At 43.2% G+C, this 109,407-nt stretch overlaps 6 protein-coding genes across 12 annotated transcripts in view; 2 read left to right on the plus strand and 4 right to left on the minus strand.

Moving 5' to 3' along the window:
- FUT4 (fucosyltransferase 4) overlaps window positions 1-4,131 on the minus strand; it is a 4,655-nt gene extending 524 nt beyond the window's left edge. The window contains exons 1-2 of the mRNA XM_054839788.1: window positions 1,198-4,131; window positions 1-916 (exon numbers count right to left, since the gene is read on the minus strand). The exon at window positions 1-916 is cut by the window's left edge and continues 524 nt beyond it. Coding sequence (XP_054695763.1) covers window positions 2,851-4,131 — 1,281 coding nt within the window. The 3' untranslated portion in view covers window positions 1-916; window positions 1,198-2,850. The remainder of the gene's footprint in view (window positions 917-1,197) is intronic.
- Window positions 4,132-12,423: 8,292 nt separating this feature from the next.
- On the minus strand, window positions 12,424-20,400 carry C1H11orf97 (chromosome 1 C11orf97 homolog). The gene is made up of 4 exons (XM_054812937.1): window positions 20,283-20,400; window positions 19,551-19,655; window positions 15,460-15,585; window positions 12,424-13,526 (listed from the first exon to the last, which is right to left on the minus strand). The coding sequence occupies exons 1-4, from the start codon at window positions 20,371-20,373 to the stop codon at window positions 13,519-13,521; spliced, it is 330 nt and encodes a 109-aa protein (XP_054668912.1). The 5' UTR covers window positions 20,374-20,400; the 3' UTR covers window positions 12,424-13,518.
- A 3,529-nt stretch (window positions 20,401-23,929) lies between these two features.
- ANKRD49 (ankyrin repeat domain 49) lies at window positions 23,930-27,831 on the minus strand. Of its 4 annotated transcripts, none has more exons than XM_054812931.1 (3): window positions 27,708-27,831; window positions 26,301-26,571; window positions 23,930-25,409 (listed from the first exon to the last, which is right to left on the minus strand). In XM_054812931.1, exons 2-3 carry the CDS (start codon window positions 26,556-26,558, stop codon window positions 24,951-24,953), a joined length of 717 nt encoding a protein of 238 aa, XP_054668906.1. In that variant the 5' UTR covers window positions 26,559-26,571; window positions 27,708-27,831; the 3' UTR covers window positions 23,930-24,950. The 4 variants fall into 4 exon arrangements, with proteins under 4 accessions (XP_054668906.1, XP_054668907.1, XP_054668908.1 ...); XM_054812932.1 differs by lacking the exon at window positions 27,708-27,831 and adding an exon at window positions 27,232-27,260; XM_054812933.1 differs by lacking the exon at window positions 27,708-27,831 and adding an exon at window positions 26,666-26,893.
- Window positions 27,247-49,200, plus strand: MRE11 (MRE11 homolog, double strand break repair nuclease). 3 transcript variants are annotated; one of them, XM_054812922.1, is made up of 20 exons: window positions 27,247-27,453; window positions 28,050-28,164; window positions 28,666-28,798; window positions 29,709-29,869; window positions 30,494-30,581; window positions 31,499-31,640; window positions 32,863-32,977; window positions 34,026-34,211; window positions 34,674-34,845; window positions 35,575-35,655; window positions 36,202-36,328; window positions 38,174-38,277; window positions 40,470-40,643; window positions 41,808-41,870; window positions 42,780-42,993; window positions 43,954-44,037; window positions 45,087-45,142; window positions 45,613-45,680; window positions 46,506-46,584; window positions 47,708-49,200. In XM_054812922.1, the coding sequence occupies exons 2-20, from the start codon at window positions 28,145-28,147 to the stop codon at window positions 47,756-47,758; spliced, it is 2,118 nt and encodes a 705-aa protein (XP_054668897.1). In that variant the 5' UTR covers window positions 27,247-27,453; window positions 28,050-28,144; the 3' UTR covers window positions 47,759-49,200. The 3 variants fall into 3 exon arrangements, with proteins under 3 accessions (XP_054668897.1, XP_054668898.1, XP_054668899.1); XM_054812923.1 differs by lacking the exon at window positions 27,247-27,453 and adding an exon at window positions 27,908-27,935; XM_054812924.1 differs by lacking the exons at window positions 27,247-27,453; window positions 28,050-28,164 and having other exon boundaries at window positions 28,667-28,798; window positions 29,728-29,869.
- Window positions 49,201-52,257: 3,057 nt separating this feature from the next.
- On the plus strand, window positions 52,258-57,921 carry GPR83 (G protein-coupled receptor 83). Its single transcript, XM_054812927.1, has 4 exons — window positions 52,258-52,879; window positions 53,651-53,776; window positions 54,827-54,960; window positions 55,780-57,921. Exons 1-4 carry the CDS (start codon window positions 52,493-52,495, stop codon window positions 56,402-56,404), a joined length of 1,272 nt encoding a protein of 423 aa, XP_054668902.1. The 5' UTR covers window positions 52,258-52,492; the 3' UTR covers window positions 56,405-57,921.
- Window positions 57,922-77,536: 19,615 nt separating this feature from the next.
- PANX1 (pannexin 1) lies at window positions 77,537-106,050 on the minus strand. Of its 2 annotated transcripts, XR_008575433.1 has the most exons (6): window positions 105,770-106,050; window positions 95,459-95,598; window positions 85,773-85,996; window positions 84,092-84,762; window positions 80,920-82,139; window positions 77,537-78,389 (listed from the first exon to the last, which is right to left on the minus strand). XR_008575433.1 is itself a non-coding variant. In XM_054812925.1 (5 exons), the coding sequence occupies exons 1-5, from the start codon at window positions 105,948-105,950 to the stop codon at window positions 82,054-82,056; spliced, it is 1,302 nt and encodes a 433-aa protein (XP_054668900.1). In that variant the 5' UTR covers window positions 105,951-106,050; the 3' UTR covers window positions 79,737-82,053. The 2 variants fall into 2 exon arrangements, 1 of the variants encoding a protein (XP_054668900.1); XM_054812925.1 differs by lacking the exon at window positions 77,537-78,389 and having other exon boundaries at window positions 79,737-82,139.
- Window positions 106,051-109,407: the final 3,357 nt, after the last annotated feature.

A 109,407-nucleotide genomic window follows, 5' to 3' on the forward strand; every position in this document is an offset into this window, starting at 1 on the left:
GATGCTGTACTACTGACTTCAGCAGCTGCAGACCAGGGCTGAATTTCCTCCCAAATCTAAAGGGAAAAGTGTGCAACGCTCACAGAAGAATGATGAAACAAGAAAAGGTTTCTTCTCTCCCAACGCAAGTGCTCTGCAATAATTATTACAAGACTGCAGATTTCATTGTACAATCCTTGAAAATACTCAATGCATAACTTACAAATGCAGCACAACTGCGATCACCTTACTCAAACAAGGTATTCTAATTATTGCATAACTCTTTTCTGAATTTTACAAAACTCTAGTTCATGAAAGATTTCAATTGCTTTTCTTAGAGAGGCTGAGAAAAAAATATCAGTTGCCATCTTTGGAAATTGCCAGGCTCTTGTAGCTTCATCTTCTGCTTGCAGCATTACTAATGATTACACAGAAGAACTGTGTGCCTGGAAACTTTCAGAAATTGCTAAAAAATTCAGGAGAACTTCAAAAAATACATTAGTTTCAGCAGACTGATAAAAAGTAGTGCAATCTTAGTTTTCAAAGATTGCTCATGACTTAAGATCAGATTTGGTATATATTTACATGAATTATAATAAAAACCAAATAGAAAAAAAGGATAATTCAAAGGGAGACAGATTCTATTATCCTGACCGTTAGCTATTACTGTTAATGCTATACTTAGATTTTTAAAATTACCAAAACCAATTTTATGGGAATAATGGCCACTGGTAGAGAAACAGATGAGCATGCCATGAAGAACATGGTTTTGCTTTAAACAATCACTTAAGAGGTGTTCAAGTGAAAACGTAGCACTAGGGACCATCCCTACTACACTCCACATTGCGCCGTCTTCTCTCCTTTCCCAATAAAATTTCTCCGGCAGTTCTGGTATTAACGACAGAAATGTTCACGACGTACTTTCAGCCATCCTTGCCTGCACAAAAGCAGAAGGGAATAAACATAGGAGCCAGCAAGATCTGATCTGGTAAATCTGTGCAAATTATTAATGAACTTCATTATTATTATAGTATGATTATAATCAATAATCCTTGGTTCCATGATTACCTAATCATGGAGAACATCTACTTTAAAATAAATTACAGGAGGCTGTCAGCTCATAAATCTTAAAAGCACCTACCCGACATCCCTTACAGCTCAAGTCAAATCTAATCCTTTTCTAACCTAAATATGACTCTCAAATGCCAGTAAACTCACCTGTACTGATGCCCGCCTTTTATTTGCAACTGATTTTCTTCTTTTCCCACCCGTTCTGTGCCTGTGATTTTATTCTGAGGGAAGTCTCTGGGCAACTCCATGGATTATCCAGCTCCGATTGAGGATGAATCCCTTAAACATTTGTGCAGGACTCTTGCAGGTTATAATTTTTTGCAACCAAATCTGATAATTGCAAAGGGCAGGGAGGGCTCAGCTTCCTGAGGATCTGTAATTGCAATTGAAGTTTCTTTCTGGATTTCACCATGCAAGATTGCAGGTAACCAAAAAGTAACCGTACACTGACTAGTAGGAAGATCTTACTCCAGCAAAATGGCAGAGTCTGAAAGGGAATAACTACCGTAAATGTTCCTGGTAGGCACTGAGAGAAGGAAGTTTTATCTTAGGAACCTATTTATTGATTAAAAAACTGAGCCAGAAAAACCCCTCAAAATGAAAGGGAAAAAAATAGCAAATCTTTCCCTTTTCATATTCTTTCCTCACACAATCTGTATTTTACTAATGGACTAGATCTTAATCTCTACAGTAATTTTCTTTTTGAAAGGCAATGATTTGGAACTTGAGTTTGGGCATTTTTTTTTTTGTAATTATGATCTTACAAACAGCAAAGTAGCATTCTGAGTAATCTATCATCCAGCAGAATTTTTAAAAATGTGTGCCATAAACCAAAACAATCACTACACAACAGGACTGCCTAATGATACTAGAGAAATAAGTTAGCCTTTCTGTATACATACAGTAATAAAAACCCTGTAGTTCTGAGCCTTCCCCTGCTTTTTCCTATGGCAGTAATTTTGCAGAGAAAAACATGCAGACTCCTGTAAACATTTTCTAATTCCTGAATAAAGGGAGGGTGGAAATGTTCCAGCTTTTTTTCTACAGTCTGTCTTCTCCTGTATTTAAAGCTCTTCTCACTTTCATACAGGATAAACATGCCTATGGTTCTGGAAGGCAGTGGAAGAAATACTCTACATCATCTGAGCTGTTTGTTCCACCCAGATCCAGTTCTCTCCACACACTTTTTCCTAAATGGCGTTATTATTTGGCTCAAAGCATTATTAGTTGGCTGCTGCAATTTCGAACATTGCTAAAAAGTGCTACCGTATCGATACATTCTTATGTTCAACACTTGCAGCTCAGAATTTGTCTGCAAACAGCTTTCACACGCATAATATTCACTGTTAAAAATATTCACTTCTGTCTTCTGAGTACAGAAAGCCAGCGCTGATCATGTATCCCCTGTAAGCAGAAGAAAGTTTCACAGTCCAGGAAGCTGTCATAGCCGAAAAAATTGGTTTCAGCTGTACGGCTGAAGAACTTGGCATCAGTTATTTATGTCGAGCTATGCACAACTGTAAAGGTTTCAGATCTGTATGACTTCTGGAAATTTTGCTCTTGAAGAATCATCTTGCCTGATGTTTCTTTGTACTTTCATAATTTTGCACTTTAGTAAAAACGGTCCTTTTGTAGGCTTTTCACAGCTTCTTTACCTGTACCTGTATGCTTCCCTCACTGATGACAGCCTTCTGCATACCACCTCGGCTAACAATCTCTGCGAGACTCGTCCTTTGTTAAGCCTCCACGCAGTCCACTGCTGGGATGGGCTGGCCAAACAAGCCTCACTTGCCAGGAACATCAGCTTTCAAACCAGCTGGCCAGATTTCGTACAGTCTTGATTTGATTCCCGGCTGCCTTCACGGCCTCGCAAACCTTGCAGAAATGCTCGTCCCAGAACGAGGTGACGTGGACCTCGTACTTCTTCCTCCAGGCAAAATACCTCCTGTAGTTGGGTTTGCTTTTATCAAGGAATTTCAGGTAGGTGGCCAGCAGCTGGGGGCTGGGGAAGTCGTCGACGTGGATGAAGGAGTCAGCGGGGATGAAGCGCTCATAGTTGGCCCTGCGGGGGCCAAGGACAACGGGCACAGCGCTGGCCGCGAAGGCGTTTCTCCAGAGCTTCTCGGTGATGTAGTCGGTGTGCTGGGAGTTCTCGAAGGCCAGGTAGAACTTGTAGGCCGAGACGGTCTCCACCACGCCGCCCTTGGCCAGCGCCAGTCCTCGCGCCCCATACACATCAATGGCGAGATGCTCCTTCAGCTGGCGGTAGTAGCGCACCCGGGCGTGCTCCTCGTTCCAGTTGCTGATGACCCAGGCCACCAGCCGCGTCTTGCGGGGCAGGACGAAGGGCCGGGGCGCCGGTGGGGCGTAGAGGTACCCGTAGGGCACGAAGACGTCCGAGTCCCGCCGGTAGGACATGGTCCAGTTGAAAAGCCCGGCCAGTCCCCGCAGCCCGGGCGAGTGCGAGGGCGACTCGAAGTTCATCCACACCCAGAGCTGCCGCGGGGGCCGCGGCGGGGGCCCGCGGGGCAGCCCCTCGGCGCCGTGCTGCGCCAGGTCGCGGTGGTGGAAGAGCACCGCCTGCGCCTCGTCGTAGCGGCTCCGGTCGGCGCTGAGGCGGCAGCCCGTGATGTTGTAGCGCCGCCGGCAGTCGGCCATACGGCGCGGGCGGCCGAAGGGCTCCCACCACAGCAGCACGTTCACCTCGCCACCGTCTCGGCCTCCCGCCGCGGCCCGCGGCGCCGCCGCCGGCTCTGGCAGGCGGGCGTAAAGGGCGAGGGCGGCGGCGGCGGCCAGCAGCCCGGCCGCCAGCGCCCACCGCCGCCCGCGCAGCCACCAGCGCCACCACCGCGGGCACCCGGGCCGCCCGACAGGGCAGCGGCGCGGACCCGACTCCATCCGGGCCGCCCGCTGCCGCCGCTCTGCCCTTGGCGGCCGCCGCGGGGCAGCCGCGGGGCCGGGGCCGGCCAGCCCATGCTGCAGCTGGGGCGACTGCTGCTGCTGCTGCCGCCGCCGCCTCTCCGCCCCCACCCCCTGCCCCGGTGGCGGGGAGGTGCCGGTGCCACCGCCCCTCCCGGTCATGCCGGCCCGTCCTCCCCCGGCGGCCGGTAACTCCACCGCCTCCCGGCCCTGCGGCCGCCCGCCCACCGCCGCGGCCCGCCCCCAGGTGCCGCCCTGCCCCGCCCGCGGGACCGCCCCTGCTCGGCCAGCGGGAGAGCGGTCCTCAGGGTCCGGCGGGGCTCCGGGGCATCGCCCCCTCTCTTCCGTGCGGCGGGTGCCGCGATGGCAGCCCCGGGGGTCGCTGAGGTGCGGCGGGCAGGTGCAGGCAATGGCAGCCCTTGCTCCCCAGCCCGCTCGGCTGCTCATCCCCGACTCGGGGCTGCAGAGGGAATTTGTGTCTCCACGCTCGGGAAGGGCCCCAAGCCCTGGCACACACGAGGAGGGGTGTGAGGACGGCTCGCAGGGAGCACCCGCACCCTGTGAACGCGGGTGGGAGCGTGGGGCAGAGGACCACGGGCGGAGGAGAGCCCTGCCACGCACGCCACGAAGGCTGATGCGGTGTCACGTCTCCCTGCCCTCTCGCCCAGGTGAGAACAGGACCGCTCTGCTGCTTCCCACGCGCCTTCTCACTTCTTCCAGTCCACGCCTGAAACAGTCAGAGGTTTTAAACTCCAGCAAAAGGGTTTTCCAACACCAGCTGAGCTATGGTTTACATGCTGTACTTGGTGGCCTTGCAGAGAAGTACTTTGGAAGAGGCAGGGGATTTTCTTTTAAAACAGTTGGAATTTAGAGAGTGAAGTTGAGAGAGGGTTTGAATAAATCACTTATTTAGCAAAAAAAAAAAATATACAGCAGCCACAGTAGCTTTGAATTCCTGCCAAATTCAAAGAGTTTCAAGCACCTCTAAAAGGATTAACAATTTGGAAAACTAAAAGAAAAGAAATTAAAGAAGATGATGGGTTTTTCTCCTTTTAAAACTTTCTTAGAACCACATATGCTTGCATTCAAATTTTTAAATCTCACAGCTATTTAAAAACTACAAAACCTTACTTTTCCCAGCTATGTTTAACAGAGCTGGTGTGAAAGAGTGTATCAGATAGGCTCAAAACTTTTTTCCTAAGTAACTTGCTTCAGTGAACTGAGAGATCATTGATTCACACAGTTCAGAGACTGTACAGCACTGGAGAGTTTCCAGCTCTGACACTATGCATTTTCATACCCACCAACTCTAGATCCAAGGTCCTCTCATACAGATCTGCTGAAGGCAGCGGAGTTCCACCAGGCATAAATTCTCACCGACCATTTGGATTGCAGCATATCTTTTGCACATCACATAGGTGAAGGCCCTGTGACTTGTCTCTTTATTAGTAAAAAAAGTGATTCAAGCCTGTTTACCCCCCAAAATAACAGTTGTGTGTGAGGTGGTTGTTACATTAGTAACTAGGTCGTGTGCATCTATAAACTTCTTAATTGTACTTAAAAGCACTTGCAGGCTTCCATTGCCCATGTTGTAGGCACTCACAAAATGTAAGAAATGCCAACAGCTGTGGTCATAGTTGGTATCTTGCTGCCTCTGCTGCAACGTACACTGTTGGTTGGAAGGGATCTCCGGAGGTCACAAATCCACCCTCCCACTCAGAGGAGCACCATTGCCAGCACTAGTCAAGGTGCTCACCTAGATTCTGGCTGTACTCGCACCAAGGTGTTGAAAATATTCAAGGATAGAGACTCCACAACACCTCTGGCAGCCTGTCCTAGGGCTGCACCACCCTCTCAGTCAAAAATTTTTTCCTATTGTCCAGCCCTGAACCCCCCAATCTGTAACTTATGTCTGTTGTCCCTTGTTATATCCAAAGAGAGTCCAGCTCCATCATCTTCATAAGTTACCTTCAGGTAGTTGCTGGCTCCCATTAAAACATCCCATCACCTCCTCATCACATGACTAAACAAGACCACCTCCCTCAACCTCTGTTGAGGGTCTGTAGGGTCTCTCATCATCTTGCTAGCCTTCCACTGGACCATGTTCTCAACATCCTTCTTGGGAGGCTGGAAACTGGAGACAGTATTCCAGGTGCTGCTTCACCTGTGAGGGATAATTACCTTCCTTAACCTGCTGGATGTACTTCTGATGTTGCCCAGCACATGGCTTGCTTTATTTTCAAGGAGAGCTCACATTCAGCTTGGTGTGCATAGAATCATAGGATCATAGAATGGTTTGGGTTGGAAGGGACCTCAAAGATCATCTAGTTCCAACCCTCCTGCCATGGGCAGGGACACCCTCCACTAGACCAGGTTGCCCAAAGCCCCATCCAACCTGGCCTTCAACACTTCCAGGGATGGGCATCCACAGCTTCTCTGGGCAACCTGTTCCAGTGCCTCACCACCCTTATAGGGAAGAATTTCTTCCTAATATCTAACCTAAACCTACCCTCTTTCAGCTTCAGGCTAGTACCCCATGTCCTGTCACTACACGCCCTTCATGTAGCCCCCAGGTCCTTTCCAGCATGGCTGTTTATCAGCCAGCCAGTTCCCAGCCTGTACCAGCAGATGGGGGTTTTCTGCTCCACACACAAAACTTGCTCTTCCTCCTTGCTGAACTTTCCAAGGTTTCTGTTGGCTCACTCCAAGTTTAACAAGGCCTCTCTGAATTGAAGTTGTACAAGCCAAGATGCCAACAATGCTTTCTAATTTAGTATTGTCTGCAAAATAGTGAGAAAAACAATAGTAGCATAAAACCTGTAAGTAGCCATAAACATAAGACCTGTCTTGACAACTAGCACTGATTTTAGTCACAAAATGGGATTCTGGGGAAATTATTTTACCGCAGTAGAAAACTGCAAACAAATGTAGAAATACAATGCTAAGGGAGAGCCAAATCCTCTGAGGGCATGAGCTGTACCTAGAATCAATCCAGAATCCAACCAATACAATGAACATTACCTAAAATGAGCACAGTCCCTAGTCTGCTTTAATTAAGGATTCAAAGTGCTCTTCTGTTAGTAATTTTAGCCATTTCTACAGCTAATGTGAGAAATTTGGGACCCACAAAAGTCAGCGGGAGAACTCAATTGACATCTGTGGAATTCTGATTCACTCAATAAATTTGATCGTGTCAGCTGCAATGGCAGTTCTTATTTTCCTTCAGGAACTTAAATGTCAGCATTGGAGGAGTCTTTGTCTAGTCAAGTTTTCATTTCTGCTGCTTGAAGATTTGGTGCTAAGCCATTCCAATTCCAAAGCCAAGCCAATTGCATTGATGATGCCAGGCCTGATCCTGAAAACAGTCAAGTTAACAAAAATGTTGGCATTAATTCAGGGTTTATGAAATGTTTCAGGACAACTCAACATGGAAGTCTTTATAAGCCTAGTAGTGACAAATTTGAAAAAATATATATATTCTTTTCTTGTGAAGAACAATAGCAAGAGTTGGCTAGTTACTTTTGATTTTTTGCAGTCCCACAGTGAAAACTTCAGCATGATGTTCAGCTCTGCTACAATGGCATCCATTTTAAGACTACTGTCATGTGGGGACAAATCTGTTGAATTATTTAGTATGAGATCAAAACAAGGCTTTCTATATTCATCAACACACCATCAGCTAAAGCTCTACACTCCAAACTGAAGAAAGCTATTACTGAAATCCACAGTAAGTTGTGATGATACGTACAGCATGGAAATCCAGTATTATAGCCTATTTGTCTTATTACGGCAAATAAGAATTAGATCAATTCAGATGAGAGGACAGTGGCCTAAAATGTTTCTACGAGTAATATTGTCACTGTAAGTTCCTTTTCATGTTACACCTGCCTCTGTGGAGACAAAATACATGTTTACATTTACATGTTTTGAGGAGTCCACTAGTTCAAAAGTATTTATAGAATTTGTATCTACAGCATGATGAAGGCTATTTTCAAGGCATATTTTAGAATTTTTACAAATTACAGATCCAATTGTTTTGCTATTGCTGTGTGTTCTTCGAACTCCTCACAATGTGGGAGATAGCACAGAAAGATATTTTAGTTAGATATTCATCGTAGTCACTACTGGAAGTAATGATAGGTGTGTCTTCAAGTAAGAGTCTAGCAGCCTCCTAGAAATTTTGGTGTAGTAAACTTACAAGCAAGAGATGGTGTGTTGCTGTAGAGTGAGGGATACAGGGAGTGACCTCACTGTCCGGACCAGGGTTAGAAGTCAGGTGTCCTCAGACCCATATGTAGGTGAGGGATTTCTCTCTCCTCTCACTCTGACTTGGGAAAAACTCTACAGATGTCACTGGGCAGTACAATGTGATGAAAGCTGAGTGTTACCAGATGCCTGCAGACCTTCCACAGGAAACACACCTGGTTTTGTCTGCTTTGGAGGCAAACCAGCCCAGGAGATAGCTCCGTGGACCACACAGACTTCTTGGTACTGTATACACAAACTGAGGAACCGTGGTTTAACTGCTCCGTGGAAACCACAGTGAGCTCCACTGTTGCTGATAGGAATTTAAAATAAAATGCTGGCCGTTAGTAATGAAGCCGTTGCAAAATAAAAAATATTTTGCTTATTCGAAGGTTAAATGTTTGCCATTTCTAACAGCAATAAATGTTTTCGCCTCCCAGCTGGCTTCCTCTGCTACTCTGACTCACTCTGTTTTGTCACACTTGAGAAGTATTTAAGCCTAGAAAAGTCTTTGAAGTTATTTGTCAACTCTCTTGAAAACACAGTTTAAAAGGTACTGTAAGATGCGGTTGTATTTTCAGACATAGCTATCAAGCCAGACATTCTGTCAACCAGGGAAACCCTGTGGAGTTTTTGATCCTAAGAAAACGTGATCAGCTTCAAAGAGTAGCAGGCTGCTATCTGGTACCAAAACAACCCTAAGAATGACTTTGAAATCTCTTTTTCATAAATAGTCCTCATGATCTCCACGTGAGTTTTTGCTGAAAAAGAACCTAAATCCTGTATGAAAAAGAGTGATAAAAGTTCTGTTCTGTATAAATCACATGCTGTATCTTAGCATAAAGTTTAAATGCCTATAATTTGACTACCCAGTGTTTCATATTCAGGATTATGATCTTTCTGCTTGGAAGTTTAGAATTCTGAAATATGTCAAGAGATAAAAGATTCAGTTGAAAGTTGATGCCTGCCTTGTTGGATGAACAGCTTCTGGACAGACAAGCCCGTGTTACTGCACATTCGGCAAATGTGATGTTAAAATATCCTGCCTGGCTACAGTTCAGCTTGTGACTGTGAGCAGGGTTGGATTAAAACTATGTAAAGCTGACATTTCCAGGTCAAAGCGCAGGCATGAACAAATATGCTGTGCACACTGTGGGTAGAAGATCCTGTCCCAGAACGCTCTTCGACCATCCATGGCAGCACACATCTTTGCTGTTCACCACTGTAGACCAAATGCCAAATTGAAGCAGAAAACTTTCCTACCAAAACCACACGATCCTCAGATATTTTGACATGCATGTGCATACCAGCAAGTCCAAATTTGGCTCTGTGGATATTTGTTAGCAATTATAATGGATTTCAGTCTTCCTTGGTTTTTGGAGCACTGGACTGCATCTTACACAGCAACAGTGGCAGGAGCAGTGATGTGCAACCAGCTCTGATGCTCTCATTTTCACAGTATCACAGAATCACAGAATGGTGAGGGTTGGAAGAGACCTCTGGAGATCACCTAGTCCAACCCCCCTGCTAAAGCAGGATCACCTAGAGCAGGTTACACAGGATCATATCCAGGCGGGTTTTGAATATCTCCAGAGAAGATGACTCCACAACCTCTCTGGGCAGCCTGTTCCAGTGCTTGGTCACCCTCAAAGTGAAGAAGTTTTTCCTCATGTTCAGATGGAACTTCCTGTGTTCCAGTTTGTGCCTGTTGCCCCTTGTCCTGTCACTGGGCACCACTGAGAAGGGTCTGGCCCCATCCTCCTGACATCCACCCTTTAGATATTTATAAGCATTGATGAGATCCCCTCTCAGTCTTCTCTTCTCCTGGCTAAACAGCCCCAGCTCTCTCAGCCTTTCCTCATACGAGAGATGCTCCAGTCCCCTCATCATCCTCACAGCCCTCTGCTGGACTCTCTTCAGTAGTTTCTGTCTTGAACTGGGGAGCCCAGAACTGGACACAGAACTCCAGATGTGGCCTCACCAGGGCAGAGTAGAGGGGGAGGATAACCTCCCTCAACCTGCTGGCCATGCTCTTCTTAATGCACCCCAGGGTACCATTGGCCTTCTTGGCTGTGAGGGCCCATTGCTGGCTCATGGAGAGCTTGTTCTCCGCCAGGACTCCCAGGTCCTTCTCTGCAGTGCTGCTTCCCAGCAAGTCAGCCCCTGACCTGTACTGGTGCTTGGGGTTGTTCTTCCCTAGGTGCAGGACCCTATACTTGCCTTTGTTGAATTTCATTTGGTTCCTCTTTGCCCAGCTCTCTAGTCTGTCCAGATCTTGCTGAATGGCAGTGCAGCCTTCTGGTGTGTCGGCCATTCATCCCAGTTTTGTGTGTATTTTACCCAGTGAGCATCTCCCAGGTCAGGGGGGTTTGTGCTAGAGCTTGTCTTCAGACATCCTTGAACCTCAATCATCAAGGTGACTTTTCAGTCCAGGAGCCAAGACTAGCTCTAGTTTGAAGTAAATCTCCTAAACCACATATAGTCTAGTTTGGGGCTCTCAATACCAATTGTTTTAATAATTTTATCCCCTCCTATTGTGCTTCATTGCTTGATAATGTAGACGTAGCCTTAGAAAGATATCAGTGTTTGAACACTGCTATTAATACATGGAAGCAATCATAGCATTTGTCTTTCAAAACAGCAGTGTTTAGTTTGGAAATGAGATAATATTAAAAAGCTAAGGTGAAAGGGTAGCTGAAAAATTAGACAGTAAAAAATCACTATGTTAAAATGTGAGCACAGTTAATTTAAAGAACCCGAAAGCCCATTTAATAAAATATTATAAATATATTATAAACATAGAAATATTAATACCATTACTATAATATTATGCAATGTTATTATATTTAAATAAATTGCTTAGTTTTATTCAAATGAAAGATGAGACACATAAGAAGGTCATGAGCATATACTGGACTAGCTAAGAATTACCCAAGCCTCATAACTGAAATAAAATATTCAGTACAAAAGATCTAAAAAACATTTCTGCATTGTACAATGTTGCGCAAAAAGGAAGAGGGAGCAAAGGCACAAATGAGATTCACAAATCTGCCTTTGTTGCAGCAAAACTGAGCTAGTGTAGGGATAGACCAAGAAAGTCTTTTCATGCAGAAAATTTTAAAACAAGATCATGAAAAAAAAAATTCCTAAGAATGAGAAAGCAGGGGAAGGGGAGGAGAATAAAAATGAAGTAAGGAGCAGAAGTGAGATACAGCAAGCTTAATCAAAGCCTCTGTCTGAAAACCCAGTGTTTTTCAAATATCATTGTGTGGTTCATGATCAAATTTGCATCTAAAAAGTGAGAGTAATGTTTTCAAAAGCAGCTACTCCTCTAGTGCCTCAGGTGCAATTTTCAGTGCCAGTGATTTTTTTCATTTACAAGTCAAACAGAAATGGTGAAAAGAGTTGGCTTGGAGACAGCTAAGGGGTTTTTTTTCCCTTTCTCACTGATATAAAAACAAACTTTTAGTGTCAGAGAAGAGTTCTAGACAATCAAAAACCAAACATCCCATTTCATTCCCAGATAATTGTAAAAAAAAAAAAAAAAAAAGGCAAAGGAAAACAAAGTCTAGCTTCACAAAGTTGTCCCTGAGACTCTTCCTTTTTAACAATATGCAGTGTGGTTTAGATACTTTCTTAGGATCTGAGGGCCCCAGAAACAAATCCCATCTCCACCTCTTAGGATCACACCTTAGGAAAGGTGTGAATTACCAGTCTGAGTTAGCACTGGGAATAAGGAACTCTTCAACTCTGATTTTAAATTATCCATCAGTCCTAGTTAATTTTTTTCACTCTACAATACAATTCCCTCCTTTAGAAAGACAGTAAAACTTGTTTATCCCACAAATGTGCTGGAGGGATGTCTGAGAAGGATTCTGGCAATGAAAACTAGGATAAGTGCTAAGTAGTATTAATTTGGAAAAGAACGTGCTACAGTTATTCTAGAAATATGGCAAAGACTGATCATTAAGTTAATTGTTAATCATGGAAGTAGGAAATATCATGCCTACCAACCTGCTCCACCACCTCCTCACTTGATCGTGGGTTGTCATCTCCTCTCATTCTTATAGTTCTCCTCCCCAGGTCAGCCAGGCAAATGATCACTACTATGTATTTCTTGTGCTATCACAGCACTTAGGAAACAATCAGGGATCCTTCTAGATAAGCTACAAACACAGCTTTTGCATCACCTGTTGAGGTGAATCTCATCTCTTCCTAGCAGTTCTTAGTCCTCAGAGAGGGAACATGCCATAGTCATAAAAGCCAACTTCCCATTTTCAGCACCAGCTGTGCAGAGAGTAGTTGATCTACAGGATCGTTCTGTTCCTCAAGCCCTATCCCCTCAGCAGTAGGACTGAGGAAAAACCACCTGGACACCTATGTCTTTGACTCGCCCTACAACAACGAAGTCATGCTTGATACACTCCATGACAGTATCGTTGGTGACCACGTGGAAGAGCAGCAGGGAGTAAAAGTCTGAGGCCCAGACAAGACTCAGGATGCTCTCCGCACCTTCCCAGATCTCAGCCCCTCCACAAACCTCCCCAGACAGCACGTTGGGGCAGCAAATAGGAGTACCTCCTCCTCCTCTGGTACCTCCTCCAAGCATCCATGACCTTTCAAAGCTATCTTTTGTTCTGGTTTTATGCAGCACCTACAAGGATCCACACTTGTTTCCTAAGTGGTGTGATAATACAAAACAAACTAATGATCATTTGGTATTACCTCACTGTAACAATGGTTAAGAGTGAGAGTTAAGTGATAGGTTATTTCAGATTCCATGCTGCCTCTGTGGTTCTTTGACACTGCAATAACTCTTATATAGAGACACTGCAGGCTTATTTATGATAAACTTTTATTAAATCAGGCTAGATATCAGCTAGATACTCTTGGCTTATGAAATGCTCAGTGTAATGAATGGTCTCAGCCTAAGGCATTTTAAGGCATCTCTTCAATTACATTACAATCTTCTGCTGGAACTTAGAACCACTTTGGAACAGAAAAACCTATGAACATGTCAGGTTTCAGAGTAGCACGTTTTTTGTCAGCAAGAACATTTTGTAACCTTTGGATTGTGACATCTTCATCACTAGCTGAAATATGGATCAGATTTGGCTATTACAATATCTGATAAAGAAGCAGTACGAGGCTATGAATAAAACAACAAGAGGAAATAGCTCCCTATCCAAGCAGACCTTTCTTCAAAAACTTAGAAATACTGATCTACATTTCCAAAGGCAGCTAGTCTTTTTGATGTTTGATTTGACACATCAAAACAGGCTCAGGTCTTCACAGCACTGAAGTTCAGCTCTCTGTAAAAAAACAAGATCCACTGTAAGGATGGATGAGACACCACAGAGTGAGCCCCCCAAACCACTAGTCACTTTTAGGGAAAGGCAGTAAATGGGAGAAGCAAAAATAAATGCATTAACTTCAGTAAATTCAGCAACATGGGCATATATTTTTTTCTTTTTGTCTCTTCTACTTATTTCTCCTACATCTTTTTCCTTCATTTCTTTCAGTTTGTATCCCTGCTTTGCTGAACTGTGTTCTCTTCTCTCCAGTTTCCTTCAGGAATTCCTGACTATGTTCTATGTCTCCTCGATTCCCCTTGTCTGTGCTTCTTCCTTTTCCTATCCTTTCCTTCTGGCACTAAAGACACTAGGCTCATCTTCTCTCTAGAAACTCCTCCTCTTTTTCTGTCCATTTCCATAGCCTGTACCTACTCCATCTCTGAATTCGTATATTACCACCTCATTTCTTCCCCAGATCCTTACACAGAAGAGGGTGTGTGAATGGAAATGGTTTGGTGAGTATAGGAGCTGAAGCCAGACTGCTTCCAGCTTTTCTCCTGTCTTGTTTCTTCTCTGCCACCCCTCCTCTCATGTTACCTGCCTATTCTGCTGCAGAACAGGCAGTATAGCTAGTGAAAAGAGCAACACTTGTCTCTAGCAGTAGTCCTTAGGAATGAAAGTACATCTAAATTCCCAAAGGAAAACTAACAGATCTCATACATTTCAACACTTACATCAATTTGAATAAACTGTTTTGTTTTACAGCTGTGCTTCTCTCACAGATCTTAACAGGAAATGGAGGAGATCAGGATCTTTGAAAACTCTCTGTGCCTTCCGTAGAAGCCTCATGTACATGAGTTCACAGCCAATGTCTCCAAGCTCTGAGGCATCCTTCGGTTGTATTTTCTATGGTGTGGTTAAAATTTTCTTGGTTTAAGTACATTACCAGAAGTGACTGCAGTTAATACCTAGCATAGATTAGGTAATAAAAACATTTCTACAAGTACTACTTCTAGAGTAAAGGCAGCCATGGCAGAAGGCTGTACTGGTTAAACGCTTCTTACACTAACTTAATTCATGCTGCTGTTGTAACTCAGATCCCACGACCTCCAGAGCTCACAAGATCAAGACGAGAAGAAAGAGGTGCTAGTCAAGCAGCTAGTTGTATTTTTAAACCACTAGCCCCAAGAACATGAGAAAAGCTTCATTTAACAGCAAAATATGCTGAGTTCACATATTCTGGAACCTCATGGCACTAACAATATTACTCTTACAAAGTTAATGAACTCTGTGTTTCCTTGGGGCTGGAAGCTCCCACCTTCCACTACAAAGTTAATACTTTTCACTGAAAGAGAGAAGGTGGGCACACTGAGAAGACTATGCTAAAATCTACCAGCTCATAAGGAAGAGGTCTGCTCCACAAAAGCCACACTCCACTGACTGTAAAGAAAGAAATCCATGCTGACCATTGCAGGCAAATGCTAAAATGCCTGAAATGGTACCTAGATTGACCTCTTTTCAGGAGGTGTGTTGGAAGGACATATGCTTTTTCAAACATTTGAATTGGTTAAGGTTGGTTGTTAGGAAAGGCAAATAAGGTTCATCATGGACACAAAACCAACACTCATCACTCATCAGTAGGAAACAAGTGATTATTCCACATGTTTACAAAAGGTTTCAGCACATGAAATAAGGTCACTCGACACAGCAGTCCTAAACGGGTGCAAAGATTTCAAGTCTGTTGGCTACTTAAAGGAAAAGGTGGGTTAGCTCTGCAGAAAGATGCCCAGAGGTGATTACCATAAGACCATATATGTAACCTGATGAAAAAATAACATTGAACAAAACATATCTACAGTCCTGTGAGACGTCTATGAATTTATAAAATAATATTAACCTGCAATTCTAAAATGAGGTTTTATCATTAAATTTTCTTATTATTGACTCTTACTTTTCATTCCTGCATGCCTTGAGTAGAATTGAGGCTGTAAAAGTAAACTGTTTCTGTTCTGTGACACTGGTTTCAGGCTTCCAATGGAGAAATTCTTTTTCACACTCCAAATTCCTTCCAGAGCCACTGTTAATAATTTGTCAAAATAATACCGTTATAACCAATTACTTCAACTTGTTCCAGAATTAATGTAACTTTTAAAAGGCAGTCCCTTTGGTCTATACAGTAATTAGAAGTAGTTAAGCAGAACACTATAATCTTTCTCCACAGTTAATGAAAAGAGATTGACATCTTCAGAGAGCAATTCAGATTGCTAAAGGTGTACAACGCTCTCTACTGTCTGTAGAACAGCTTACGACTACTAGGCTCCTAACTGAAGCAGGATGCTGCTGATCTATAAGAAACAGCAGTAATATCATCGATGCATCCAGCATGATTTGTTGGTCATACTGGAGTGCCATAGGCCCTCATAAAAAGATAGCAGAACAATAACAACCAAAAGAACCAAACAAGCCCCCCCAAAAACCCCACCCAAGCCAACATCACCAAAACAAAACAAAAAAGCTAATTTATTTTGTGGAAAGGTTACAATTTACTAACCATCTAATTTATGTTAAACAAGAAACTTTCTAATAATCTTAACTGTGTAAATCAGTAACCACCCAACCTGACTACTGCTGTTTATCAGAGCTCAGGCCACTGAAGAGCATCTCTAATTCTCCGGATGCATGCAGATGGAAAAGAAACTATGTACCTGCTGAATAATCTCTACACCAGCACCTATTTGACCTTACTATACATAGCATTGTTATATGCTATGCATATAACATATTATGCTATACATATTATACACTCCTGTAACAAATATTTTTGTAGTGTTTCTATATTATCTTTAAGCCTTTGTAACATACATTTCATTGGGGGGACTCCCCAGAAATCATGAGAACTTATATGGTAGCATCCATTTATACGATCAGACTGAAATATTCCAGACAATTTTGATCTATTGGCAGATGAAAGTAGTGAAATGTGGTTGGGTTCAGCTCTTAGTAACATTTGACACATGAGCAGATGGTGCAGACCAGTATTAATATCTGCAATTCAGCTACTTGTCCAGAACAAGCACTTTTAGAGCACGACACATGCAACAGTAGGTATCTAGGACAAGTCAGAAGAATCATGTTTTCCAAACGCCTTTTTCTCTCCATTTACTATAAACAGAGCCTACATATGTAGTTTGTTTGCAGGTGTGTGCTGTAATTGCTTAAGGAACCTAACCACAATAATGGAGTTGCAGGTTCAAATGGTCTTTACATCTGACAGGAAACTGATTACATCACCAAGCTTTTGTACATTTCTGTCTGTGAATCCAACTGTTTTAAATTCATTTTGATTGAGTTTAGACATGGGTCTCAATCCTACATGAGAGAAAACATAAAAACTTCTTTCAAAATTTTCCAAATTTGGAAACAAAGGCAAAAATTACTTAATGTAAGTATAGAATCATAGAATCATAGAATCTTTAAGGTTGGAAAAGACCTCTAAGATCATCAAGTCCAACCATCAATCCAACACCACCATGTCTACTAAACCATGTCCTGAAGTGCCACATCTAGAGGTTTTCTGAACACCTCCAGGGATGGTGACTCCACCACCTCTCTGGGCAGCCTGTTCCAATGCCTGACCACTCTTTCGGTGAAGAAATTTTTCCTAATATCCAATCTAAACCTCCCCTCGTGCAACTTGAGACCATTTCCTCTTGTCCTTCTGCTAGTTACTTGGGAGAAGAGACCAACACCCACCTGGCTACAACCTCCTTTCAGGTAGTTGTAGAGAGCAATAAGGCTTCCCCTCAGCCTCCTCTTCTCCAGGCTAAACAACCCCAGTTCCCTCAGCCACTCCTCATAAGACTTGTGCTCCAGTCCCTTGACCAGCTTTGTTGCCCTTCTCTGGACACACTCCAGCACCTCAATGTTCTTCTTGTAGTGAGGGGCCAAAAACTGAACACTGTACTCAAGGTGCAGCTTCACCAGAGCCAAGTACAGGGGCACAATCACTTCCCTACTCCTGCTGGCCACGCTCTTCCTGATACAAACCAGGATGCTCTTGGCCTTCTTGGCCACCTGGGCACACTGCTAGCTCATGTTCAGCCAACTGTCAACTGGCACACCCAGGTCCTTTTCCGCCAGGCAGCTTTCCAGCCACTCTTCCCCAAGCCTGTAGCGTTGCCTGGGGTTGTTGTGACCGTAGTGCAGGACCCAGCACTTGGCCTTTTTAAACCTCATACAGTTGGCCTCGGGCCATCGATCCAGCCTGTCCAGATCCCTCTGCAGAGTCTTCCTACCCTCTAGCAGACTGACACTCCCACTCAATTTGGTGTCATCTGCAAACTTACTGAGGGTGCACTCAATCCCCTCATCCAGATCATTGATAAAGATATTAAACAAGACTGGCCCCAAGACTGAGCCCTGGAGAACAGCACTTGTGACCAGCTGCCAGCTGGATTTAACTTTGTTCACCACAACTCCCTGGGCTCAGCCTTCCAGCCAGTTTTTTACCCAGCAAAGAGTGCATATATATTTTATATATATATATATATTTTTATATATATAATTTATATAGAGAGAGTAATGGGCTTGTTCCAACAAAATGCAGCTTAATACAATCAAGGAATAGCTTTACCCCATGAAAGAGAATGTGATGCTACAGAATGGGAACTGTGTATTGTGGAGCAAAAGCATCGTGGATTTAGGAGTAGCAGTTGACAAACAGTTCAAGGTCCTTATGCTAACGTTAGCTCTAATGTAGCTCTAAGGTAAGTGGATGATTCTCTCTCTCTACAGGCTACTGGTGATACAAATACTGAAATACCATGATCAGATTTGGTATATGCATTTTAAAAGAGGCAAAACAATTGCTGAGAGAACATAAAGAACCAAACCCAAATATATATATGTATATACCTTCTCTTGAAGAAAATCTTGGATACTAAAAAAGGCACTATTATATATCCAAGAAAAACAAGGAGCTGAATCATGCAAATCCAAATTATTAATCAGGCTTTTTTTTTTTTTAATACACCAACCACTAGAACAAACTAATGAGGGAAGCTGTGGAATAAGCAACTTTACTTAGTGGACTATACAGAGAGGTACCTAATAAAATCCAACGGCTTGGCTGATAAAGGCAGTAAGTTCCTATAACAAGACCTTATAGTCAATCAGATAAAATGACCTATCCTGAAAGATGACAAGCTTCTGAAAATTAATTTTCTACAATTAGGTTAATAGATCTTATGGCTGCAAGACACCACCAGCATCATGTAAGTTTTGTCTTACATGGGTCACATGGCTTCAGGCTCATTCCTACACCAAGACTAGCAAATGAGCTTGGACCCGGACTAAGGGTTTAAGTGCAAAATATTTAAAGCAGTATTAAAAATGGTGAATCTAAGTGATCTTTGTTAAATTGTTCCAGCATTAAGATCTCTTGTTAAAAACCGCTAATTATTTCTACTCCGATCTTACCTCATTTTTACCTCCAGTTCTCAGAACTTTTAATAGTTTAGCTAGACCGAACATTTTGGTCCTTCTTAGACTTCCATTTCTTCATTTGCCTATTGTAATCAAATCTCTCCATAACCTTTAAGCTGCCTAAACAGATTAATTTTCTAATTGTTTTCACTGTTTTCCTGTCCTTTATTTACCCTTATCATTCTCCCCTAAACTCATTCTTTTCAACACCAACTCCAGTCTTGAACAGCAGATGGGGACAAAGTATTCTAATAACTACAGCACTCCTTTCAAAGACAAAGGTAACAAAACCTCCCTACTGCTTGGCATTTGTTTCTGTTTTATTAAACTGATAGATTGTATGGAATTATCCATGCTCTCTATGTCCCGTAATTTCAGACTAAAAAAAGTAGTAAAGACTATACACAATTCTTCTGTTTCTAAATGTTCCCCAGGCTATTACATAGATGTTCTGGGATGTTGGTTTTTTTAAATAGTAATTTTGCCAGAGTTCCTCAAAACAACATACATTTCATTTGCCCTGACAAACACTTGCCGATTGCTGATAGGGAGGATTACCTGCAGCTGGATGTTTCACATGGCATGCTTCTTTCTGAAAACAAAGCTCTTCCTCAAGGATTTCTTTAACTCTCCTAGATGGCTCAACATACACATATTTCTTCCCTGTTAGTAAAACACATTACAAAAGAACCAGTTATTTTAAACCCCCTGACTGCTAACATGCTTTGCCAAATGTAATGTCATTTTATGCCTCTCTACTTCTGCCTTTAATACAACTGAAGAGAACTCATTCAGCCAGGTTCTGCTCCCCAACATTGATTCCTCACAACAGGACCATGGTGGGTAAGTCCAAAAAGGGAGTGCTGGTGGGCTGCAGTGTGGTGAGGGGGGTCTCCCACCTGGGAGCCCAGGCCACCCCTGAGCACTGGGGAGATGTGGCCACTGGGTCTCCCCATGGCAAACAGCCCAAGGCAGGGCCACTCATGGAGGTCTCCAAGGAGATGTCCTTGCTGAAGGAGATCTCCAAGGAGCTGAAGGGGGATTTGAGCACTTGATGGCAGCAAGGGAGTCCCTGTCTGACAGGGCACTACCCACACCCCTGCTGTGGTGGGGTGCGTGGTGCTGGGGGTGGCCGCGGGGGATCAGTGGGGAGCTGGGGGGGAAAGGTTCGGCTCCCCCGGCCGGGGCGGGGGGGTGGGGACCGGGCGGGGAGAAGTGGAACGGAGGCCGCAACAGGCGGGGCGCCGTGAGGCGGGCCCTGCCGCCAGGCCGGGGGAGCGCCGCGCTCACAGGGCTGCCCGCCTCCCGCCGCCTCGCCGCGGATATCGCCGCCCGCCTCCTCGGCCGCCACCGCCAGCTGCTCCCCGCTCGCCGCCCTCATGGCCGCCACCGCGCCCGGGCAGGTAGGAGCCGGGCGGGGCGGTTGCCACAGGAGCGGGGGCGGGCGCGGGGGCGGTCCGGTTTTGCCCCGCCGCCGGGAGGAGGCAGCACGGCGGCAGCGGAGTGGCGGGCAGCGCCGAGACCCGGCACCTTAGCGGGACAGAGCAGGGCAGCACCGCTCTGCCCGTCCTCCGCCGTGTCGGGCCTGTGCCTCGGCGGGAGCGCGAGTTCCTGAGGAACGGAGCCCACCTCCTCCCGCAGCGCTGTGCGAAGGAGGCAGAGCGGGTCCGCCATTTCAGGTCACTGCTGGGGTGTTTGATCCCCTCCACAGGCCAGGGTTAGCAACGAGGGGACCCCCGCGGCAGGGTGTGGCCAGCCGCCATCCCCAGGGGACAGCAGGCCATGGCCACCTCATGGCCGCTTGGGGCATAGAGCAGGTGACAGCTCTAGGTATCAACAGCTCCTCGTCTGCGTCAGTCAGCGTTACCGCGCTCGGCAGCAGGCACGCACAGCACGAACGTCTCGTGCCGCTGTGGGGTGTTGCCACTGGCCTGCCTTGTGAAAGGATGCCTTGTCCTCGCCTGAGGCAATGGCGGACTGATGGAAATAAAGACAGAAGAGTCCAGTTTAACTGGATGGATGACGTAGATCTACTAGTACTTAACTAGCTTGGTTTCAATAATGCTTTTCATAAAATGAGGCATCTTGAGATGTTGTTTATAGGAGTGAAGTAAACTTGACTCTCCTTGTTTTGCCACTGTTAAAGTTTCAGGAAAGAAGAGCAGCTGGAAATTGCAGCACTCAGCAGATAATGCTGCCAGCGGGCACACAGGGAGGCTGTCCCGCTCGCCTGGCCAGGAGCTTTGCCCTGTGGTAGGTTCCTTGAAATCAAGACTTTGCATACAGTCGTGAGAATTTATAAGATATGAACCAAGACTAGTTACACAAATGCATGATGTAATCCATTTCTTTATTTTTCGTTTGTGCATTTCAAGGCATATTCATCTCCCACAGCTGCCCTGAAACTAAACTTTCAAAATAATAAACATTAAAAATCATCTTGTACTATTCATGGTTCAGAGGCAGTTTTCTGTTTTCTAGTAGAAGTGCTGAATGTGGCTTCTAGGAGGACAAGATTCCCTCCACAGATGCTCAATCAGAGCACTGAATGTGGGCCAACTTCCCCCAACCCTGCTGCTGCTGCTGCTACAAATGTGCTTCAGCTCTGTTAGTGGTGACTGGAATGAAATCGGGGTCACTCAGGCATCTCCACAGGACAATCAAGTGTTTTGTTACAGCTGTCATACTGAGTAACAGTACTCAGGTCTTACATTCAATTTTTAGTTCAATTTGATTCACACAGAGAAGCGAGTTTCTCCATTCCTAAATTATAGATGGCAAAGATGCAGCATGCCATTACCATGGGAAAAATCTTTAGTTGTGGTGGGCTGACCCAGGCTGGAGGCCAGGTGTCCCCAAAGCTGCTCTGTCACTGCCCTCCTCAGCTGGGCAGGGGAGAGAAAATATAATGAAAGGCTCCTGGGTCGAGATAAGGACAGGGAGCGATCACTCACCTGTTACTGTCATGGGCAAAACAGACTCGACTTGGGGAAACTGAATTTATTACCAATCAGAGTAGGATAATGAGAAATAAAACCCAAATCTTAAAACACCTTCCCCCACCCCTCCCTTCTTCCCAGGCCCAACTTCACTCCTCATTTCTCTCCCTCCTCCCCTCCAGCGGCACAGGGAGACGGGGAATGGGGGTTGTGGTCAGTTCATCACACAGTGTCTCTGCCGCTCCTTCCTCCTCAGGGGGAGGACTCCTCACACTCTGGCCCTGCTCCGGCCTGGGGGCCCTTCCACGGGAGACAGTCCTCCACCAACTTCTCCAACGTGAGTCCTTCCCACAGGTTGGAGTTCTTCACCAACTGCTCCCATGTGGGTCTCTCCCACGGGGTGCAGACCTTCAGGAACAGACTGCTCCAGCGTGGGTCCCCCACGGGGCCACAAGTCCTGCCAGCAAACCTGCTCCAGCATGGGCTCCTCTCTCCATGGGGCCACAAGTCCTGCCAGGAGCCTGCTCCAGCGCAGGCTTCCCATGGGGTCACAGCCTCCTTCACGCATCCACCTGCTCCGGTGTGGGGTCCTCCACAGGCTGCAGGTGGATATCTGCTCCACCATGGACCTCCATGGGCTGCAGGGGGACAGCCTGTCTCACCATGGTCTTCTCCACGGGCTGCAGGGGAATCTCTGCTCCAGCACCTGGAGCACCTTCTCCCCCTCCTTCTTCACTGACCTGGGTGTCTGCAGAGTTGTTCCTCTCACATCTTCTTACTCCTCTCTGGCTGCAATTGTTTTTTTCCCCTTCTGAACTGTTACCCCAGAGGCGCTACCACCATCGCTGATGGACTTGGCCTTGGCCAGTGGCAGGTCCATCTTGAAGCCAGCTGGCATTGGCTCTGTCGGACATGGGGGAAGCTTTTCGCAGAAGCCACCCCTGTAGTCCCCCTGCTACCAAAACCTTGCCATGCAAACCCAAAACATTAGCATACTAATTCTGTGCAATACAGGTCATCTGCTGGGCTGACAGCATTGCTGAAGTTCTACCAGTATCCTTCTAAACCACTATTGATGAAAAAAGATCTATCTGCTCAGAGTAATTGTTTTGAGAGGTACTGCACTGGTACTTAAAAACCCTTACTCATTAAATACTTGCATTTAGTAGTGATTTTTGTCTGAAACTTACACTTTGAACCAAGGTGGTGGAAAGAAAAAAACACACAGGAAGTTTACATTACTGGGCGTCTCACAGATAGCTAAATAATCCAGAGATGTTGATTTGCCAAAAGAAGTTGAAAGATTCAGAGATGCAGACTGATACAGCTGATGTGAACAGTAACACAGGTAAATTCAACTCTCAAATCAACTCTAAAAATAATAGAATTTTTCACTTGAGCTGAAAACCAGAAGCAGCAAATTATCACAGAATCACAGAATGGCAGATGTTGGAAGGGACCTCTGGAGATCATCTAGTCCAACCCCCCCTGCTACAGCAGGATCACCCAAAGCAGGTTGCACAGGATCACATCCAGGCGGGTTTTGAATATCTCCAGAGAAGGAGACTCCACAACCTCTCTGGGCAGCCTGTTCCAGTGCTTGGTCACCCTCAAAGTGAAGAAGTTTTTCCTCATGTTCAGATGGAACTTCCTGTGTTCCAGTTTGTGCCCATTGCCTCTTCTCCTGTCACTGAGCACCACTGAAAAAAGTCTGGATGTGATGTCGATGTCTCCTGTGAAAATTTATACCATTAATTAATATTTTTCTGCTAAGTTAAACTAAATGGTACTCAGTGGTAAGACCTGATAAAACCACCTGAGATGAAGGGTTCCAAGTCCTCACTGCAAACCAGTGAGGTTCTAGCTGGCACGACTGCCACGAGAAGCTGCACTCAAATGCACGCTAATGGCCTCAAAGTCTTAAGAAACAAATTGACCAACACACTCCACCGCCTTGAGTTTGGTTAAATGACAGCAGCCAAATCCGTCAGAACTTTTGGAAGCCCAACTCGGATGTGAATGCCTAGGATTAGTAATATAAGCTATCACAAGTTAAAAAGGTGTCAATTAAGAAAATAAATGAATGGTCTGGAAATTAAGGAATTTTTAGGAAAAACAGTGGTACAGTTTTTAAACTATGTTTATGTCCTAATATTTGAGTTGGAATAAGGAATTACCTTCAGGGATTCAAAAGTGGAAGAGAAACACTGTTGAGCGTGTCCTGCACTAAATTAGCTGTAACTAAATCAGACACAATGGTATGTTGGCTGTTTATCTTCATACAGTTGAGGTTTACTCGTTCTAACTAATGCTGTATCCATGACATCAAAACTTTACTCCTCAACTTACTTTGCAAGGGAAAAGTAAACAGGATCTTCATAAAAAGTAATTCCCTTGAAAAGTGCCAGGAAAAAAATAAACCAAAACTACTTTATCATCCTATGAATAACGCTTTTGATTTATGAACAGGTGATTGCATTGATATTGAGCTTTCAATTAAAAATATGACAACAAATACCTATGGTTAAATATTTTATTTTATAATACGCCTTACACCAGGATCACTAAACATTTTGTGTATCACCCAAATAAGTTACATTCATTCTGAGCTTTCATGCAGTTTTAAAAAAGTTAAATTTCTCAAAAAATAATTTTCAAGTGAGCTGTAAAAAACTCTGCAGAACCAAGCCAGAATTCTTTCATATCAAGTAAATCTTCCAGTTTTCCCTCCTGCTTTGACATTACAGACCGATTAGAAAAGCCCTTCCAAATTTGCACTCATTAAATGGAGACTCACCAAAATTACCGAGACTTTCTAAATACCTTGAATAAGTCATAACGCTTCAAAGTACGAGCGAGACCACTAAGCCAGGTTGCAAGACGTGAGGTTTTGCCTGAGGAGAATACTAAAATACCTTAAATGAAAACCTTGTTGCAAAGGGACAGACCACCACTGATGAGCATGCAGAACAGAAAGGAGAGGCAGGCAACCTCACATTCACGAGCTTAATCACAACTTTTAAGGGGACACAGCATTTATGCAGTCTTCTACTATTTCAAAAAGGTAGTGATATATATCAGTCCTCCTAGCAATGTCAAGGGCCGTTTCATCCAAGTTGTTTTTTAGGTCTGGTTTCACGTAGCGATTCATCAGCAAGAGTTCAAGGGTTTCTCTACTGTTTTTGTTTCCTGCAGCAATATGCAATGGTGTCAGCAAACCATTTGTCTGCGCGTTGATGTCTGCGCCCTGCTGAAGTAAGAACGCGGCCACATTTGTATTGTTCCACTTACAGGCGCTGTGCAGAGGCGTCCAGCCGTCCACGGTCTGCGCATGAACGTCTGCTCCCTGGGCGACCAATTCATGTGCAATGTCCAAGTGCCCGCTGTAGGCAGCTCGATGGAGTGGAGTGTACTGATCTTCATCACGGGCATTAACTGGAGCCAGCTTTTCGGAAAGGAGCCTCTTCACTGTATTCAGCTATCGAAGGAAAATAGGTAATTTAATACAAAACTCTGCAAACAAGATGTATGGGGTTTACTGTTCTGAAGTTTTATGAGAAAACAATTTCTGTCAGTCTCAAAGTGCAACAAGAAATTTTAAAATAAACTCAGTTATTCTTACGTTATTACTGGGGTGGGGTTTTTGGGGGGTGGTGGTTTGTTTTTTGTTTGTTTGTTTTTTAAAGAGATACAACATGAACAGTCTGGTACAAAAATACAGAGACCTAGTTGCCCCACTTTGTTTTAAGCATTTAGTTGCAATGCCTTAGGAGTACCCTTGCCTTACACATTCTCCCCATTCATTGTGAAGCCTGTAAGTACCTCCACAGAACTGTAGGTGGAGCTTGTGTGTGTAACAAAGGCAACTAATGAAAGTAAATGCACACAATGGTGTAATAAGTACGTAACAGGAATCTTGGTCGTCTCTCCCTCACTTCCAAGAATAAAAAGCTCTTTTTTTTCTTTCCCCCATAAAAAGATAGGAAAAGTCACCCATTATCTGCATATGGAGCCTTTGAGAACATAAAATTTCAGTTACAGCCTCTCCAGCCCAGTTAAAAGGCTTACTTGCCATGAAGAAAGAGCCTGGCATGCTTTCAGGTTACAGAAGTTTAAGAGTGCTGTTACTTTACCTTTGAACCACAATCAAAGCTTTTGTTCTGAAAGCTAATGGATCCAGAGATATTTGAGTGTCTGTGGGCTACGTAGGGAGATGTTTTACATACAGCAGCTTGCAAAAACGGATCAAAATAGTTCAGAGAGATAAAGGGAAGGGTAGGTAAAATTTGTGTTTGTGGATGGAACTGTAGATACCTGCTCAAAATAACATTCTTGTCAGTGATACATACGAACAGAATAAATGCCTTACCCGATTGTTTTCAGCTGCCCAGAGTAACAATTTCTCTGGATTTTTTTCCATTTTTTTTTCTTGCATTTCATACCATTCCTCACTTCTTTCTTGTTCATCATCGTCATCATCAGACTGTCCTGACCAACAGCTCTGAGTTCCTACAGGAATCAAATGCCTGTGCGTCTCCAGCAATTCAAGTTGGTTAAAATTCTCCGTAAAGTCTTCAAACTGCTCACTGTCATCATCATCTTCATCGATTTGTTTGTCTTTATTCATCTTCAGTTAGCATCTGTAAGTAGCGGATATACAATGATATTTGTAACAACTGTTACTGTTATCCATGCACTACTTGTCAATAAAAACCTCTGATGGATGATGCAGACATCAGCGACACTGCGAACAGCAAAACTCAAGCACAAACTCCATGTTCCTTCCCTAAATTGGGCCGTGCCAGCTCTGCCAGCGTCCCCCGGTACTACCCCTGCAAGAAAAACACTGCCAGACGCGCGGTGCGAGACTGAGCGGGTGTTGCGTGGGCTTCCCTCGAAACACCACGCATTTTATAAACAAAAGATTTGGAGAAAACCCTCCCCTTGAAAGCAGTGTTTCTGCCCCGCCCCGGGGAGCCGGCCCCGCCCCGCGCTCCTCCCCGCCCTCCCTCTCCTCACGCCCCGAGCGAGGGCCGGGCGGGCCGGGCCCGGGAGCACCGGCCTCGCTCCCCTCCACGGGGGCCACACCACCCCGGGAGGGCCTCAACGCCCACCCCGTCGCCACTGCCGCCCACCTAGGGCCCGGCTCCGACGCTGAGGCCGGCACCACCCCCGGCCCCCCCCCGCTCCCCCGGCCCTGCCTGCAGGCTGCCGGGCTCGCTGCCGGCCTCAGCACACGCCGTCCCTCTGGTCTCCCATCCGCGCTCGCCACCCGCCCGACCCCGCTTAGCTTCGCTCGCCACTCGCCGCACGGCAGAACGCACCTGCCTCCTCCGCCAACGGAGCGCTCCAGGGGCGGAGCCACCCGCCGGGGCGGGGCCACCAGCCGTGGCACGCACGCCCACCCATCCAGCACCCGCCCAACGAGTCCTTCCGGCCCGCGCCCGCCGGCGGACGTGACGCCAGCGGCGGCCGGGATCGGCGCTCGGCTGACCAACCGCGGCGGCCCCGCGGGACAGGCGGTGAGCGAGCGCGCGCGCTTTGAGCCGGGCGGCTCTCGCGAGAGCGGGTCGAGGGGTGAGGGCCGGGCCCCGGGGCGCAGCTTCTACTTGGCCGCCGGCCCCCGGTGGAGGGTTGCGGCCTCCCTCGTCCCCGTCCGTCGTCCCGCCCCCCCCCCCCCCCCCGTTCTGAGCAGGGCAGCGCCCCGGTGCGCTTCGTGCGCTGGCTGCTGCCCCGCGCTCTTGAGGGGGAGCGGGCTGGTTGCCGCCGCCGTTACCGTGCGCCGATGCTGAACCCGGTGGCGGTCGTGCCCATCCGCTCTGCCTCCTGCCCAGTCACGTTTTGCGGCCGTTGCCGGGAAATTGCGCGGTCCTGGCATGCCTCTGGGGAGCCTGGCGGGGAGGAGGCGTCCGGAGCAGAACTCCGTCCCCGGGCGGCCGCTGTGAGGGGGCGGCGCCCCGCCGGGTATCCGTGCGTCTTGTGCGGTAGTAAATGGTTAAACCAGGCACGGATCTCCCCTTACCTTGAGGGGGTTTGCAACGACTAACTGCCAGTTACCGGACTGGGCAGCGCATCGTTCAGCTCCCTTCATCCTAATTAGTTTCTATTTTTGTCTCAGGCTTTACGTAGCGTCTATGAAGATAGAAACTGATTTCCTGACCTGACTTACCAAGCTGTGGCCAGAGCCTTTTTGTGAGGAGTCTTGGCAGGAAGATGAGTACCCTCAGCTCACAGTAAGCTCCTGTTGTCTGCATTTCTATGCAGTTCTGGCACATCAGATAGCAAATCTCTTGTATGTTTGAAATGAGTTAAGAAGAACTCAGATTGTGTTTTCCCTCAGGTCCTTGTGATCATCATACTTGCGTATATATGTAGATTACCAGTGCAAACAGAGAAATTGAATGTTTGTTCACCAGGTCTTTTATAAAGGCAGAAAACATACAAAGGATTCTTTAGTTTTTCATCAGGTACTGCAGAGAGATGGTTGCAGCCCTTTACTAGAGTAGGCTGATTGGGATAACCAAATCTTCAACTGGTTGGTTTGGTGAAGTGCTGTTTACGATAAAAGTAGTGAAATGTTTTGAGAGTACTACAGGAATGGTATTTTGATAAAGTTTTATAACAAATCTCCTGTATATTGAATGGCTTTGGACAGAACAGCTTACTTTAATAAACTCTGTGTTGAAATTCTGCAGTATATTGCTCTCTCCCACAAATTTTCCTGTCTTATTCAGGGATGATGAAGATACCTTTAAAATACTTATTGCTACCGATATTCATCTTGGCTATTTGGAGAAGGATCCAGTGCGTGCAAATGATACATTTGTGACTTTTAATGAAATTCTGGACCATGCTCAAAAAAACGAAGTAAGTACTGTTTTTTGGAAAGTGAAGGAGTGAGGCCATGGAAAATACATTCCAACCTGCGAGAAGCTTTAAAGCTTAGTCCTGGTGCAATCTTTAGTAATATCAAATTAAATGACTAAGCTAAACTATTTATTGCAACCACTTACATTTCTGTTTTAGTAAAAGGAACGCCTATTCCTTTGCGAGAGCGTTCTTACTAAATTACGACCCTGGTTGCATTAATGGTATTTTCAGATTGCCTGCACCAGTTCCAGTTGGTATTTAGAGAGGGTTTGTCACTGCAAGAAGGGAAAATAATGGGGGAGAGTGAGACTAATGACACAAAGTCTTCAGAAAACTCAGAAAGTAGAAAAAAAAGTTAGAAACTTTTAAAGTGTTGATTCTTCTTTAAGGATTGAATATTTCTTAGTCAAATTATTTGTAATTTTGATGAAGATGTTTGGGTTTTTTTTCCCTAATGCTTTTTCAAAAGCTAAGTATATACAGAAACTGCAACTAGTACCTTCTCAAAGTAACGTAGGGATAGCTACTGATTTCTTCCCACTAGGTACCACAGCAATGAAAAGTATCTCTTCATGCCTGTCAAATAAAATGCTCGGAACCAATCTGGAGACACTCATTAAAACACTTTACTGGTATTTTTTTCAACACTCTCAGTTGTTTTCTTTCTTATGAAGTAGAGCTCTTCATAAATGGGTCTTTTGGGGTTTGGTTTTGTTTTAATGAATAATTTAGTTAATGTTTGTTTCATGAGGAAACGAAATACCGTGTCTGCAACTACCAGCTTGTTTCACCTGGAACTCCAGATATGAGGACATATGTGGAACTCCTTAAATGAAATTTGCTTAGGAGTCTTTCAAGGTAATACAAAATGTTGTATTAAAATAATAGAGCTTTTTGTTACATACAGGTGGACTTTGTTTTATTAGGTGGGGACCTTTTTCATGAAAACAAACCTTCCAGAAAAACAGTACACTCTTGCTTGGAGTCACTGAGAAAATACTGCATGGGTGATCGTCCTGTTCAGTTTGAAATTTTGAGTGATCAGGCAGTTAATTTTCATTATAGCAAGTAAGTATGTTCCTACAAATTACGGTGTAAAGTTTGGTTTGCGTATTGGGTGAATGTGTTGTGATTTTTATGATTTATATCCTCCATGTCTGGAACCCTGATGTTTTAGGCCTGTTTGTTAGGGACAGTTTACAACATCACTTCACCTCTCATCGTTTATAATCTAAGCCTATAAAGGAATGCGCACAATTTTCTGAGAAACTTATGAATGTTGTGACATTTGATACATTTATGTAATCTACAGTTTCTATCTTGCAAGTACAAAGCAAGTAAACCAATTTGCATGAATTGCTGTGGTAAAATCAGCAGTTCTTTGTGTGTAAACAAACGTGGCACAGCCCAGTCTGCTGCTCTTGCACGTACCACACAACATGTTGTACAATTCTTCTCGTAGGCTTGCTCTTAAATAGGATCTTTTTGCTACCCTGTTCCCAATGGGAAGTGCTATTCCAGTCTACAAGTAAATTATCTTATGCTGTGCAGCTTAAGCTTATTCATAGCCACTTAGTATCATTTGTGCTGCTGTTGTGATGTATTTGTGATGATGTTAACTTGAAGAGAATATTGGGAATTGTCCACAGATTTGCAGATATAGTTTAACTTGTTTTTCCTCTTCTTGTTCAGGTTTCCATGGGTGAATTATCAGGATAGAAATCTCAATATTTCTATTCCAATTTTTAGTATTCATGGCAATCATGATGATCCCACGGGGGTAATTACTGTTGTTGTTGTTTTACTATACTATTATATTACAAAAATTATATTATAGAAATAGAGACTTGTATAGAAATGCAGTTCTTGGAGAACTAGTTTTAGTTAGTTGCTCCACTCTTCACATAAATATTTTGTGTATTTTAAGAAATTCTATTAATTAGTGACAACAAGTGTGACATTAAAAAAGAGAATGGAAAGAAGTTAAGGGATCCATATGAACTAAGCTTAAATTCTTAATTTACGTAGATTTCTGTCATAGAGAACAGAATCACTTTTCATGCCAAGAAATGGCAGCCTTTCAGAAAGTTTCTAAAATTCTATCTGTAGACACTGAAAGCTTTTTTTCTTAAAGAAGGAGAATTTGGCTACTTTGATTGCATATGCAATTGATATGCACCTTATATTTTCAAGGAAGATAATCTAATAATGATGAAATGCTAGTTTAAAAATCAACAACTAAAGGTAAGCAGGAAAAGGACATTTGGAGAGCAGCAAAGCACGTGTGCTGAATTAATAATTTTGCATTTTATATCAAATAGCAGCATATCATGGAGATGTGCGTTTTAACAACAGAAGTTTAACTTTGGACCTACTATGCGGTAGTTAGCTTAACCAGATAATTTTCTGTAGTAGTTTGGAGACTTTGGCTGTTTGGAGTTGTTTTGGTTTGGTTTTTTGAATGGTTTAATGTTTAATTTCATGTTGTTCAAATGAAGCAAGACTTGTAAGGAAAAGGGATTTGCTTCTCTGCCTGTGAGTACTGAAAAAAAGCTAATATGTGGCAGGGTTTTTCAACTGTGGAAGTTATTTAAGGAAATATATTCTCTCTCCCTTTTGAGACTGTTTCACTTAAATTTTTAAATACTAAATGTTATGTTAATTTTTTTTATATTTGTTCCTTAATATTTTCTACAGGCAGATGCACTGTGTGCATTGGATATTTTAAGCTGTGCAGGATTGTTGAATCACTTTGGACGTTCAAGTTCTGTGGAGAAACTAGATATTAGTCCCATTTTATTGCGTAAGGGTAGAACAAAAATTGCTCTGTATGGCTTAGGTAAGTATTAGTCTGTCAGACTGCATTCATGTGTTACTGGAACTCAGTAGGTCTAAGTCAAGTTGGAACAAACATATAGGGCTGCAACAAACATGAAGGTCTAAGCAATGCTAAATTAAAGCGTATCAGTTCTGTGATAGTGTCAGTTTTCGCCTCCTGCTGCATTGTCACTGACTGACAAGTTTTTCTCTTTGCTTTTTTTAATTTTAAAACAAATTCTTCAGTAACTTTGTTTCTATAGTTTTGTTGGTCTTAAATGAACCCTGCTGAAGTTAAACATAGATAGTGCCTGTGTACAGAGTCAGGGCAATCACACTCTTAAATTCTCACTGGTGTGTATGAAGCTTATTTCATACATAGTAAGGGTTCTAATGCCACAGTATTCAAGTTTTCAAAAAGTATTTGAATTTTTAATACCTAAAATTGTTACTGGGAAACGCAACAACTTTCCAAAGTACGGGTGTTGCTGCATAAAAATGTTCATGAGATGTTTCTTTGAGCTTGTGCCAGGATTGTATACCCTCTTGACTTTCTCTGATTTAGAGATCACTTGTTCTTATACAAAATATGTAAACTCCATATGGGATTTTATTGCAATGCATCTATGGGTCTGGATGGCTTGGGTTGTTTTTTTTTTGTTAAAAGCATCAAGGAAATAATCAGTGACAAACAGTTCAGAAGTACTGCACACTTTTTCCTGCTGTGTGGGAAAGCCCAGACTTTGCAGAATTCATGTTTTTTCTTATTTTGTAGAGAATTTCAAAGTATGTTTAAGAGCTCCATCTCTGCTCAGTTCTATCTGTTTTTAGATTCCACCTTGCAACAAAATATACTTCTTACTCTGTCTTCAACAAACAAAACACTTTTTCTAGTATTTTTAATTCTGCCCGTAGTCAGTTGTTTGGCACAGAAAACTGGCAAGAGATTTCAAACCAGATGTAGTTAATTAAAATGGGTTTAGCAGTTGTTTAAAGGTAGATTTCTTTTTAAAATGCCCTATTTTCAGAAGTCTCTCCAGTAAAATTTCCAACTTTTTACTTTGATCTGTTCAAATTCATAATCATGCCTCAGACTTCTTAGGTCATGGAAATGAAGATTTGATCTTGTCACAAAGTTGTGTTCTTCATGCTTTATAAAAAAGAATTGCCAATAAAAATGCTATAAAATAAAGGGTTGGTTTACCTCACAAAAATGGCATAATGTTTTGGTTTGTCCACTCCAGGAGCTATTCCAGATGAAAGGTTGTATCGTATGTTTGTCAATAAACAAGTAACCATGCTGAGACCAAAGGAAGATGAAGACAGTTGGTTTAACTTGTTTGTGATTCATCAAAATAGGTAACAGTATTGAATAAATTATGGTGACTTTTAAACTTATTGTGTTACTTCATTAAACTGCCTTGAAAGGGATAGGTGAGAAAGCCAGCTATGCTACTTGGTGCTTCTTGTGAGTAGCTGATTTCTTAAGATTTTCCCAAATGAGAGCATTATTTTACAGCTCTTCTTACAGAAGAATCACAAAGGAAAAGTGTTGAAATAAATGAGTTAGGAATGTTAGGAAATCTCATCCTAAACCCTTACAGTTAGGGGCAGTGGAAGGTTTGTAGTGTAATATGCATATAATTAAATCTCATCTGCTTGTTAGAGCTGAAAGAGCATTAAATTTCATATTATATTTTCTGTCCATGTTTGAACCATAATTTGACAAGTACTACATCTTCACCTGCACTGCTATGCTATACTTTACAGTTTCTCTGGAACAGAGGATCGGTAGCATGCGTTCTTTCTGCCTATACGCTTCTCCCAGCAGTGGTAGTAGGAACAGGCAGAGTTCTCTTCCTAATCCTTTCTTACAGTTTTTCCTGATTAAGAGTGCAATCCTCATGTGCAAGTAACAGTGAGGCAGAAGTAAACAAATGTTGCTCACATAACCGTGTGTACTCATCTCTGTCCAGGTGGCTGAAAGACCTCACTCCTCCTCCATCTCCTCTATCTTCTGGAAAAGGATGGGGGGGTGGTGTCCCCCATGCCTGTTTATTTCAGTGGGGTTTTTTACCCCACCATTTAAAAACAAAACAAAAGGCTATGAGGTGCTATAAAAGCATTCAAAATCTTGCAAGCAAAGCAAGAACAGGGAGATCCAAATAAAAGGAGGGGAGCAGTAAAGAATGAGCTGTGTAAGTGGCCTTTTTGTTTGAACAAACACTTTAAATGATTGTGTAAGGAATAAATGTGAAGAGTACCTGATATGAAACGTATGTCAGATATTTTTTTCTGGCATTTCCATATGACTTTAAATCACACTGATGTTTTTCTCCTCCTTCACTGTCCCCTTGTCCACCCATGAATGTCCACATTCTAATTATTTTTCTCTTTTCTTGAACAGGAGCAAACATGGAGCTACCAACTACATTCCAGAGCAGTTTTTAGATGACTTTATTAATCTTGTTGTGTGGGGACACGAACACGAATGTAAAATAGCTCCATTCCAAAATGAACAGCAAGGCTTCTATGTTTCTCAGCCAGGAAGTTCAGTGGTGACATCTCTGTCCCCTGGAGAAGCTGTGAAGAAGTACGTGATCTTTTCTTTTTGTTCTTCTTTATCCCTTGCCTTATGTCTTCTGTGTGTTGAGAAAGAAAAAATGCTTCTATTAGGCATGAATGGATTTGTGTTAAAGTGTGGAGTAGCTTCAGAGTGTGACATAACAAATGAAGTAGATGTGCCTAGAATAACATTTGCTTTACTTAGCGTTCTTTTACTTAACATTTGAAGCAAATGGAACTTATCCAAGAGTGGTTACACCCCGATAAATTGGAATACAAGGAACTGTGTACATGTGCTTGTGTATGGGACAAGCACAATCTAAATATAATAGAACTGAACTGTGGCAGGGCCAACCCTGAAGTACAGATCCAAGAAGTTCCTGTAGCTTTTAAACTTTTGTCCCTGAAAAGTAAACATGAATTTAAAACAAATCTTTATACCATGGTTCTCTTAAGTTTATCTTCTAGTAGGTTACCTTTCTCCTTCTAGACACATTGGTTTGCTGCATGTTAAAGGGAAGAAAATGAAAATGCACAAGATTGCTCTAGAGACAGTGCGGACTTTCCAAATGGAGGATGTTGTTCTAGCTGATCATCCAGATCTTTTTAATCCCGACAATCCTAAAGTAACTCAGGCAATACAAGCATTCTGCATGGAAAAGGTAACTTGTAATGCTAACAGTATATGGATAACAGTGTGTGGACAGGGAATAGGGAATGGGATCTGTGACTGATTTTGAGACTGGAAGATGAGAAGTCTTGTGTCTTGCCCCATATTACTTGAGATGGACTCGGGCAGTGTTTCCATAGGAAGCTAATTCCATGACATTCACTGCAGCCTTGGCTTCCAGATTCCATGACTGGAATGACTTATTAAAGTGGGCTTTATGTGAGTCCATATCATCTTTGTACAAAAACTTCCACCTAAGAGTGGGGCAGTGTTGGATGTGCACTGTGGAACTAGCATGAATACATGCACCTACACCCTGAGAGCTGGGCAATGTGAAGTGGCAGAGGAGCTAACCAGGCTTATTAATTGTTCTTGGTTCTTAGGTCTGTATAAGTCTCTTCTTGCTTTTCCCTGGAACTGAAATTTAGCAAAGGATAATGGCTGTAAAGTGAAATGAGATGAGTGATCAGTGATGTAGATACTGCTGGACTGCGCTGTATCTGAAAGAGAACCCATTCATTGTTACTTTTTTTTCTCATTCATTGTTACAGCTTTTGGCTGGATACTGGTACATAGGTGTGCTCAGGAATGAGAGTGCATACTATAATTAATTATTTTCATAGCTCTTCCCTGCAGCTGCATGTATTTTAAATTATACTTGAAAGGTTCAGGCATCTGTAAGAGAACAAAGTGGAGATGAATTTCTAATTCTGCTACACAGGTTGAATTGATGCTGGACAATGCAGAAAGAGAACGCTTGGGAAATCCACGCCAGCCAGAGAAGCCTCTCATAAGATTACGAGTGAGAAATTGTTCAGTTTGGGTTGCTTTATTTTGAAAGGTCACTGTGAAGAGTTTCAAAGCAAAGTTGTGCTTTTGGTATAAATAATATATAAAATTTCATCAAATATAAATCACCGTCATACCATGATCCTGTTTACCTGTGGTGTAACTAGCGTTCTGCGGTAAAAGATGAGATTGGCAATAAGTGTACTTCACTGCTGGTCTGAATAAGGGCATCAAAAGTGGCTATTTACAGAGAAATTTTTCTTAAGTCGTGTTATCCTGTGTTTGTTCCTAACCTAATTTATGGAAACTTTCCTGAAGGCTAAATGAAACAAGTTAGGAACAAGTTATGAATCTGGGCTGTTAATAAAATCAACAGAATAGCTAATATTACTTATTATTATCAATTAACTATTCTGCATAGTATGGTAAAACATTAATTTTAGATTGTCTTATTTTTTACTTTAATTTTTCCTTTGAAGGGTAACAAACTCATCTTGATTTGTGTGGCTTCTCTATTTCTGTTTGTTTTACACCTTAAATTTTTCCTTTCTTCTCTTAGGTTGATTATACGGGTGGCTTTGAACCATTCAGCATCCATCGTTTTAGCCAGAAGTACGTGGATAGGGTGGCAAACCCAAAAGACATTATACACTTTTTCAGGCATCGTGAACAAAAAGAGAAAAATGGTAATTATAAAGGAAGGCATCATTGGCTTGCCTTGGTTTTCATTCTTCTTCCTTTATTTGTTACCCAGCACTTGCAAAGGCTTGGTGTCTACCATCTAATGTGTTATAGGAGGGGTAAAGATGCATAGTCTCATTTAAGTGTGTATATGGCACAAGTATTTATGTTCTGAAATTCTGATATTCAGCATAACATCTTCTGACAGTTATTCGTAAATAATTCCTTTTTCTTTGACCTCAAACCTTACTGAGTTATAGTAATACATATAGTCCCATACCAGACTGAGTTACTCCATGATTCTATGATAATTACCATGAAGGACATTAAACATCTCACTCCTGCGACTTCTCAGAATGAGGTGGTTGGTTTTGGGCACTCTGCAGGGAGAGAGATGAGTGTTGTACTTTTTCCTTTTGTTCTAGAATGCTGTAGTAATTAATTTGTTCATACCTAAAATAGTAATGGAGGGGATGGGCTTGAGAGATGTTTGTATATTTAAAAAAAAAAAAAATCTGAATGTACGACAGCATTTTGTTTGCCCTAATTAATCATGTGTATGAGGTGCTCTTGGCTTGTCTGTTCCAGGTATGTCTCTATTCAAGCATTTGTGCAAAACAAATAATAGCTGTTCCTATTGTAGCATTTCTCACTGTGCCTAGAATTTTTAATAAACAGTTAATAGATGTTACCCAAATACTGGATTTGTAATAGTTGCTAATGAAGATACAGCTTACAAAAGAACATACTGTGCTAAATAACTGTTAATATTTCATATTAGTGCACTGTAAGTACTCCAATTCCATTGACAATTTTTACTTACACTGTCGGTTTTATAAAGTTCACAACATCATTTTTCATTAATAAAACCTGCTTTTAGTGAGGTTTTTGTAATTACGCTGTATTGATCTTGGTTTATTTTGCTTTGTTGGTTTTTTAATAGTTATGTAATCTCATGAACATGGAGTACAAGACAGCTACCACATCTGTCACCATGTTTCACCGATACATTTGAATTTTCTTACTTAACGTTCATCTCAGCTCAGGAAGGGAGTGTAAAAAGAATATCACGGATCTTTGTGTTGCTTTATTAGATATCCTCTAATACAAGGGAGGTGGCTAATAAAGCAGTCGTTTTTCAGTATGTGTGCACATAATGCTGCAGTTCAGTACAGGTGATGTTAAGACTTCATGAGTTCAGAAGTTGCTACTGTTTCTTTTGTCATAGCTGCTTATATAACAAAGCTAACAAAACAGTGGTTTGTGCTTGCATGTGGTGGATGTCTGGAAGCAATCTGCAGTCACTCTATATTGCTTTGTGTGGTACATGCTAACCTTAGTAATTATCCCTTTCATTCTTCTGTTATTCCTACCTTGCTGCCTGAGAACAAGGGGCAGCCTTAATGAGCTCTGAACATTTTCTACTGAAAATCCATCAGCATGCTTTGGAGGAAAACTTCTTCTCTGGTAACAGAGTTACTTATAAAGAAAAAACCCATGTGCTTTGATGGGTCCTTTGGTTTTCTTCCATTTGTGATCTTCTAGAGTTCAATTATAATAACCTTCAGGACGTAGTGTTCAGTTTATAATTCCAGATATTTGGTAGTTAGAAGAACACTTTGCATCTGCTAGAGGTGGAGTTTCTCTTGTACAATTATTGTATCCCTTATGTTTACCTGTGTTTCCAGACAATAGACTCTACGGTTAGAACAAAAAACCTTTACATATAAAAGGGACCACAATTCTTAAGAGGCTTTTTGTTAACCCTTTTTCCTATTACTGTTGGTGGGATGGTAATAATTAAAAGCTGCAAACCTGGGTGACAGTGCCACTGTGCTTTTGTATTCTAGACAGTGATCTTAATTTTGGAAAACTGGTCAGCAGACCAGCTTCTGAGGGGATGACACTGAGGGTGGAAGACCTTGTAAAGCAGTATTTTCAGACAGCAGAAAAGGTATCTTTCTACCTTTTATGATTATTTTTTAATGGAATATAATTTTTTAATTTTTTTTCTTAATGGAAGTAATGTGCTCTGAAAAGACTCTGACATTCACCAAGAAGTTAATTTATTTCCTATATAACTGTATATGAATTCCTATGTGAAGTATATGTCTCAGTTACTTGTTATATGAAGACATGCTGGTTTGAGAACGTTATGATAACTTCATGTGTCTGCCCTGTAATAAATGATGTGTCATGTTTTTACAGCAGGAAAATGCTCTGAGTGAGAAGCTAATTTATTATAGGGTCTGTGTGAGACTACCATTTACTGTTACCAGCTGACTTGGAGTAACTTGTTACTTTGCAATATATTTGTGTCCTCAGACATGGTGCAATTCCGTATTATATTTAAAGCAGAGCAGGGAGAAGGAAGAGAGCCCCCCAGTAGTTTGCTGTATCCCCACCCTTTCATTAAACCCGATTTACTTCCCCTTCCCAACACCCGGGCAGTAACATCTCAGAGGTAATCAGTGAGTCAGATGCCCAAATGCTTTATCTAGATGATCAAGCATAACTTTTGGAAACTACTTAAGGACATGTTTTATAGAAAGTCATGAGAACGAGGGTTCCTGAGGCAAAGATCCCCCAAATTATGTTATCTGTCCTAACCTTAGACCCATGTTAGGTGTCAGTATTAGGATGGCATATATCATACCCTGGAAGGGCTATTTGACTTCTCAGTATCACAGGGAACCTCGGGTGACTAGTTTAGAAATAGGTACTACTTAAAATGTATGCCACCCCTAAATTTCATGGGGAGGGGTAGCAACTCTATTATTCTATGAAAAATAGATTTTACTTTTAATCTCTTTTCCTCCCTTATTCTGCAAAATTGTCCCATTACACCATCTTCTCAACTTGTTTGTACATTCTTGTGTAAACAGCTAGGTTATTAGTCCCTGCAGCTGAGGCCTGGCTTGAGCAGCTCAGCATCTGTAAAGACCTGAAAGAATCCATTGATGTTCTGGGAAGGCTTGCAGTAGGGGGATAATATGTTTTAAGTTAACATTGGTAGTGGAAGAAAGAGGGGGGGAAAAAGCATATTGTGCCCCAAAATGATGATAGCAATATTAACCGTTGTTTAGATAGCTTGTGCTTCAGGCTCTGCTAGACACCTGATCTTACCTGATTAGGGAAACAAAAGAGTCCTTGGACCCTGAGGTGGCACAGGGCTGTAGTTGGATATTCAAAAAAAGATGAAAAATGTCTAAGTACCAGACTCTGTTCAGTTCCAGTGTTGCTGGTAAGCTGATGCCTGAGAATGTAAATCACTGCTATTTGTCCTTTTAGCAGGCTCTTTTTTTTTTTTTTCCTTTGGAAGAAAGCTTAGAAGGATCAAAAATCGTTAATAAGCATACATAATGCTTATTACTAAGAAATTATCTGTGCTGTAGCTTACAGACAAAAGGGATTGCTATTTAAACATTACTGTCTGTATGGGGGTTTCATTCTCAGAACATCTCATCTTACTGTATTGGGAAGGAAAGCAGAGAAGAAAATGGCTGTGAAACACCACCAGTAGCATCTACTACTTTTACTAATTAGTGTCTGTAGTAATATCTTAGTGTAGAAGAATATCTTGATGAATATAATCTCACTTGATGAATGTGTGAGAACTATTGGTATTTGCAAAATTGCATTTCAGTAAAGTAGACTTCTGCTTAATAACTCTTAATGCTTCATAACCATAATTTGCCCTGCTCTGGAACTGCCATTTTTTAATGTTAGAATTTTACAGTAAACCTAAGTAATTTAGCATCTGTGATAACTCAGGGCCTGTTTTTAATAGCATTTTTATGTCTCTGCAAGTTGATCTTAACTTTAGTTTAAAAAAGGGAAGGGAACTAGGAAAGAATACAGTTTACCTTCTCTCAGCAATACATTTCAGACAAATTATTTTAAGTAAGACTAGTACTGTAGTTTCTTTACTGTTTATGAAACTCTTTGAGGTGTAACATGCTAGTAGCAAAAGGGTTGCAACTGTATTATGATGAGTAACATGTTTGCTTATTGCTCGGCTTTTCTCTGATTGTAATCTTGGGTTTTGGAACCAACAATGTAATATATATGTGAAACAGCAGGAATATTACTTGCTTTCTTTGATGGCAGATGCTTCTTAACGAAATGTTTTCCCCAATTATAAAGAAAGTACAGCTTTCACTTCTAACTGAAAGAGGAATGGGAGAAGCAGTGCAGGAGTTTGTGGACAAATTGGAAAATGATGCCATAGAAGAATTGGTGAAATTTCAGCTAGAAAAAACACAGAGGTATCTTAAGGAGCGTCGCACTGATGCAGAGGAAGAAAAAATAGACGAGGAGGTAATATTTTGTTAATGTTAATTCCTTAGGAGAGGTCAAGACAGATAATAGAAAAAACAGTGCTCAAACCCGGTTTAATAGATTTGCCTGTGTGTGGAGCATGTGTGACACTCGCCTCTAGTGATTTTCTGGAATTAATAAATATGGTGATCAGGTTTCAAATAGTTTAAAGCTTGTATTGAAAATGAGGTTTTGGTATGCTTATACTGATTCTCACTTTATTTGCACATAGAAAAGATCTGTCACTCCAATATATATCTACTGTGAGAAAGATGGCAGATATAATTTCTTCTTAGCTTTTTCATATTGGCTTAGGGAAGAGTATAAGAAAAAGGCAAGCATAAAGGAAACTTGTCCTTCCAGTAGGTTCTGACTGCTTGCAGCTTGGGGTCTCCCAGAGAGAAACCTGTTTCATGTGTATCTAGTAACCCCTAATAGACTTCTCTGTCGACTTGTTGAGCTTCCACATGAGCCCATGGGTTCAATTGTAACATTCCAGCATTGTATGACAAGTTGTTCTGCAGTTCAGCTGTGCGCTGTGTAAAGAATAATTTGGTGGGGGGAGAAAGGTTGCATCTACCTGTTTCCTTGCCGATTGCTTTAATTCATTAGGGGTTGAAAGAGACCATAAACAATCAGTGCCTGAAGGCTTTCTGTGCCGCTTCTGGGTTTTTGTTTGTTTGTCTTTTGGACTAGTACCCTTCCCTCTCACCCATCACACCTTTTTCCACACTTGACAAGTTGAGCTTTCTTAGTTGTACATGTATTGCAATGTTTGGCTTTTCTCAATGTCGTCATTTTCTCTCTTGCTTCTTCATCTCTACCCCATCTTTTCCAGTTATTCATATTTCACTGTCCCTTGTTGTCAAATTATGTATAGTCTCCTCCTCTCAAACATAGTATCTCCTACTTTTCATTATGGCCCAAGTTTTTTTTTCTCCTCAGTGGTATAGCTCCAGAATAGAATCTGAGATTCTTTGGAGCCTTTTCATGTTGTCCTACAGTTTAAGAAACATTCAGTTATTCTTGCACTTTTCTTTGCCTGTCACATGAGCAATATTTAATTCATTAATTAATTAATAATTCAGTGATCAAGTCTTCTCACTGTGTTTTGATTATTGTATGAAATGAACTATCATTTTGATGGGAACTCTTTTTATTCAGGTGCGAAAATTTAGGGAGAGTAGAAAAAAGAATACTGAAGAAGAAGAAGAGGAAGTTCGTGAGGTAAGTCCTTTGAATTATGAACATAGGGTGAAGAATGGAATGGTGACTTCTGCGTATGAATGAAGTCACTTAGCTATGCTTCAACATTGTCCTTGCCAAAATGTCCTTGTCTGCCTAGGGAAGATTAGTAAGTCTTTTTGAAATTTTCTTTGGTATAATATGTGCCTAAGCTACTGCTGAATTTGGCTTTTGAGATCTCTCTTGTGCATATTTGTGAACCTGAATGTTCCTTTGTTCTTGCTTTGTACTGAGGTTCGACCAGGCAGGTGACCTTCAGAGATCTGTCATCTTAAACTGTTTATGATCTCATCGCCAGTGGATGTGTGGGTGGGCTGTACTGAGTGATGTTACTGGAACAAATTGGTATTATTGGTAAATCTTTAGGTACTATTGTCCTCATCAGCAGTCTTAGTCTTATATCTCTGAGATTCGTATCTCAATTGCATATGTCTTTCCAAAGAGAATTGCCAACCACTGATGGCATTGGTGCTCCTTTGTGAGACTGGAATGAAATTTTGAAAAAAGGACACCTGGGGTGAGATTCAGCTCTCCTAATCTGAGGTATCTTACGTGAACTAGTTGTCTTAAGCACCCACTGTCATCAGTGGAGCACAGAGGGTGCTTCCTTGAGCAGATGTACACAGCTGGCACAGGATGACCTGAACTGTTCACCAAACTCCACTGACAACGTATCATATTAACTGGCTCCATTCTGTTATGAGAGCTTAGCTAACTACTTTATAGGTACACATCTACATTAAACAGACTAAATACCGTCCCTGCCTTTTGACAGACTTCCTTGATTTCCATAAAGCTGTGGATTTGGGTCTTCTAAGCTTCAGTGGTTTAGAAATATGTATCACAACTAGGATTTAACAATGGTGCATTTCATCTTTTGTTCCATTTCAGGCAATGACCAGGGCTAGAGCCCACAGATCTGAGGATGCAGTTCTTGTCGCAGCCTCCAGCGATGAAGAGCTCATGGATACGGGGATGAAAAGCACTGGTGATTCAGATGATGGTCTTCCTGCAACACTGAACCGAGGAAGGGGTCGGGCAAGAGGGAGGGTAAGAGCTGCAAGAGGACAAAATTCAACAAGGGGTTCATCTCGAAGGGGAAGAGGTAAGAAAAACTTAACATTCTCTGTACTGCAGTTACTGACTTTTTTTCTTTAAAAGGTGACTCTCTTCTGATGCTTCCATCAAGTGGAAAATTGTTGCTTAAGGACTCCTAGTGGAAAAAAATATTCACAAATATTTTTGGTATCATGTTGCATACAGTTGACTGCCTTACAAGGCTTAAGTTGTGACTTTTTCACAGGGTGATTAAAAAATAAATATCTTGCTTCCCAGTTATGGAAACAGAGTAAACTCTTAAAAGATGCATTATCGGGAAGGTCTGTGCAATGAAGTGCATGGATAAACCTTTGTTACTGCCAAAGGTAATGCATTTGATCAGTATAGAGAGGAGGTACAGATTGTCTCTATCCTAATCCAATTCACAAGAGACTTCATTGTTCCTAGTGACTGAGAAAACGGGGACTGTTTCCTAAGCAAAATGGATTAAATAGCTCCTTGGCTATGTGTGATTGTGCATTTTACAATGATAACAGTACTTCATACATATATATATATATGTATAGAGAGTATAGCATTACACATAGATATATAGATAAAAAAATAAAAAGACGGAGTTGCAGTAATATACTCCTTTGAGTTGTCTCAGTAATACGCCCAAAGGTCTAAGAGCACAATGAGTTGAAACAAAGGCTGTCATCTTAAGACTGATTTGATTTGTGCCTTTAAACTAGTTCTACAAGCATGTGCTCCAACAGTGTTGTGATTCCATCAGAGCGGGGCGGGGGGTGTGTGTATTAAGAGGCCATGTCTGCTGAGCTTTGAACATCTGACCCAGAGCAGCTCTTCTGCATGTGAGGGCTTTGATTCAAGGAAGAAAGTGAAGGAGTAAAGAGGAATGTAGGCTTTTAAGTGACTTCCCATTCAGTAATGATAGACTAAAGGGGTAAAAAAACCAAAAAAATAACCACTGAACAGATTTGTGTATTGTTTATTATCCCTGCAGGAAGCACTAGCCAAGAGTCAGCTACAAGCAGCAGAACCTACAAGCCTGTATCTATGCCTGCCAAGAATATGTCTATCATGGATGGTAGGCCTTCAATCTGTCCATTACTCTAATCTGCTCTCTCAAATTGAAATGAAGGTGTTTGTTTAATGATGAAGTGCCTTAATTGTCTTTATATTAGTCCAATTCAGATGTGAGAGATTCTTTTGGTTCTAATGAAATAGAATAACTAACAGTGATGAGAGAAAGAAAAAGGGGAGAGGGGAGAAAAAGAATAGTCATATCCTGCTGTCATGGGGTAAAGTGAAGTGCGTCAGGAGCTTCTGACTAGAACTGGAAATAGGGAATATCTGACTGCATGCAGTTCCTTAAGAAATAAACATAGAAGGAATGTGGCTTAATAGCATCTGTCCTATGCAAAATATTCCTCAGTGGATAAAGAGTGTAAACTTGACTGATGTTTACAAGATGGTAAGCTTTAATGTAAATCCATTTAGTCTTATATTGTAGCAAGTTATAGAAACACCAGTTTGTACTAGGGCATAGAAACTTATCTGCGATTTAAACTGCGTCTGTGAGAGTAGCCCTTCCTTGCTACAGAGGACAGGCTCTGAGGAAACAGTGTAGGTAATCTGAGTATTAAAAAAATACTGCTGACAAATCTATACATGAATCCTGCACAAAATACCCAAAGGTAAAGCGAATTTTAAATTAATCAGCAAATTACCTAAATTTTAAATTGCTCAGCAAATGACCTAAAATACTGTAGAGAAATCAATTTTAGCAGATGTGTTAATGCCTAAACTGTCAGACATATAGGAATAACAGTTCTAGTAATATTTTTCTCTTCCTCTTAACCTTAGTTACTGAAGGTTTTTCAGCCAGACTGAGAAGCACCATTTGTTGCACAGAGAGTTAGATTCCTGGGTTGTCAGACTCTAGCAAAGGCTTAATTTATGTTTTGGTTTGGGGGGTTTTGCTTGGTGGTTGGTTTTGGTTGGTTGGTTTTCTTTTTTGGGTTTTGTGTGTGTTTGGGTTTTTTTACAGGGTATTTTGCAGAGGAAATCCATGCTAAGAGGAAATGCATTTTATTGTGTGAACACTTTAAAAATATTTTATTCGTTTTATTCTAGCCTTTAAGTCTTTGAAACCAACAGCCTCCTTGAATTCATCTAAATCTTTCTCTGAGGTAAGAAGCATCTTGCACAAGTGAAGTTGCGCTGCCTTTTGCTGTCTTCTGATTTGACAAATCTGTGGTCAAAACATTACCTTAAACCACTAGATGTTCCCAAGCTGTCTGTTCCAATAGTAGGTTTCTGCATGTTAATTGGTAGATGTTTTATACCCTTTTTTGGTATGGAGTCGGTCTGAAAGAAACAAAGACCATGTTTTCTTTGGGACCTCAGTCTAAGGTACAGAGTGTATATACATGAGTATTTTGTGGGTTTCTGCAAGATCAAAGGTCTGAAGAGCAAAACTTGTGCTGTATTTGCACATTGTACAGTTCTAGCCTGGAGCCCTGTTATGTGTATGCTGGAACTAAGTAGGTATATAGTTGAAAAAAAAATTCTATATGCTATAATATTGTAGTACTATGCACTATATCTCTGTAAGAATAAATTCTGTGAAAAAGCTTTATAAATTATATCATTTCTTCAGGATATTATAGATGATGACTCCGATCTAGAAGACATTTCTACTGTTCCTTCTTCCAAAGTAAATCAAAGGTTGGTATGTTTAAGGTCGGTATGGAGCACCTCTCCTATGAGGACAGGCTGAGAGAGTTGGAGTTGTTCAGCCTGGAGAAAAGAAGGCTCCGGGGAGACCTTATAGCAGCCTTCCAGTACCTGAAGGGGCCTACAGGAAAGATGAGGAAGGACTGTTTATCAGGACTGTAGTGATAGGACAAGGGGTAATGGGTTTAAGCTGAAGGAGAGTTGATTTATACTAGATATTAGGAGGAAGATCTTCACTGTGAGGGGTGGTGAGGCACTGGAACAGGTTGCCCAGAGAAGCTGTGGATGCCCCCATCCCTGGAAGTGTTCAAGGCCAGGCTGGATGGGGCTTTGGGCAATGTGGTCTAGTGGAGGGTGTCCCTGCCCATGGCAGTGGGGTTGGAACTAGATGATCTTTGAGGTCCCTTCCAACCCAAACCATTCTGTGATTCTGTGTTTACTTCATGAATGCTAGCATGACTGCCTTATTTCTGATTCGCAATCAGCAGAGTCTAGGGATCTGATCCACTACCTGAAAAAAACAGATTTTTAAGAAAATCATAACACTAGTGAATTTACATAAATTTTTACCTATTAATGTGGATGATCTTTGTATAACAATAAGTTGGTCTACTGATTGAGATAAGCTAGGTCAGAGTTTTAGAATTAATATGTTTGAGGATTTGAATTGTTCTGCTTACTGTTATTTCTGTTCATTCTTAATCTCTGTATTGGTGGTCCAAATCTAAGTTGAAAGGGAAAGTTATTGGAATGTCTGGTAATTCAGAACACACTGATGCCTTTTTTCTTTTTTTTCCTCTTTTTGTATGTTTGAAGGTTGTCAACTACATCTTCACTTAGTAAAAGAGGTTCACAAAGCCAGATATCTAGAGGAGTTGATTTTGAGTCAGATGAGGTATGGTTTATAGTCGTCTCTTATTTTGTGTAAATTTCTATAGCTTACTGTTTTGCAGTTACTTCAATAAAGCATTTCAGAGTAAAATTGCTTTTTTTTTTTTTTAATTTTTACTAACAGGGCTAGATTATTGCAACCAGATGTAATTAGAATATAGACGTAGTCCTCAAAAATAAGGCTAGAAGGGACCTCAGGAAAATATCCAGTCCTTTTCCCCATCAATTCTTAATCAGTTAATTTTCATTCCTGAAAAGTGTGCAGTGTTGCCTGGGGAAGAAAGTAAACATATTCTCTTCTAGTGTTTGGCTATGTCCTTTCATTTGTTTATGTATTTTATTCTTGTAAACAAGAAGAATTTTATTTTTTTGCATTTAAAAATGGCTATTTTCTGGGACACTTTATTGTTTTATTGTTGCAAATTATGTGTGCACTTAAAAAAAAAAATTAAAACTGTCTTCAAGTTTAAGATGACTGTTCAGGTAGTGTATATCTGAACTGCTAGGAAATAGTTTCTTCCCTAGTTAAACAAGTGGAACTTTATTCATAGTTTTGCACTGAATAGAATACACATTATACTGTCGAGCACTGTGCAGTTTGTTTTCACAGACTAGTAGACTGTCTTGTACGGTCAAGGATCCCCACCTTAATGTCAGATATTGGCCACTTACAAGAAAATGTTAAATTCTTGTCCCCTCTCTCCACTATACTGTCTCTTCTTTTTGTATCTGAAATACCAAACTACCTGTTTGCCTGAACATGCAAAAAGAAACAGTATTTTTTTGTTCATGCAAATCTCAGTAAATTATGATGAGTGATATGTACGTGGACATAACTTCATTGAGGTATGTGCAGCTCCTAGGTCACACCTGAAATATAGATTGTTCCTTGTTTCAGAGTGGCTGTTCTGATCATATTGACTTAAACTCAGTTTCTGTTCTCTGCGCATTTATGATCTGGGCTTTTAAATCAATGGATAATCTCTTTCATATCAAAACCAACAAAACAAGGTCTGTGAGGAAACATGGAATAATGTGACCGGGTTTTCTAGTTTAATGTAAAGGTGACTTGACTTTTTATGACTCAGAATGCATGCCAGTAATACATATCAATTTACAAATTGCAGGATGAATTTGATCCATTCAAAAGCACTGCAACATCAAGAAGAACTAAGTGATTTCTGGCTCACTATACAAGAGAGAAACATGGAAGTTAGTGAAGAAAATGGAAAGCGGTTTGCAAGGCATTCTGTATGTGACATCTCTGTAAATGATGGCTTGCCTTCATTTTTCACTTCTATGAAATGTTTTTGGTTTGGGTTGTTTGGGGTTTTTTTTAAGTGGCACCAAATTTGGTATAAATTGGGTGTTGCGTTGCTTGATGCATTAGACTAGAGTGTCTAATATTCTGAAGTACTGCCTGAAACTGCAAGTTCTTTCTAAAACTTCTAAAAGCCTGTTTTCTTTCTGGGATGATAATTTAAATAATAATCATATCTTTTATAGAAAACTCCATCTCTTCGGCTGGAATTTTTTTAAAGGAATAAATTCATAGTAGTATGCAAGTATGGATATGGACACGGACTTGGTCAGCATAATGAAACTTGTACTTATTTGCAGTTTTCCATGGATACAGTTGAAAACTCTGAAGAGTAATAGTTTGACCCAAAAATACAGTTTTCAGTATTGAAGCTGGAAAATTTTCTAATACTTTCAACTCTACTAGGAGAACTAAACCCACTGTTGCAGTTATTAAATGCCATAGTATGTGGGAATGAATTCTGCTCTGTAATTCAAGAGCTACCAAAGACTTCAGATTGAGTTGCGTTGTCAGCTTTTACATCTTATTTACTGCGTAAGGGCTAGAACCTTACAGCTTCACTAGGAATGCTGCTTGAAGAATAAAGCAATTGAGCCAGTAATGGGCAGGACACCTTTTTGTTAGCTGACATTTTTCAGGTATCTGTTTCCTCAGCCCGCTGCTTCAGTAACCCTCCTAAAATCTCATCACCGTTTTCCAAATATTCTCTAAATGAGGCTTTTAAAATACAGTATTGTATTCGAAGTGGGGGAACCACTCCTTCTGTTAAAGGAGCTAAGACCTAGACCTACTCCTCCTTCCCCCTTTCCCCAAAAAGTGTTTTTCTAAAGCGTTAGAGCTAATCAAACAAAAGGCCAGAAGAGTTCATCAGCTAATGCCCCAGCATGTCAGAGAAGCACTAGATATATTGAGTAGCTGCAGCCATGCCTTTGCAGTTTTACTTTCTTCTTCAAAGAGATGGGATTGGGCAATTGTGTTTCTCTAGCTCTCGCTGAACGTGACTGTTGTTACTTTGCATGTGTGCTGTAGCAGGGAACCTAAATGAGCCTTGAGCTTCCTGAAGACTTCTATAAAATGATCAAGACCTGCAAATTTCTACTGTAGAGCTTAATAGCAATTTACCAAGCAGTGCTATCGCTTAAGGTATCAGCAAATAATTTGGTAGTCTGGCTCTTTCCTTTCATTAAGGGCTATAATTCCTTTCATCAAAGCTATATTATTACCTATGAAATTAAAAAGCTGCTGTAAATACCCCTCAAGGTGAGGGTTTAGAATTTTTTTTTAAATAAACTATTTCTGTTAAGTAAATTGTGAATGTCAGTTGTATGAACTACATTGAATTGAGGGATTGAAATGTTTAAAACACTTTGCTGCTTTATGTAGCTATGCGTAGGTAGTAGCTCTGGCTGGGGTGGAGTTAACGTTCCCCATAGCAGCCCACGCAGTGCTGTGCTCTGCGCTTGTAGCTAGAAGGGTGTAGATACCACACCAGCGATATGGCTGTCTCTCCAACACCCCTGCAAGGGCTGGTAGGCTCAGCTGACCCCAACTCACCAAAGGGATATTCCATACCATATGACATCATGCTCAGCAATAAAAGCTGAGGGAAAGGAGGTGGCGGGGGATGGACAGAAATGATACTTCTTATTAAGGTTTTTCATCTTATTTTTTCCTGCTGAGGACGGGGAAGGAGCAGCTTGGTGGGCACCTGGCAACCTCCCAAGGTCAACCCACCACAACAAATTAAACCTGTTTTGTTATCAAGGCTTCAAAATCACCTAGTTTGTTGTTTCATTAAGGTCTTAAGGGGACTTCGAGCAGTTCTCGAATTGTCTTGTATAGAAGATAAAGATGGCATCCTTCACTTCAGGGGAGGAAAATGTAACCTGGTGTGTGTGGAAAATCTGTACTGTAAACAGATACTTGTAATCATTAATGTGATTTGTTATACAAGGGTGGGAGAGTAAGATGCTCAGAAAATCAACACTATTTCTCAGAGGTCACACTGGATAGTTTTCCAAAAGTCACTTCTCACTCAGGTAACTTCTAATCCACCTGCCCCAGGAAAGCTTAAAAATTCAACAAAGCCGCAGTAGTGAAAGAAAGATTGTTCCCAGGGAAATAGTGGGGGGATGGATGCACACTCTGCTGTGTATTTAAAAAGGAAAAAAAAGGCTTTATTCCTTTTTTTGAATGCTTCCAAATTGCATTTCTTAGTGTATCTGGGTGATTTTTTTTTTTTAATATTCCTCTTACAGCCTTTTTTTTTTCCACCAGGCCTGTTTTCTAATGTATTCTAATTTTGTTGAATTCTATTGCACAGATGGTTTTGATGACTTTTTTGATTACCTGAACTCATGAGCTGTATAGCTTTATTTCAAACAATTTCTAACTACTTTTCACTTTGTAAACTACAATATTTCATAGATACCTTTTACAAAAACCAAGTACAGCGTAGCAAATCCTGACATTCCTGTGCAGCTGCTCCCTGCACTGTTCCTGGGGGGCAGTGGAGTGAGGGTGAAGTCAGCAGGAGCAGGTACCAAATCTGCAGCTGACAAACCTACTACAGCCTGTTCTCTAGTAACACCCACATGTAGATGAACTGTTTAGATAGTTCATACTGGGATATGTTTAATGGCAAACTAAACCAGAAGGGCACACAACTGATGTGGGGAGCACAGGAATCCTCAGCCTGGCTGAGGGGGTGAGGAGAAGGCCTCCTGCTCTCCTGGAAGCACCTCATCTTCAAAGGCAACGATGAATTTGGCTATGCGTGCGAGGGTACCCTACTAGAAACGCAGAGTGACATCAAGACAAAATAGACAAAACTAATAATTTTTTCTGGAATATGGATTATAGTGCAGAGGAACAGGATCTGGTAGATGTGGCAGAATAAGAGCTGGAGTGTCAGGAGCCGAACACCCTTATGCGTTGGCCAGCAGGACTAAACGGGAGGGGAACTTGGGAGCTGCTGGAGCAGCCGAGCGAGAAGGGGGACGTGTGCCACCGACCACTCTGTTCTTACCCCAAGCCCACACCAGAATGCTGCCCTGTCCCATTTGATGCCATTTCCCTGGGCCTTTAGGTTACGTAATGAGACTCTGTTTTCCTGGCAGCATCAGATTGGGGACATCCTCTCTGGCCAAGCATTTCTGAGCTGGACACCGATTTCTTCTCTCTGATCACAGGTGAGTGCCACATTAGCAGCTCCAGCAGGTTCACTGGAAAGCTTCCTCTGAGACAGGCAAGCTACTGAAAGAGCTCGAATTGGACAATTTATGGGAGAAATCGATGCTGGCAGCAGTTTGCAGAGGAGCACTGTGGGCTCGCCATGCTGCTTGTCCAACTGTGTTCAACCCTGAGCTGCAGTGAGAAGAAAGCAGTCTGAGTGGTTTACTGGGGGAGTCACAAGCATTTTCTGGAAGTGTTACTTCACCAGTGAGCGACTGGCTTTGTATTATAAGCTTCTCAGATAATGGTATTTTAATTGACAATCAAATAAAGCCTTTTCTGTACAAAAACTGCTCTGGCCGGGGTGAGTTAACACCACCCAAGCAGAGTTGTCCCCAGCAGAGGGGCAGCGCCTTGTACATGCACTCATGGAGGGGCACGTCTTTCCGTGCTGTGTAGGACTTGTGGCTCTTGGTGTCCTGCTACGGGTCTGAAATTTCCTAGTATGTTTTTTGGGGGAAGGCACAGGGAACATGCAAGTTGCTGTCTCACCAGTGCTTGGGTCCAGCATACAGCTGCTTGTTGCCTTGGATACTGGACTCACTGGTCCGGGACATCCCTTCCGGTCCTCTGTCCCATATAATCACCTCTTTGTAACTACCTCTGAATTTCTACAAACCCTAGAAAGCACAGTTTCACATCAAGCTTTTTATTCCCTTGGCCAAGAGGAAATCCCTGCCAAGGCAAAGCTTAAGTATTTCTCTGTCTCTCTGAGGGAAAAAAAGGTCTTTGGAAAAATACTTTAAGTACAGTAAGCCAGCTTGTTATTCACGGTTCATCTGTTATTCTCCTATTCTCTGCTAGTTAGTAAGTGTCATGCTGTGAAATAGGCTGAAACTTGCCTACCAGACCTTTAAAACTGAGCTTAAATTTGAACTGTGTCCTGGAAGACAGCAGAGCTGCTATATGCTCTGCTGGTTTATAAACAGCACAGAATTTGCATGAGCTGGGCTACTGGTAGAGAAAAAGGATGCTGACGACCAGAGAAATTGATTTGCCTTTCTCACAATCTTATCTTGGATTAGTGCTCGGGGGAGTGTGACTGCGTGGAAAAGCAGCACGTCAGAGCAGAAATAATGTCATGCAGCCCAATGGCTGCAGAAGATCCCGTCTCAGAGCTCGCCTGGCGGTATAAAGCTGGCTGAAGGAGCAAAAGTAGCGGCGAGCCGAGTGGGAGAGGAGCACGCTGCAGGAGGCAGGAGTGTCTGCCCGCTCCCGCTGCTTGTGCGCGGTGTTTGCGGTCCCTGAGCACGCCTGGGCTGAGCGAGGGGAGGACGGCTCTCCCGGCACACGGCGTGAGCTCTGCTCCCTCGCAAATGAGCTGTTTCCAAATTGGAGGAGCAGAGCGGCGTTTGAGATGTTGTCCTGTTTTGTCGGGCTCTCTCTCCCTGACTTGGTTAACTCCTTTGCGACCCCAGGAAAGTTGCCGCTCAATGGGGGTCTGGAGGAGCCCTTTAAAATCCCAAACAGCTCAGGTTTCTTTTCCTGGGATAACAACAGCCTGGCTGACTGGCAGAGCTTCGTGGGCAGGAGCCGGTACGGAGCGGAGTCGCAGAGCATCACAGTGAAAGCCCTGCTCATCACAGCATACTCCTTCATCATTGTCTTCTCCCTCTTCGGCAATGTCCTGGTCTGTCACGTTGTCATCAAGACGAAGCGCATGCACTCCGCCACCAGCTTGTTCATTGTGAACCTGGCTGTAGCCGACATCATGATCACGCTCCTCAACACACCTTTCACACTGGTAAGATCGGGGCAGAGATGCCATAAAGGCTTTGCAGTTACTTCGGTGGCCTTTTCTTCTTTACCTCGCTATAGGCAGTGCATGAATGTCTTGCAGATACCTGTCCAGTCCAAATTACAGTCATTGGAGTTATCTTTGGGAAACTCCATGTGTGTTTTTCTTCTCTAATTCCCATTATCTAGTTGAAGATCTGAAATTACCCTTTTGTTAAAAGTGTCCCTTATAGCACTTGAACAATAATAACTTCACAGTGATTACTTAGTACTTTGTAATATCTGGGTCTTGGTTTTGGGGGTTTTTTCCCTCCTCTGAAGGATTTCCGAGATAATACTATGAACTTCTTGAAAATAAGATTAATGCTCACCATCATTTTACAAGCTGTGTTTAAAAGCTGTAGTTTGCTTTGAAGTAAGATAAGGCATACAGGTCAGCCCTATCCTTTAAGGAGGGCTTGAAAGGGAAAAACAAATGTATTGACTCAATAGTCAGAGTGTAGAAGGACACAGTGTGAATAAAACAGAGCAAACATCTTTGGTCCTGCTCTGCTGTGTTGTCCTGGAGGATATTGCTGGGCCACTGAGCAGCACTAGCCTGCCTCTTCAGGGTTCAGCAGCCAGAAAATTACACAATTGTACAAAGAATCTGCTATTTAAAAAATATCCTTTTTGTAGCACAAAGAATTATGTGTTAGAGGTGTCACAGATATCCATAAGCATGTGGAGGTGGTGGAGGTGAGGGGTCTGCACAAAACTAATGGTATTCTGCTTTTAGGCTCGTTTTGTGAACAGTACCTGGATATTTGGGAAGGGGATGTGCCATGTCAGTAGGTTTGCACAGTACTGCTCCCTCCACGTCTCTGCCTTGACCCTCACAGCCATTGCCGTGGACAGGCACCAGGTGAGAGCGCTCTGAAGCAGGCAGCAGGAAAGCTTGGGAGGACATAATTAAAATGTGAAAGGATGATCCCATGCCCTTTCCTTCCCAGCTCCCAGGTTAATGTAAGATGCATGGGGAGCTGACAAGGAGCAGTTCTTGCTCTCAGATGGAAGAAATAGTAAGTAGCCAGCCGACAGCAAGGTGGGAGATGGGAGATGTCCATCACCTTGCAATCACTGCCAACTGGGGAATGGGAGCTTTTCTACAGTGGGTAATCCAGTAGCTCTCAAATGAGGAGAAAGTCCAAGATCCTGATAGGAATTCACATGGGCAACCCTCTGCTGGGGTGGTTTGTCTGGCCCGTGGAGGAACAGCGTTATGGATGCGGGGACATCCTGGTCAGCTTCCACACCTCTGTCCCCCGTTGCTCTGGGATGTCTCGCCCCTTGTTACCCCCAGTACTGGAGAGCTGACTGTACCACACTAGTGTTTGTCACGAGCAGAGCTGTGCTTTGCTGTTGATAATGGGCTCAAAACTGGGGACAGTCAGGTATTGTCAGTTTGGAGTCACCCAACAGCTGCGCAAAACAGACCACTACAGGTGGCATTTTCTGCTAGAAAGCTAAGTTTCCAGAAAATGCACTGGCTGTCAGGAGCATCCCCAGGGATATCTGACTAAACCACAAACCCCTGGCTCTTTGGGTCACCGATACTGAAGTCTGAGACTATTCTCTCCTCTTTTTCTTTTTCTTTTTTTCTTTTGCTATTAAGTAAATTGAACCTGGAAATGAACATGTCTGCAAGACCCACTGGTACCCAGTTCTCCCCCCCTTGATGCACATACTGAAATGAGAGGGTAGGGCTGGGATCTGACTGTAGCTATTTCCATGGAGGAAAAAATTCAGGCTTTCATGTACAGCTTACAGTCAGTGGGAGCTGGGTAAAGACAGTACTGCTTGCATGCTGAATTTCCACATTAAGTAATAGATTTAAGGCTGGAAAATTATATGAAAAAATGATATAATTATTTCTGAAACATCACAAGCCTGAATATTGGTTTATTTTGCACAGGTTATAATGCACCCTCTGAAACCTCGCATATCTACTGCAAAAGGTGTTTTCTACATCTCTGTAATCTGGATCATGGCAACTTGTTTTTCCCTACCACATGCTATCTACCAAAAACTCTTTACTTTTGAATACAGGTAAGGACATGCTTTGCTTTCCTCCATAGTCTCCCTGGAGAGAGTGGTCCCTCAGTGGTCATACTTTGGCATCTTCTATTGAAAGTCCTAAGCTTATGTTGAGGTCAGCCAGATATGGATCTAGTCTACAATTTTCATCAGATTCCTTTTGCAATGGATGATATCCTGTCCTTGTTTCTATTTTTAATTATTTTATCTTTATTCTGACACACTAATCACATGAAATAGGCTAAGAAGTTAGAGGATCTGTCCTTGACCCTCTATCTCTATACACTGATATTTTACATGATGTACCAATCTGACCTTTTTGAGCAGACCAGAAATGGGGAAAAACCTAACAGGTTTTAATCTATTTTAATCTATTTTAATCTACTCTTTATCCCTGGGAAAGTGAAGAAATCTGTCTCAGCTGCTTGTTCCATAAAATGCTGTCATGAGCCTTGATGTTTGGAAAGTGTCTTAATGACAGAAAGGTCCCTAATATGTGCAAAGACTGTGTTTCAGTTTGCCAAAGGACACACAATAAAAGCCTGCTTCTGTGCAGCTGGAAATTTTGTAATTGATGAGTTTCATAAAATTATCATAAGGTCATGAATACCCATGAGACGTTATCACCATATTGCTCACAGGCTGCTCCACGGCTCAGATCCTTGGACAGCAGAGCTCTGCTTCACTGTGACACACGTGCGTAAACGAAGGGTCTGCCTCCAGGCTTTATGGCAGGAGCCCTCTCCCTCCTACCTCCTGGTTTCTGAGATACCTCTCCCACAGTTCCCAGCTGTACTCGCTCTCACTCTCTGTCCGGTTTCTCCACTGCAGTGAGGAGGTTACCCGGTGCCTGTGTCTGCCGGATTTCCCCGAGCCTGCTGACCTCTTTTGGAAGTACCTCGACTTAACAACCTTCATTTTGCTCTATGTCCTGCCCCTTCTGATCATCTCTGCTGCCTACATGACAGTGGCCAAGAAACTCTGGCTGCGCAATGTCATCGGGGACGTCACCACTGAGCAGTACTTTGCTCTTCGCAAAAAGAATAAGAAGACCATAAAGATGCTGATGCTTGTTGTCATCCTCTTCGCAGTCTGCTGGTTTCCCTTAAATTGCTACGTTGTCCTCCTCTCCAGCCAGACCATCCACACCAACAATGCCCTGTACTTCGCCTTTCACTGGTTCGCAATGAGCAGCACCTGCTACAACCCCTTCATCTACTGCTGGCTCAATGACAACTTCCGATCAGAACTGAAGGCTTTGCTCAATGTGTGCAGAAAACCTCCTGGACCTGCAGAACAGAGGCTTCCCTCCACGGTCCCATCCTGTCGACTGGCTTGGCCAGAACACGGCAACTTCAAGAGGTTGCAGGTCTCCCAAGTCCTTCCATCAGCCTCCAACATCCAGTTAGGAAAGACAGACATCTCTGCAGTTGAGCCAATAGTAGCTGTGAGCTAAACAGTGGCCCTGGGAAGTCTACAGATTTGGCTAGAGCTAAAAAGGTGGGAAGGTGTGGAGCCCTGGCCTACTTAGGGACTATGCAACTACATGTGATAAAACCAAGAAGGAGGTTCTGCAGGAGGTAGCATGAAACTGCTGGATGTTTGATGGAGGCTGATGGTAATGGCATGGAGCCCCTAAAAGAGAGAAAGCAAACTCTTCCCAGGAAGGAACTCTCTTTGTCAAGTTGACTTTGGCTTGGCTTGCAGGAAGGGCTTCTCTGCATGTATGTCGCTGCTATCTGCATGATTAAGCCTTTTTCCCACTGGGGCTGTGTGTGTGGTATTTAAACACTAAAGCAACGATCCAATCACATCAGGCCTCCCTCCCCCTATCCTAAGTCTCTTCGCAGCAACATGGAGAGGTCGAGATGTAGACCTTTAGGTTGCTGGCTTAGATCTGGTGCAACAGGGTAGGAAGGCATCCCTTCTGAACTGGGGTCTGACAGGTCAAAATCTGCTCAGAATGAGTGAACAGATATATTTCACGAATCCAATTTTTGGTGGAAATACCCTCAGAGAGGTGGAGGGTAAGAAGGACATTGATACATAGAGCAGTCTCTTACATTGCAGGCACTCTTCCTAAGGTAGGGTTGAAAAAGAATAGATGCCTATTCTTTGCATAAGTAGATGGTGAACATCAACCTGTTAGCTCAGCATCTGCCACCAGTGCTAAATCACACAGAATTTTTCTATCCTAAGATAAAAATCATGAATATTCAGAAAGCTTTTCTTCAAATAGAGAACTAAATGCTAAAAAGCTACTTTTGAGAATGTTAGACGTACCATCCACAGTTTGAGAACAGGTAATTAAACACTACTCTGAGTTTCTACTAGGACATTCAATCAGAGCATCTCTGCATTATTGTCAAGTGGCAGCTAAAGGATCCCACAGTTTAACTTTTTAATTTATCTTGAAATATTGCTCTCTTATCCTGTAAAACACCTGGGTACTTCTCAGATCAGACATTTGAGACATTTCATCCCATCTAAAATGTTAGGTCTCTGGAATCAGTTCATAAACGAACTACTTTGAGAGAACAGATGATATACATGATACCAAGTAATAAAAGTGGAACATTTCTCTGCAAGATACCCTCTGGTGATTGCACAATTTTGGTGCATTTAAAGATGAGTGAAATGTGTCCTTCTTGGGGAGGCTAAGAAAATTCATGTGACTGTAGCTGTCTGGAGTACTTTGCAGAACTTAATGTTCTTAGCAGAAGAAAATCTGATTTTGAATGATGAAAAAAATGGGCATTCTAAAGCCTATATTGCACAGGAAAGCAATAACTGTCCCTGTGCTGTGGAAATTAGCTTGAATGTCACACAAGGGTGCCTCATTCCACATTCAACTTGCAGCAACCAGCAGAGAAGTGAGAAAAATCTTCTTTTTATAAATGACTATAAATGGAAAAAAAAAAAAAAAGAAGAAGAAAAACTGTTTTTTCCAATGTCCTGTAATAAACTTACATTTCTGAAATCATTTTAAGTCTTGTGCAGGTCTTTCACACCTGAATATTTAAAGAGACTGAAATGCCTACCACTCCTCACAGCTAGCCTGTCTTTTCACAAGGTGTTCTCAGTCTCTCTCTTTCAACCCAGTGCTATTTTACTACCCTTTCTCAAGGCACCATGAGTCAAAGCGTTTTGTGTCACTGATACGCAGAATCAAACCTTTCCTCCTGCCTGCTCTGACCCCTTAAGCCGAGTCCCATTTCCTCCCTTAACATTTTCAACACGCCAGCCCTGAATTGGCCAGGCAGTTGGACTAGGTGATCATTGTAGGTCCCTTCCAACTGAAATATTCTATTCTATTCTATTCTATCCCATCCCATCCCATCCCATCCCATCCCATCCCATCCCATCCCACTCTATTCAAGATTGGCTCCCTCAGTGAAAAGAAAAATGGTCCGTGTTTATGCGCAGTTTCTAGCAGCAAGTGGTCACTCATTGGTAGCAAAGAAAAGCGGTAAGGAGGAAGGCGAGAGGGGAGAGAGTGTGTGATGGCAGCAGGGGGAAGAAGATACTCAGAGACAGGACAGAAGGAAACGGAATGGTGTGAGGAAATGGTGTGAGAAACAGGGAGCCCACATCATCTTCTTCCTACCTTAATTTTGTCACAGGTTTTGTAAACGTTGAACAGAGCCATTTTGATGGCTACACATTTGTTATTTTGTATTCATTAATAAAAATCTTTCTTTAATTGGATTTCTGGAATGGCTTTACTCAGCTTAAGCTGGTAACGAACAGAAGAGCTTTCCCGTCTGGGGTGAAAGGAGGAGAGCATCCCAAAAAAGCATCCTTTCTTCACTCAGGGAAGCAAATTATCAGGGCTGTGGCTGGGTTTACCTATAGAGTCACCCGGCTCAAGGAATGGAAAATGCTGTCTACTTGTTTTTTAAAAAAACCCAACTCTACCTCTAGGGAAATGCAGTATTTCAAATCTTCATATAGTATCCAATATTTTGCAGGATTCTTTCTCTGTTTGGTCACAAATAACTTGAGAGAGGAAGTCTGCCTGGAAATCTACTTCTGAAAGTTAGATTTTTCTAGTAGCTAGACCTTCTGCTCTGATCCTTCAAAGCATCTTCACTCCTGGCAATGGCCACATGCCTCTTGAGGCTTCTGCCAGACCAACACTGCGGTGGCTCTGTCCTGTCAGCGTCGCCTCCCAGCTGGGGAGAGCTGGGTGAGCACGGGGCGACTCTCCTCTGAAAACTAAAGCAAGGCATTTTCAAAGTGTGATTCTGCTGTTGTCAGTCCTATCAAAGAGGAGAGGGGAAATTTTTCTTTTGCATTGTGGATTCATCTTTTTATTCTTTAATGCTTTATTTTCTTCTGTCACATCTTTTCTTTTTTTCTTTTTCTTTTCTCCTTTTTTTCCAGTGAGTCTGTAGCTTAAAAGACTCAAGCACAAATACTTACTTCAATTGTGATTATTCTGTTTGTTGTCTGACGATGACTCGGTTGAGTTATATGTCCAAAGTTTCTTTCTTGCCCATGAATGATTGCTTTCAGAGTGGTTTCAGAGTTTTGTCTGAATGGTGTCTTTGATTTGTGATACTTATCATCATCAGACACAGGCAGGAGTTTACACTCTGTGCATCCCTCAGGCACAAGACTGATCAGACACCAAAGGGCCTAAAACTTTGAGGGCAAAAAGTCTCTCAGTTTCCCTTCCAGAGAAGGACATGCTGCCATGACAGCTCTTGCATCAGCTGTCTTCCCATCATTCTGGGGACTCCTGGGAAATCACTATGACTGCTGTACAGACCTTGGTCCTACTGGGCTTGCTGGACATACTGGGAGCTCCATCTGAGGGAGCTTTTGGTGTGAGAGAGGTTGCAGGTTAATAGTCGAATGGAGCTGATAGACAGACTGGCAGCAGAGGTGAGGCGCAGGTGATGCTCTGCCTGCCTAATGCTTTAATACAGCTTTTCCAAGCCAGAATCATTTCGACTGAGCCATATTTTACACCAGAGGTCTTTTCTTCCCTTTCAATGAATGCGGTGCAGTTGTTTTCAAGCACATACATATGTTCTAATGGATCCTGCAGCTGGATCCTTGTACTTAGCTTTGTCTGGGACCACAGGCTCATGATCTGAACTCAGTAAGATGTTCTTTCTGAAGCTGAAGGTAACATCTTAAGATTCACCACCTTTGGGTGCAGTTATCACCCTTCAAACAGCTACATATGTAGAACCTTGCTGTAACTCCAAATCCTCAAATGCTCCAGGTGGGTCTGAGCTGGACTCCTGCAATTACAGCTCTGGATCCTGCACCCCTGCACTGGGTGGAAAAACTTTCTCCTCCGGGCTCTTCCCAATCCTGGATCTGGGCACAGATGGGGTGTAAGAAGTGCTGAAGCTGTTTGATTTAATTACAGAGAACAGGAGGGATGGACCCGGTAAAAAGAAAAGAAGAGGCAGATTGGAGAGTGAGCCTTAACAGCCTGTCCAGGAATGAACTAGTGGCCAGTGGCCAGCAGAGGTACAAGTTTTAGAGAGAACAGGACAGAAGCGTGCAAGAGAAGGACATGGTTAAAGCACTAGAAATGGTACCGTTGAAAACTGTACAAAATACACTGTGCTACAATGTACTTAATGTGGTACAGGGCAATTTCTGATGAGTATTTCCTAATTAGCTGGTTTTAATTTTCTTCATATCTCATTTGGGATTCTGGAGAAACATTTTGCGTTCACTGGTGCTGCTGAAATCAATGGGGGTTGTGCTCTGAGCACACAAAGTGCAGTATGATGCAAACTATTCCAAAAGCATCACATCCTGGGCAATTTAAAGTGGGCATCTAGGCTTCATGGGTATTTTTTCATTCTACCCCAGCTCTGCTGCAGACCAGAGGGTTCTTTTAAAATGTGAAGACAGCCATTAGTGCATAAACTTGATTCAGATGCCACCTTGATGAGTGTGAAGGGATGGTCTCAGTGATGATAAAATGAGATACGTGTACAGGGTGGAAATTATCTTCTTTCATTTTCCCTTTTGTGTGTGTTTACCTGCTGCAGCTGGACTTTTTGCTACCTTTTGAATTTTGGTCTTGTGCAGTGCTTTGAAACAGGTGGTTTTGTAGCTAGCCTTAGAAAAACAGATCTGCAGGAACAAGCCTGTGGGGGACTTTGGCGTGAGAAGGGGGTGGTTGCTCTGGAGCGTGGTAAGGATCATGCTGTTGGGAAGCTTTTCTTTCCCCTCTGGGAATATAATGAATCAGCTAAACATGAAAGGTTATGGAAAGGGGAGGTCATTTTGTTTTATCTGACTTTCTAAGCAAGTCAACTCTGCCCACTCCCACCCTCATACTCACATCCTCAGAAGCACCAAGGCATGTGTGTGTCCATCCAGGTGGCCTGGCCAGGCTGACTCCTGTGTGACACAGAGCTCAAGGATGCTGGCTACCTCGTTACATCTTTTGGGTTCCTTTTTGTTAACAACAACGAACTAGATTTCGGATGGGTGTTTTACACTCTTTAATTGTCAACAATTATTATTGTTATCTTTTCCCTCAAAATCTTGCCTGCTTATGCTTCCATAAGCCTTAGGCCAGGTCTGCTGGCTTTTCTCCTCCTTTCCAGTGTCTTTATAGATACAGACTGCCCTCCTGTTGGGGTGAAGGAAGAGGCGATGTCCTGTGACCTTGTAGCCATCCTCCTGTCATCTCACCACAGGTCTTCTGCTCACAGTTTTACCAGACCATAGCTCTCTGGTCCCGGGGGGAGCATGTTCCCCAGAGTTCACCAGTTTGACTGCTATTAGTCATGTCCTTGGTTATCAGTGTAGGTCATTCTTTTAAACCTGGCTGAGTTGTTTCCTCTGGAGCTTCTGGAGCAGACTGCGAACATGGCAGAGCGGTGTCTACTGGATAACAAAGAGTACGCAAGGCACTGAACAGCTGCTTGCTGCAGGAGATCCGTACAGTCTGAGCACAGTTTTGTGGAAAAATGAATTGCATTTAGAGAGTGCATCATCTGGCATATGAATAAGGGAATTTAATTAAGGTCACATAGGTAAAGTTAATGCTGGCATCTCCAAAACCTTGAGTTGACTCTGCAACTTTAATGATTTAAAGAGTGATGTGTTTTTTCTATTCAGAAGTGAAATTATTTGTATTGACAATACTGTTTTCTTATTTTTCTATTTCCTTGAAAAATATTATAACAGGCCTATGAAAATTAATGTACAGTTTTATGAATTCATGAATGTTAATTTTCTGTTTCTAACAATGTTACTAGTATTTTATTCATGTAGAATTATGCAGAGACCTTGAAAGGGAACAAAGATGATGCCAGGCTGTATTTGGCAGCTTGAGCCATTCTGAATAGCACTCAGGGGAAAACAAATCCTTGAAGCCTTTCTTGCACTTGTTGATGTCAGATGAAGTTTTTAGCTTCCAGCTTTCACTCTCTCCCTATTTCCCCTCCCTCCCTCGCTCCCTTGAAGGTCTTGTCTCTAGGCCTAGTGGTGACCTAGTGGTGGCCTAGGTATTGTGACACTTTTTAGCATCAGTACTGTGAAGATAAAATGTAGCCTCAGTCCAGGGCTTTGCAGCTTTGCAAGTAAAGCTTCTTCTAAGCATTTAAGCAAAATCATCACCTTTGCAAATGAATTTGGTGGCTTCTTTTTCATGTTTTTTGTGAAGAGCTGTCTTTCATTATTTTTCTTTTGAGAAGACTTTTCTTACTTCTCCCCACTCTCTTCTACAAAAAACAGAGCTCTCCCAACTTTCCCTTGCAGATGCCATTTTCTAAGCCTCTCAGCCTAATCATCATGAAAAATCACTAAATTGCCTGTAGATCAGTTGCTTCTACTTTGATTTTGACTGCTGAAATATAAACTCCATCTGGGATTACCCAGTGAAAACAGGTCAGGGAGGGAAGGAAGGGAAAGGGAATTGCTTGCTGACACTACTCTTTCCTATGAATCCCAGGGGCACCAGTTGATGCCAGTGCCGAGCATCCAGCGGTCACTCAGTGCTGGACTCTTATGCATCGTTTCCAGTGTGTCATAAAAACATACCTAGTCATGATGGAGACCGAAAGTACAATGTGTGACTCCTGTAGAACAGATCTATAGCTTTGCTAGCTGAAATGCTGCAGTTATCCCCAGATGTAAATGTAAGATGGACAGGGGAACCACAAGTCTGTTCCCTGAAGCCCCACAGCCACTTGCCCTACGTCTGGCCTGAGGGGAGGAAGCTGGCAATGAATCACAAGACTTATGAATGGTTGGTTTTGTCTGAGAAGCCCTTGGTGCTGGTGCAGCTACTGGATTAGCCACAAGTTCCCCTTTTGCCAGGTTTCGCTGCATGCACCGCTAGTGTCTGGGGCCTTTGGCTTTCCTGGGCTGGAAAAAAAAGCAGTTCGTCTCCCTGAAGACAACCTCCCTGGAGTGTAGATACAGTAGCTGAGACTGTAGAGACAGGGCAACTGGAAAAGATTTATTACTGAGAATAACATAGAATTTATTATTATTTATTTATATAATAATAATAATTTATTTTTATCTCTATGACACTCTATTTGCTTGATGCCTAGCATTTATACGTCCTCTAGTATACCCTGTGTTGGGGTCCAACCGCATCACCTGCAGCTGCACTGTGTGGAAGGCAGGTGCGAGTAGGGCAATGACCATGTGTTGGAGCTTGGCCGTGAAGGAGCCTTGGCAGAGCAGCAGCAGAGGTCACAGCATCTGTGACCCACTGCAAACCATGGGTGACAGATGTGAAGCACACTAGCCCAGGGAGTCTGCATAGGTGATAAATCTGGATGTATGAATGGAAAGGAGGGAATTCCCAGCCCTGGTGTAAAATGACTCTTTGGTACAGGAAGTGTAAGATGATGTGATGAAGTAGCAGATGGGGCAGAAGCAGCCTTCTGGATGTGAACTGTAGTGTGGCTGTGGTGATAGGGATGCACAGGCACTTCTGATTTGGGAAGTTGCTTTGGCATGTGGCTCAGTAGGTGTACACTTACTGGGCGCAGGTGTCTAGGTGTCCTCCTGTGGAGCTGCTGCAAAGGGATCATTCTTCTCCGCAGAAGCAACTCCCACCACAGGCTGAACACCTGAGCTTTTTCTCAGGCAGCCTTCCTCCAGCCTTGGTCCGGTGACAATGCAGCTGGTGTTGTGTTTTTTACACCAGCACTTCGCTTACAGATTCTTAGCAGGTAGGGAAAGTCTTTCTTAAAAAAGGTGTTATAGTAGAAGAGTAGCTAAAAAATGCAAAGGAGAGGAGTTAGTTGCCATCATTTCAAGACTGAGAAAGAGATATGATAACTAAGTACTTGAATCAGAAAAGACAAACATGGATATTAAAAAGAACTCTCAGGGGCATTTTAAACCTGAACTTTAGGCTGAATAAAATGTTCAATACAGTTCTGCTAAGTAATAACCACCCTTGTGTTTTTGCCACTTGGGAGCAGAGAAGTGTAGGATTTTCAAAAAGCATAAAAACTGATTTAGAAAGCCAAATGCCACTTCAGCATGGAATGAACAAGTAGATAATAATGTGATGCTGACATGTATCTTCTCAGCATTCAGCAGATGCCACAAAAATTGGTACTGGAACCAATTCTATTTAATGTCTTCATCAATGACATAGACAGTGGGATTGAGTGCACCCTCAGCAAATTTGCAGATGACACCAAGCTGAGTGGTACAGTTGATTCACTAGAGGGAAGGGATGCCAACCAGAGGGACCTTGACAGGTTTGAGGAGTGGGCCCATGTGAACCTCATGAAGTTCAACAAGACCAAGTGCAAGGTCCTGCACATGGGTCAGGGCAACCCCCAGTATCAATACAGGCTGGTGAATGAAAGGATGGAGAGCTGCCCTGTGGAGGACATGGGGGTACTGGTAAATGTAAAATTGAACATGAGCCAGAAATGTGAGCTTGCAGCCCTTAATTCCAACCATATCCTGGGCTGCATCAAAAGAAGGGTGGCCAGCAGGTTGAGGAAGGTGATTCTCCCCCTCTACTCTCATGACACCCCCACCTGGAGTACTGTGTCCAGCTCTGGGGTCCCCAGTACAAGAAAGACATGGACCTGTTGGAGTGAGTCCAGAGGAGGGCTACAAAAATATCCGAGGGCTGGAGCACCTCTCCTTTGAAGACAGGCTGAGAGAAGAGAAGGCTCTGGGGAGACTTTATAGCACCTTCCAGTACCTGAAGGAAAGTTGGAGAGGACTGTTTACAAGGGCATGGAGTGATAGGACAAGGGGTAATGGCCTTCAAATGAAAGAGGGTTGATTTAGATTGGACATAAGGCAGACAATTTTTTACAATGAGAATTGCGAAACACTGGCACAGGTTTCCCAGAGAAGTTGTGGATGCCTCATCATTGGACATGCTCAAGGTCAGGTTGGATGGGGCTTGGAGCAACCTGATATAGTGAAAGATGTCCCTGCCCATCACGGGGGTGTTGAACTAAATGATCTTTAAAGGTCTCTTCCTTTCCATGATTATATGATTCTACTTTCTGCACACATTTTTCCTGAGAAGTGATGCCCAAAACTGAACACTTCAGGTATTCCCTGCCCCATTGCAAGTGGAACAGGAGAGCCATCTCCTGTGCCTCGTACCTGGCATTCCTCCTGTGGTAGTCCAGAGATGGGGGAATTTGGATGGGTGAGTTGGGGGGGGGGGGGGGCGGTGGTTATTGCAAAAGCATCACAGTTAATTTGGTGAGTTTACATCTTCTCCTAATGCCTAGCTGACTATTCTGCATTTAATTTCTCCCTGCTAAATGTAGTTGTTATTTTGCATTTTTCCTTATTTTATTTCACCTACTTGAGTTCAGGCCACTTCTCAAATGACTTCTGCTCAGTAGTCCATCATCCACTTCAGTACTGAACAGAGCAAGCTTGCAGGGCCCCACTCACAGTATCTTCCCAATGAAACACTTGAATTCAAACCTTCTCTGGACTCTTCATCACAGTATTTAATGTGCACTAGCAATAGTCTCATGGGAAGCAGGCCAGTTCTGTGTCAGCCTCAAAGTCTTTAGCGGTAGAGCACGAGCTGCCACTGCCATCAGACATTGTGGTGCTCCGCAGGAAAAATCCACAACTTTATTCCACTATGTGTTTTGGGTTGGGGTTTTTTTTTTTTTTTTTTTGTGACAGAGGAGTTTCTGTTGCAGCCAAAAAAATGGCAAGGGCCAGCTCCTTAGTGGAGATAAATGGAGGGTTTTTTTCTTCACACGTGCTTTGTTATGCCTGCCATAATTAGCAGTAAACTAAGTCAGAGACTGTCTCATCCAAAGGAAAGCAACGAATAGCTGTACCTGCATGCATTGGAGGGGTATTTCATAGGGTACAGGCAAAATGGACAGAGCATAGCACAGTCAAAGCCTCTTGCTATAATACGTAAAGGGAAGCCAGGACTCCTTCAAGCACCCAAGGAAAAGATGACAGATTTCTTCTCCACAGAAGAAATGAACCTCAACTTTGACTGGTATTGTTTCTGGCTGCAGGGCAGCCCACCCCTTCTCCTGTCAGTGTGGGATGAATACATTCGCCTCTCAGTTGATGGAGATGAGAAGAGGGCTGCTAAAAATAAAGCAATTTCCTGAAACTTCAGGAATGTTAATGCCATTGCCTCACAGGCATTTTCCAAGGGTATCCAGCACCATCTCCAAACTGTCTTTACTTTGACTGCTCTTATGGGAAAAATACTGGGAGGTTCCAGAGATTTCAAAATCACAATTTTCTGATAACTATAAACCTCCTCCTAATTTCCTTAATGAATATATTTAACTAGCCACTACTTGTTAATACAAGTGTGATTTTTATCTCTGGAGCTCAAAGCACTTAAAAAAGGTTGCTACCATTGTCTACATTTTGGTAGCACAAAGAGAGAGCACCTACTCACCCCCATCATTCAATTACTGAGAGTCTTAAACATTTGCATATTGAACGTGAAACTTCAAGATGTTTTTTGATGTATTTTGAGTAGACCACGATTAAAACAGTCTGGCTATGTCCTGCACAGAAGTCATCGATGGGCCACAGTGTGACACCCTAACATCTTTGCCAGCTACGGACTTGTCTGCTCTGTGAAAGCAGAGACTCCCCAGCTTGCTCCAAGATGCAGGCTACGTTTGTGCAGTGAAGCTACTGAGCTGGGAGCTCATGCTGAGCTCAGCAACAGTTGGATGAAGCTATACAGCTGTGTATGTAAGTACATCTGCACAGCACTGAGCCATGACCCATGTGTGGACTTACCACATGAGTTTCAGCTCTGTTTTCTATACTTGAGTGCTGCAAGCACAGCCGTCACAGGGCTATGGGCAGGTATTCCCACGAAAATTAGACCTTCATGGACTTAAAAAGAAGCAATAAACAGCTACTATAAAGTGTCAGGTAGTGGAAAAGTGTTTCAAGAGCTTCAGGGATGTCTTACCCCTCTAAATAGGCTGACCTAGAAACTGTATGTGGACACACAGAGCTTTAGAATAGCAGTTTCCCCGGAGACTCAGAATAACTATTATTCACGAATGCCTTATTCATAAATCTCTGGAGCGCTGGTGAGAGAGCGTAGCCAGGTCTGCTGCTGATGCAGTCTGCCAGCCTTGCGTCAAAGCCACCAGGCTGTGACAGTCTGCACCGGCGGAGACACCCACACAACACCTCTCAGAGGATCCGCTGAGAGAGCTCGTACCTTCCCACAGCCTCTGCGTCTGGTACGTCACGACTGGGTAGCTTGCTCTCTTATTTCCTGATCTTCCTTCTACCACTGAAGGGGGACGAGGATGGGGTTGTCCCCTGTTGTCCCATCCTGCACAGCCCAGCAGAAGGGCAGCCCCTGCTCCTTCCCAGGAACGACACAGTGGGCTGGGGAGCAGGTTTGGGCTAGCATTAGAGGAACAGAAACAGGGAAAATCTTTGGCGCATCCTGTCTTCTTCTGGGAATTGTGCCCCCCACAGTCCCCCACAGGGATTTCTGTGAGCCACTGTGAGTCATGGTGGGTTCAAACCTCCCACCTCTTGCCTTAGGCTTTTAGTGATACTTAGAGAGGCAGGGATGAATCCGGTCATCACTGCAATGTCCTGACCAGACCTTTATCTACAAAACAAATGCATGGAGATTTCCACCTCTTTCAGATCAGTCTCTCAGCCTCATCTTAGGTGTCCCTTTTCTCTGCAGGCTGTATCTGGCAGGCAGGGCTTTTTAGGACAAGACAGGTCCTAACTAAATACTGAATTTTATCTAACTGAATGACGAAGGTCTACAAATGATTCCTGGCTCTGAGATGTCAACTCACTTGTTTCCACAGTGTGTAGGGCTAGCTCCACCTAGAACAGACCAACTATGCCATGGTAGACAGTGCTTGACTCTGAGGTCCTAGGGTCACAGGGATATGGGGATATTAAGACATAATTATATTTTGGTATGCTTTTTAGTTGAAAGCATTGTAATGTGATGGGCTTGTGAGAAGCCACCAGAATAGTTCTTAATAAAATGAGGCTAAGAACACATATCAGATGTCCTAAAAGCCATCAGAGTCTCTGAAGGTGCAAAATTTGATGGGATTTGTTGGAGGGACATGTAGGGTGGTGGGAACCAGACTGGTATGGTCTCATCCTTACTGCTTTTTGGGAGCTGCTCTTGAAATGAACTGTTCCCAGAGGCTTGCCCAGAATTTATCTTTGAGAAAGCCTGAGACAGGGCCCAGGAATGAGGTAACATTTGAACAGTGAGGACAGCAGGGACCAAAACCTTCAGCTGGGTCCCTGGCACTCCTATTCGGCAGTGCAAACACATTCCTAGATGTCAAACAGACAAGTACCCCCAGGTCTGTTTCTCATCCTGCAGCTCAGACTCCTGGCACAGAGGCGTTGTTCTGAACTGTGCAGCATCACATAATTCTCTCATCCCAATTCAGTGCAAGTAAGAGGAAAAAGGAAACAAAAAACCCTCCCAATTCTTCTGTTGCTGTTTAAGAGATTTCTCTTCCATTGCTTTAGGTACGTGAAGTTTTTAAGTGTGCAAGAGCAAAGCAATTAAAAATGTAGCACAAATACAGTGAGCCTGGGCTATTTTCATCCCTGGACTGGTTACCCATTCAAATGCTTTCAAAGGCACCTACCACTTTCCCTGGACTATGTGGGGAAGTGAGTCTCTGGCTTCAGAGGACTAATTCAGCAGGGACCTGAGTTGGGTGGGAGTTCATTCATAGGCAAGGAATTTTGTTTACATGAAGGTGTTTGGTTAATCTCAATGATATAAAGAGTTTGTAAATGGGCGGGGCAACTCACATCAAAATATCTGAAGAAACAAAAGAGAGGATGCAAATTTTACTACCTAAAAGAATAAATCAAGTGTTATAATGTGAATTCTGTGTCCTTCCGGGGAGGGTTGATAACATGAAAATGTTTTGAAGCAAATGAATGTGTGAATATTTAATTATATAAAGCCATAAAATTATTCTTTTTATTACATTGTGTCTCTTCAGAAATACACCTTTTTAGTGTTCAATAAAGTAATTTTTAAAATTGCACTAGTAATTTAGTATATTCAGTTGAATATTCCATTTTGAGGAAAAAAAAGCCAAATTTCAATCTAATGCTTTGATAACTTCTTTCCCTGCCATCCAGTTGGCTGTGACGTGATTGCTTTACAATTGCAACGATGTCCAGAAGATCTCTACTTCCTCCAGCTATTTAGTATCATCTTCACTATTATGTTCCTCCAAAGAGCACGCTTTGTTCCCCAAATTCAGCCTCACCCCCCAAACCTGCTCAGTTCTTTCCCAAAGAGCATCTCCCTCTAGGGGAACGCTGAGAGAAATAACTAACTTTTGGACAGCTTTACCACCAGCAATCACATTTCCAGATGTTATAGTCTTGGTACCTCATCGCTGTACTAGCTAGATCAAATAACTCTATGGGCTGCACACTTGCCAAACCAGATATTCTCCTGAGAGGTGACTAACTGTTAGTCACTTCACAGGGCTATGATAAAACAATAAGGAAACCATTTGTGTGCATGGATAACAATCCTTGAAACACTTCAAGAGATCTCTTAGGAAATAATAGTTAAATGAATGCCAGGATTTACCTGCCATGTGAAAGCCACGATGTTGCAGATGTTCCTGGAGGAACCACAGGCAGAGTTTCAGGTTTCACCACATTACTTTAACCAGCATTCACCCTAAGGGCACATCAAGGCTACCCAGAAGCATCCAAGTGCAGGAAGGAAAGCAAATCTGAAGGGCTGAGGTATTGTTTGGAATGGTCTGCACCCAGCCCTTTTCTTTCCTTCCAGTGATTTTCTCCACTTTGGAGACCCTCAGCATCGTGACTTGTAGGGCAACGATCCTGCAGGAGAGCCAGCCTGCGTGGGAAGGGGGCTGCTCACCACCGCTAGCACATACACAGTGTCCTGCCTCTGGACCCTCAGCCTTGTGTTGCGCAGCTGGTAGTAAGTGTCTCAACTCCTCACAAGATGTAGATTGACAACAGCTTCTGTGCATGTTTTTGAACCATATTGCTCTCAGACTCTCGGCTCCAGGCATCCTGAATACAAGATGTGTTCGGTCTTCTCTCTTTATCTCAATTCCTGTTCTACAAAATAGAGGTGATAACACCACTTCATCAAATGGAGGCATTCTAAAAAAAATGTTAAGTATCAGAATATGCAAATGTTTCCTCAATGTCACTGAGTGCTACAAAAAGCACTTTGAAGAAAGTGCTCTGAAGAAATTAATTCTGTATTTTCTGTCGTCTTCTTCTGCAAGCGTTGTCTTCTTCCAAGTTTTGGCTTCTCATTCCAAGCCCGTTCTCCATTCCTCTGACTATTTATTGAAGTAATTTTGTCCTAATCCAGCAAAGGTTATTTTTTCCCCATAGTATTTCTTTGTCTGCTTCCCTGACCTTCCTGTGCACAAGAAACGTATAATCTTTTTAGAAGTCTTAAAAACACAGCCCTTAACCAAAGCCCATCCTGACTCTATACAACATTTCATCTTCAAAGTAATGAGGAGGACAATTTGAGCTTTTCAAATAGAAATGTGCCAGAATATCTCCCAGGCCTAATTTATTGTTCTCCAAATTGTTGTCGTCTCTCTGCAGAGACTGCTTATATCAGCAGCTTAATAACATTAGCCTCAAGGGGCATGAGAACAGTCCAGGTGACCTTGTCTTCTTTGAATTAAAAAAGCCCTGGTTTGGGGTGTTTGGTTGGGTTTTTTTTTCAAAATACAAAATGTCTTCAAAGGTTTCTCTCTAGTATTAAGAGCTGATAGTGGCTCCCAGATGCTGTAACTTTTCCTCAGTGTAGCTTCCTCCTTATAGAAAAGGCCGTATCCTGCACAGTCCTTGAGATGTGCAGAATGTGCCTAAGGCTTTTGCTGCAACAGGGACAAGCAGGCTCAAGGTTTCTGCAGGGAGCAAGTCCTTCTCAAAGGGCACTCAAGGCCCATGCAGGGGAAAAGAATTTTGATTGCTCCTAAATGATGGACAATTGCATTACATTCCCTTTTTGTAACCTGCCTGTAAACTGGCAGTCCTTCCCTGCTGCACCAAATGTCCCAGCTGACCTGTCCTCTAGAGAGGGCTTGTTGGCTGAACCTTCTTGGAAGAGAATACCACAGAACCACAAATGGGGAAAATTAACAGGCAAATTAATTACTACTGAACTACTTACCTTCACCGAAGTGTCAAAGTGGTGACAGCTAAACAGCTCAGGGAGTATTTGTAACTGGTGGGTCTCTTAGGAGAGATGAGACTTGTCTCACTCTTACCTCAGACATGGAGATGAAAAGCTGAAGTCAAGCAGTCACTGATGGCTAGTTCCACCTGACCTGCTGCCTCAGGCTTTCTCCTGTTCATTGTTTTCAATGCAGGTTTTTTTTTCTTTCTTTCTAGATTGTAGTGAAAGAATTAAGATGAGCTTCTAGTAACATCCTGCTCTCTCTGGCCCGTCACTTCGAATATGTCATTTGTGACATATCAAGCCCACAGAGGAAAGCTCTGAGGAGTTTGTCTTCATTACCTTCAGCAAACTTGCTACCAGCAATGGTTCAGCAACCTCCACCTCTTGCTTTGCTGTTACATTCTCTGAGAACCAGGAGAAGGTACTCTTCCCTGCCCCCTGAGGTGCTCAGCGCTGAATCAAAGGGCTATGAGATCATAGCTGCCTGATCTTTCACTGCTCTGAACTCTCTTGACAACATAGAGACTATGTCTGAAGCCTGGGAGGCTGCTGTGATCTGGAAGGACACGGTGACCATCTACCACCCAGCCTCCTGCAACAAGTCTTGGGGGAGGAGAAGGTGCAATGGGGAGGAAGAGGAGGAGGAAAGAAACAGCTTGACATTTTAATGAAGGTATTTCAGGGCATTTCATACCTTAGCCTTGATTTCAAAACTGATCTGTGATTAAACCCTAAGGAGCATAGTGCTGTAGCTTGGGATGACTACATTAGTTGCTAATGCCAGATAGTCTCCCTGGCACATACATTTTGCACTACCTTTCCCTCCATGTTTTGATGCAGTTTTAAAGACATAAATATTTCATTCAGAGTATGGGAACAACACTCCTTCCCTTGAATGAGGGAAGCCCAGTTTTATGGCAGTTCACTGTCTGATCTGTGAAGAGGAAGAGGTGAGAACTGCTGATGTGGGCCTTTGGCAGCAGCTCTGAGAGGTCAGAGCTCATCTGTTTTTTTTTACATAGCAATGGCCTGCGATGAGACGTGCTTTGGCAGGAAACGGTTTGTCTAAGGAAGTATCTAAAGCTGGGAAACAGTTGCTGCTGCTACTGCTATGGGAGTATCAAAACCCTGTGGGCTGGTAGGCAGTGTGCCTGGATTCCAGCTTTTCATCCCTCCATGAGCCCACGAGCCCAGGAGGGCCTGGGAAATTCATGCTGAGATGCAGCTCAATCCCAGGGTATGAAAGCAGGGAGACATTCTCTGTCCTCTAGAGAAAGACCTTCTGTCCAGAGGAAGGGGGAAAATCTCTCTCTTCAGGATGATGTGTGTAAAGGAGGAACTTCAGTCTCAGCAGAAGAACTCGTCCCTTTATTCTCTGTGGCTCAAACAGACAGTTATGGCTGTGGCAGTTGTGATGGACTTCCTTCAAAAGCAGTGAGGTGTTTGACCAGCTCTCCTGGGTCTTGGGTCAACATGAGGAGGTCCAACACTTCTCAAATGACCAAGATGAGGTGCTCCCCTGGGTACCCTGTGGCTATGTGGGTCTCTGTGTCAGCAGATATCAAAGACCTGTGCGAGGTCCTGGAAAAGCTGTTGATCTGAAGAGACCTATATGCATGCATACAGGTGGAGGGGAGGTTTAAGGCTTTCTGTGTTTTTCAGGCAACAGAATACAAAAGCATGGAGGCCTGAGACCATGCTGAGATTCAATGAAGCCTGATTTCCTAAGAAAGCGAGACTTCTACCCACTCCCTCTGGTCTTCCGGGTGAGTGAGCTCTCTTCCAGCAAGAAATTGTAGTTAACAATATGGCAACACTAGCAAAAATGCTGATATCTGAAGGAGTTCATTGGATCCACTTTCAAAGACATCACCCTCTACACTGAGATTTTCTTTGATGCTGTGAGTGAATAGTATGACCTAACTCTTACTTCCATGATCTTTGTAAAGTTCATTTGAGAGGTGTGTTATAAGCAGGTGCAGATGAGGATATTTTGGGTTCAGAGAAGATACTTCTATGGAAAAGACCAAAGAGAATATGGCAAGACTTGGGGTGATGTCTCCTGATCCTCAGTCTCAGACAGTATTCATCTTTGGATTCCACCTGGAGAATGCTAAAGAAATCCAGGACACAAGTTGTCTCGCTTCAGTGTAATGAGACATCTGCACCGCTGCCTCCTGTGTTTTTTCATAGTCTGTGAAGATGAAGAGAAGGGACTTTTTTGGTTTTATATTTACTACATTCCTGAGCTCCTCAAGGCAGACCGTGGGTTTTGTTTTCTAGCAAAATGAGGATTAGCTCTCTAAAGTCTGCAACAGTAGCCTCAGGACACTTCTGGTGCTCTGGCTGTGTTTTTTATCCTGTCCAAGCTTGAGTGGGAGTTGACTGAGAAAAGCCTCAGAAAGAACTGTGGAGGGAAGAAAAAAATCCCTGTTATTTTTATTATAAAATGCTCAAGAAGTGTTTGAATACTGCAGTGAGCAATGGGAGTCCTGTTCTGTACTGTCTAAAACCTGCTCAGACTTACTGGACTGAACATCGTCTCTCAGATGCTCCTCCTGGGCCACATGGAGAGCATGGTATGAGTCTGAGGAGACAGATGTAGGACCTGAGAAGGGCTCAGACAGGCATGGGACATGGGAGCAAGCCAGGAACAGGGTACCTAGCTCTGGAGGTAGGCACTTTCACCACCCACGTCTCTATTCACCAGGTTACTTGTCAATACTTGCCAAGTACTACAAGGGCTGTTTTTTCAAACTGGCAAGTCCTGCTGTATGTCAATCCTCATAAAAGGGCAGGGTCAGAATGGGCAGTACAAGAGTTTCCTAGGTTTTGTAATCAAAGAAATGAAATTAAACTTTTGGGAACACCTTGAAGTACAAGCTGGGAAGTCTCTGTTCTTTTCCAACACTCTTCCAGAGCTTCCACCCTTCCAGCCTACAGGACAGAAACCCATAAAATGCAAATTGTCCCTAACAGACAGCTAGATTTTCTTTTTTGTTCTACGCTAAGGTGGGCTGTACAAAGTGGTGCTCAAAGAAGAGATTTCTGGAAAAGTTTACGCCAAAGGGACAGCTCTGATTCTGCTTCCCCTTCCATGACACAGTCTCCTCTCTGCCTTTACTGAACTGGCCCACTGACTTAGCCACTGGGACAGAATCTGTCATTTGTCTTTGAGCATTATTTTATTCAGCCAGTAGCTCCACTTCCTTCTGTGGATCAGGGATTGTTTTGCAAACGTAGGTGTGCAGGAAGCCAGTGTGCCAGGCTGTGTGCAGTGCGGCTCCATGAGCTGTTGCATGCAATATGGACAGCCTTGGTGTGTGCCAGCACTGCTCAGCAGCAGTCAAAACACCGGTGTGTTACCAACACCTTGCTGGTTACTGTGGGGGCTGCTGTGGGGGAAATTAACTCCATCCCCCAGACTCAATACAGCTGCCTACAGTTCTCCCTCTTCAAAAGCGTGGCAGCAAATCTAACCTAATGAACAGTACAGGGACTACAGAATCACACCCACAAAATGCTATCAAAGTAACAAAATAAAAAGAAAGGATTTGGGTTTAGCAAGCCTGTGATTTGGGTATTTAGTGGTTAGTACAAGCTCATGCCTCAGCCAGGCATAATCTGAACTGCCCTCCATCCCCACCACACTTGGACACAAGTTGCTAGTTCCTAAGTCTCATCCCTATGTCACCAAATAACCTGTATTTTCTGTATTGAACTGTGTTTTCAATATGAATTCCTTTCTGAGGGGATCTGAAGGCTGCAAAGGTTTGGAAAAAAAAAACCCCAAAACACCCTAAAAATACTAAACATTCAAATGCTTTTCTACATCTAAATCCTAAATTTCTGTTGGTTCACATTCAGCCTTAGACATGTCTGGCTGTGCTCTTTGGTAGCTGGTGTGTCCATACACATACTGTGTGTGTTTTGAGGAGCCCTGAAGAGTTAATAAATGAAAACAAAACTACTAGTGAAATAGAGTCCCCCTCCAATTACTAATGAAGTCCACATTGCTCATTTTTGAAGAAGGCTGGCATTACAATGTGAGCATTTACAGGACTTCAAGCTAAAAGAGCACTGAAAGGCTCTGATTACTGACCATATTTCCCTGCTGGCTAGAATGAAGTACAAACCTTTTTTTTTAATTTCAGCTTTAATTTAACAGTCTTTGGGAACCATAAAATTAGGTTAAAATATTTAGTAACCGTACTGCAGAAATACTGACTTTGAATTCTTAGAAATTTCTGCTGAGGGAGTTCCACCAGGGAGTTATAATTAAACCTCCACAAAGAAATAACCCAGTCCATTTTTAAACTGGGAACATCTAAGCTAGTATATCAGTGTTAGTTGGGCCTAGTAAAGGTGTGAGAGACTCTTGTTGGTAGAAAGTATCTGCAGGTATCTGAGTAGCATGTTCTGGGATGTTAAAGCATGAGGAAAGGTCACCTCAGCTAATTTTCTTGATGCTACTGATTTGAATTGGTAGACATTGGAGTTGAGTAATTTTAGTACAGCCAAAGTGTTAACTGGTAGTCTGAAAACAGCAAAGGAGATAGTTCTCTGCATGGCATTTAATCAAGCTGTTGAGCTCCTTGCTGCTAGGAATTACAAGTGTTGAAAGCTTTCGTGGGTTCCAAAAGTGGCTGGAGAAATTCTTGGAAGTAAAATCTACCAGTAACTATCATATATAAAGGTTTAATAACAGCCTTCAATTCAGGAAGTCCTTGAACAAAGTGATGACAATATTCTGAGAAAGCATGGCTATATGCTTGGCCATTAGCTACTGCTGCTTGACCTATATCTACTATTGTCCCCTAGGTAGCTACTGTTGACCACTCTGAAAGACAAGATAGCAGGACAGATGAACTTTCACCCAGACTGTCCTTACAATGTCTTGTGTAAGGCTGTTTGCTGGAACATAGGCCATAAGAACTGTGTTTCGTAAAAGTGCTCATGCGAGACTCTGGAAGTAGTTTCTATCTGAGGGTCCCATAGCATCTGGATCGGGCTCAATTCAGGGCAGGTTCCTCTGCAAGACTGTGCTGGGTCTGTGGGAAAAAGGGTCTTCAGTGGTGAATGAGAGGTGCCATGGGAGTGTTGTTGGCCTTGATTTTAATGCAGATATTTACTTACTGCTGGGTGCACTTCTGAACAATAGCATCTTCACATTTTATATTTAGGCCATTTGATAGACCAGGGCTTTTGCTAATTGCACGTATCTAGTACATACTATCACCACAAAAGCTCAGTCGTCTCTTCCCCAATGTTGTCCTTCCTCACCTCAGCTGTCACCCTTCTGATTTCCACCAGATTTTACTTTCTTTGATTCACTTAGGTGACTGTACCCCATCACCCTCTGAGGCAAGAAGTCTTCTGAGCTGGCCACTGACTGAACAGGTTACATAAGATCTTCAGATAGATAATTTTCTAAAATTTCTTCCCAAGCCAAGAAATGGTTGTGGTGGGTTCATTTAGCAGGTCCCTTCTGTAGTGTTTCTCGGTACTATGTAGTTTTCTTTCCTCATCTGCTTGGTACCACCAGAAAAAAACCAACAAACCACAGACTTTTTCAAGCCTCTGAGTACAAACAGTACTCCTGAATGAGAGTCTAATTCTTTGGCTCACTTCACATCCTCCTAGCATGTCTTTTAAGTCTTTTTCCAGGAGTAAATGCCAGGGACTTCAATACAAACCTTAGCAAAGCAAGATACTCCTAAGCACAACACAGACATTGAGAATACTGTGGAATTCTTTCATCCGCTCTTGTTCTGTTTGCAACAATAGAGTTCTTGAAGCAATGTCGTAGTGGCATGAAAACACCTTTGTAGAGACGACAACCACTTATTGAGGGGAATACAGTCTAAACTTCATTAAAAGCAGAATTACAGAATTCCTTAAGGCAGATATAATACTTCACCTTTTAAAATACAATAATTGTTTTATCCACTGGCTAGAAACAAGTTGGACAAGGCTGTTCCTATGAGCCTTCAAAAGCAAGTCTACAATACAATCCTAGCTACAGAAAAAAACCTGAAAGGCAGGTTGACAAAATCCTTTTGGTGTATGTAAAGTCCAAACTATCCCTAATTTCCTTCAGTACATTAGAATATACTGCACTTCTATGACAGCAGGAGCCGTCAAATGCAGACATCTGCTTTTTAGGCATACTGCATAGAGATTTCTATAACATCACTATTAGAAGAATATATGATATACAGTTCCTTTGGATCAAGGTCAATTATAACTAATAAAATCCCTTACAACAATTCAGACAATTCAGATTTTGATGCCTGTGGAGTCTGGTTTAACGTGGGCATGGAAGCAATCATATCACTGTGAAAGTTCAAGAGTTGCATGTGATGAGTTGACGCAGTTAGCATGGGACAAAGCATCTGCACAAGACTTCTCCAATTCTTTCTTAAGTCCTCTCCCACCATTTTGGGCCGTACAGCCAGCTTACATAGTCACCAAAAAGGCCAGTTCCAGACTTCTGAGCAGGTATTAACACAGTGCATTCACTTCCTTGGCACACACGTGCAAAGCTCAATAGAGCAGTTAGAGACCGGTGATCCAGCTCAATATCCTCCCGTGTCGACACGGCTCAGCCTCCTCGCACTCCTGTGCACGTCTCTGTGCTTCTGCTGGTGCCCCATCGCCACCCAGCCCGTGGGCAAGGCAGTGGTGCTGAGCTACACCACTCCTGGCTTTACAGCTGTCCCTTCTAGAGCAGGTGCCCGTGCGTGGCTTCAATGCCATTTTCCCTTCAGACAATCTAAAAATCAAATCAGTACCCAATATCATAAAATCAGCTTACATTTCTTAATGGCAACTCAGTGAAGAATAACAAACTATGAGCTTCCTGTGGCTTGTGCACACTACTGAGGAAGTCTAGTTGATACAGGTATGATAAAGTTAGATAACTAATTAGTCCATAGAGCACAACAGTATAATTTTGATTATTCATATCAGCAACATGACATTCCTCATTGAAAAATAAAGATTTACACCAAGTGGCTTCCTTCTTAGAAAATTTTCACCCAGGCAGACCGAAGCCACTGTAGACAGCAGATGGTGGCGGTGGTGGTGTGGTGGGGGTTAAATCCTTCTTACCACCTACACCTTCAGAAAACCACTCATGACCTGATTTCTATCTTCATGTTCACAAAGTGCAGCCAGGACATCCTTTGCTTGTAGGGTCATTAAAAGGCTTGGGCCCTAAATTGGTCATCAAAACTCCTACTAAAAAACCACCCACTGCTTCCAGTAAGAGAAACAAAATATGGACCTAAAATATGCCCTTTATTCTGAAAGTGACTGACAACATCCAGAGGAGGAAAAGCAGCGGGGTACAGCTGCTTTCAGAGGCACACCATCTGCTACCGGAATAAACAATTTCACTCTCTCTCTGTAATGGAGTTTATATCACAAGTTTTAAATCTCACAAGGTAGCAAAGCTAAGAGCCATTGAACAGTGTTATCATGCAAAGAGCATGCAGAGGAGCTAGTTGGGAGTCTCCTGCGTTGGGAGGACTATTAATATCCAAGTGATGGAGACAGTAGGGTCAGACAAAGGATGGCATGGACCAAACCTGAATCTCAACATTGCCATTTTACTTTCTGGGGTATTTAAAAAAAGACAGATGGATGTAGCTGTTTCTAGAAAGAGTGTAGTGAGGAAGAGGCTGAAGATGGACTCTTTTTCCTTAAGACCTAAATTGGAATTTAGCTCATCTTCTGAAAATGGCAAAATACAGCAGGAGCAGTGCCACTAAAACAGAAGTAGAACTGAGCTGGGCAGCTGCAGAAACACATCTTAAAACAGCAAGATACAGCTGAAAAGCTCAAACATGCTGAGACTGTGGTCAATTTTTGATAGTAACTCACATTAGATATGTTATTTATCACATGCTGATGTTTTCTCAACAGTTTTAAAAGGTTAAATAGATTTTGAACCTATTCATGTTGCGCTGACAATTTTATGAGAACAAAAATTAAAAGAATGCAGTTATAGCTACTGTCCAAAAAGTTTGCTTGTGGTTTAGCATCAGACCACATGTGTTGCACTACGGGTTTTCAGACGGCAACATGTGACTGTTCCTGGAACCTTCAGTCACACTGCTGTAGTTCACAAAACTGATTTTATTTAAATAACCAAGAACAACTGATACATGTTTCATTGAGCACTTTAGAAGACAACAAGAGATTTACTGCAGCAAGTCATATTTTTAAATACAAAAGGGGAATTAGTAAAAGTTAGGTTCATATCCAACAAGAAACATGGACATGTTGCTTTCAGGAGCTTTGAGTTTTAAAGACAAAGAACTCTACTTACACATTACACAGTTCAAACACATCCACATCACAAAATTTTAGTATTGCACTATTGCTCCTTGTTCAAAACACACACTGCACAATGTGCATCTGCATTACCCACATCTAAAGGACCACCAGCAACACATCGGCACAGCCAGACCGAAACAATCTAGAATAGGTTAGAGGGGTTGGGGGTTTGCTGGGAGAAGTATGGCAGTAAAATCGAGCAGCTCAGACCACCAGTATCCAACACAAGCCCTGTTTCTTGCTGGTAATGCAACAGGCATTACGATTGCAGCTGTGCTACTGTCCTATGTAGAGGTAGCAAAATACTTTGGCTATAACAACTTTCTTTTCAATAAGGCTTCTTAGCCAAAAGCCATGTAATAACCAAAGAGTTCTTGTAATACTAGCACAAAGTAGAGTATGGCAGCACTTAGGAATCCACTCGTTCAACAACAGCTGCCAACTTCAAGTAGGTGCACTATCCCTTTGAAATCTGCTGCAGCATATAAACAGTTCTGTGCAAAGGTGGTAACGCTGATTGCTTCTTTTCCCCCCTCATCCTCAGCCACATGGAGAACGTTAACAGTCGAGAACACCACAGCTGGTGACACAGATGAACTGAAAAAATGGAAGTCCTACCTAGCTATAAAAGAGGTATCACTTTGTCTAAAAAGACAAGTTGGAAGAGGTGACAGGCAAGACATTTCAGTTATGTGGACCATACAGGAAAACAAGTGAGCATGTAACAGCTGTGAAAGATATATGCTGCCGTTGTGGTGATTAAACCCCCACCCACCTCACCTTGTATCTAAAATTCAAGACAAAGGTCATTTTAATGTTCATTGAAGGTAGAGGTCCTGGGCAGGGGGGACGATATTAAAGCTGAATGATACTCTCCCCAAACACTACAACAAACCAGGGCAGTTTTCCAATTTACAAACACTCCCCATTTTTGTCTGTTCCAACCCACTTCAGCGTCTTACCTTTAATTAAAATTAAGTCACAGAGTGTGCAGGAAGAACAACCTTTCATCATATTTACATCTACCTCACTTCAGCTATCAGGCGCTTGGCTCTGCTGAGGCACTCAGGCGCTACTGTAACACAAATAAGACTGTCTTCTCAAGTGCGTTTTGGAAGACAGCACAACTAATATTGCATTTGATACTACAAACATGTTGAAACAAATTCCACGCATACAAACATTACAAAACAACTTCTACAAACCATTACAAAACAACTTCTACAAACCATTACAAAAATGGAACCAACTTCACTGATCTTCAGTCCAAACTCCAGGGCGGATTTGTTAGTAACTAAGACCAAAACTGAGAAATAAAAATTGAACTAACATTTAGCTTACATATTATTACATTTTGTAAAAAAAAAAAAGTGTTAAGACATTATTTTTAATTTATGAATATGTAGAAAATTCAAATTTGCTAACATTTACAGTACCCCCTTATACTAAGCCTGTTTGTAGTTTCTCTTCCATCAGTGCCGAGTAAATTAATCCCAGACAGCACCGTTGAGATGGCTAACCAAGACATCTCAGGTCAAACAGAGCAACCTCTACTTTTCCTGTGAAGACACAACCAGTATCAGTGGCCAGTCACCACCTGGTACAGATTAACCAGACTCATTAAAACAAAAAAACCCCTTTTCTAGGCAGAGAGGCCCAAAACACCTCACTTAAACCCTAGAATTGAGATGGTTGCTCCCAGCAGAGCAACATTTCAGAACACAATGCGGCCATCTCTTTTTGATATCTCCAGGGTTACATTTCCCATCCCTGTACAGTGTAGTGCCAGCTCTTCCCTGCTGCCAGCTTTGACTGCATTCAATGCATGACACTTGTTACTCATGATAGAAATTTTTTGTTCCTGTTGTTCATTGTGTGTTGGGGTTGGTTTTTTTTTAATAAATAATGAAAGTCTACAACATGCTTTTTCAGGTACATGATTGCTGATTATTATACAAGAAGTAGTCTGTAAACCAGGAATTGTAGGCTATCAAGATGGTTGCACTCAAAGAGCAGCACCTTGTGTTGAGCACAGTGAAGGAGGAGCAGAAGCCCTCCTGCAGTACGAAGCTCCTGCCTGCTGCGGCCGGGAAGCATCAGCATGTAGAATCGATCAGTCTTTGGCGAAGTTTTTTATCTTCTCTCGAACTCACGTTGCCACTTGCATCATGATCTGTCAAAACTAAAGAGAAATTAAACCTTTAGAAATGAAAGGGCCATCAAACCGCTCAACACATTCTCGTTTACAAAGGAACTGCCACCAAGAGAGCGCCACGGGGCTGGCTGTCCTGCGCCAGGCTGGAGCTGCTGGGTGAGCATCTACCACTGGTTTGTTAAACATGGTTACTTATTAAAACATGCCAATGCCACTAGCGATAGAAAAAAGACGATGAGTCACAGGTGAAGCTTTGCTGACAGACAGCGCAGCCTGCAGCTGCACCCACGCAGAAGGAGACAGTTTGCACCAGCCGGAGCTGGTCGAGAAATGGCAGCTGCTTTCTGCAAGGCATTTTAACAGAGTTTCAAATGTGAGTTTGTTCTGCTCTGGAGGAAAACAAGACTTTGAAGTGTTTTTGTGAGATGAAAACAGTCTTGAAAGTTCTGCTTTCATATAAAAATTAGGCAGATTTTCTACTAGCTTTTTCAGCTCCTTGACAGAGACCTTGAACTCTCAAATTCTCCTACCAAAACCCACCTACATGTAATTTCAAAAAGGGACACATTTAAGAGGAAAACTATTCTCTGTCAGAATTACTCCAAACTGCTGTACTAGAGCCGGCTGCCAGAAGTGCTTCTTCTAGTTTGAAAATAATTCTGCTTGTTTGTTCTGAAGTCCCCTGTTGTATAAGTTGACTTCTCCTCCAAACCTCAACCTGCCAGAACTGCTTGACCAAAGTACAGAGGAACAGCTACCCTCTGGATGCTGCTGCGTCTTTTTGATTAAGCACAGGGAATAGCTTTCTGAAGAGAAAGTAGATTTAATTGTTTTCCTGCCTTTGAAACAGTTCGTGCCCTCAGCATTGTGCTTGCCTTGTCAGGTCAGCTGCTAAATGTTTTAAAGCATCTTCACTTCCATGAGTGAAGGACTCTGTGAAGCAGTAGCCCATAGAGTCTCAACTCCTTCATTTAGGGGATGTAGGCACTGGTGTCTTGCTGCTTCTGTGGGGACAGCTACGACAGCGGCCATGCTCACATCAAATGGGAAGAAAGCTCTTCCATTCCTTTATGCCTCTCCCTGGGTTTTGGGGTTCTCTTCTTTAATTCTGCTGTTGAGGAGGGAATTGGAATCACATTTAAGATATGCCACATTTTTTAGCACAGAATCTAAGACTACATCTCACATAAGAGCAATTGCTCAGAGCTGGTCATGTCTGGGAATAGTTGGGAATATTCAGAGAACAGCTTCACTAATGTAGACCAACTCAAGCCATTTTGGCAAAAATTACTTTACAGTCGATCCTTCTCTCTCTCTGCATAAGAAGGAACAGGAGCATGTTCACTGGCCCCAGTCCCACTTCCCTTCTTTTGTCATTTTCTGTTCCTTCGTCAGCGGCATTTCTGAGCATGAGACTTATTTTTACATTAATCTAAGATTTCTGTCAAAGCCTGAATGAAAAGCAGAAGCAGCAGTTATTACTCTTTTGACCTAACCTCTGAAAAAAAAAGAAAAAAAAAAAGTCCTGAAATCACCAGTTTTCTCACTGGAGCTTCTTCAAGCAACCTACTGTAGATGAATCTAGTGCTCTTCTACTGTGCAGGTGGTCTTAGGGAGTTCAAGTTCAGACAGCTGAAGCCTCTCTGCTAGAAACACGTCAGCAAGGACCACCAACGTAAGAGACGCTTTGGCATCTAGCCTGTGCCACTGACTTACAACACAATCTTCTGGCACATACGTGAAGTTATAGCAGTTATACTGCTGACAACATAGCAAGGTCTAGGCAGGTCCATTTTCTTGTAGAATAAATTAAAATGCTTTTGGTAGGAGTACACACCTAGATGAAACCTGCTTTGTTTTGCATGAAGTTTTGGTTTAATAGATTCTTTATCTCTCTGTGCCAGCAGGTTTGGATGTGGTGGTTTTGTGGTGTTTCTTTCTTTGATTTTTCTTTTTAAAGAAAGAACAGGTCACCTTACCTTGTAGCTCTGTTGCATTTTTTCCCAGCTCTTCTGTAGTTGTTTCTTCAGGCTTCTCCAACACAGCTGTCCCTGGCTTCCCATCCACGGTATCCATCTTAATAGTACCAAGGTTTACCAAAAGTTGCATGACATCAAATTTCTCAGAAACTGCAATGTTCTCCAGCACTTTGAGGCATTTAAATGATTTAAGTTCACTCACGTTTTCCTCAAGAAAGAGGAGGTAAAGGCTTAAGTCATCAAAACACTTTGACTTGAGTTTCAGAACATCGAAAGTTGGCAGGATTTCATACACTTTGAGAATACCTGAATTCCACCTCCACGGAACAAACATTGCATACACTACCAACGGCATCACTAGAAGATAGACTAGCAGGTTAATATAGCTGAGTACCTTGAAGACACCAACAGCAATAAGCTTGCACTGAACCACTTCTGGAACAGTTGTGTCATTCTTTAAGATCCCAGTTTTGATAGTGCAAAGAAACTCATCACTCAAAGAGGAGAGGCTAATGTAGTAGCCCAGGTAGAGGCATGCAATGAAAATAATTACTAGAGTGAGTAAACGGCAGATAATGTATTTAATTATTAAGCATTTGGAATTCTTCTTTGTCTTCAGGTACTGCTCCACAATTGGGTATTTAAAGTGGCTTTCAGATATTTCCCATAAACTGAAAGAGAGAGAAAAAAAAAAACAACAGATGACATAGATCAGATGCTGCAGCATTCACCTACCTAAAATTTCAAAGAAACCTAGTGCTCTAAAATAGACACAAGATTGGATTCCCTCTTACTGGGGTAAATCAAGGGTAGTTCTATCAAAATCAATAGAAAAAACACAGAATAGCAGATAAATTAAGAATATTGACACTCTAATACAGAAAAGCCACTTCAGAGACAAAAGAGCTCAAACATTGGAAAATGGAAAAAAAGTATTGCCCTCGTAGCAAAAAAATATTTGTGCTCTTTTCCAATAAAAACAGGTATAGTAAGCAAATCCACAAGGAAAAGCAGACTTCCCAAGTACTTTTTCAGTAATAGCACACTGGAAGGCTTTTTAGTTGTCAAGACCTAACTCCCCATTTTAAAGAATGGACCTAACTCCCCGTTGCATTGCTTGTACCCCCACATGCAAAGACAAACAGGTACCCTGACCTAGGATGAAGCAGAAACTGGGCCTGGTTAGAACAGATAACCAGTTTGATCAGAAAGGGTTTTTTGTGCTTTTGTTGGTTTTAGTGTTTGGGGTTTGGGGATATTTTTTTTCTTTAAACAGAAGCTTTGAGATCTAGATCTTAAAGGACAGGGGATGACAAGTGACAGACGCTGCTCACAGTGTGTAAGAGACTGCCAAGAACATTGAGGACCGAGAACTGCAGCCATCCTTGTTTTCTTATGCTGTGGTGGGTAAAACTAATTAACACCTACTACAAATAAAGAAATCAGGACATCTCAGGTAATAAGAGCTCATCAAATGTTTTCTTCAAAGAAAGAAAGTTTTAAGTTCCAGCTCCAAGTGCCCACAGCAATGATTTCAGATGTCTTCTATTTTTTAACCAAATTTAAAAGTGTGTGAGCTTACCATGCAAACATTTGCAACACATTTCTAAGAGACTGCAGGTGTCACATCTGTTAAGAGCTTAAAGAAATGAGCAAAGAAAACCAAGCCTCAGCATCTTACCTCTGTGTCAAGTTTTCATTAACAGCTGGAACCAAGTCAGCAGGATCCCTGGGGTCTCCGCTGCGGATGCTATTAGCAGCTTTGATTGCCCTGTTATAGGCTTTGTCAAGTTCTTCCATAATAAATTTCAGATCTGAAGAAAGGTGAGGTGCTGCGGTGAAGCGCCAGAACAAACATGGTAGATACAGCAGGATAGCGACAAGCAGCAGGATGTAGGGGAAGAACTGAAGGGAGAAAAAAATTCAGATTAGCCTCCACCTGTATATAAAATAAGTCAGCCAGTCACCATCATTCCCTGTAAGTCTATTAAATTCCCTATAAGCCTATTAAATTCCTTATAATTTTACTTAAATGCTTTTATTAAAACCCACTTTTGTGGTTATCAGGGACATGCAAGGAAGCAAAAATCTCTTTTCAGACAGCTCCAGTAACCTTGCTACTGCTTAGAGCTTTGCCAAAAAAAGAAAAAAAAAAGCAGGATAAAGGTATCACAATCCTGATAACATTTTCACTGCATATTCAGAGCTGCACTGCTGGAGTTGAAATAGAGAGAGGCAACATTAACCTGGGGAACGAAAAATAGCAAAGGCAACCAAAGCAGCTAGCAGAGAGGCTGACTGGAAGAAGAGGATAGTGTCACGTAACTCTGTCCCCCACTGTTCATGGCAGCTAAAATACTCCAAACACCAGCAAAATCTCTCCTACTCCCCATTAGCTGTCAGGAGGTTAATGAATAGACCCTTCACAGCGCTGCATCTGCCTGCAAAGACACACGTCTGTTCAGAGTGCCCGACATACAGAAACTGTAAAAGATGTAACTATGGTTGTAATATTTAAGGATATTTAAATATTTTTAGGTAACACCTAAATGGAAACCAACACATGGCATCAGAATGGTCTGGTGTTAATGCAGCACTGCGAAGTCAGTCCTTACGCAGTCCCCATTGCTTAGGAAAAAGGCTGAAGCAGGTACAAAATACAACAGCTTGAAGTCTTTCCACCTTTCTTCCAGTCATCAATGAGTAGAAGTTTTTCACCAGGAGATTTAATCTCTAATTCCCTCCAGCTGCTGGAAAAAAGCCAATTCCTATCTACTGTGACATTACATGCAAGGTGTACATTCATACATAACATTACCCTTACAGAGACATGATGTAAGATCTAGTTAGACAAGCAGTTAATAAGATGTACTGCAAATTTGGCTAACCTCTAATTCACTACATTCAACTTTTGACAGTAAGCACACTTCACTCAAATCCAGCATCAGTTCCTACAGAATTTTAAATTAGTTGTGGTGAACAAATTTGAAACAGATTTAAGGCATCTTAAAATGTTACAGCCACGCACACACACACATTCATTGAAAAAGCCAATGGAAAATTTTAGAGGAAACTTGGACTGAAGTCATTAATCAGTGCAAACGGAACAGCTCCACTTACATTTGTAGATATTTAACAAGATGAGAATCTGGACCTAATATTAACAGGTTAACTTGCGTCTGCATTAATCAAGAGAGACTGAAGTTTTGTATGCATAAAATAAATAATTTGATGTTATTGAACATTTTATCCAGGAAAGTTACCTTTAATATGACCTACCATTAAAGCAAAATCCTATGTTATTATTAATACTAGGAATGCATACAACATATTAGCACATAAATAAAACCTGACTTCTTAAACGAACTGCATGAGCAACGGGAGACCATAATATGAACCACCATTCTGGACGTACACGTTCTCTACATAGGAGTCACATCAGAAATTTGGGACACACAGTAAGACAAAGCCATGAAAAGCACTAAATAGCCACAGAAAACAGAGAATGCTGTATTTAAAGGTCAGCTTTCCCTTGCAACACTTCTTATAAATTCATACTTTAACCATTTCTCATCAGTAGCAACATAATTGAACTTGGCCAAAATTGCTACTTCAGTCTCTAGATAAGTCCTCAAGAAAGAAAACTTCAAGAAAGGCTCACCTTTAAAACTGAAATGGAAATCCTGCAGGGATGTGCTAACCAGTAATGAGACTGTTTCAGAAATCTAGTTAGCAAAGCAGAGTTGACTGTAATTATACCGTACATCCCACTAGAGGTAGCTCTTTCTCACCAGCAAGGAACAAGCATCAACCCCCCACTGCTCTATCGTAGCTGTGGCCTCTCCACCACAGAGGACTGATCTCACAGGCCAGAAGAATCCAGGGGATTCCTTCTGATCTCCTGGAATTGCTGGGGACTGCTGGGGACTGCTAATCTGCCCAGCACTTCCACTGAATCCATACAATCTGCACCACTGAACCATGCTCACTGAATGGATTGTCTACAGTCATCGCCAGGATTTTCTTCTCTCCAGAGCTCTTACCTACACTAGCAGCCAAGACAACCCTTGGGTATGGGTGCTGCTCTTCTTTCTGAACTGCTAACTGCTTTTGACTGAACTGAGCAAGCTCATTCTCTCAAAAACACGTCCTTAGTGGCTGTCATCTCCCAGCTCTCCTTGCTGCACCCTTGACATGATCTTTCCCCTACCCTCAGCAGCCTGCAGGAACTGTGCAGAACTCTGCCCTCACTACTTCCTTTCTTCCCTCTTTCTGCACAGCAGATATAACCTCAGACCATCCGGGTTTTTTTCCAGATCTATCCTTTCCAATTGAGATGTAAGGCTCTGGCGTGTCCAGTGTGTTTTTGTAGACGTCTCATCCACTCAAACTCAACAGCTCAAGAATCTGTCCTTCATATTTATCTCTGTGGACAATGCCACTGGGTCTCTCAGGTCAAAGTCCTGGATGCTTTGGTCTACACAAAGCTTTATGGTTTCACAGCCAAGCTCTCTCAGTCCTCTGAATTTTATATTATGTAGAAATATAAATTATCTATCTATGAACACAGCTTAAACTTATCTAAGCTCCTCTAAGCTGCTGCAATGCCTTTTCCATAGGCCTTAACCAATGCCAGTTTGTATAAGATTGCTGCAAAGCCTGTTTGACTTCAGTTACTTCTGTGTCATACACCTCTTAGCACTCTTCCACTGGTGAGAAGCGTGGAAAGAAACAACAAAGAAACATCTGATTAGTAAGGAACGGCCAAAGCTTCTCACATTGGTTTATAGCAGTTAGCTTTACTACTCACTCATTTGAAATTTTACAGGCGTCAGAGGATTTATGAACTCCCTCTCTGACCCTCAAAACTGGAAATGCCACCAGCAGTATCTGACTAATCCGTGAGATCTCTTTACCCTGAGGCCTATAAGACATGTTGTAAGAGGCAATATAGTTGACACACTGAAGTCACAGCCCAAAACCTCCATTCTCCCAGTTCCCATCTCTTCCTTTATACCTAGAAAAAGCCTCTGTGGGCACATTCTGCACTTGTGTAGCACATTGGCATCAGCCCTGTTGCTCTGCCCCAGACCTTCTCCAATCCCACCCATCTCCCCCATCTCATCACAGACTGTTGCCTAATGAAGACCAGCCTCTGCCATCTTCCCTTGCACCTCCTCCTCTCCCCGACTCCTTCACCGCTACCTCTTCACCTCGAAGCATCACTGGGGCAAAGGCACATTTGCCACATGTTTACTGGGCATCCTCTTGCCAGGCTGTAGCTTATGGCATCATGAGAAAACACTATGCAGCTCTTTTCTGAATGGTCTCAAAACCAGAGCAGCAGCGTGACCATTAGTCCAGCTCTTTTTGTTTGGAAACAAAAGCTGTATTTGTCAGCCCTTCCACAGCACTTGATCCACAACTCCATCCTTCTCGGATTCTGGCTTTTTTAAAAATGAAAGATACGCTTGGACTCTTCGTTAACAGTAGGCTTAGATAACTAGGAAATTGTTCTGAATCATTAAAATTTAAGGCCTTGAACCAACAAGCAGAAGTGAAAATGCAAAGTCATCTGGCACGAGTCCTAGGTTTCAGAGCAACAGACTCGGATTATGCAGCTCATCTGACTGCATTTTACAGTCACACACAAGGACTTCATATTTCAAGAAGAGGACTCTGTGGTATTTCAACATAGATAAGCATGTGCCATATGCCTTTCTTTTATGGTTTATGTATTTACTTCCAAGGCACCAAATTCACAAGAAGGAAATGCTAGTTTAGTCTTGGATACTTAGTAGAATTTATGTTAAGTGGGAAGTGTCATCGACTTCAAGAACTAAATGGTCAAAGATATGCCAGGGAAAGATACTGCCCTAAAAGTAAAACTTAGCTTTTCCTTTACTGTCTAATTATCAGGTTCCTTTTCAATGGCAAGGTCACAGTGTTGGATTTAAGATGGTATGTGATTGCGTAACTGAAGAGAGGTCCTCTGAAAGCAGATTAGAACAGATACATTAGAAGAGATACAATATCCTGTGGTGCAAAATGCTCCTTTCTGAACTTGATTAGTGAAAGTGTATTGACGGCTACAACCCTGTGCTTCAACGTGGATGCCCTGAGCCTTCACTTCCACCCAGCTGCAAGGAGAAAAGGACAAAGACCCAATGAGTTTGCCACTCAAAAACAGAATGGCAGAGCTTCAGCTACGCTAATCCAAGTTCCTGAAAGGTACTAGGCATAGATACTGTATAATTAGTATTCACCATGAGACAGACAAAACTAGTAGTGCATGCACCAGGGACTCAAACTACAGTTTCCTATATGTTTTCTGCTATGTATTGCTGAGCTCCTGAAAGGTAAAGATGATGGAAGCAGGTTCACCTGCCTTGCTTGTCCCCTAGTCTGATGGCACGCTGTGTGGGACAGCAAGGTCCCAAGGAAGCAGAGCACTAGGAAGCCCTCATTCTGTACTGCTGCAGCTCATTTCACTTGACAGACCTCTGAGCATTGCATACATTACAGGCTATATACCCTTACTCCTCCTGAAAGCCAAGAGCACGTGATACCTGAGCAGGACATGTCTGACAACACCAGAAACGGCCAAAGCCCCTGTTAACCCGTATTGATGAGACACTGAAATTCAAGCCTTAGCTGAGCAGAAATCTGTGCAGAGAAGGATTTCTTCTTCCAGGCTAAAGCCATCACTGCTCTGCAACAAGTAACTGAAATGGGAACAACAGAACTAGTGCCTCTCTGTGTCTCACGTTACTCCAAGAGCAACACATCCCACCGGGCAGTCAAAGACAAGAGGACCAGATCTGACACTGGCTGTTTGGTAGCCTGTGGCACAACACTCCACCAAGCCCTGCAATACAGAAAGCATGATCTTTCTGGACAGTGAGAGCTTAGGAAATAGGATGTCCAGGAGTGTTACAAAGCAGAGCCCTGATCCTCCATCTCAGCAGAACACATTGTTTTCAGTCCTGTGTTCTACAGTTGCAAAAGCAGCTATAAATGTTATCATCAAAGCAAATAGTTTATGCACATCAAAGCGCTTACATTTCATAGATGTGTGCTGTTTTCTTACATCACTGACCATAAACAGGTTGAGCAATTCTAAATCACTACTACTTACTATGAACGGAGAAGAAAAATAAACTGCATGGATGCAGTCCAAACTCTAGAAATCTATCTATCATCTAACACACTGAACAATTTAGAAGTCATGACCATTTATTTAAGTGCCTGTATTTGCTCCTCTCATGCAGATTACTTGCATAAACTGCACGTATGTTTTTCAAAACAACTCTTGTCTTACAGAATTTGTGAACATCTACATTCAAATAAATACTTGGAATGGCAACAAAGAAGGAAGCACTGAAGTGTCTTCACTGATTAAAAAATAAGATAATGGCAAAGTGTCTGTTTCTTCAGTTCCAAATTTCTATATGCCACTCTGAAGACCCTAAGCAAAGGCACCAGCCCCCAAACAGGCTAACAGCAGCAATAACATGTTTCCAGAAGCAAAGGTATCAAGCTCCCTCTGGATACAATCCTATTCCTGTTTGAGTTGATGGGAGATGTTTCATTGGTTCTCAGGGCAGAAACGTGAGCTACAAATGACTCATCATTCTGAAGGTTGCCACGACCTTTTTTACCCCACCTGTCACTTACTTTGTTTTGATAAAACTTAAAAACTTAAATTTCTCTGTGCACTACAGATTAAAAAGGCTTCGCAGTGTGGCCTCGTCTTCCACTGGATTGCAAGGACTGCCCACTCACAATGGCCAAAAGCTTGTTTCTAATCCAGTTAAAGATCAAGCTAATTTTTATCAAAATAAGTTGTCAGGTGGAGCACTCATCTTTAGAGACAAGAAGTAAACTGTCTGCACAGAGGGAACAAATCCATGACTCTTCCATCCCACATCAGCACTGTCCGTCTCTCTTTCCCACTCATCTTTAGAAACCAACGTCTCTGTTCTGCCACTTCAGATAGATACAAGAATCCTCTTGAAAGAATTAAGCCTGAATGGAAAACCCCAGAAGAAAACAGAGACAGCAGAAGAGCAAAGCCCGACCAGACTAAGTTTCAGCAATGACAAACCTGAAGATGAGTCCTGTCAGAGGACTCAACCATATAAGCATTTTGTCAGCTTTTTCACTGACAAAGAGGAGGAAATCTTATCATTAAACTACGAATATATGCAAGACCTACGATAGTCGCTTCTTTCCATTTATCTATTTGCAGATAGTTTGTTTCTTGAATTGTGCATTTGACTACATAATTACACTCCCTGATAAACAGTCCCTCACCATCTCTCCTGTAGGCCCCTTCAGGTACTGGTAAGCTGCAATTAGATCTCCCCAGAGCCTTCTCTTCTCCAGGCTGAACAACCCCAACTCTCTCAGCCTGTCCTCATAGGAGAGGTGCTCCAGCCCTCTGATCAGTTTCATGGCCTCCTCTGGACTCGCTCCAACAGCTCCATGTCTCTCCTGTACTGGGGGCCCCAGAGCTGGACACAGTACTCCAGGTGGGGTCTCACAAGAGTGGAGTAGAGGGGCAGGATCCCCTCCCTCGACCTGCTGGTCACACTTCTTTTGGTGCAGCCCAGGACACGGTTGGCTTTCTGGGCTGCAAGCGCACACTGCCGGCTCATGTTGAGCTTCTCATCAATCAATACCCCCAAGTCCTTCTCCTCAGGGCTGCTTTCAATCCATTCCTCACCCAGCCTATAGCTGTGCTTGGGATTGCGCTGACCCACGTGCAGGTCCTTGCACTTGGCCTTGTTGAACTTCATGCGGTTCGCACATTTTAATGACTGAAAAACCAAAAAAATCCAGCACAACCTGTACTCTGAAATAGGAGGGAAATGGGAAGGTTGCAGTTTTTCTGTAATGCAACCTGGCTTTTGATAATCCTTCAGAGCAACCAGATGCCTAGAACAAATGCAGGGCAAGTTGCTGCAAGTTGGCTTCTTCACCAAGAGCTACATGGTCCTACTTCCACTCCATACCACAATAAGCACTGCCCTAGGATGCAAACCTTTGACAGCACTTCTGACAGAGCACGGGGAGCATGCCGTAAGGAAATCCACCCATTTTGATCAGGAATTGGGGCCTACAACTTCAATCCCTCAAACCATAATCTAACGCCTCCTTAAGCATTTCTTATGGGGCCTTCTAGCACACCAATATAGCGAGATGCTAAGTGAGTCAGAGTATTAGAAAGAACCTGAGATGTTTTACAAATAAATGCAATGCTGCTCAGAAAGCAGAAAAAAGCCTCAAGTGTTAATCTTAAGAAAAATTTGGCCTAACGATCTTTGCTGCGCCTCTACGTGCATCCCTGCCCTCGCACTGCCAAGTCAAGTCTCCTCCCACCTGAGTTTAGGAAGGCTCCCATGTCCATTAACATCACTGTGCCCCACAAAGGCTCTGCTCTGGCCATTTAAAAAATGGTTATATCTAGCCAAAATCTGCAGAGCAGTGAGGTTGTACGTACCTTGCAGCGCACAGCCAACACCAGGAGACAACCCAAGCCCTGTTTTCCTGCAGAAACGATTGCTCTCCATGGCAAGCCACCCAGCTGGCAGCTGTTTGCTATGGATGCAAACAACAGCCAAACACCTTCAGATGTTCCCATCACAGTGGGAACCAAAGGTCAGTGCTAATAGCTGTAACACGAGTCCTTCCCTGGAAACTTGATAAGCATGGAAGTTGATGAACAACCAGTAGAAGGATATTAATTATAACTAGTCTCCAAATAGTATCTGCAGCATCTGCTACAAGCTCTGACTCAACTGTTCAGACAAACTTCTTGCAGCCACTCGGCAGGGTATTTACAAGGAAACATCAGATACCACTAAGCTATCATGGAGGAACTGTGGGAAGAAGGGCCCTGCATCAATTCCTGGGACAGCACCAGTCAGCAAAATAACATGGGTTGCATCATAAAAGTATGACTACTTAAGTTATTAGCCATGGCTGGCAAACTAGGAGACTTACAGCTATCACCATGTGACTATGGCATAAAATTCAACATAAAGAAATCGGGTAACAAGAACTCATTCCCTCAAGAGAAAAAGGCAGACACGTATCCAGGTTTGCAGGTGGAGTTTCCACCCATGCAAGCTGCCTGCATTGTGAGATGTCCCAGCAGCTCTGACCAGCCTCTGTAGAAGGTCTCGCTGAAGTGAAGTCGGGCCCTAACTGAGAAGAGTTTAGGCTAGAAACCAACAAGTCTGGCTTTAATATTCATGAAATGCAAGACCATTGGATCAAGGTTATGAATGGAGATAACTGGAGAAGGCAGTAGTAAATCTTTACAGCTAGTGATTTGAGTCAGCAAACGAATCAGAGACAGCCCTGAAAAGTCTTTCAGAGGAGATACCACCAGCTGACTGGATAACAAAAGCTGAAGTACGGGATACACCAGCAAAACCCAGAAATACAGGTGCTGCAGGTCCCAGATCTGAGCTCCCTCTGACAACAAGTTCTCCTCTGCTCCCAGGTGCCAGGGTAGTTATTTGCTGGGGCAAGTAATAAAAGGGCTGGTGAAGGCAGCACACAACACCCCAAATTTGCAGAGCTCCAACAGCATTTCTTACTTTGGCATCAGCACTGCCTGGGCAGGGCAACGCTGCCTCTCAATTTGAGTCAGCTCCAGGCATTGGCATGGCTTTTGCTCAAGAGTTTGTAACTCCTGCCAAAGCTCGGCTAACTGCTTTGAGCCAGCTCAAGTATCTTAGTACCTACTGCACTTTTTACCCATAAAATAAGTCTCATACTATGCATTCAGTATGATGATGCTTTACCCAGCTCACAGTTTGCAAGGGAACAGCCTGTGGAAGCTCAGAAGAGCACACTGAAAACAGGGTTAAACCTGTTGGTACCAGTGATGAATTTCATGTCTCCCAAAATGCCTATCTGCCATGAGTTCCTCTCCATTACTGGCCAAGTGTAATACAATAAAAATATGAAATGCTTTTACTATCCTATTTTCCTAAAGTAAGCTTTTGATACAAGCATTAGGGCAGCTGTTGTGTCTTGTATCCTGATTTTAAAATAGTTCCTGGCTAAAGCGAGGCACTCGGCTCCAGGGCAACACAGCAACATTAACACTACTCTTGTGTCAGATAACTGGTGATATTTGTTATTACAGCACAACAGACCCTTTATTTTAAAAGCAGAAAATACCTTCTCCAGTACTACCCTCTTTGGAAGTAAGGGAAAGAAAACATTCTCTCTAAAAATAGGGAGTTAAGCCAAAGCCAAGGACTACAGTAGAGAAGAGCAAGAAAAGCAAGGTAAAGGCAGGCTTCTATGTGGGGACAATTCTTCCAGGAGAAGGTGATCTGTACATACTTTATGCAGCCACAGGGGAATGTTTTCTAAGTTGTTCTGGGATGGTTGCTTCTGCTGCACGGCTGCCCAGCAGTAGGAGTCCACGTAAGCAGCTTGTCGCCAGGAGAAGGAGCTGGGTGCAAAACAGCTTATCTGAGCACCTGGGGAAACAAAGCAAAAGTTATCAGGTCCTTGGAAGATGATTAAAAAAACCAGAAAACAAGTTTAGGAAGAAAAGCTCACACTTGGGATTTCACGGTATGCAAAACTATTAGATTAAGCGATTGAACGAAACACAGCAGCTCTGCAGGGATGAGAGTCACTGAATTCCCACTGCACTCAAAGGGTTAAACTCCCACAGGGACCCTCTGATGTCTCCTAAGGATTGAGATAGTATATTAGAAGCACCTGCCTTTTAGGCCTATTTTCTTAAATTTTGGGGGCAACATGACCTCCAAGACCTGTTTCTCTCGCTTGCACTTGACTCAGGTTGGCCAAAGGGTTTAAAGTGTGATCAGATAAGGCTGGTTTCCCGACGAAACAGCTTCCATCACGTACCATCATGCCACTGTGTCTCCCAAATGCACAACCTACCGCTCACACGTTTATTGAAACAAGGCCCCAAACACCATTCCCACAGCCCAGCAGTCCTTGCAAGGGCCAGTTTGGCCCAAGGTGCTGCCACTTCTTCTGCCTCTGGGACTGCGCAGGAGTTTTGAGGGGTTGAAGTTACACACTTGAAAGCAAGGATTTCCTCATGTAACCTCTGGCAGAGCAATTCTGGCCTCCGGACACCTCCAAAGGATGCCAGACCCCTCCTCACCAACGCAGTGACGTGCTGTGCCCAGGATCAGGCGTACCACCGTCATCCCTGCTCACTCCCAGCACCCCTCCGGCTGCTTGGAAGCTTCAAATTAAGATCAGGGCACTAATTAACATCAAGAGCAGCTATTTAGCCAGCCTCAGCCTTAGGGACAAATTCTGCTCTGTCCAGCTACAGGCACCAGTTGAGTCTTACTACAGCATACCTCAGTGAGGAACAGTGGTTATTAGATGTGGAGTTATCAGTGGTTCCTTGGATGAGAGCTAGTGAAACAGGATGAGGGGTTTTGATTTTCTTTCTGAAGCTTTGGGAGTGAAGCAAAAAAGCCCACATGTTTCCAGCAGGCTTTCCTAAATGCTGAAACAGGATAGCGGTTTCACCAAGTGATTACACAGAGTGGAGATGGCTCTGCCATGAATATCCCTCTTCCAAGAGCAACCTCCAACACACCACCAATACCAAAAGAGCAAGAGGGGGGAAATATTGCTACTTGGTTTTTTTTCTTTATACATTCATCAGAATTAGGGCTAACGGCATCGCTGTGTGCTTTATAGGGAAAAAGTATTTTACATAAGATTGTATCATTTGTGTCTTTTTGCTGGTTTAGCTTTTAGAGAATAAGAACTTCTTTTGTAACAGGAGCCGACCACATTTGCCTTGTAACTTATATAGCCTTTTTACAACGTAGCATAGTCAAAGAGTATTATGAATACAAGCCTTTCCTTATGAGTCACTATTATAATTATTTCTAAGGCTGTAGTATCATAAGGACATGGTTTGACCTGTCACAAGCCTCCCTTATGGAAAACAAATTACTGTTTATCAGACCAGAGCTCATGTGATTTAGCAAAGTTGGCACCAGACAAGCACTTGCACTCTCTCAAAGCTTCAGGAGTTTCTGCTTTCCAGAGAACTGCCATTAGCTGTGGAAGCTCAAGAAATAAAACACTGCAGAAAAAAAAAAAAAAGGAAAAAAAAGAAAAAAAGAAAAAGAAGAAGAAAAAAAAAGAGCAGGCAATTGGAGTGTCTTCTCCACTGTACAGGGACCATTTATGTTCTGCTCTCATCACTTAACGAACCTCCTGCTGCTGGCTGTGCCCAGTGTGAAGCAGCACACAAGTGACCCTTTCAAAGGGCGAGCAATAGGAGTGTTCAGAAAGATGCTTTGTCCTATTCATGTCTGTGTTTCTGCAACAAGAAACACATTCCATGTGTTCATTACAGTTCACGGGTGGTGGGAAACCACTGAAAATTGGTGATGAAAAAGGCAGCCAGCCTCCTTCTCCAAAATTAGTGATGAAAAAGGCAGCCAGCCTCCTTCTCCAAAGAGTTATGTGCACAACTTCATACCAGAATAGCTACAGCCACACCAGTGGCGCAGCAGAGCAGTGAACCTGGCTCTTCTGATCCACAGGGTTTCAGCAGGGACGTCGGAAACCTTTGGCAGCTTGACTTGGGAGCCAAGCAGACAGAGCTCGACATCAAGCAGAAGCTGGGGGCACTCCAGTTATTGCACTGATTTTTAATTAACTCATTGCAGTCTTGGTTGTAAACACTTGTTAATGTAAATTACAACTTTGCACTAACCATGGCAACGTTAAGGCTTAAATAGAAGGGGGGCTTGTGCATAACCTGCACAGAACACAGATTATTAAATGCATCTGAAAATGGTCACAATTTTCCATCTCTTTTTCCTTTGTTCTCCCCTCCAAAGGAATAACAGCAATAAATCTATACAGATAATTTAATTCATGTTGTGCTATTCTGGAGGAAATGAAAAAGAAAATCTGTAGGTTTTGTTAGAGGATAAATTAGGCAAAGGGCCAAACGCCTTCCACAGACCCACTGTGCACACACACATGTGCACCGGGCTAGCTCATGAAAGGCCGATAGTCCTCTGCTATCAAAGGAACAGCCTCCTGGCTTGGTGACATGAAGCCATTCCCCATCCTTTGCTCCCACAAGTAATAGAAGGGGAAAAAGAAAAGCAGCAGCCAAGCCCATAACAACAACGGGGAGATAAAATACACAGTGAGAAGGATGAGGAACAATAAATGACTGCATTCATTAAGCAGTTGCCACAACAGTCTTTGGCCAAGTCAGCATTACACTTGGCAACGCAGGGTTTTTTTAATCATTCCCTGGTACTAAACCAACTTTGGAGAGGGAGTGATGGGGATTTGACTTACACTTTTGCAAACAAATGAGGATAAAAAAAAATGATGCTTAGTATGGCTGCCCTAAAGAGACACCACTCAAAAGAGCTGCAGAAACTTAAGGCAGCAACAGATGTGCAACTATGTGTAAGAAAATGCAAGTTTTACAAGTGTGCTAAGATTATCAGATGGAGCTGGTCGCCGAGGGCAGGAATTACCGGCAGGCACGCAGCTGAGCACGAGCGTGAGTCACGGCAGCCAGCGAGCTGCAAGGCCGAGCTGTCACCCCACCCAGCTGCCGCACGTCTTCATGTGTGCTCTGCCAACAAGCCCCCAGCTATTTCCTCCATGGCTGTTCCAGGAGAACCTTTTTCTTCTGCGACTGGCTCCTCTGCAGCTCCTATACAGTACTGTAAAAACCGGCATGGGGCTGTCCACAGGTGGAGATCATGTGCCTTGGTAACATCTTTTCATCCACTTTGCCTAAGTCTTGCAAGCTCATTTGGGAAGGATCTCTCATCAGGTGTCTAAAAGAAGATGCCCCAATCCCAGCTGGGACTTCTCAGAGTTGAGATGCAAGCAGTGGGCCTACTCCGGCTCCTTTTGCCCAAACGGCAGTAGAAATTTTGGTATTGATGCTAAATGAGCAGGATACAAGTCACTTCTGCGATTCCCATCCTAATGCCCCTGTAGATGCTTTCCAAAAAAGAAACCTACCTACAAAACCAAACTCCCAGAATCCCAAGGAAAATCTCAAATGTGAAGGAGAGAGTCCTTGTTCCGTATCCAGCTGCTTTGCTGGGGTGCAAGGCGGGACAAGCAGAGGGCTCAGCATCCTCTGGCTGCATCCCTTACCAGAGAGAGCATAAACCCAGCAAGCCGGACTGGTTTCCTCCCCAGTGGCTCAACACCCCTCTTCTGACTTAAACATCTGATTAAGAAACTACAACTAACAGAGAGTACTTCCAAGAATCAATGTTAATCATATGCTGAAGTATTTTTCCTGAACAAGGATCAGGTGGTTGCAGTTGACAGGATTAAATGTTCAGTAAGTAATTATTTGGTTTCTAATACACTGCAATCACTGCAAAAAGATTTGCATAAGCTTGGATGAAAATGCAACCATTAATTACTACTATAATTTTCCACAAGGCAAAATGAACTAGCCACAATACCCAAACACCTGATTTTATCAAGCAAGAATTATCCACGTTAGCAGCCACTGAAGAAAAACCCACAAACAAGAAAATCAAGACACAACATACACAATGTACAGACTGCAAGGCACCATCCAATGCACATCCTTCTACCCCAACATTAAAAAAGATTTTCAAATATGAAAAATGATGTCCCAATGCATGCCAAAGAAGAAGCAACTCTATGTGTGGGTGTATACACATGCATTAAGAGCAGACCAGAAGGAATGATTTTATTAGATTTATGGATGCTTCTCATGGACCACAGTGGCAGGTTGGGTGAAACAGAATAAACATGATGTTTAAGAAGGAACTATGGAGACACACAAATGGGTGCACTGGAGAAAAGAACCTCTTCCCCAAGGTTTACTTTGGCAGCGGAGTAGTAGCAGAACGTGAAGCTCAGGTGATGCAATGTTTAAGTGGAGGGGGTCAGAGGAATCAGCAAGTATCTTTCCCTCTCCACGGGGCTGCCAGTTATCCCTCAGAGAAGTCTCAAAACCATGCAGTGGGAAAAGAGCTGGGTGTTTATCAAGCATTGTCTTCAGAGTGATAGGTTTTTTGATTCATGGGAAAAAACTTGTAAATGAAATTCCCACCAGTGACATTTAAGGAAAACAAAAAAAAGGTTTCCCTTCACCTTTACAAAAAACATCTCAAAATAGCGGTGATGACCATCTGGCTCCACTGCCAACACTGGTGGTAGCCCAAATCTCGGGCAACACCAGAGGGCCATGATGCTTTTTAAATTAATTCTGGCACCAAAAGCAGCCTACCATCATTTCCATAGGAAATGTAAACCTGGCTCTGTACAAGTTAAACAGCAAAAAATCTTCTCGCCAACAGCTGAAGATGTTCACCCAAGGACAATTTAGGCTTGACATTAAAGTAAATGTTTTTACAAGTTTGTCCTGGCTCCCCAGGCAGGCCTGTTGCTGATGCTGGTAACTTCTGCTATTTACTGAGCACTCCTTGTATGCCAAAGAGCAGCACAGCGTATGCTGCTGTTCTCCGGGGTCTGCACCTCTAACGAAAGATGCTTTGAAGTTCACAGTTTGTCTGGCTGCTCCAGACTGATGCTACTCACACACTTGTTGACTCAGTCCTGTCATTAATGCCCCGGGTTTCAGAGCACCCTGCAGAACTAAATGCAAAATGTGCAAATGTCACCTATTAGCATATAGCCTGTTTCAGCTGCACTTGGAGATGTTTTTCAAGCTCTCAGCCAGCAGCTGCCATAGTAATAGTCTTTGGCCTAATTACACCCAACTTCACTTTAGCCCCCAGCCCTTACGGAAGTCACAAGACAGGATTATTTCCCAAAAGCCTCCCCAGCAACTTGTGAACGTGAAGGGAGAGGGATATCAGCAGGGAGGGCCAGCCTCAGGGCAGCAGGAGAGGAAAGGAGGCTAATTCAAGAGTTAAGACTATTTTTTTGTATATTTGTTGTGATTTAGTCTCACGATTTTTTTTTTTAACCTCTCTATACATTTGATTGTCCTGACTGTTTGAGAAACATGATTAACCTGTATAGAGAGATACAGGCTCAGCTGGACATCCAATAAGGGATGCTGCAGATGGGCACTGCTGCCTCCGTGGCACCCACAGAAGCTGTTAGTATGCAGCACCCAGATTTCCCCACTAACACCCTTCACCCTGTGTTTTCTGCTGGCCAAAGCACCTCAAATACCACAGGCAGCCAACTGGGGGGGATGGGAACTAAACCAAACAGATTGGGGGAAAAACCCTCCCAGAAATTAGGTGGAAATTGAGCAGGACAAGCAAGGATTGTCACCACTGTGAAAGCCCGAAGTAGTCAATGGGGACATTAACCCCGTGGTGTGTAGAGCATAGGGCAAGACTCCACTTACCAACCTTTGAGCGCCCTCCAGCACAGAAGTAAGATGCATCAGAGGGAAATAAGACTTTTTTTTAGTGCAGCAAATCTTAATTTTGACAGATTCAGGCAGATGCTGTGGGTTGGTCCATGGCCAGACACCTCCTAACCCACCAGTCTGCCACAACTGACAAAGCAGTAGCACTACTCAGACCTTCATGCTGATTATACTCAAGTTTCTTAGATGACTTACTTAGTATATGATAGTTTCTGGATCCTGGGAGGGTTTCCAAGGTGTTTGTTTATTATAAAATAAACAGAGATGCTAAACCAAGACAATGAATTCATACCAGCAATGTATGAGCCACGCACAACAAATGCCCAAACTGAACTTGTTGTAAGGACTGCTGGTGGCCACCACGAGATTCCCTTCTCCCCTCTCCAGCTCTCTGCCTCCCTCCTCGTCTCCCTTCCCATCCATCACCTCCCATGCAAAGCTGCAGTGAACGCAGCCGGCACACGCTGCCCGCTGCACAGCCTCACGGTACCCGAGAGCTGCTGCATACAGAAGGTCAAACGACATCATTTGGTGAGAAGCAGCCGCTGGGCTTAAGCATGTATGAGCAATTCCCAATTGCCTTCCTACGGAAAAAGATGCAAATATTTGATGTTGAGTGGACAGCTCTCACATCTGGTTTTCTTTCGGCTGCAACCCAAGCCAGCCACTGATATTTTTCCCAGAACTAACTTGGAACCAAGCCTCTGCCAAAATTAAGCAGCTTGTTTCGATTTCCTCTCTGCTCAACTGACTGTACCTGCTGAGGGCTGCAGTATCCTGCTACAAGCAGTGCCTTGGTAATAAATATCTATGTTTTCACCTAAGCTGTTTACAGTAAGAAAGCATATCTCACAATATACACATGCACATTTTATAAAACTGGAATCTCAATCCTGGCTCAAAGCTATTCTTATTAAAAACATGGTCATGGAAAAATGACACAGACAAAATTTGTGGCTCATACATTGCTGAGGGTGTCCTTTTGTCATTTTTTTTTCCTTTATACAAGGGATGGGTGATTTAGCTATATTTATATGGTTTCTGTTACCATACTACCTGATCACCTGTAGTATATTTACCCTAAAAACTGCCAAATAATATAAGGAAATAATATCAGGCCATAACATAAGAAATATAAGCATACACAACACAATCCTCACAATCCTGTTATTTCCATTTTCAAGTTTCCAGTATAAAATTATATAAAATTATATGAAATTACATAAAATTATATAAAACAAGGTCTAGCTGCAAAGAGACAACAGGTGCAGGATTTCAAGCAGCAAAGCTTCCCAGGGCTGGCAGAGAACAGCTCAATCACAACTAAGCACTACCAGAACCAGCTTAAAATCATCACAAACCTGCAACCGACCATGAGTTTCTAAAATGAAACCAAGAATGAACTAAGAGTAGTTCTCCTCCTGCCCCTGAAGGATGCTGAAGTGCGGTACAGGCATTAACCCCAGGAGTTTTGGCAGTGCTCGCTGGCTGAGTGTGGCGGCAGCTGGGTTTTCCATGCCTCCGGCGGAGAAATCCTCTGCGATACACAACCGGAATCTCATTTATTTCCTGAAACTTCTATCAAAACTAAAAGTTGCTTAGTGGCTTCAGAAAACTTCCGCAGCCATCATAAATGTTTTTATCATTTTGCACAATTAACAGCAAACGTATGTAGGAGGAAAATTGCAGTTACCTGACACTGCACTGCAACGAAACAGGAAAGCAGAGCAGGAAGAGAAGGTGATGGCTCAAGGTGCCAAGAGAATTTTTGGTGGGAAGAATGCAATTATCCCAACAGAAATAGGAGCTGAGCATTCATTTTTTGACAGGGTGTTCGATTTTTGTACCCAGAGGTAGAGATATTTCCATGCTGTGACTCACATACCGCTTCCACAACCATTTCTGATTCTGAGTTGCTCTTCCTCAGACCTAAAATGGACCCTACCATTTTCTCTTGGTTTAGTACTCCTGAGCTTTTTCAAAGCACAATTACATCAGGAAGTGTTTGAAACCAATCCTTGCTTTCTATTTTACCACTGGCTGAACACTAGTGCTCACAGAAGCAGGCATATCCAGCCCCCAAGATCCTCTCTATCCCCCAAAGAGCCTTAACGGAAGCAGCTCCGGGATCTCCCGTAAGCAGGCAGCCTGCTAAGCTGCAGGGACTGTGTGGGAAACAGGCGACAGTCGTAATAGCAGCACGGCTGATATAGTATCACTTTCTGTATGGAAATCACGTGGTGTAGTTTCACTCACACTGGGGGCCTGGAGTATTTTTCATATTTATGCTTTTTTCATATTTATTTTTCAAATAGAAGATCTTGGTTTTAAACCCCATGTTTTCTTCTAACAGGTTCTCAGGATTATAAGCATAATAAAGCACATGCAAGATGTAGCATGCATTTTAATTCTTGCTTTATGAATCTACTGCAGTTACAGATTCAATTTGAATTAGTTTAATACTGAAATATGTTATATATAGCACGCACTGAGGCCCAAATTTTGATTAGCAAAGATGAGAACTTAACTCACACTTTACCAAACTCTGCAATTCAACTGCGTGTTGGAGCTTTACATAAGGAAGGAAAATGAATGAAAGAAATACTCATAAAGGAGACCTTGATACACAGGCATTGTTTCAAACTGGATCCAGGCTGAAGTAGAAGGAAGAAGAACTAAGGGGCCCACATACGAGTTAGGATATGGAAATGCAAGCCCTCTTTTTCATTGCTTTAAGAGGAAGAAATGTGCACATATCAGTAGCAGATCTAAAACTAAAAGCAGCAGGTTAGATTACAGAAATACTGCTGTATCCATCCAGTCTCTGACTGACCAGAGCTGCCACATGGCTTGGATCTGGTCTTGACATTCCCAGCCTGGTTATCCTTGACTCCTCGGCATGGTTATTGCAGGCCACAGTGCTCTGGGTCAAGCCCACACCTACTGCAATAAGTGTGTATCTAGATGTAAATACAGCAGTCTGGGGCATCTTATCTCTTAAGCAGTCTGGTATCTGATTAATGATATTCATGATGGTTTTGCACAGATTCACCACTAATTCACAGTCGCATTCCAGCTTCCACTGTCTTGACATTTGCTTGACTCAAACCTATAGATGATGTATCTCAGGTATACAACGCTGAATGACAATAAACAGGCACATGCAGTAAATTAAACTATTTCTGAAAGGGTGGAAGTCTTATGATGCACCTCTGCCTCAAAATGGACAGTGCTGCTTATTCCCCTTTGAAATCTTCATTCATATAGTGGTATTTAAATGCAGCGCAATTCTTATAAGCAAATAGGTTTTATAAGTGAGTCCCCAAGTTACAAGTCCTTATCATTTGGATTTATAAGTCTCCTCATCATTTCAGACTCTGAAAAGGGCTGGCTACTAGAGTGCTGCACAAGCACTTCTGTAACTTGGGGATGGGGGAATAAAGAAAAAGATAGCAAAATAATTAGGAAACTTGGCCCTTGTCCTGTAAAGCATAGCTTCATCAACCGAGTCACACCAGAAGTTGAACTGGAACAGTTGCAGAAGCGCAGCAGAGCAGGGGAAAGCTTTGGAGAGCGCTTCCATTGCCCAGCCTGCCTCACATCACTATACAACCGAGCCACTCGCAGTCCAAACGCAGAGGTCTGAGACCCCGTTTCCTTGGCACCTATCCCTGACAGCTGCTGAGTGACAGCGAGATCTTATTGCAAAATACTCCGAGCGCCGGGAACCGCAGCACAGGGGCAGGTCTCAAGGCAACAGCTCGGCAGGTCGCTCACGCTCAAGGCTGAGCAGCATCGGGAAACAAAAGAGCGGCATGGCTCCATCGCTCTCCCTGAATCACAGCCACGAGCTGAGCTGACAGGGCTCTTGCTCAGGAGGTGTTAGAGAATGACAGCGGTTAGGGAATGCTTCAAGGAGGAGGAGGGCAACGGGAAGGCCGGGAAAGGCCAGCCGGGATGCCCAGCATACCTGGGCAAGAGTGCAGGGAGGCACCGCCAGCTGCTAGGGATGCTCTCCAGCGAGCCGCTCTGCCTCTTGCGCGCTTCCCATGGCCAAAAGGCGCCTCTTGCCCTACCCCGAGTGGAAACCCCTCCCGGCAGCTGGCAGCTGAGCCCCCACCGAGCGCTGCCCCCTCCCCCGCGTCTCCCGCCCCGGAGCTGCGCTCCGCACCGCTCCGCCGCCCCCCGCCCCGCCGAGCCCTTTGTCCGCCACGCGAGGCTCCGGGGGGCCGTGGGGGGGCTGGGGGGGGGGGGCGGGTTACCGATGGAGACCTCCTGGGCGAAGGCGAGGGAGATAAGGAGCAGCGGCAGCCCCACGGCGATGCAGGTGACGATCTTGTCCAGCGCCAGCTCCAGCCGCAGCCCCTTGTAGCGCGTCTCCGGCGGCTCCTTCAGCAAGAAGTCGGAGAAGACGTACTCGGTGGCGATGTGCGCGATGGCCATGGCGGGCCCGGCACGCCACGGCACGCCACGGCACGGGACGGCACAGCACAACACAGCCCGGCACGGCCCGGCCCGGCCCCGCACGCCTCGGCTCGGCTCCTCCCGGCACGCCTCGGCTCCGCCCGGCACGGCTCGGCAGCGCCCCCGCAGCCCGGCCCGGCCCCGCGCGGCTCCGCCCGACGGGACGGGGGGGCTGTGCCCGGGTGCGAGCTGGGCCGGCCTGCCAGGACGCGGGGGGAACGGGGCGGCAGGAGGTGAGGTCAGGCAGCCCCCCTCTGCCCGGACCAGGGGGCTGCGGGCCGTGCCAGGCGCCTTGGGGTGTCCCCAAGGATGGAGACTTCTTGTATTGCGGTTTGCGCCCGTCGCTTCTGGTCCTCTCACTGGGCACTGCTGAGAAGAGCCTGGCGTCTGCACTGCTGCATCCCCATCAGGTGTTTGCACACAGGGATAAAATTCTCCAGGCTGAACAGCCCCAGCTTTCTTCCCCCCACCTCGTCTGGCAGATGCTCCAAGCCCTTAACCTACCTAGCACCATGTGCTGTGGCATTTCAGTGTTTGGTCACCACCACCACATCTCAAATCACTTTTTTGTGGGAGTCAGCGGGTTGCTTTCACCTTTAATAACCGTTACCTCATTTTCCCCCTTACAGTTTTTCAGTTGCTTCCGGAACGTCTGTAAGCTCAGAGGATCCTCAGCCCCCTCAGACCAGGAGTTGCAGAGGTGACTGTCCACCCTGTAGAGAGCCACCTCCTGTGCTATGCTTCCTCCAAAAGGGACAAATTGTTCCCTTCTCCACTCAGCTCTCCCTTTATTAAACCTCTACCCTGTCTGCTTTCAGTTTCCATTCTATTTTTCCAAGCCCAAATCCAAGGAAATCATTCCTCATATGAAAACTGTTCTACAACGCTGATTCCTTTTCTTGTTCTTTCTGTGCTGTTCTTGTGCTGCTGTGTCCCCTCCTGGATGGGGCCGGCGGATGTGACTCATGCTGCATTCAAGATGCAGGTGCCCCAGACATTTATGTAGTGATGCTAAGTTATTTTCTGGTTTGCTCTGTTCTTAATTCCTACTGATTCCTAACATTCAGTTGCCTTCCTGCCCACTAATAAGCACTTGAGCTAACGCTGTCATTAAAGTATTACAAATAAGATCTCATTTCTGGATTGCTTAGGCAGTATGATGCACATAAAGCTAGGATTGCTTTTTTTCCACAAGTACTACTGTAATTGTATCAGGACTAAATTTTAAATTTTTATCACTCATTTTTCATGCTACACGTATTTATGTTTGTCACTCAACTTGGTCACCCTTTTTCACACCACTTACGGAAAATAGTGAAGAGCAAGGGTCTTTGCAGCACTTCATGAATGACTTCCACTGTGAAATCTGGCCACTTATTTCTGTCTTTTGACCAGTTATTTAGCCTCCATGGACCCTTCTTCTCATTCCATGGTCATTTCATTTCTTTAAGAAATTTTAACAAGGAACTTCTCAAATGTCTTATGGAAATGTAAGCAGGCTGTATTAATCCAGGCCTCTTACCTACACGCTGAATCCTTTAAAACCTCACTGAGGCACAATTTTCTTTAAGAAAAAAAAAAAAAAAAGAAAGCATCCATTCTTCTGTGATCTCTTTTAGGCCTTTGACCACTTTTCTGGTTTTTTTTTTTTTAGAATGGTTTCTACCAGCTTGCATTGTGTGGACGTCAGAGCTGCTTATTCCTCTGGAAAGTTTTGAAAGCTTGCTTTTGCATTTGTCACTTTTTGAGCTTTTGATGCTAGGGCAGCTACCAACTGCTACCTGAGTTCGCAATCCAGATTCTTCATACTTGAGGGCCTGTAGCACTCTCTGGAGAACACGCTTGTCCTGGTGACTTGTTTGCTTTCTTCCTTTGTTCATTTTGTTGCTTTGTTCTCTGTTCCCGCTGGTCCCTCAGCCCAACACAGATGCTGTCCTTCAACACAGGTGTTGGGCATGGCTGGGCACGGGGCTGCCTGCACCAGGAGGCAATGTTAAATGCCTTGTTTTATGCTTTCCATGATGCTTCACGCTCTCTGTGGCAGGCTGTGTTGCCTGGACAAGCAACAGTGATGTCCTGAGGCCCTGAGGACCTTTGGAGGCTTCCTTCCTGTTTCACAGCCGCCATGCAGCTGAGAAGCGTGCCAGATGAAATGAACTGAGCCAGAAGGTTCATACAAATAACCGGATTTTTATTACTGTTGTAATCACTTTGGCTGGCTGGTTTCTATGACTCTGTTTCTAAAAAGTCAGACGCGTTAGCTACTCTAAAAGGAAAGTACCAAATAATTTCCTTTATTAACAGTGTATGTTTAAGTGAAAGGCTTTAATTTTGTACGTATACAGAGCAAATGTTCTGCACAGACAGACAGTGGTTTTGCGCAGAACAGATCTCAATTTTAATGTTTACAAAACAGAGAGATGAAAGGCGTTAGAGTATTTGGTTTTGTCAGCTCAAAGGGAAGATTTAGAGAAGAAGAAGTCTGTAAGTGTTTATTGCTATGGTGTAACTCCTATTTGGGCTCAGTCCTGCAGTTCTACCTCACGTGTGTGCTCTTAAACTTCTGGGGAAAACAAAGAATCAAGAAATAACTGAGAAACATCCAAGAAACTTCAACACATTGGTTAACTGGACATCAATCCAGGACACCATTAACCTACAATAAAAGTGATGAGCAGTAAAGTTTCCTACATTTGAACATACTTCAAGATACAGATATGGAAAAAATAAAATGAAAAAAAAAAAAAAACCCAAAACCAAAACCAGCAACTTGAATTTACATTCAAAATCAAATTTGGATAAACAGTTTCACAGACATGTTTGTTCTGGAGTTCCTCTGCAAGAGCTGTACCTGACGTGAGCAGGCAAGAGTGAGCACTATTTAATTAAAAATGAGCTCTAAACATTCAAGTATCACTAAACATGGTCTGATTCTGCCTGTCTTCCTCGCCGAGTGCAGAGATCAGCCTCCTCATGGCTTCATTACAGGTGGGGAGTGGGGTGCTACTCGGTGCAAAGAAGAGGTACAGAATCAGGACCACAACAAGCAGCAATTACAAAGTGAACTAACTTTCTCGGAGATTGCTCAGGGCTAGATTTTTAAAGGGGTTAACAAAAGCGGTTAGAAACTAACAGCAGGGGCACTGCTGAACTCCATCAGGTGCTAAAATATATTGGTAGGACCCTAAAGACCTTTAAAAATCTGTCCCTAGTGCACAGCTTCCTCATTTAACAGGGCAAAAAAAAAAAGAGAATCGCTTAAATGTCAGTTAATTCGTTGCGCCAGAATTTGGGAAACCGCGGGGACTTCCTCATTGACACCTGCTCCTTCAGAAGCCGGCACACTTGAAACAGTCCCAGGTGGTTTTTATTCCCTAGTGTGAACCCCATGTTTCTGCACAGAGTGCAAGGGTGCCATGCTGCTGGCTCCTTACTC

This window comes from Grus americana, chromosome 1, assembly GCF_028858705.1.
Source record: "Grus americana isolate bGruAme1 chromosome 1, bGruAme1.mat, whole genome shotgun sequence".
Taxonomy (NCBI): Eukaryota; Metazoa; Chordata; class Aves; order Gruiformes; family Gruidae; genus Grus; species Grus americana.

What these genes read in the sequence shown, in the direction of transcription:
- PANX1 (XM_054812925.1), bottom strand. Translation starts at nt 105,950, where the DNA reads ATGGCCATCGCGCACATCGCCACCGAGTACGTCTTCTCCGACTTCTTG. An exon ending in TTCCCCTGTGGCTGCATAAA is followed by an intron (nt 85,997 to 95,458) that starts GTATGTACAGAT and finishes TTCTCCCTTCAG; the next exon opens with TTCTTCCCCTACATCCTGCT. An exon ending in AATGAAAACTTGACACAGAG is followed by an intron (nt 84,763 to 85,772) that starts GTAAGATGCTGA and finishes TCTCTCTTTCAG; the next exon opens with TTTATGGGAAATATCTGAAA.
- ANKRD49 (XM_054812931.1), bottom strand. Translation starts at nt 26,558, where the DNA reads ATGAATAAAGACAAACAAATCGATGAAGATGATGATGACAGTGAGCAG. An exon ending in GGGCAGCTGAAAACAATCGG is followed by an intron (nt 25,410 to 26,300) that starts GTAAGGCATTTA and finishes TTCCTTCGATAG; the next exon opens with CTGAATACAGTGAAGAGGCT.
- GPR83 (XM_054812927.1), top strand. Translation starts at nt 52,493, where the DNA reads ATGTTGTCCTGTTTTGTCGGGCTCTCTCTCCCTGACTTGGTTAACTCC. An exon ending in TCAACACACCTTTCACACTG is followed by an intron (nt 52,880 to 53,650) that starts GTAAGATCGGGG and finishes TTCTGCTTTTAG; the next exon opens with GCTCGTTTTGTGAACAGTAC. An exon ending in TTGCCGTGGACAGGCACCAG is followed by an intron (nt 53,777 to 54,826) that starts GTGAGAGCGCTC and finishes TATTTTGCACAG; the next exon opens with GTTATAATGCACCCTCTGAA.
- MRE11 (XM_054812922.1), top strand. Translation starts at nt 28,145, where the DNA reads ATGAGTACCCTCAGCTCACA. An exon ending in ATTTTCAGACAGCAGAAAAG is followed by an intron (nt 38,278 to 40,469) that starts GTATCTTTCTAC and finishes CCAATTATAAAG; the next exon opens with AAAGTACAGCTTTCACTTCT. An exon ending in TTCATCTCGAAGGGGAAGAG is followed by an intron (nt 42,994 to 43,953) that starts GTAAGAAAAACT and finishes TTATCCCTGCAG; the next exon opens with GAAGCACTAGCCAAGAGTCA.
- C1H11orf97 (XM_054812937.1), bottom strand. Translation starts at nt 20,373, where the DNA reads ATGAGGGCGGCGAGCGGGGAGCAGCTGGCGGTGGCGGCCGAGGAGGCG. An exon ending in GGCGGGAGGCGGGCAGCCCT is followed by an intron (nt 19,656 to 20,282) that starts GTGAGCGCGGCG and finishes TTTTACTAACAG; the next exon opens with GGAAGAAATATGTGTATGTT. An exon ending in TGTGAAACATCCAGCTGCAG is followed by an intron (nt 15,586 to 19,550) that starts GTAATCCTCCCT and finishes AATTATTAACAG; the next exon opens with TGGCTCTGGAAGGAATTTGG.